Consider the following 144,179-nt stretch of genomic DNA (forward strand, 5'->3'; position numbering starts at 1 on the left):
TGTGTATTCCTCCTAGACAGTTGCACACAATGGGAGCTTAGGTGTGACTGAATGGGCTATCACTTGCAGGGTGGGAGGGAGGAGATGGGTATAGCCCCACTTACACTTGAATAGGCTGTGTCCTGTCTCCACCCAAAGGGCTGTATGCCCCTTGTAGTTAGTCTGGAGTTAGGGCAGGGAAGGCGGGGCATCTGTACACTTTAAAGACATGCCTCTAGAAGCTTCTCCCCACTTCAAAGGCACAACTATGCATACAAGAAGGATCTAAGACACTAACTCTTTAGTAGGTCTGGGCGGTAAACTCCACTCTCTTCATGGAGTTTGTGGAATGCGAGCACTACGCGATGGAGCATGGAGTTCCAGAATCTGGCCTTTCTGGAAGCGAAGCAGATTTTTTGTTTGTTCGCATACTCAAAATTTGTCAAGCGAGCGCCACAATAATCTCAGGCCACTAGCAAGCTTGAGCAATACTTTGTGCTTGCTTGGCCAGTTTCTGGCTGCAACGGGGCCAATGTAGTGCCGATCGCGAATGCACAGCTCGAGCAGCTTTGTACTCAAGAAGCAGCTGAGAGGCTTTTCAAGTGGCTTTTCTTCTCCAATGGGCCAAATGACTCTTCTCCTGCAGTGGCACATGAGCCGGCATCACTGGTGGTCTGTGTGGCTAGAATAAAACATATACATAGTTTAAATACCAGATACACCTCCCCTTAATTTTTTCAATCAAAGAAATACAACCGAAATACATTACTACAGTTCGGTTAACACTGTAGTTTTTTCTAACAAAAATATCTCTCTGGGCATTTAGTTGGTTCACAGTGTTAGACAAGTCAGGTAGTGAAGTAATAGAGGGGCAGAGCTGTAACTTATGATGATCATGATGACTGAGTCATTGAAGAACAATGAAGGGGTGGAATAATGGTCAATGAAAAACAAATGGTGTTGGTTGGCAAATGCAAAGGGACCTCGTACTTTTTTTCCAGTCATGCTGCACTGTCATGTAACTGCTGGTATACTGTATAAATGAATTACACAGCACACAACATTGGGGGATGGGGGTCCATGGCCACTATCTCATTTACTCAACTGGAAAAAGAAAGCCTTCTCAACAATCATACATGGTGAATATTATTTCTAATAGTATTTTACTTAGGCCTGCATTCCTCGCGGTGGACAGTAGCGCACCATAATGTGTTCTTAGTCCTACAGTACCACAAGATGTACAGGAGAGGGGGAAAGATTATTACCACTAAAGCAGGAGATAAGTGAACTAGAAACTAGTACAAACTGGAAAAGTCAGCTACCAAAGAAAAGCATGTAATAAGGAAAAAAAAAGAAAACATGAATGAAACAAAAATTGAATGGGGGAGTTGGAAAAAAAGGAGACAGTATAAAAAAAAGGCAACATTTAAAAGTGGCATACTGGGCAGAGGAAAAAGAGCTAATCCATTGTGCTTTGCATGAGTAGGTTTGTATCCCATCCTTGTCGCAAAGTGTAAGGAAGATGGCAGGTAAGGGTTACAGAGCTGTTGTAAGCAATGAAGAAGATAAAAAAAGTCAATGATTCAGGTAACCTCCACAAAATTATTATGACAGGCAAACGCAGTCACAGTGGACTTCTCTAAAACAGATTGCCTATATTACTAGTTTTGAGTCTAATGACTATCATAGAGTTGGCCATACTAATTCTAAAATCCCTATTCCAAATTTCCTTAACAAAAACTAAATTTGGAACTAATGCATTGCAGTGAATGAACTTTGATTCTATTCTCATTTCTCTAGCTCCTTGATGGACTAACTCAGTCTCCTTTTTGTGCAATGCATCGATGCATACTACACATCGCTGTGTAATAGCTCGTAACTGTATGAGCTACATAAACAAAGTCACAGAGAATGCTGACTCACTGATATCACTGATTCACTATCAAGAAGGACAGAAGGAGAGAAAAGGAGGACAGAAGTACCTGCCATAGCTTCTTAGTTAATCAGCCAAAGCGAGCACCAATGATGAGTACAAGTTAGGTAGAGCTGAGCACCTGCTTAGCAGAAACTGGATCACATAATAATAATATTCTTAATGTAAACTAAAGTGTTAAGCTGCTATTCTGAATTTATTTTTAGCATTGTAGAAAAACAACAAAAAATGAATACTCACCAAGCCCTGGAAACTCAACACTGAGCAGGTGGAGCAGGTCCTGTTCCCGGTCAAGAATATCCAACCAGTGGGGCGTCAGCTGCTGGACGGTGTGCTAAACCTGGTGGGAGTGCCGCAGCACCTGCCCACCCTTCCCCAGTGCAGCCGATGCTCCTGAAGGGGGTATCCACTGCCAGGCCTGCCACCCGCTGTCAGCATGGAGGGGAGGTGGCTTTGCACAAAAACAACTAGTGCTGCCACCTCCTCCTCGCTGGAGATCGCCTATGAATCCTCTGTCTGCATTCCTCCACGGAATCTTATCCAGTCTTTCCCAAGTTTCCTCAATTACCTGTTTAGCTGTCATGACCTCTGCATCCACAGCCAGGTGCAAGTCCTTGAGTCTCTGCAGGTCTGTCAACCTCCCCTCCAATATCGTCAGTTCCCACTCAACATTACATGTACGAAGAAGTGGAAAGTATCTTATTTTAATGGTACAACAATGCAAAGCTGATGGAAGTAAATTGAAAACAGAGATCACAAACTTCAAAGTAGGACAATATCTATTTCTGGAAGAACTTATCGTACTGTGGCTACAATCTTTCATGAAGGACTTATTTATTTTGATGTTTTATGAAGCGCAAACATGTCGTTAGGGCATCAGAGCACTGTACATATGAATGATAAATGTAAACATAAAAAGAACATCAAATAAAAACATAGAGCAACCTTTAAAAAACTCAGTAGGATATTGTATGCAGTAACAGAGTTAAAAATAGACAGCTTTCATTCATTTATGCGTCACTGGGATAGGATCTTTGGGGTGGTTTATCATGAGTCTGCTATACCTCGGTTCCATTCTAAGAACCAGGTGGATGGTGTTTGTGTGTGTTCCACTTGGATTGATGTGTGTCTGCCCTGTATAGTATTGGAGTCATTGTAACAGCCAATGTTCCCAGGGGACAAACTTACCATGACTTATGAGAGGAATCTGTTCATTATGATCTTTTTTACCTCTTTTTTTTAGATGTGGATCAAATCTTAGTGTATCATCTGGACACTATATTGTCTATTTAAAAAGTGAAACTGGATGGATGGAATATAATGACAGCAAACTTACATTGAACCAAAAACTTTTACCAAATTCTAATCTTTTGTTTGTGCAACCAAAGGTCTAAGGAGGATTACAGCTAAAAAAGTGATATAGTGTATTTGTTCTAGGTGCACCGTCAGTATGTATGACATAAGTAGGCCTGGTGATTAGGGGTGGTGTGTTTATAAGGGTCTCCACATCCCACTGTGCTCTATCTCTATTAGTAGTATTGTAACACTTTAGTAATAACGGAGTCAATTTTAACATATGTTTGTTTAGATTAGTTAAGTAACTATTGGTAAAACATCGATTAACTAATTGTAGTGAGTGCAATGTATAGAGTTACTTCTTTTTTGTGACATACAATGCAGTTCTGTTCTTTTTTCCGACAGTCTATATACTTGTTTTTTCCCTACCGTTCAAGGATGAATCTTTACACAGTACATTGTTTAAGGTGTGAAAGTATAGAAGCTGAGATAAATAAAAAAGGGAAAATAAAATGTTTTGATGTAATGTAAGATACTATTAAAACCTAAGACATTTCTACTGTTTTTTTTATAATATGAACTGATGCATCGCAAAATTTAAAAGTTAATTCTGTAATTTTGTAAAATGTAATACTAACCTATAATTATGTTTTTCTTTTTTATATAGATGAAAGGCACCTTCTATTGGAGTAATGTCCTTTACTGATTATTTTTTACTGTGTTGTTAAACAAACTTCCATTCTCAAGGTACACACTGAAGCAGATAGTCAGACAGCTTCTGGGACATCCAGACACACACCAATACAGTCACTGACACACTCAGTCACACACCAGTACATGCCCTCAGACATACACTCACTCACCCATACAGTCACTGACACACCCACTCCCTAACCCATACAGTCACTGACACATCCACTCAATCACCTCGACAGCTACTTACACACCCACTCACTCACCCATACTACCACTCACATACCCGCTAACTCACCCATACAGTCACTGACACACCGTCATCCCCATATACAACCACTGAGATACCCACTCACCCATGAAGCCACTCACATACCCATGCATTCACTGACACTTCAGCTCACTCACCCATACAGCTACTAACACATGTACTCACTCACCCATTGAGTCACTGACACACTCACTCATCCATACAGTCATTGACATCCACTCACTCACCCATACAGCTACTAACATACACTCACTCACTCATACAGCCACTCACACACCCAATCATGCACCCATTCAGCTACTCACACTTGCAACCACTCACCCATACTGTTACTCACACAAAAACACTGACACACCCACTCACCCATACAGCTACTAACACACACAATCACTCACCCATACAGCTACTAACACATGCACTCACTCACCCATACAGCCACTCACACACACCCACACACTCAACCATGCAGCCACTTACAAACACGTTAATTCACCCATCCAGTCACTGACACACCCAGTCACTCCCCTATATAACCACTGGCACACCCACTCACCCATACGGTCACTCACATACCCATTCACATACCCATACAGTCACTGACACATCCACTCACTCACCCATACAGCTACTAACACACATACTCACTCACCCATTCAGTCACTGGCACACTCACTCATCCATACAGTCACTGACACATCCACTCACTCACACATACAGCTACTTACACACTCACTCACCCAAACAGCCACTCACCCACCCAATCATTCACCCATTCAGCCACTCACACATGTACTCACTCACCCATACAGTTGCTCACACAAAAAATAAACACAACTACTCACCTTTACAGCTACTCAAACACCCATTTACTTACCCATACAGGTACTGACACACCCACTCACTCATCCACACAGCTAATAACACACACACTCACTCACTCACCCATGCAGCTACTAACACACTCACTCACACATACACATACTTACACACACCCACACACTCATCTATGCAGCTACTCGCACACCCACTCACTCACCTATACAGTCACTGACACACCCACTCAATCACCCATACAGCTACTAACACATGCACTCACTCACTCATATGGCAACTCACACACCCACTTATTCTCCCAAATAGTCATTGACACAATGTGAGTAAATACCTGCTGGAGTTCCTCACTGCCGCAGGACCTGGGAAGAGAAAGAAAGAAAAATGAAACCAATGAACACTGTAATAAAAGGATCCTGTCTCTTTAAACAGGCATGCAGTGACAACCAATGGGAGGAAGCTGGTCCACAGAAGGCGGACATCCGCAACCCTGAAGAGGAGGAAGAGGATGCAGACACGAAACTCCCGAAGGAGAAACAGAAGCCAGAGAAAGAAATGACTGCCTGGAAAATCCCTGCCGAGTGGACAGAGTGCCGAATTTGGAAGATGCCGAGCCTGAGAGCTGCAACAGATGCGGTCGAGAGGATGAGGACGCCGATTCGGGACACGAGGAATGATGGATGGACCCGGAGGACGATGACCAGCCGCCGCAACTCCAGAGAGTTGAGGCAGAGCGGGTTAGTGCCTTTGGCCACAGCCTTTTTAAGAGTGGGGAGGTAAGGGGGGGGAAGGAGGGAAGGGTAGCAAAACAGACATGGGCACAAAGAGGTGATTGGTGAAGGGAAAAAGCACAGCATGCATGGCTTTCAAGAAAGGCTCAATGGAAACACAGGCATAAAAGTTCTATTAAGCCTATACTTCTACCAGCCTACCGATCCCAGAATACTTTGCGGGCCAGATAAGATAAAAAGGGATACTCTACTGAAATCGCCCTAAGTGGACTATCCCTGCAGTAGTCCCAACACTAGGGATTCCTTGTTGCTCCCTGTGACTTTTGGACGCTATGCTGTTGGTGGGGTCTGGCCGCTGATCTTCACACTCACGGGACTGCGAGGACCACGGAGCATTGCGCTACACTAACAGTGCTCACCTGTTCCTCTTCCCGTTGATTCCTCCTCAAACGCCCCGCCCCCTCATCACCTTTTTAATTCCGCCCAAGTATTTCCGCAGCGCGGATCGCAGCGCGGGCGAAGCCCGGGCCAAGGGCGGGCCTGTTTGTGCCCGTTCGTGTCCGAGAGAGTCCGGTCCGGCTACACCCCTTGATTGTTTCAACACAGCGAACACTTCTACAGCTGATTGAAATCCAGGGCAAATATGGTAAGCAAACGGGGCCTAAAGCCAAGCTCTATTGATCATGTTGCTGGTTCGCTGGACAAATTCATTGTTAGAGCATCCTACATACTTGAGCATGAAATTGCTATTACAGAGCGCAGGCTGTCAATGGAACCCCTATCTTCAAAACGCTCCTCATTGGGTCCCATTGCCTCCTGTCGCTCCCCTGTTGCCTCCACTGAAAATACGGCGTCCATGCTCACTGATAAAGGCCAACCTCGCCCACCAATTTCCTACAACGCCCCTCTTGACCCAGTAATGGATACGGCCACCATTGTTTCCGCCCCTGTCTTGGGCCCCTTTAACAAGCCTGTAACTCTAGTTCGGGAAGTTGGCACCATCCCTAAAAGGAAACGAACTGGAATATCACCAAAATGTAGGAGGAACAAAATACAGAAACGAAATCTTGACATTTCTGATTCTTTCGTGACTGTATCTACAAATACTAACAGTCTAATTCGCTCTGAGTGTTCCCCCCCTGATGTAGCAACACCTCCATTTGATCTGGATTTGTTGCTAGGAAAAATGTCTTCTGTATTGGAGTTAGCCATCCGACCTATTGAGCATAGACTGATTGCCATAGAAAATAGGCTGACTGCATTTGAGTCTGCGCTAGTTAAACTTGACGAAAATATTAAATGCTCTATACTTCGTCCACACTCATGCCAAAGACAGCCTAATATTTCTGAGACCCCTTTAACTTTGCTAGACCCTCCTAATCCTCAGTCGACCCAACAACAGGGAGTGGCTTGTAACCATCGTCCGAGATCTAGTCAGGGGCCTATTACAACTATTCCCCCTGCTAACAACATCCCTGTTATTATTTCTCCTACAACTAACCATTGTTCTGAAACCCCTGCTAAGGCCTCCCACTCGTTGGAATTACCATGTATTGACCTCCCTCCCGAAAGTGCATCTTATGTGGTCATTTTAACAAAAGTCCCTAAACTCTCCACTAAGAGCACAGAATCCTTTCAGGAACTTAAAAACAAAGTAATGTTCTGGCTGAACACTTATAGACCCCTGCCAACAAATATACGATCCCCTATCCTATTTGTTAGAAGAGTTGGTGGGGTGGGACATATACGAAAAAACGAAGGAGGTGATTGCGTTATAGTCAATTTTCAAAACCCTGAGGTGGTTGACTACATTTGTAGCTCCACCTTTGATAATGTTTTTTCCAACATTAAAACGTTTCCCCTAGGCTATTTTTATCCTCCACTCTCCAAACCCCCTCTTTTATGTCCTAGACCTTTCTTTCAGTCCAAATACACTGCCGCCTGGGAGTATCCTAAAAATGGTGTGCGGGGCAGGTGTCCTATCGACGATGCCTTAGCCATTCCGACTTCTAACAGGTATAGCCTGCTGGATGATGTGGAATGACTAGAGTCACAAGCCATCTGCACGCCTCCCTATACTCACACCACAGATAATATTGATGTTAAGAGTGATCATGGTGAACTGCCGGTGATGCCTATTGAGGGTCTAGCATCCTCGCAGCAGGAGCCAACCCTGTCAATTCCAACGGTTCTATGCGGGATGCCTGCACTGAACTCCCAGTTTCGAGGGGTGTCTCTGAGACTCAACCGCTTTCCATAGCCCCCCCACCTGTCTATCTTAATCATGTAGAAACTCTTCCAAATATTGAAAGTCAGTTCAAAGTTCTTAGCTGGAACATTGCGGGTCTTGCTACTAACACTGGTAACCCAGAGTGGTGCTCTTTCATTGACCCTTTTGGAATCTGTCTTTTCCAGGAAACCTGGTCAACTGAACCCATCCATCGATCGGGTTATATTACATATATGCTTCCTGCTGTAAAGGGACATCGAGGGAGGCCCTCGGGGGGTTTGTGCGTCTGGGTAGGCACCCATCTTGGCTTTAATATCAAGAGGGTTGATACGACAAGTACCGCTATATTATGCATTCTTTTATCACATAAAAAGACCCCAAAGATTGCACTTATTAATATCTATTCGCGATGTACTCAAGGAGGTGGTCGTTCCTCCACTCTAGACTCCCTGTCATTACTTCTGGAATCACTCCCAGACGAGGTAGTGTTGATGATAGGTGGGGATTTTAATTGTCACTTTGAGCCTTTGTCGGGAGTGATCCCACTCACACTCGAAGAAGACGAGGCTAGACTTATTCCTCCTATTAATATGTATCCAGTTAAAAACTGGACCCCGAAGGCCCTCCAGCTAACTTCCCTTACTTACGTCTTCTCTATGAGAGCATGTAACGGTCGATTTAGCGGTGATACTCCGGGACAGCCAACCTATAGGGGAATGGGACATGAATTTGTGATTGACTATGTTTTGGTGAGCTTAGACTTATGGCCCAATGTCCTGGACTTTAAAATAACTAGACGTACTGAAAGTGATCATGACCCCCTGACAGTTGTTTTAAACTTTTATCTATTGAACACAGGGTTAGATACAGCTACTCCTCCAGTGGGTAATTTAAGAATTATACAAGGGGGGAAGAGGATTCGCTGGCAAACTATAAAACAGTCTGAAACAGCAATAGCCAGCTTGTACTCTGATATTCTCCCCCTACTTGACAAGGTGTTTAAGGGAGAGGCTAATAACAGTGCAGTTGATAAAATCTTAAATATGGACAAAATTCACAAAGATCTAGTAGCTATATTGGGCGGTTCCTTTTACATCTCAGGCCCGCTCAATATAAAGAAGCCAGGGAAGTCTAATTCCTGGTTTACTAAGAATTGTAGGTTAGCCAAACAGGAACTACTTCAGGCCATTAGAGGAGGCAATCCCCTACTTATTAGGGAAGCTAGGCGAGCTTACAAAAAGTTAATCTTTATAGCTAAGTCTGAGTGGGAAGAGGAAAGATGGGTCGCCTTGAGACAAGCTCTCGTGGCAAAAGATCCAAGAACATTCTGGAATCTTGTCCACTCTGGGAACTCTGAGGGCAATACCATGATCGACCCAAATGTTTCCGAAGACGCTTGGGCATCTCATTTTGAAAAACTGTATTCGATTAACACAAGTAGGTGCATCGATCCCCCAGCTATCATAATGTCCAAGGATCCTTCCTGGCTGGCTCCCCCCTGGACCCTATCAGAAGTGGACTTGGCATTGGACCAGCTCCAAGCCAACAAAGCTCCGGGGTTAGATCGCATTCCAGGGGACCTCTACAAAGATGAACCAAAGGTTTGGGCCCCCTATTTCCAAATTCTCTTCAATACCATCCTACAAGGCTCACCGGTTCCTTCTACCTGGATGGGTGCGGAAATTATTCCCATTTTTAAAAAGGGATCCCCCCTCGATCCAGGTAACTATAGGCCTATAAGCCTAATAGATGTGAGCCAAAAAATCTATTCTAGGCTTCTTCTCCAACGCCTACAGAGTTGGATAGAAGAGAATAATATACTAACCCCACTTCAAGCTGGATTCAGGGCCAAAACGTCTACTATGGACCAACTATTCAGGCTCCAGTTGCTCCATTGGAAACATGTCATATTGGATGGGGGTAGCCTATATATGACCTTTGTGGATTTGAAATCCGCTTTTGATATGGTGGATCAAAACCAGCTATGGCACCTACTGCTGGACATGGGTGCCCCGCCTTATTTATGTCATCAATTGAAGATTCTCCATGACGGGACCTATGCTAGAGTCCGTTATGGAAAACATGGCAATTTGACCGGCCCCTTCCCTGTTGCTAAGGGAGTTCGGCAGGGCTGTGTTCTTGCCCCAACCTTGTTTTCCCTCTTCCTTAATGGCCTTATTACCGATCTTTTTGATGCCATTGACATAGATGCGCCGAAATTGGCCTCCAGAAAATTCCCTGCCCTTATGTTTGCTGACGACACCCTGCTGCTGTCCAAATCCCCAATGGGCATGCAGCGGGTGTTGGACCAGTTTACAACCTTTTGTAAAAAAAGGAATCTGGTGGTCAACATAGGCAAAACCAAGTACATGGCTTTTAATGTAAAATCCTCTAATTATCCACATCCTAAAATGGAAGGAGTCGCCTTGGATCGGGTTTCTATTTTCGAGTATCTAGGCTTGACCCTAAACGACAAGATGGGTTGGTCCCCACAAATTTCTAAAGCCAATTTAAAACTCAACCAGGCGGTGGGGGGCATCCTTAAAGTCCATAAGAACTGTTGCTCAAAAATGATAAGTGCCCCTCTAGAAATCTACTGTGTTCAATCTAGATCCTCTACACTGTATGGGGCTGAGTTATGGGGTTTTACTAGCGCAAACGACTTGACCATTACCGAAAATAATTTCTTGCGGAAACTCCTATCACTTCCAATAAATACTCCACTTATGCCATTGAGGATGGATCTTAATATCCGTCCTATTTCTGAGGTTATTGCCACACGTCCGGTGATGTACTGGAAAAGGCTTTGGAGTACACCAGAGTTGGCATGTTACAGAGACGAATTGAAAGTAATCCTGGGCTTACTTGGGGCTGTTAAGATTCCCTGGCTCCAGTATGTTAGGCAGACACTGACCAACATTGGCACATTGGCCTTGCCCATCTCTGGACGAACCCAGAGAATTCTATCTTAGGCATCTCCAAAAAAACTCTTGCCCTTACCCTTAAAGATTACTTTCTAACAAAAGCTTATCGTTTAGTCAGGCCTTCTAGCCTGACCGATCTGTTTTTGGATGTTAAGTGTTATTACGCCTTTGTACCCGACCTCGATGTTATCCAGCCCACCTTAGCAAAGAAGCTGTTTCTACAGTTCAGATATGGGACACTCCCCCTTTATTCCTTTACTGACAAATGGGTGGGTGCCCTTGAGCACAATTGCCCGGGGTGTTTATCTGAACAGGAAACTATGATACATGTTGTGCTTTTTTGCCCAGCATACGCCGGTATTCGGAAGAAATGGATTATTCAGCTATGCTTGAATCTAGGTATCAGGAGCTACCTCGATTTTTTCAGGATTCTGCGAAGTGATTTAAATCCACTTGTCGTGGTAGCAGTTTCCAAATTTTTACTTGCGATGTGGTTAATTCGTAGGAAATTAATACGCACTAATACAGATTGATTGTTTGTTTTAAACAAAATGGGGGGCCCTGCTTGTTGATAAAACAGTATGTTATTTTCATTCTTATCATGGTTATTGTATCAACCGAATATATCACAATGAATTGTTTTACTTATGTACTTTTATGATTTTAAACAATCGAAATAAAGGTAAAAAAAAAAATATATATATATTTTCTTTATCTTGTCTTTTAGATTTCCTCTTCTTTTTCCTTCTGGAAATATTATGTTCTCATTTCTTATGCAAATAAAGCAGAGGCGCAGCTCTCCTTATCTATACTGAATAACGAAAGCTAACCCAATAACCTTTGGTTGTCTGCACTGAACCCTCCCTCTTTTCCTATCTACAACCCAGAGGTGTTGGTGAAGGAGACTTCTAGGCATCATTATTTGAACCCATTACTTACAGCTTGTTTCTTTTGTTTTCCTCCGGGGAGCTCCAAACATTCCCGAAGCCCTAGAAGAAAGAAAGGAGTATACAGAAATTGCCATTGGAAAAGACTATTTGATTTCAAGTACATGTCAATGTCTCAAATATGTTGAATAAATAACAACCATTGAGAAACCAGTTAAGCCTCCTCACCTTTACATCCGGCGCAGTCTCCTAAAAGTACCACACTCACCACTTATTCACCCATAAATGAAATGAAATAGAAATTATAACAAACACACACTACTACCCGAGGGTGACTAGGCACGCAAGCTTGCTAACAGGGCTGGCCGAGGCTAAGAAGCTGGCTGAAAACTTCTTATAGTTTAAAGAGTCAAGTTTTTCGTTTTTTCCTGAAAGAGAGGAGATCCGCTTCCATTTTTAAGAGTGAGGGGAGGCTGTTCCAGAGATGGGGAGTGCTGCCTGTGAAGCTTCTCCTGCCCCATTGTGCTCTTTCTGCTCTAGGGACCATGATATTAAATGCTGATTCTGAGCGGAGGGATCTTGGCGGGATATACCAATGAAAACTAAGCTTAAAAAATTGAGGTTGTTCCCCAAGAAGAGCCCTGAACGTCATACACAGGGCCTTAAACTGTGTACGCTTCTCAATGGGTAACCAGTGGGGAAACTGATTCTCTTTCGGGTAGGCCAAGTAGAAGGCGAGCAGCTGAATTTTGCACGATCTACAGCATGTTGAGACTTTTCTTTCTAATATTCGTGAGAAGAGCATTTGCATAGTCTATTTTTGAAAGTACCAGCATGGAAATTACCATGTTTTGCAGGTCTTTCAGAATAAACGGGAAGATCTTTCGTGGTGAAAAAGGAAGCAGACGTGATTGCATTTAAGTGCCCTTCGAAGGTCAGTTGATTATCATAGATAACTCCAAAGATTTTGACTCTGTGACTGGCGATGGAATTTGGCCAAATTCAGGTGGCCACCAATCCTGGGACCAAAAAGAGGGATCCTTTCCAAAGAGCAATACCTCAGTCTTGCCTGAATTTCATTTTAGACAATTTTGGGCCATCCATTTCCCAATCTCCTGCATACAGCTGTGAAAACGCTTTGCTGTCTCTGTAAGATTGGAAGATACTGAAACCACTAATTGGGTGTCATCTGCATAAGTAACTGAAGAGAACCCGAAAGATCGAATAAGTTTATCCAATGAGGCCACATAAATATTCAAAAGGCTCGGGCTGAGAGACGCGCCCTGGGAGACGCTACAATGGAGGGAGAAGGAGGGGGATTTAAAATCATCAGCTGTGACAAACTTAGGGGCATATTATCAAGCACGGCGTTAAAATTATCGCCGCTTTATCTGCAGAAAACTGCCGCTAAAGCGGCGATGATGGGCTTGATAATATGCTGCACAGAATTCCAATAGAAGCCCATGTTGACACCAGAACATGGGCTTCTATGGGAATTCTCAAGGGCATATTATCAAGCCCTTTATCGCCGCTTTAGCTGCAGTTTTCTGCCGCTAAAGCGGCGATAATTTTAACGCTGTGTCTTGGTAATATGCCCCTTTATTCTGTCTGACAGAAATGATTTTAAAAATACAAGACCTTTGTCTTTTACCCCAATGTCCTCCAGTCTATTCAGAAGGATTTCATGGTTTAAAGTGTCAAATGCTGCTGATAGGTCTAACAAGACCAGCACTGCTCTGCCGCCCTCGTCCTGGGTGAGTCTGATCTGTTCCGAGACACTTATCAGTGATAATTCTGTACTGTGGTGTTTCCTGAAACTGAATTGACAGGGGTCTAGGTGACTCTGGTCCTCAATGAAAGCTGTGAACTGAGAGTGGATGGCTTTTTCGATTATGTTGGCAGGAAGGGGCAATCTGGAAATAGGACAATAATAACCAGGATCTGTGGGATCTATATTAGCCTTTTTAAGCAAAGGGAGAATGTATGCTGTCCTCCAGACATTGGAAAAGTTTCCTGACTTAATCATTAGATGAAAAATTTCCGTTAGGTGGCCTGAAATGGTGTCGGCTGCTAAATGAGTTATTTTAGGTGGGCATGGGCCCAATGGGGATCGTGACTTTGTTTGCAGTAGGATAGTTTTGATTTGCTCTTTAGAAAATGTTCAGAGAAAGCAGTTAGAAGGACCTTAGATTCATTACTTTTGGATTGGGGACCATTTTGATCAACCAATGGGCAAGGGGAGTTAGAGGAAAAGAGATTAAAAGTGGACTAAACCTTGTCTTGAAAGAAGGTAGCCAATGAATTGCAGAAGGTTTGGTCAATACCCTGATTCACCTTTTCTGGAGGTTTAGATAACTGTTTGACAGTAGCAAAGAGTTATTTTGTGGAGTTTATTGCCGCTTCTATTTTTTGGGTAAAATATTTGGATTTTTCTTTAAAAATCAAGTCTTTATACATGGCTAAAGTAAGTTTGTATTTCTCTTTTTCTGAGTTCTCATAGTGGCACCTCAATTTTCTTTCCTGCCTGTAACATGCTTGATTATGCAGTCTTAGATATTCTGTAAACCAGGGTTCAGAGGGAGTGTCCTGGTTCCTTCTGTTGATTTTAGCCATTGCTATTTTCTCTGCAGCTTTGTCCAGCCATTCCTGGTATAGTCTAGCTGCTTTATCGGGATCTGTCATTATGGAGGGCTGTGTTTCAGATATGTTGGCTCTAGCTCAATCTCCTGTATCATATGCCATTTACAGGAGAGCCTTACTGGTCAATGTTTGTTGTATATTGTGATGAGGGGGTCTAATTTGATGTTAAATATAACTGCTCGATGATCAAACCGTAGCAAGGATAGGTTATTCAATTCAATCTATCGTTCTAATGGGGTGATGCCAAGATCTTGGAGTGAGGCCACGTTAGTGTTAATTTTAAAAACAGGGAAGGACCCCCTGGCGGCAGACTCCTACCGTCCAATCTCCCTGCTGAACGCCGATTACAAGATCTTTATGGGCGCTTTAGCAGGGAGATTGGCAAAATTGGCACCCAATTTAATCAATCTTGATCAGAAGGGCTTCATGCTGGGGAGGTTAATTCAAGAACAAACCCAATTATTGATTGGCAACATCGACCTAGCAGAGGCAAGAGCAGACCCACTGGCAGTAGTGGCAATCGACGCTGCTAAAGCCTTCGACCGTGTGTGTTGGAGGTACCTTTGGGGCGTATTAGAGGCCATGGGTATTGGTCCAGTGTTCGTGCAGACTGTAAAGCACTGTTACACTGGCGCATCGGCTAAAATCCTTTTGAATGGCTCCTTGACTTCTCAATTCAGAGAGGGACTAGGCAGGGATGTCCCCTGTATTTAACCTCTACATAGAGCCCCTAGCTCAAACCATCAGACTGGACAATACCATCATCCCATTCAAATCATCAAGGTATGAGTGCAAATTGGCACTCTGTGCTGATGATGTGATAGTTTACACCAGTGATCCAGAGTATGCCATTCCACAACTGGAGCACACGTTAAGGGAATTTGGTAAGGTCTCAGGGTATCTCGTAAATTCGGATAAGACCGAAGTAATGTGCTGGAACACTACATATAGAGGAGGCCCTGTAAGTAAAGAATTTAGATATCTTGGAATCAAAATAGTCAAAGATTTAGACAAAATCCCATCGATAAATCTGGGGAAAATAGAAAAGGACATAGATTACCTGTTCACTAAATGGAAGAACCTCCCTTTGACCATCTATGGGAGGGTTAATCTGGTGAAAATGTCTGTGCTCCCTAAATTGACATATATTTTTAATGCAATTCCGCTAATTTATCCCATTAAAAACATAAGTAGGATACAGGGGAAAATAGGCAGTTTTATATGGGGCTAGAAAAATTCTAGGATGTTGTGGAAAAAGCTTAGGAGGAAGCTCCTCAAAGGTGGTTTAGCTTTATCTGACATTAACTGCTATCTGATGGCCTTTCAATTCAAAGGTGTCAGGATGTTACTAACTTATCCTGAACTAAATGCCAGGGGTAGAGTACTAGGGGAAATGGTTTTAGTGGAGGGTGGTAGTGGACAAGGTGGGTTTTTGTATAAATTTGGTGCACCAAGGTTTTTTTAAAGGGTTTGGCTAAAGGTTTTGAAATCAGCCCTATCAAACTGGTATAAAATCAGGCGTTTATGGGGCATAGGGTACTTTTCTGACTTCGCCCCAATCTGGGATTCTCCCGGGACACCACTCTGCATGTGTGATAGTTTGGCGATACCGATTAAAAGTTTGGGGATGGTGAGATGGTCGGATCTGCTAGACTCAGGGGGCATTCTTCCCTGGGAAATTTTACTAGCCAAGAAAGGCCCTCTTTTTTCAAGGTTTAAATATCTTCAATTAAAGTTCTGGTATGAGTCAGAAGCAGGTGACATCTCTGAGAGTTGGGAACTAGAGCAGTTACTGCAAGATCCCCGACCGAGGATGAAAGAGATAGCTCTATGGTATACACGAATTCAAGAAGCAGAGGAAGCTAAGATCCCGTCCCCAACATTAGCCTGGAATCAAACACCACTTGCCCTGCACATTGAGGAATCATTTGATTCATCACTCAAGATACTGTACAAATACATAAAGCCTGCCTTCTTGAAGAAAAACCACTTTATTGTGATAAATAGGTTATATTACACCCTAGCCAAGATTGCAAAATTTGCACCTGTCCCGCCACCAAGTTGCCCAAGATGTAGCCTTGTTAATGCCAACGATATGCATATCTTTTTCCAATGCCCGGAATTAACTACTTTTTGGAAAGGAGTGGGAGACACATTAACATCTATCTTCGAAATAGACATAGTTGTAGATCTACTCCTGGTGTTTTTTGGTAATAATGATTCCATCAGTGGTGTGCTCCCACAGAAACAAATGGCTCTTCTACTATATCTAATACTCTTGGCAAGGAGAGAGATTTGTATCAAGTGGAAAGCCACCACCCCTCCAGGCAGGGAAGACTGGCTGAAAGCCGTTCTTAACATGGCACGGCTTGAATAAGACACTGGGGAGGATAGTCCACCCAACATTTGGCGGCCCCTGAAAGGATGGGCGCGGCAAAGGTACCTGATCAATTAATGAGTTAAGAACTAAAAGGGTCCTTTCCCCCAAAGTCCTATGATTACACCAGTCCTCAAATATGTGAGGAAGGCCGTGGGGCCTAGACGGAAACAGTGAGCTACAGGGGCCCCCAGAAGCGAAAAAAATGGCTTGTTAAACCTGTGAAAGTCTTTGGTGAGACGAGGACAAAAAAAAAAAAAATAATAAAATCGTGAGGTTGGGGGAATCGATTTTTAAATCTAAAAACTGGGAAAAATTAGGAAAAATGACAGAGCAGGGTCCTGGGGGAAGAAATAAAAGTATTCCATTGAAGGAATAGTGGTTAGTGAGTTGTAATTTGAAAGCCAGGGCCTCCAATTCATTGGGCTAGTAAGTTCCATAAAGGAGCCTGTGAAGGACTGGCGGTATATTATGGAGATGCTCCTCCTTTTTTTCCTACCCTGTTGAGTCTATGAATGAGGAAGCCTGAGGGAACCGCTATGGCCAGGCCCGGCCGCTGCGTCCGTCCAGGATTCTAAATGCCAAGTCTAAGAACTGTACCTCTAAAAAGTCAGCGAATTCCGTGGCAAGCTTCACCAGGGACCGCGCATTAATAAGAGCGCACTGTATCTGTTTAAGGTGAGGAACAACCTTTTCGTCTGGTGATCGAAGGGTTTATATTTTCATATTGAGAAGTCTTCTGTTACATTCTGGACAGGACCCTAAGTTATCACAGTCCACAGGGGATAGAACCGGACCATACATACACACAGCTAAAAAAAATTGCACTTGCTCACCTATACAGCTGCACTGATACCCAGTCACTCACCCATATAGATACTCATACATGCAGTCACTCACACACCCAGTCACTCACCCATACAGCTAATGACACACTCAGTCACTCCCTCACACAACCACTCAAACACCAACTCACTCACCCATACAGACACTGACATACCCATTCCTTCATCCATACAGCTTCTCACATACTCACACACCCAGTGAGAGATGCACTCAGACTCTCACACACATTACACTCACTCTCACAGCTACTCACTCATATACTCACTCACACAGTCATTCACTCGACCATATAGCCACTCACACACCCACTCACTTATCCATACTGCCACTTACACACACACACTCCCATATCCATTCACTCACCCACTTACACTGGAACTCACTCACTCAAACACTGACTTATACATCTAGACACATACAGTTTTTATTGTTTTAAGCCAAGAAAAATGGTTCTAACAGGAACCTTTGTTGTTCTTTTACTTTTCTGACCTTTTTGGTTTTCTTTTAACATTTACTTATGTTTCTGGTATTTTTGTCCCTTAAAATGGCTACTGGCAAAAATTAAGTTTTAAAACAAAATATTCTAAACTAGAGTAACAAGTGTCTGTGTAAAATAAAACTGTAACACATGGTTTCTGGCTGCTTCCAGAACTGCAGTAACAGACTGTTCTCCAACAGTCAAAACATTTTTACAAAGGGTACAAAATGCCCCAAAAATTTTTCTCCAGTTCTGACACTCTTTCTGATAGTCATGCTGGACCTCAGGTGGAAGGCTGTCCCTGGGAGCAATTGGCATCACAGATGATGTTGATAAGTCAGATGAACAACGCTGACTCTCCACCCTTAGCTAGTGCTTTGGATGCATTATTTTTAAGTGCTACTGTATGAATATTTTTTTAATGTTCCTGTGGAGCAGATCTCATCATATGGGTTGCACTTGACATGTTTGGTGAATACCTTTTTCTCACCAGTAGGGATGGTGGAAAACTCACAGGCAATCGATTGCTTCCTTGCAGGGCATTCCTCCTCAAATGACCTGGCATCTCTCTCCTCCTGCTGTTGTTCTCTATTTCCTGCAGATGTCATTTTGAAGGAAAAAAACTGGGAAATGCCAAATAAACTATTTGTATAGCAGACTGGAGCTGTAGGAAAGATATCCTCCAATTTTAGCAATATCAGATCAAACAAATAAAAACTGAGTGAGGACTTTGTTTCTTAAATCATGAAAAGTGTTTCATCCAATTAAATCCCTTTATTCCATAGTCACGTGGGATTCGCGAATGCCGACGTAATTGCAATTTTGGAAAATGTAATAAACCAGTCTTGTAACATAAATGTACTTATTAAAATATAAGGGTCTGATTTCCAGACTCATAGTGGTGGTCCACCGTCCTCCGCATTACGACATTGAAAGTCGTTGCAGTGGAGAATCACCGGCTGCCCCAGGGAACAGTCATTCCGTGCCGGTGGTGCATCTGCGCCACGATGTACAATGCTCAGCAGGACTGGCACAGTCCTGATGAGCATATTACATGATCCGCCACTACCAGCCAATTCATGGCGGACGGCAGAAGGTGGAGAAACAAAAGGGTCCCTACAGGGCCCCCTATGGTTCCCCGCCATGGGTATATAGATTTGAGGGGGACAACATGTGCCTCCCTGTCTGTATATGCCCACATTTCCAGCATGGCATTGTTGGTAAGTCAAAGGATGTTATGTATTACATTATTTGGGCTGTTCTTCCATGATTGCAGACATTTGTCATTCACAATTGTGCTGTCCAACTCTCATATCAGAGGAAAAATATAGGAGCATGGAATGATACTGTCATTAAATAAATATATATATATATATATATATATATATATATATATTCACTGAAAAAACCATAGGTTTCACACATGTTATAGTTAGCGGAAATTTTACTGATAAAAAACCAATGAAATTCCCCCGTTATAGTTAGTGCAGGCAACTATAACTCACGCGACCGCAATCCTCTGCTGATGCTAATACTGTATTTAGACACTTATTTGCCCATGTCTTCTTCCATACATTTTTAGCTATACATATATTACAAATATTTTTTTTTCATAAAGACACATATGTCATCAGCAGAAGATTGCGGTCGCGTGAGTTATAGTTGCCTGCACTAACTATAACGGGGGAATTTCATTGGTTTTTTATCAGTAAAATTTCCGCTAACTATAACATGTGTGAAACCTATGGTTTTTTCAGTGAATTTGCAAGGTTTTTTAAATGCTAATTCCTAACTATAACGTGTGTGAAACCTATGGTTTTTTCAGTGAATTTGTACGGTTTTTTAAATGCTAAGTTACTTTACGCCATTCGTGGCGTGCGCGCCCACTTAACGCAGTTCGTTCCGTGCGCGCACGGTGCGCTTCGCGCACCGTGCGCGCACAGTGAGCACGCGGTGCGCTTCGCGCACCGCGTGCCCACTTTACGCAGTTAGTGCCGTGCACGCACGGTGGGCACGCGGTGCGATGACAAAGCAAGAAAGCACGTCAACAAATCTGTTTCTGCTTTCCTCCGTGACTATGGTATGGGTGCCATTTACCACAACAACTTGCGTTATGACATGCAAGACATTTATAGAGGAGATGGTGTGCACTTCAATGATGAAGGGAACAGAGTCTTCCTCTTGAACCTTAGACTCTGCATCGGTACTTACTTGTAGGTACCACTAAAAAATCATTTCATAAACACAACGGCTCTTTTTAGAGCCCCCTAATATCTAAACACTTAAATCTGATTTTCATTTTTTTTTTTTTTTTTTTCTACCGTACGCTTACCGTAAGCTTACCGTACGCGTACCCCGTGATTTTTTTTAAAATCAATAAATGTTTTCTTTGTACTTTACAGTCCTTCTTTGACCCCCTCACAAATGTAAGGGGGTCTGTAACTCTCCTCATTGCCCCCTTTCCTTGTTTTCACTCTTTTTTTTCAGAGTGAAATACACAAAATGGCGGCCGCCGCTTCCTGGTTTCGGCCGATTCGAATGTTTACTAAGATCTAAGAGCCAATCAGAATCGCGCTCGCGCACGCCACCGTACGCTTACCGTAAGCGTACGGTAAGCGTACCGTAAGCGGGCTCAGATATATATATTGATTTAAAGGCTATTTTCTCAGAATCTACTGAACAGATTTACACCAAACCTACAAAAGGCACTTCCTTGACCTAGGGACTACCTCTCTGACAAATTTTGAGTAATTCTGTTCAGCCGTTCGGGCTGTAGCTCATTCTAAAGGTCCTATGGAAAAATGCATGGGAAAAACGCGTTTTGGGACCCCCCTTTTATCTCAGCCCCCGCTTGACGGATCCCCCCGAGACTTTCAGGGTAGGAGCGGAGCGTAGCGCCCCACCTATTTTGAGAAATTCGCGAGGATTCGTCGACCGGCGCCAAAGTTATTCAAAATAGAATGTTGAGGTTTTCCTATGGAAACGTGGTCCTAACTATAACTACCTACTGGCGACCGCCAGTAGGTAATATATATATATATATATATATATATATATATATATTCACTGAAAAAACCATAGGTTTCAGGCACTTTATAGTTAAGAATTAGCATTTAAAAAACCTTAGAAATTCAGTGAAAAAACCATAGGTTTCAGGGGCGTTATAGTTAGCTGGACTTTTCACTCGTACAAAACCATTGAAATTCCCCCGTTATAGTTAGTTCAGCTAACTATAACTCGCGCGCCCGCAATGCACTGCTGATGACGTCACATATTACATCACTCATGACATGGTCAGGGACATCAGGATTGAAGGGAAATTATTTCCCCAACTTAAAATGTGCCACAGGGCTTGTTTGCACACGTCACCTCAGGCCCCGTCCCCTCCCTTCCCCACTGTGTAAACACGCCGTGTGGCCGTTTTTTAAGTTTAAGTTTAAGTTAAGTCCCCTTGAATCCTGAGGGTCCCTAGGGTCAAACTAGCCCACTAGGTACCTCCAGTAAGCGCCACAGAGCTTCGTTGCATAGAGGTGTAAAAAGGGGTGTGGCTTCAGAACACCTGTCTGCAACGCAGCTCCCTGGAGCATACTGGAGATACCTGTTGGGCTAGTTTGCCCTCAGGGACCCTCAGTATTGAAGGGGAATTAATTCCCCAACTTACAACTAGCCAGGGGGCGCGTTTGCAGAGTGCTGCAAGGAGGGGGCGTGGCCTCCGGCGTGATGCCGGTCTTTTATTTATTTTATTTTTTTAAAAAGGAGGGCTGTGTGGCCCCCCTTCTTTTTCTAATTTACTGGCACCGGGGACCTCATCCCCCAGGGCCTGCACCCTAATTTTTTTTGTTGAAAAAAATTAATTTGGCCCTCCCAAGGCCTTAATTGGCCCCGGGGACCCCAACCCCCGGGTCATGGCCTTTTTTGTTTTTTTTATTCTTTAGGAGGGGGCTGCGTGGCCCCCCTCCTCAGGCCACTTATGGCCCGAGGACTCCATCCCCCGGGGCCGGCCTTTGTTTTTTATTATTTTTAAAAAATATATATTTATAGAAACACCTAGGACATGCTGGACAAACCGTACGTACCTATCACCATGACGATTTGCGTGATATTCATTAAAATTCGACTATGCATAGAATGAATCCACATGGAATGTATTTACACCGCTAGTGAAGCTCTGATGTGTCTGACGCCCTACCATGCCTAATCCCGGCACCCCCGCCGGTGGGTACTCTCCAAGTCGTTTATTTATACAAACATGGGTAGTTATTGACGGGCACATTTAATATACACGCACACCAAGCCATTCAAAGGGGATTCGACAAAAATTCGACCAAACTATGCAAGAAACCCCCCTCACGGTTAATAAAATACACATCCACCGCCGGATGTGTAATACTTTTTATTTTACTCTCTGGAAAGGAGACGAAACTCACTTGAGAGTCACAGCGTGCTCCTGGCTGAGCCCAATGCTGTGTTACACCCACCAGAGCCCGCCGATTGCCTCACACCTCTGTGTTGTATTCCACCAGCTAGTGCGTATGCTATGACACTCTCTAGCCCATGTGCACTGTAACACCACCCCGTGAATATGTCATGCCACACTTGCCTTCGCACAGGTTATATTGCCCCATCTAACGTGCCTTCCTCGATGCCTATGTTATAACACACAGCGCTATGCCATACATATTACAATCTGGGATCCATATCTTTGTCACAGTGCATATGCAACGTTACACTCCCCAGCACATATTTTATATTACAACTTTAGAGACTAGTTAGGTTACACAACACTGCCCTGTGCATATTACACTCCAAGGCGCATATCGCATACCACGCGCTAGTGCCTGTGCTATCTCACGCTCTCCAATGAATCTATCATTGCGCACAATGTATTGCATATTATATTTCACGTCCCAGTTCATCTTATATCACACTTTTTGGTGCATAGTTTATACCAGATACTATATCTAGTTTTCATTTTCAACCGTGCTCTCAGGACTATGTTCTATATAACACTGTGTCCACCTACCCTTTTCACAGGCATTACATTTTGCGATGGGGGGTGGAGGGTCAGGGGGTGTTTCTGCCAAGTGAGCCCGGAGTCACAGTCACAAACGTCCTCTTCTTCCTGAATAAAAGTGAGATTATGCTGCATACTTGTTCATATTTTAAGTAGTTCGCACAGACACACATTTTATAAACAATAAAGTTCCTAATACCCACCTTCTCTGAACAGTTAGCTTGCTGCCCCATCCACCTCCTCCCTATCCTCTGTTGTCTGAATCCATGGACTAGCCTCCTCCCTCCTGCCATGCATGGTCTGATGTGCTGCCACTGCCCTCCATTTAGCATGATGTACCAGTCCACTCCTCCTGCCCTCCATTGCCCAATTCTATGGCCCATCATTGACCTCCTGCTTAGCCTTTGTGCTTAGCTTGCTGCCCCTATTCTCCTTCCCCTGCCCTCCGATGTCTTTGTGCATGCCCCTGCTCCATTCTTTTTGGCCACCATGTTCCATGGACCTGCCACTCCTATCTACTCTGAGTGTTCTGTTGAGCTGCCACTCCCCTCCCACCTGACTAGCATTGTCAGATGACTGTAACCTGTCCCTGCCACCGCCACACTGCCCGTCCACATGCCATGCCCCTATTCCCTTCCTCCTGTCCTCCATGGTCCATTTTACTGCCACACCCTTCTGCCTTCCCTGCTGCAACTGCTCCTCCTGCCTGCCCCGCGCGGTCTGTTGTGAGGCCCCTTCCCCTGAACTCTCTTGTCTGTGCCCAGGTCCTGACCTTTCCTTCTATCCTCCATGGTCCTTTGTGCATGCCCCTGCATCTCCTTCTTGCCCATCATAGCCATTGTGCTGCCACTAACCCTCCTGCTTGCCATGCATGGTCTTCTGTGCTGCCATGGCCCCTCCCACCTTCCCTGTGTGGTCAGCTAGCTGCCCCTGACCCCCTCCCACCTTCCCTCCATGGTCTGTGTGTATGCCATCATAGTCTCATTGTTGCTCTCCATGGTGTGTCTTGTTTCTAGTGCCCATCCTGCCTGACCTCCATGGTCATCTTGCTGCTCCTCCCCTGCCCCCTTGCCCCCAGCCCTCTGTTTCCATGTGCTGACCCCTATTCCCTCCCTCCTGACTTGTCTGTTCCATTGTAATGCCCCTGATCATCCCTCCTGCCCTTTATGGTCTGTTATACTGCAGCTTTCTCTCCTGTCTGTCCATTATGGTCAGCTAGCTGCCATTGCCTCTTTCCCCTCTGTTCTCTGTTGTCCATGTGCATGGTCCTGTCCCCTCCCTATTGCTTTCTATGGATTGTTGTGCTGCACTCCCGTCCCGCATTCGCTGTGTGGTGTATTGTGCTGCTGCAAACCCTGATGCCTGCCCTGTAGGGTCAGTTTGGTGCACCTCTCCATGTCCCTCCTGTCCTCTGTTATCCGAGTCCATGTCCCTACCCCAATTCCTCCTGCCTACCATGATCCAATGTACCATACTTGCGAACATTTTGAACTTGGTAAGAGGGAGATTTTGAAAAAAACTGGGGTATTGATTTTCCCCTTTGAGTTACAATGAAAAAGAGGAGATTGTAGACAGGAGACATATCAAATAAAGCCCATTTGAGCTTAAAAATATTGGACGTTTCCTGGCTGAAACGGGTCTGTTGGCATGTATGGTTGTACTACCACTGCCTCTTCCTTCTGCCCACAATGGTCTATTATATTGCCACAGCCTCTCTTGCCAGCCCTGTATTGTTGGTTTGTTGCCCCTGCCCCCCTTTCCACTGCCCTCCATAGTCTGTTGTGCTGCCACTGCCCTTCCTGCCTGCCCATTGTGGTCAAATTGTTGCCTCTGCACTCTCCTACCTGCCTTCAATTTTCAGAGTCCGTGGCCCTGGCCTCTGCCTCTCAACAGTATTCCAATGAACAACTAGATTGCTAACATTCTATATTTATTACAAAAGTGTGGAACGCCTGACGTCATCTTGATGTAATCAAAACTGTAATACCTAGAGTATTTCCTTAAGAAATTACATATATGAGAGGGTCTTGTTTGCATCAAAATTATGGTTAGTGCTCTAAAAAACTAAAATGAGGACATATTTTCTGACTTTTCAAATAGCGACAAAGAACTTTTAAATTATTTGTAATCTTTATGTTTTTTTATCCAGTTGACCACTTGATTAAATGTTGCACCTAGGGGAGAGGACGTGGTGTTACTTTCAGAGCTGCAGACTTTGCAACTGGGGAACCAGGTTGGAGTTTCTGCTTCAGCTCAACATTCTGTGATTCTGGTCAAATCACTTAATCTCCCCATGTCTACAACCAAAATTAATTTGATCTTGTGTGAAGTAACCAATGCTCATGTAAAGCACTCCTATACCTGACAAGTCTGCACTATATAAAACTGCAAATACACAAAAAATAAGTGTTTTGCACACTTCTGTCATGGGGCTATACTTGGGCTACATCTGGGTGATATTTGGGCTACATTTGGGCTCTTTTGTCTCTGGTGGCCATCTTGGGAGATTTATTTGTTATGAAGTTTCCTAATTTCCTCATTTACTGCAGTCTCCTCAGTAGGAAATTCTTTCAGTTTTTTACTTTGGTTCCATCAAGAAGGCATTCAGATGTGTCACACATTTCCCATATATTCTAAATGTTAGCACTCTAGTTGCTCATTAGATCACTGTAGTAAAGCTACTGCTCACCAGGGAAGTCTGCTGCTGGTATTCAAAGTGCATGTTTCAGTCTGCATGTCAGAATTTTTTAATGAAATAGAAGAGGATTTGAGAAGTCACTCAAAATGTGTCCTAATTTTTCTTTCTGCAGCACTAATCATACTTTCTATGGCAAAATGAACCCCCTCATTTTGTTCCTTTTTAAATTAAATGTTTTAAGAGTTACCACTTTATTCCAACCAAGATGGCTTCAGGTGTGTCATACGTTTGTCATAAGTAGGACTGTTAGCGCTCTAGTTGTTCTTTAGAACACTCTGGGAAGCTGCAGTAGAACACAAAGGAATCAACTGACAGTCTCTGCCCTTGTTGGATGTACATGTTTTACTGAGAATGTCAGACTTCATTCTCACATGACTGAGAAAGATAATGTGAATTTACAGAAAATATGCCCTCAGTTTAGCTTATAGATCACCTTCCAAACCTCTGTGGGAAAAGCATAAGAAAATAGTTTTCTCTCAAACATGATTCATGATATCACAGCAGAAGGCTTTTTCACATGGTAAAATCACCTTAGAACACACCACAATTCCTAAAATGAGTATGGTACCATCAACAAATGAATTATAATGTAACTAAAGTCTTAAAACCTTCTATTAACTGCAATGCTTTTAAATGAGGTGCTATCATGCATATTGGTCCCAAGATGGCTGCCAACACTTCTTGGATGAAGTGCTGACAGCCAATCAGATCTCACGATGAGATGTGTGGTTAGGCTCCGCCCAGATATATATGTGATTTTACTTTTGATTTTCTCAGGAACTACTGAACGGATTTACACCATTTAAGCAAAAGGCACGAGTCTGAACTGAGGACTACCTCTTTGCCAAATTTGGTGTAATTCCGTTCAGCACTTCGGGCTGTAGCTGCGTCAACAGGTCCTATGGGAAAATGCATGGGGAAAACACGTTTTGGGACCCCCCCTTTGTTCTCGGCCCCCGCTTGATGAATCACCGTGAAATCTTCACGATAGGAGCGGAACGAAGCTGGCTAAAAGTTTGGAAACTTTCACGAAGATTCATCAAATCGACACCAACGTTATTCCAAATAGAATGTTGCGGATTTCCTATGGAAAATAGGTCCTAACTATAACTACCTACTGGTGACTGCCAGTAGATAATATATATATATGATATATATATATATATATCACAAGCACTCCACCCGTCGCTTGACGACCGCTTGCAAACAATGGAGCAGGGACCACAGGATTAGTGCTGGTAAATTTTCTTTATTCTGTTTAAGAAGCAGCCATAACGCGTTTCAGTCCTGTAGGACCTTGATCACATGACGCACATCACAGCCCACATTACTTATTTGTACCACTATTTTTTCAACAATCTCTTAAAGTGACATGTGCATTATGGACTTGTAGTCATAGATATAGAGAAAATACTCCATGTTTACAAAAATGTTGATGTTGCACCATATGTTATAAACCACCAATGTGGTTATAAATTGTGCTCTACGTGGATTCTAATATTGTGTTACTTGTTCTAATTCCGGTATAAATACCATACATGAATTTCACATATTCACAATTGCCGTTATCCTCCATTAAAATTATAATAGTCATGACAGCACTAAAAACTGTTAAAATAACCCTTGCGGTATTCCTGTCTTAATACAGCTTGTGCAAATCTTGCCAAATACAGTACTGTGAACCTGGTGTCATTACTGTTTTCATCATGACTCCCTAAAGTGCTGATGCATATAGATGTTTGTACAGTACATTTTAAAGACTTTCTGACTACTTAAAGTTCTAGTGCAAAATAGAATGAAAGCTAAAAAATGAATAAAAAACGACTGTGGTATTGATTGGTAAGGCGGCCCCTTCTGGATTGGTTATGGCTAAAATAGCATACATGGTTTAAATACATTTGATCTTTTTCAACTAAAATGGCCATAATCCAAAGTGATGTGAACTCCCTGATTATATTTATAAGCTTGTGTATAAGTCTTTTGTGGTGTTGAGTCCCCCTGGGTACTTAGAATCTAACTCCAGGATATAGCGAGTCTCCAGTTTGCGCAGGGCTTGCTCTCTATCCCCTCCTCTCTTGTTTGGACAGTATCTATCAAATATAATTTAAGCTCTTTTGGGGCAGATTCATGTGTTTCCCCAAAGTGGCGAGCCACTGGGTAGGATTGATCTTGATTTTTAATGGCCCTGATATGTTGTAGGACTCTTTTATGGCCCTGGAGTTTAGTGCTGCCCACATACTTTAAACCGCATGGACACTCAAGCACGTAAACAACATGATCTGTATTGCAGGTGAGAACGTTGCTGATAATATATTCTTGGTTGCCAAAGGGTTTCACATTAGATCTTTTATTTACACCGTGTTGGCAGGCTTTGCATAATTTACATTTGAAAAAGCCTTTTCTTTGTGCCAGCCAAGTGCTTCCCATTTGACTATCCAGATTGTTTTGTACCAGATAGTCCTTCATGGATGGTGATTTGTTGTAGGTAATGGCCAATTTGGTGGGTAACAGATGGTCTATAGTAGGATCATTAAGTACAATAGGCCAATTTCTTCGAATAATAAAGTTAATTGCCTTTCCCTGTCTACTGTAACCTATGATCATTCTGAAGATGTCTCCCCCCCAACTCTTGTGCTTTGTTGGGCACATTGGCTATCTGAGTCTGTACCTGGTGTTGGGTGTTCCTGAGTAGGTCCTCCCGGATCAGCGGCTTTCTCTAGGTAATAGGAGGGGTAGTTGGTCCCCAATGATGTCCTTGGGGGCCAACTATCCCTCCTGTTACCTCCAGTAAGTCCAACACAGTGGGATTGCTAAGAAGTCTTCGGAGGCCATGCTCCCCTTTCTCCACCACTCTGCAAATGCGCCTCCTGGCACATTACTGGTTGGGGATGAAGTCCACTTTACTGCTGAGGGACTTTGGGGGCCAAGAACCCTCCTGGTACCTCCTGTAAGTGCTATGCAGCGGAATTCCTAAGCACTGGTCGGAGGCCCAGCCCCCTTTCTCCACCACTCTGTGAACATGACTTCTAGTTAAAGAAGCATTTGCAATGTAATAGGTCTCGCATTTGCGAAAGTTAGGGCTAATGGCGTTGTAAATGCAAACGTTTGTTACTAATTTGTTTTTAAGTGGCGTGGATGTACGTTGTGTGTAGTGGAGTTATGTGGTATGTTGTGCAGTGAAATTATGTGGATAAAAAGTATGTGGTATCTAGTGTATAGGGATTATGTAGAGTGGGATTATGTGTTATGGAGAGTAATTATGTGGTATGGTAGTCTGTGTTGTGGAGTGGTAACCTCAGGTATAGTCTTTCCTTGTTTCCATAGAAGCTAAACTATAAACTCAAAGAGAGAAAAAATGAAGGAACCAATGAGGAGCACCTCTGGACCTAGTCGGAGGTATGAGCAGGGCCACTGCAATTATGCAACTGTTTGGCTGCACCAATTTTCGCATAATTGAACATTTTCCGCATTTGCCACATAATCCATCATCTGCTGCATAATCTGCAGATTTGACCAAAAACGCAGTAACAAGTGTTACAGCATGGTGAAAGGCCCTTTGCAAACTTGGAATCGTCTCCTGTTACTTATTGCTAAATGTGGGTGTTACATTAGTACTAATGGTGCACAAACCACTCTTGCTTCTTTCTTTGTCTCCCTTGCCTCTGTCTGCATTTCCCTTGCTTCTGTGTGTACCGTTCTTTTTTTCTGCACTTCTCTTGCCTCCTTCTGCACATCTCGTCTGCATTCTGCACCTCCCTTCTTTCTACAGCTTTCTTGCCTCTTTCTGCACCTTCCTTGCTTCTTTCTGCACTTCCCTTGCTTCTTTCTCCACCTCTCTTGCTTCTTTCTGCACCCCTCTTCCCTCTTTTTGCACCCTTCTCACCCTTTCTGCACCTCTCTTGCCTCTTTTGCACCTCTGTTTCCTCTTTATGCAGTACTCTTGCCTCAATCTGTACCTCTGTTTCTTCGTTCTGCACTCCTGTTGCCTCTTACTGCACCCCTCTTGCCTCTTTCTGCACCCCTCTTCCCTCTTTCTGCACCTCTCTTGCCTCTGTCTCCACCCCTGTTCTCTCTTTTTGTACCTATTTTGCCTGTTTCTGCAACTCTCTTGCTTCTTTCTGCACTTCTCTTGCCTCTTTCTGCACCACACTTGCCTCTTTCTGCACTTCTATTGCCTTTTTCTGCACCTCTCTTGTTTGTTTCTGCAACTCTCTTGTCTCTTTCATCACTTCTCTTGCTTCTTTCCACCCCTCTGTTGCTTCTTTCAGCACTTCCTGTGCCTCTTTCTGCACTTCTCTTGTCTCTTTCTGCACGTCTTGCCTCTTTCTGCACCACTGTTGCCTTTTTTCTGCACCTCACTTGCTTCTTTCTGTACCTCTCTTGCTTCTTTTTATACCCCCTTACCTCTTTCTGTACCTCTCTTGCCTCTCTCTGCACCCCTGTTTTCTTTCTGCACCTGTTTTGCCTGTTTCTACACATCTCCTGCCTGTTTCTGCACCTCTGTTGCCTCTTTCTGCATTTCTCTTGTCTCTTTCTGCACCTCTGTTGCTTCTGTCTGCACTTCTCTTGCCTCTTTCTGTACTCCTCTTCCCTCTTTCTGCACCTCTGTTGCTTCTTTCAGCAGTTCTCTGGCTCCTTTCTGCACCTCTCTTGCTTCTTTCTGCACCCCTCTTGCTGCACCCTTCTTCCCTCTTTGTGCACCCCTTTTTCATCTTTCTGCAGTTCTCTTGCCTCTTTCTGCAGTCCTCTTGCCTTTTTTTGCACCTCTGTTGCGTCTTTCTGCACTTCTCTGCCTCTTTCTGTACCTCTCTTGCCTCTTTCTGCACGTCCGTTGGTTCTTTCTGCACTTTTCTTGCTTTTTTTCTGCATCTCTCTTTCTTTTTTCTACACCCCGTTTACCTCTTTCTATACCCCTCTTTCCTCTTTCTACACCACTCTTGCCTGCTTCTGCAACTCTCTTGCCTGTTTCTGCAGTTCTCATGCCTCCTTCTGCACCTCACTCGCCTCTTTTTGCACTTCTCTTCCTTTTTTATGCACCTCTCTTGCTTCTTTCTGCACTTTCCTTGTCTCTTTCATCACTTGTCTTGTTTCTTCTATACCTTTGTTGCTTCTTTCATCACTTCTCTGACCTCTTACTGCACTTCTCTTGCCTGTTTCTGTACCTGTCTTGCCTCTTTCTGTACCACTGTTGTCTCTTTCTGTACCTCACATGCTTCTTTCTGCAGCCTTCTTGCCTCTTTCTGCACCCCTCTTCCAGTACCTCTCTTGCCTCTTTCTGCACCCCGTTCCCTCTTTCTGCACCTCCCCTGCCCATTTCTACACCTCTGTTGCCTCTTTCTGAACTTCTCTTTTCTTTTTGTGTACCTCTTTTGCTTCTTTCTGCAATTCTCTTGCCTCTTTCTGCACCCTCTTCTCTCTTTCTGCACCTCTGTTGCTTCTCTCTGCACTTTTCTTGCTTCGTTCTGCACCTCTCTTGCTTCTTTCTGCCAATGTCTTGCCGCTTTCTGTACCCGTCTTCCATCTTTTTACACCTCTCTTGCCTCATTTTGCACCTCTCGTTCCTCTTTTGGCACCTATCCTGCCTGTTTCTGCACCTCTGTTGCCTTTTTTTGCACTTCTCTAACCTCTTTATGCACGTCTGTTACTTCTTTCTGTACTTCTCTTGCATCTTTCTGCACCCCTCTTCACTGAAAAAACCATAGGTTTCAGAGACGTTATAGTTAGAAATTAGCATTTAAAAAACCTTAGAAATTCACAGAAAAAAACATAGGTTTCAGGGGTGTTATAGTTAGCTGGACATTTCACTCGTACAAAACCAGATAAATTCCTCAGTTATAGTTAGTTCTGCTAACTATAACTCGCGCGCCCACAATGCACTGCTCATGATGTCACATATTACATCATTCATGACATGGTCAGTGACATCACTGATGACATCTCAAATGACATCACTGATGACATCATTGATGACATTATCCAGTGAATGTGGTTTAGTTTGAAATTTAAATATGTATTGTATATATATACCAATCTGTATTGAAGATTGAGTGGATATATAACTGTCTGGATGGAGGATTTAGTAGCTGTCTGACTGTCTGTTTAAGTGAGTAATTAAAAGTGTCTCACTTAATACATGGATTAGTAACTAAACTATGTGAATGTGTGCATCACTGTCTCATTGTATAACATGCTGCATCAGTTGGTCACTAACTACATGAGTGTGTATATTAGTTATTGATTAGTTGGGTGAGTATTTGTATGGGACACTGAGTTTGTGTGTGGTTGGATGGGGTGTGTGTAACTCTATGCATAGATGTGTGAATGGTTGATTGACTAGGTGTATAGGTTTAAGAGTGCATGTGGAAACAGTTGTTTGGGTGACTGAGTGTATTTATTTGTATGTTGGTGAGCGAATATATGTTTTAGTTGTACATCTTCAACAAAGTAAAAAAATAAAAGGCATTGTATGTGAGAGTTGGTGTATATAAATAAGTATATTTATACAGGGACACACTGTTCCTAGTGTAACCAGGCGCTTTATAAGACCCGTTAACATAACATATATAAGAGTCAGTGATTGTGAGAGTAACTATATGAACGAGTGTATAATTATAATGGTGATATTTTAACATATTAACTATGAGTTACTATGTGTTTGAATAAATGAGGTGTTGTGTGTATAATTGTGTAAATGAGTAAATGTAAGTGTGATTAATTTTTTCATGAGTGAGTAGGATGACTGCATAACCGACTAAGATGACTGCTGATGTGTCAATGTCTATATATGTGTATAAGTGTATTTGATAGTGTTCTATTAATTAGTGACTGCATGTATACGTGATTCTGTTGGTGAATGGGTAGTTGTGTGTGTAGACTTAGGAATGAGTGAGTGGGTATGTAGTAACTGGTATTGGTGTGTCAATGGTTTCAAATATGGTACTCTGTATTTTACAGTGAGTGATGAAAGGTTATACTAGTGTATGATGAGGTGTATCAGATTGGCACGTGGATGATGTCATCAGTGATGTCATCAGTGTTGTCATTTGAGATGTCACCAGTGTTGTCATCAGTGATGTCACTGACCATGTCATGAATGATGTAATATGTGACATCATCAGCAGTGCATTGCAGGCGCGCAAGTTACGGAGAAATTTCTATGGTTTTGTACAAGTGAAATGTCCAGCTAACATAACCCCCCTGAAACCTATGTTTTTTTCCATGAATTTCAAAGGTTTTTTAAATGCCAATTTCTAACTATAACGTCTCTGAAACCTATGTTTTTTTCAGTGAATTTCAAAGGTTTTTTAAATGCAAATTTTTAAGTGTAATAGTAGTTATACCTATTGTTTTGTACTGATTTTCTGCAGTTTTTAACTGTTTATTTATAAATATTTTATTCATTAAATAACATTATATATTTTTTTGAGAATTGCCCCAAAAAATTTTTTTCAAAATTAAAACTGAAATATTGTTTAATTTGATTGTCTTATTTTTTTATTTTAATATAGGTATATTATTTTCTTTTTAAATTATTTTTTTCCATTTTTTTCTTGGAGTTGCGCACCCAAAGCGTGCACATCATGGTGGGTTCATGGATTCTAGCCGCCATTTTAAAAACATTGTGAAGGATCCACGTACGGTGTGCGACGGCTGCGTGTTTTTCAGTTACATCATGTACATTTAATATTACGTGATGTGAGCGATTGGTATGCGACCAGTCCACGACTCCTGCTCCCACGCATTCGCGACACATGCACATTATGGTACGCGGCGCTAGCGTGTTGGCGGGTCCCGCATGACGTCATATACGTGCTGGGGCGCGCTCGGTGCGCGACTCCCGCAAAAAATGTTTATGTTCTAAAATGATATGTATGTGTGTTTAATATACATATTAGGGCAAGAGACTATCTAAGATATTCATAAAAATAATATATTTGTACTTATAATAAACTTATATTATTTTTAAATACATTTTCGCGAAGTCGCGTCGGGTGCTTGCTTCGTGAGCGCAGAGTGCGCAGATCCCATGTGACCTCAAAAAAAAGATTTTATTGGTTCATAACATTTCCCACTGTAACTATTGAAGGACCCCACCCATTTTAATCATTCTTGTTGGAGCATCTTTAGAGAGACATCTCTTTTCCTACAAGAACCCTTTTTGCTTGGTTTTTTTGGTGTTTTTCAAAAAATATCAAACAAAATGGCATCTGGACAGCAGCAGCAGCAGGTGGAAGTATCTTCTGAAGAAGAATTCTTGCAGGAGGCACAACGTCCACAGAGGCCGGAATCTGTTGTGTGGAAATTCTTCACTTTTCCACCTGGAGAGAAAAAAGTAAATGCGAGAAAGGTGACGTGCAAAATTTGTGACCGAGTCCTGTCAAGAGGCAGTGAAAAAAAATACTCTTGTGGCACTGCTTCTATGTACAAGCATATCTGGACCACACATCCTCTCAATCTTGCTCAGCAGGAAATGAGGCGAGCTGCTTTGAACCCCTCACCTGCTGTGGCAAGTACATCTGGAGCGTCCTCAGGAACACCTGCAATGGACATTAGGCCAGAATTCGCCTTTCTCGAGCAACACTTCGTGAAGTGTAAACTTATATGCTTCGGTGAGCAGTCGGTGGATGCAGTTTGTGCTGCGCAACGCAACCATCGTTGTTAATTTTTTTGTGTTTTTGTTTTTGGAATCATAAGTAATTCCAAATGTTTCCTGTTTTATTCGTTCTTCTTTTTTGTTCATTTTTTGAAAAAACACCAAATAAAATACAAAATTGTTAAAAAAAAATACAAAAGAAAAAAAAAGGTCATATCAGAACTACCTCATCTGGTTAAGGAAAGAACTATAATTGCAAGGTAATGTGTGAAAGTTTGGTTGAATATATGTATACAGCATGATTGACTGAAAGAATGCATTAGTAGTGTATGGTGAATTTATAGGTGAAGATTTATGAGGAAGTACTGCAGCGTGACACTGCAAGCTCTTTAGCTGCACTGTGGCACTTCCGAAGCACAGGGATGTGACATATGTACATGAAAATGTTGCAACTCTGTGCTTCCCTCTGCACTGCTGCACAAACTGCAGCCATGCGGTGACACAGGCACCCTTGCACCATGGTGCAAGGATGTCTGTGTCGTGTGGAGATTGTTTTTGTGCAGAAAGGGACAACTTCCTGCACAAAAACAATCAGTAAAGGCATTTTCCTCTTTCAATGTATGCTGTGGAATGCAGCATGTATTGAAAGAGGAAAAAATGAGGAAAAATTAAAACAATTCTCCTTGTTGCGCCTTGCTACACCATCTCTAGGATGGCGCAGCATTCACACACATCTCCAGATTTACGGTTTCTCATAAATCTGGAGATGTGTCTTGTTCTATGGGTGTACCGTGGGAACACCCACAGCAACACCTATGGGATACCCCTTCAACGCAAAGTTCTGTGTATGAAGGGGTCGTATTTACAAGGAGAGGAAAAACCACGCAGGGTGGCGTTTCCTCTCCTTTTAAATATGAAGGAGTGCCTGGCACCATCACTACGTTACAAAAAGTGACGTACTGGTGGCGCAGGGTGCTTGTAAATCTGCCCCATAAGTGCTTAGGTATTGGCAGACTGATACAATAAGAACATAGTGCTGGATGGGTGATTGAAGAATTGAATGAGACTGACAGGAGGTATCCTACGCTGCATGGGTACTACTTCAGTATTTAATGGAGTGGACCAATAGTATGTATCTGCTTAGAGATTTTTAGGGATTATGCACAGAATATTTTATGTGCACTTGTGTTTGGTGCCTAGGTCATTTTATAAGAATACCACTGGTAACTGGAATGATGGAAGTGCTGCAGAGTGAACACTTAATTTATAAGTGCTTACGTATTGGTGGAGTGATAGGATAAGTAGATAGTGGTAGATAAGTGATTAAAGAACTGCATGGAACAGACTGGATGATTCCTACACTGCATGAGTGCTAACTGGGTATTTAGAAGAGTGTATCAATAGTATGTAGCTAGTTAGAGGTCTGCTTGGATAGTGCACAAAATATTATAGATGTACTTGTGTTAGTAGCTAGGCCATTCCATAAGTTCATGACTGGTAACTAGAATAATTACAGTATTACAAACAGAGTGTATAGTGAATGTATAAGTGCTTAGGTATTTGTGGAGTGATAGTATACGTAGATAGTGCTGGATGGGTGAATGGAGAAGTGCATAGGACAGACAGATGGATTCCTAGACTGCATAGGTACTAACTGGGTATTTAGAAGAGCGTATCAATAGTATGTAGCTGGTTAGAGGTCTGCATGCATAGTGTACAAAATATTGTACCTGCACTTGTGTTAGTGACTAGGCCATTTCTTAAGTATATGACTAATAACTGGAGTGATTTCAGTGCTGCAAAGAGAGTGCATGCTAAATTTATTAGTGCTTAGGTATTGGCAGAGTGACAGGATATGTGGATAGTGCTGGATAGTTGAATGGAGAAGTGCATGGGACAGACAGAAGGATTCCTAGACTGCATAGGTACTAACTGAGTATTTAAAAGACTGTATCAAAGCTATGTAGCTGATTAGAGGTCTGCATGCATAGTGCACAGAATATTGTAGCTGTACTGGTTTTACTGGCTAGGCCATTCCTTAGGTACATGACTAGTAACTAGAATAATTTCAGTGCTGCAAAGAGAGTACATGTTGAATTTATGAGTGCTTAGGTATTGCGGAGTGATAGGATACGTAGATAGTGCTGGATGGGTGATTGGAGAAGTGCATGGGACAGACAGGAGGATTCCTAGGTTGCATGGGTAGTACTTTACTAAGTAGCTGGTTAGAGGTTTATATATATAGTGCACAGCTGAATGTAGTTGTGCATTGATAGTGTTTGGATTACTTAATCAATAAATTGCAAAACATTTTTTTCAGTTATTATAAGTGCTTAGGTATTGGTGGAGTAATGGAATAAGTAGCTAGTGCTGGATGGGTGATTGGGGAAATGCATTGGACAGACAGGAGGATTCCTACACTGCAGAGGTACTAACTGGATATTTAGAAGAGCGTATCAATAGTATGTAGCTGGTTAAAGGTCTGCATGCATAGTATACAAAATATTGTACCTCCACTTGTATTAGTGGCTAGGCTATTCTTTAAGTATATGACTAATAACTGGAGTAATTTCAGTGCTGCAAACAGAGTGCATGCTAAATTTATAAGTGCTTAGGTATTGGCAGAGTGATAGGAAATGTACATAGTGCTGGATGGGTGAATGGACAAGTGCATGGGACAGACAGAAGGATTCCCAGACTGCATAGGTACTAACTGAGTATTTAAAAGACTGTATCAATGCTATATAGCTGATTAGAGGTCTGCATGCATAGTGCACAGAATATTGTAGCTGTACTAGTATTGGTGTGTCTATGGTTTTGAGAATGGTAGTCTGTATTTTAGGGTGTGAGGAGGTGCATCAGATGATCACGTAGATGATGTCATCAGTGTTGTCATTTGAGATGTCATCAGTGATGTCATCAGTGATGTCACTGACCATGTCATGAGTGATGTAATATGTGACGTCATCAGCAGTGCATTGCGGGGGCGCGAGTTATAGTTAGTACAACTAACTATAACGGACGAATTTCTCTTGTTTTGCAGGAGTGAAATGTCCAACTATGACGTCCATGAAACCTGTGGTTTTTTCAGTGAATTTCTGAGGTTTTTTAAATGCTAATTTCTAACTATAATGTCCCAGAAACTTGTATTTTTTTCTGTGAATTTTATATATATGTATTTAATCTCCTCTCACTCTTACAAGGAAGGAATCAGCACTCAGGTTCTAGTTTGGAAGTCTTTAATCTGCAAAAGACGTGATCCACGCATTTCGGCTCGTCCGAACCTTGATAACGATACAAGACGTCATTGTAGCATCCTTATTTAAATGTACAAATGCCTCCAGTTGCCAACATTAACAAAGGGCTACATATTACTTTAATCCAAAAAGCTGGCGGCCATATTGGCCTGGTCACGATGTGAAAATTCAGGAATTGATACAATAAAGAAAAGAAAACAAGTGTTAATATGCACACAATGTCATTTCAGCATATCTTGCCCCATGACCGCCATACCTGTATGTTCGTCAACGTGGCTTATTCATAATAAACATACCAAGAATTGCAAACATCAACATAAACAATGGACTACACATTACTTTAAAGTGAAAGGCTATCGGCCATATTAATCTGGACACGTTGCAAATTATAATGGTTCTTACACGAAAGAAAAGGAAAAAAAGGGGTGTTAATATACACACACCATCCCTAAATAAAGTTATAGCTCCATTCCATTCACAGCTCATTTGAGGTGTCATGAGTGATGTCATGAGTGCTGTAACTGACCATGTCATGAATGATGTAATGTCTGAGGTCATTAGCAGTATATTGCGGGGGCGTAAGTTATAGTTAGCTCAGGTAACTATAACTGCTGAATTTCACTGGTTGTGTATGAGTGAAATCTGAGTCTAGCTATACCATCCCTGTAATCTTTGTTTTTTTCAGCAAATTTCTAGGTTTTTTTTAACGTTAATTAAGATGCATATCACAATGGATGGTGGGGGGTTGGAAGCAGGGCCTGGCATTGTGCTGCCCCACCCAAGCTTGCTGCTCCTGCCTTCCCTCCTCCTAGCCATCCATTGTCCACGTCCATGTCCCTGCTCCCTTATTACAGCCCTGTGTGGCCGTTCTGCCACTGGTCTTCCCGCCTTCTGTGAACAGTTAGCTTGCTGCCCCATCCACTTCCTCCCTATCCTCTGTTGTCTGAATCCATGGACTAGCCTCCTCCCACCTGCCATGCATGGTCTGATGTGCTGCCACTGCCCTCCATTTAGCATGATGTACCAGTCCACTCCTCCTGCCCTCCATTGCCCAATTCTATGCCCCATCATTGACCTCCTGCTTAGCCTCTGTGCTTAGCTTGCTGCCCCTATTCTCCTTCCCCCTGCCCTCCGATGTCTTTGTGCATGCCCCTGCTCCATCCTTTTTGCCCACCATGTTTCATGGACCTGCCACTCCTATCTACGCTGAGTGTTCTGCTGAGCTGCCACAATCCTCCCACCTGCCTAGCATTGTCAGATGACTGTAACCTGTCCCTGCCACCCCCACCCTGCCTGTCCACATTTCGTGCCCCTGTCCCCTTCTTCCTGTCCTCCATGGTCTATTTTACTGCCACACCCTTCTGCCCTCCCTGGTCTGTTGTGCTCCAACTGCTCCTCCTGCCTACCCCGCGTGGTCTGTTGTGAGGCCCCTTCCCCTGAACTCTCTTGTCTGTGCCCAGGTCCTGACCCTCCCTTCTATCCTCCATGGTCCTTTGTGCATGCCCCTGCACCCTCCTTCTTACCCATCATAGCCATTGTGCTGCCACTAACCTCACGCTTGCCATGCATGGTCTTCTGTGCTGCCACGCCCCCCCCCACTTTCCCTGTGTGGTCAGCTAACTGCTCCTGACCCCCTCCCACCTTCCCTCCATAGTCTGTGTGTATGCCATCATAGTCTCACTGTTGCTCTCCATGGTGTGTCTTGCTTCTATTGCCCATCCTGCCTGACCTCCATGGTCATCTTGCTGCTCCTGCCCTACCCCTTGCCCCCAGCCCTCTGTTTCCATGTGCAGACCCCTATTCCCTCCCTCCTGGCTTGTCTGTTCCATTGTAATGCCCCTGATCTGTCCCACCTGCCCTTTAGTGTTTGCTATGCTGCAGCTTTCTCTCCTGTCTGTCTATCATGGTCAGCTAGCTACCATTGCCTCTTTCCCCTCTGTTCTCTGTTGTCCATGTGCATGGTCTTGTCCCCTCCCTATTGCTTTCTATGGATTGTTGTGCTGCACTCCTGTCCCATATGCCCTGTGTGGTGTATTGTGCTGCTGCAAACCCTGATGCCTGCCCTGTAGGGTCAGTTTAGTGCACCTCTCCATGTCCCTCCTGTCCTCTGTTATCCGAGTCCATGTCTCTACCCCAATTCCTCCTGCCTTCCATGATCCAATGTACCATACTTGCTAACATTTTGAACTTGGTAAGAGGGAGATTTTGGAGAAAAAAAACTGGGGTATTGATTTTCCCCTTTGACTTACATTGAAAAAGAGGAGATGGTAGACAGGAGACAGATCAAATAAAGCCCATTTGGGCTTGAAAACATTGGACGTTTCCTGGCTGAATCAGGTCTGTTGGCATGTATGGTTGTACTACCACTGCCTCTTCCTTCTGCCACAATGGTCTATTATATTGCCACAGCCTCTTTTGCCAGTCCTATATTGTTGGTTTGTTGCCCCTGCCCCCCTTTCCACTGCCCTCCATAGTCTGTTGTGTTGCCACTGCCCTTCCTGACTGCCCAGTGTGGTCAAATTGTTGCCTCTGCACTCTCCTACCTGCCTTCAATTTTCAGAGTCCGTGCCCCTGGCCTCTGCCTCTCTACAGTTTCCTAATAAACAACTAGATTGCTAACATTCTATATTTATTACAAAAGTGTGGAACGCCTGATGTCATCTTGATGTAATCAAAACTGTAATACCCAGAGCATTTCCTTTAGAAATTACATATATGGGGCGTGGCTTGACACCCGCGGAGTATGGCGGAGTCCGAGTGAGGCTCCCGGGCTCACCTCGGCGAAACCGCGCTTTTCGCCGTCTCTGCTGAGGCTTTATCGGAAGAATGAAGGTTTAAAGGTATGCTGGTTGCGGCGCGAGTACTTTCACTTATGTGCGCACGCTGAGGAGCAGCTTTTCATCTCTTTGTCTGCCGCTTGTAGAATAACGCTCCGTAGCGGCCGCCATTTTGTCTAGTTGCCGCGTATGGAGCTCTCAGGAAATGCGGCTCGTTCCTCAAAGCCTACAGCTTCAGGTGGTTACAGTATGGCGATGTGGGCTATGATTTAGGTACTTTTCTACATGTACTTCCTCCTCCTCAGCTGAATGTACTTCTTTTTACACGACCCCCTCAAGGATGAGCTGAATCAATTTTTGGCAGCCATTTTATGATGCTTCTGAGGAGAATCTGTTCATATGCCTACCGTCATGTAACTTGGCTCTCATGGGTAAATTACTTCATTTATTTTTTTTTTTCATCACTTTTCATCTTCAGGATGATTAATTTTTGGACACCGTCGTCTTTGGCTTAAGCTGTCCACAGGAAGATGTGGTTTCCCTTATGAGAGGAAATTGCTAGCAGCCATTTTGTGGAGGTCACAATCGGACTGGTCATTCTTTGGATCATTTTATTTTTACGTTTTTTTCAACATTCTCATTAATTGATGGGCAGGTCCAGGGGTTCCTCTGGAGTGAAGCAATCTTTTGTTAAAAACTCTAGAATTTTCACACAATTTTCTAAACTAGAGGATACTTTGTCGTCTGTGCCGCAATCACCTGAGCCTAAAATGGATCCTTCCTCTGTAATTCCAGGGAAATCTATCACGAAGCGACTGAAAAAGGACCCTCCTTCTCCGCCCAAATCTGCTTCACCAGTCTCCATGGAGCTCCTGTTGGAGGAAATCAGAGCTCTTCGCCCCTTTATGGAGGAGACTAATGTTAAACTGCAAGTCCTCACGGATAATTGGTCTCAGTTGGACGCTAGAGTCTCGGCAGTCGAGCAAAGTGTTTCCTCACTCAGGGTCTCGAGCGCAAGTGTTTCTCATCTTCACTCCCAAGTTTCTGAGCTCCATCGCCAAGTTGAGGACCTTGAAAACCGGAATAGATGGAACAACCTATGAATTTATGGTTTGGTTGAAGGTCTTGAAGGATCGGACGCTGTTTCTTTTTTCATATCTGTTCTCCCTCAGTTGCTTCGCCTCCCGGAGGGTACCGTGCTTAATGTCCAACGTGCACACTGATTGGGTCGAGTTGCTTCTACTACTGCGCAATCCCAGAGGCCAAGAGGAGTAATCCTGTACTTCTTGGAATACACAGACTTGATCAAAGTGCTATCAGCGGCCAAAGCCACCCTGAAAATCACATGGTCCGGTTCTACATTATTTTTTGCTCAGTATTATGCTAAAGCCACCGCCAACAGACGTAAAGCATTCCTTAATATGAGACCTGATCTTCGCTCTTTGGGAGCTCGTTATGGACTTTTCCATCCCTGCCTCTTCAAGGTTACCTACAACAACAAGAGTACTACTTATGAGGATCCGGTGAAATTACAGAGCTTCATTAACTCTTGTAGACCAGTCAGCATGGATTCCTCCGCTTCTACATCGTCCTTCAAGACTTAATGTTTTGCTATTACTGATTGTCATGCCATTATTTTTTAAGGTTTTGCATAAGTCTTATATTCTATTATTATGGTTTACTTTCTTTAACATGGTTGTTTGAAGGTTATGGCCAGTTATGGCTTTGACTCAGTTCAAGCTGCGTGCTTTGTTATGTTATTTATTTGTTTAACTGATTGTTCTTTACTTCCACAGATCCTCTCTTCTTTTGGCGTGGTTCCTCCCTGGTCTCCTGTGTGTCCTTGCTCGGATGCTCCGTATGTCCTTGTGGTCTCACCTCCCCCTCCTCCATCATTTCCCTTCTTAGGTATGTTCTTTGTTGTGTTCTTTGTTGTTTTTTGTGTCACACTTGTTATATTTGCTCAATGTATTCCACAATCTTTTTGCGTTCGCCTTCTTAATGTTCCTAATATCCTTTCTGATTGCTCTTTGCTTTATTTCCTTTCGACATTTATCCTTACCTATATGTTTCACGTCATTTTGCTACATCCTTTTTCTCATTCAGTCGTACTTCTTACCTTTTCTGCTGTCAATATATTATCCTTTCTCTTTGATTTCCTACTTTTTCCTTGGCTATTACTTTGTGGCTTTTGTCCCTTTCTCTTTTTTGAAAATGGATTAATTGTCGCTTTTTTCTCTCCTTATGCTTTGTACTTTTCTTTGTCAGAGTTGGGTTTTTATCTTATGTTGTTAGTTCATCAGCTCTCTATTAGACTATGTCTTTAAATTTGATAACTTGGAACGTACGGGGGTTGAATTCTCCCATTAAAAGACAGCGGGTTTTGACTCACTTAGCCAAATTGAATGCGGATATTGTCTTCTTGCAAGAAACTCATCTCACGGATGTTGAATCCTTAAAGTTAAGGAAGGGTTGGGTGGGAGAGGTTTTCTTTTCTCCAGGAGATGGCAAACGTAATGGAGTGATGATACTTTGTCGCAAAACACTCTCATTCTCACTCTTATCTCAGGAGTCAGACACTCATGGTAGATGGTTGAATGTTCGATTGTCTCTAGAGGGTGTTCCAGTCTCTCTTCTAAATGTCTATGCCCCCACCTGTGAAGAACCTTCCTTTTGGCCCAGATTTGCCAAGCAAATCTCTCACTGCATTAGTGATAACTTTATTTTGGCAGGGGATTGCAATCAGGTTTTTGACCCCTTTATTGATAGGAATTCAAAGGTCTCTTTTGTGCCAAATAAACTCCATAAATCCTTTGTCCATGCCATAACCCAACATAAACTCCTTGATGCGTGGCGATTGTGCAATCCGACCGCCAAGGAGTTCACTTTTTATTCCCCATCTCATCACTCCCAATCACAAATCGATTATATTTTTGTTTCCCACACCATCTCGCAAACTCTTACCCGTGCAGAAATTGGCCCTATTTTGTTATCAGATCATGCTCCGGTTTCAATTGGCATTGACATTTTACCCAAATCCATAGGTCCGAGGAGGTGGCGCTTTAATAATTCCCTTCTCTTAGATCCAAAATTTACTGCCTCCTTTACCTCTTTCTTTCAGGAATTTTACATGATTAATCAAACTGATTCCATGCCCCTCTCTACTCTGTGGGATGCCTTTAAGGCTACAGCTTGAGATTTCATACTAACCTTTGTTGCAAGGAAACATAAGAATGCGCGTAAACAGACTACAAACCTTCTTCAGGACTTCAAGAGACTGGAGCACTCTTACTATACTTCACACGCAAAAGAATGTTTAGATGCTCTTATCAAGGCCAAAATGCAATTTAACAAGAAGTCCACGGAAGACGCATCTCTTTATTTGTTAAAATCCAGCGCTAAATTTTATGGGGGGAAAAATAAGGCTGTGAAAATTTTGGCTAATTACTTGAAAGTTAAGCACAATAAATTGAACATTGAATCTATTTAGGATGCAAATTTAAATCCAAAGTTTAAAGATGGAGATATTCTGCACGAATTTTCTCTTTTTTATAAAACACTATACGCTTCTGAAACGCAGCCCACTGATCATGCCCTGTCACATTTTTTCTCTACCATTCACAAACCCCAGGATACTCTACCAGATTTATCTTCATTAGAATCAGACTTAACGCAGCAAGAGTTGACGACCGCCCTTCAATCTCTTAAGCGTGATAAAGCACCTGGTCCTGATGGTTTTTCTGTTGAATTTTACTCTCACTTTTCCAAACTCTTAATACCTAAATTACATTTGTTAATATGTTCTTTCAGCACATCAGGGCACTCCTCAGGTTCCTTTTCAGATGCACATATTTGCTTAATTTCTAAAGCAGGTAAAGACCCTAAACAGTGTAAGAATTACAGACCTATATCTTTGGTAAACATTGACTATAAGATCTTTTCTAAGGCTTTAGCCTTGAGATTGGATTCTTTTTTACTGGATTTATTAGGGATAGAGCAATCTGGATTTGTCAAAGGCCGCTATATAATGGATAATACGCGTCTTTTGTTTAATGTGTTGTCGAAATCTTCGCATGTTAAGGATTCCCTAGCTGCAATAGCGTTAGATGCCGAGAAGACGTTTGACAGAGTTGAATGGAGATACCTGTTTTACACTCTTAAATGGTTTGGCTTTGGTTCCAATTTTATCTCCCTGATTTCTCTTCTCTACTCCAGAGCGGCTGTTTGTGTTAATGGATTAATATCCCCGTTTTTCGACCTAGGGAGAGGGGTGCGCCAGGGTTGCCCCTTTTCACCCTTCCTTTTCAATTTGGCTTTGGAACCATTTATTTCAAAGTTGCATCAAAATCCAGAAGTGCATGGTTTTCAAACACCCCACTCGCATATTAAGCTAGCAGCTTATGCAGATGATATTCTGCTCTTCATATCTCAACCAACTGATTCAATTCCTGCCTTTTTGGCAGAGGTACAAGCTTATTTCAACATTTCGGGTTACAAGTTAAATAATGATAAGTGTGAGATCCTGCCGCTAACAAAATATACTTTCAAATCAGATTTTACAGCTTCCCACTTTACTTGGAGCCCTAATCATATTCGCTATTTAGGTTTACATATCACATCTTCACTCTCTGACACAGTATCATTGTGCATGGATAAGTGTATACAAAAGATCTCAGACCTCACTGCTAAATGGCACCCTCTCTATTTATCTTGGTGGGGTCGACTTGATACTATTAAAATGATGTTATCACCCATAATTATATACACCATTTCTAATATCCCAATTCTTATCCCAACAAAATTTTTCCAGAAGATTAATTCTATTCTTTCTTCTTTTCTTTGGAACAAGAAGAAGCCTAGAATGTCTATACTTAGGTTAACTTGCCCCAAAACTGAAGGCGGAGTCAATTTTCCCGATTTCCCGACATATCAAAAGGCGTTCCTTCTACGCCAAGCCTCTTTATGGCTGCGTGATCATGAGGAGAATTGCCCCCTATGGACTGCAACAGAGCGCCTTTTCCTATTCCCCTTCTCCTTTAATGAATACTTGTCCTTTTCTCGCAAACCCCAAGCCCTATCTACAACCATTATTAAAATGACCTCTAAGCTTCTATCGCCTTTATTCCCCTTTCCTCACAATACCATTGACTCCTTTCTTACTTCCACAATATGGCATAACAGAGGCTTGCTTATTCAGGGTAAGCCATTCTATTGGAAGTCCTGGCATCGAAGAGGTCTCACTCGGATTTCTCAACTTTTTTCAAATTCAGACTTTATACCCTTTCCCTCACTCCGTCATCTATTTAACTTACCTGCCTCATTCACACATAAGTATCTCAATCTCAAGAAAGCTGTGTTGGATGTTCTTTCTCTTTTGACAGAGGCACCCAGTACTTCAGTCACTCCAGATTCCTCTTCACAACTGCGAAGCTTGTTACTCACAACACCCAAAGCTTCTACATTATATAATTTTCTACATGGCGCTGGTAAAGCTCGACAGAAATCTAAAACTGAAGAGGCCTGGGAACGAGACTTTGCAGTCTCTTGGTCAGTGTCCTTATGGGATAAATTGTGGACCAAGCTCCGTAAATCTTCCAGAGCCGCAAATACAACGCAAACATTGTTTTTTATATATAACAGGCTCTTGTTGTCACCTAATGTTCTGAGCAAGAGTTTTACTACAGTGCCTGATATTTGCTGGACTTGTTCTTCTGCAAAAGCTGATTTATTTCACATGCTATTTTCCTGTCCTATTGTATTTTATTTTTGGAAACAAATTTGGGCTCAAATCAATTTGATTTTTGGCACTGCATTTCCTTTTTCCTATATTCATGTTTTTCTAGGAAGTTTGTCATCTTGCTGGGAGGACAACCCGTCTAATGTTAAAATTGTTGATTTATTGCTAGCAATCGCATTTCAGCAAATCACAGCAAACTGGAAGGATTTTGTCTAAGATTTCTTATAGGGCATGGTGGCGTGCTGTTTGCCATAACCACAGGTTGTATACCTCCTTTGCATACCCTTTATATTTGGCGTCGAAAAGGTTGGATTTATGGTCGCCTATTACACTGTATTTGGATGCTAGTGTTACCCGTTCTTTTCAACTCCGTCCAGCCCAACAAGAAGTTTCAAAACCCCCCTAAATACCCCTACTTGTTCCCATGTTATTTGATACTTAAGCGTTTATATCATTATTTAGGTAATTTTCTTTATTTTTAATCCTTAACCCAATTCATTCACTGTACTGTAACTTTTCTTTGATGTGATATGTATTTAACTTGTTGTACTATGGTGTGACGCCTTTTATTCCTTGTTAATAAAATCTTTTTGAACTTAGAAATTACATATATGAGAGGGTCTTATTTGCATCAAAATTATGGTTATTGCTCTAAAAAACTAAAATGAGGACACATTTTCTGAGTTTTCAAATAACGACAAAGCACTTTTAAATTATTTGTTATCTTTATGTTTTTTTATCCAGTTGACCACTTGATTAAATGTTGCACTTAGGGGAGAGGATGTGGTGTTACTTCCAGAGCTGCAGACTTTGTAACTGAGGAACCAGGTTGGAGTTTCTGCTTCAGCTCAATATTCTGTGATTCTGGTCAAATCACTTAATCTCCCCATGTCTACAACCAAAATGAATTTGTTCTTGTGTGATGTAACCAATGCTCATGTAAAGCACTCCTTTACCTGACAAGTCTGCACTATATAAAACACAAAAAATAAAAAGTGTTTTGCACACTTCTGTCATTGGGCTACATGTGGGCTACATCTGGGTGATATTTGTGCTGCATTTGGGCTCTTTTGTCTCTAGTGGCCAACCTGGGAGATTTATTTGTTATGAAGTTTCCTAATTTCCTCATTTACTGCAGTCTCCTCAGTAGGAAATGCTTTCAGTTTTTTACTTTTATTCCATCAAGAAGGTATTCAGATATGTCACACATTTGCCAGAAATTCTGAATGTTAGCACTCTAGTTGCTAATTAGATCACTGTAGTAAAGCTACTTCTAACCACGGAAGTCTGCTGATGGTATTAAAAGTGCATGTTTCAGTCTGCATGTCAGAATTTTTTAATGAAATAGAAGAGGATTTGAGAAGTCACTCAAAATGTGCCCTAATTTTTCTTTCTTCAGCACTAATCATAATGTCTATGGCAAAATGAACCCCCTCATTGTGTTCCTTTTTAAATTAAATGTTTTAAGTGTTACCAGTTTATTCCAATCAAGATGGCTTCAGGTGTGCCATACTTTTGTCATAAGTAAGACAGTAAGCGCTCTAGTTGTTCTTAAGAACACTCTGGGACATTCTGTCATTGAGCTATACGTGGGCTACATCTGGATGATATTTGTGCTACATTTGGGCTCTTTTGTCTCTGGTGGCCACCTTGGGAGACTTATTTGTTATGAATTTTCCTAATTTCCTCATTTACTGCAGTCTCCTCAGTAGGAAATACTTTCAGTTTTTTACTTTGGTTCCATCAAGAAGGCATTCAGATGTGTCACACATTTGCCATAAATTCTGAATGTTAGCACTCTAGTTGCTCATTAGATCACTGTAGTAAAGCTACTGCTCACCAGGGAAGTCTGCTGCTGGTATTCAAAGTGCATGTTTCAGTCTGCATGTCAGAATTTTTTAATGAAATAGAAGAGGATTTGAGAAGTCAAAATGTGCCCCAATTTTTCTTTCTGCAGCACTAATCATACTTTCTATGGGAAGATGAACCCCCTTATGTTGTTCCTTTTTAAATTAAATGTTTTAAGAGTTACCACTTTATTCCAATCAAGATGGCTTCAGATGTGCAATGCGTTTGTCAGAAGTAGGACTGTTAGCGCTCTAGTTGTTCTTTAGAACACTCTGGGAAGCTGCAGTAGAACACAAAGGAATCAACTGACAGTCTCTGCCCTTGTTGGATGTACATGTTTTACTGAGAATGTCAGACTTCATTCTCACATGACTGAGAAAGATAATGTGAATTTACAGAAAATATGCTCTCAGTTTAGCTTATAGATCACCTTCCAAATCTCTGTGGGAAAAGCATGAGAAAATAGTTTTCTCTTAAACATGATTCATGATAAACCAGCAGAAGGCTTTTTCACATGGTAAAATCACCTTAGAAAACACCACATTTCCTAAAATGAGTATGGTACCATCAACAAATGATTTATAATGTAACTAAAGTCTTAAAACCTTCTATTAACTGCAATGCTTTTTAATGAGGTGCTATCATGTATATTAAGATGGCTGCCAACACTTCTTGGATGAAGTGCTGACAGCCAATCAGATCTCAATATGAGATGTGTGGTTAGGCTCCGCCCAGATATATATATTTCTTTTTCCACTAATAATTTTAAAACTACTGAACGGATTTACACAATTTAACTAAAAGGCACGACTCTGAACCAAGGGCTACCTTTTTGCCAAATTTGGTGTAATTCCGTTCAGTAGTTCGGGCTGTAGCTGCGACTAAAGATTCCTATGGAAAATTGCCTGGGGAAAACACATTTTGGGACCCCCCTTTTTTCTCAGCCCCTGCTTGCCGAATCACCCTGAAACTTTCAAGATAGGAGCGGAGAGGAACGCCCCACGAGTTTTGAACATTTCGCAAAGATTCGTCAATCGGCGCCAAAGTTATTGGAAATAGAATGTTGTGATTTTCCTATGGTAACTAGGTCCTAACTATAACTACCGCCAGTAGGTAATATATATATATTGGGAGGAGAACCAGATGTTGGTCACCATGGACATAACCAGTCTATACACCAGTATCAATCATGAACAGGGTTTGGAAGCGATTAGGAATTTTCTAAAAACAAGATTAATACAACATATTGAGCACAATCAAATGATCATTGAGCTTATGGCCTTTTGCCTATATAATAACATCTTTTTATTTGGCAACCAATTATATATCCAGAAACAAGGTACCGCGATGGGCACGTGCTTCGCCCCCAGCTACGCGAATCTTTTCGTGGGCTGGTGGGAGAAGCACGTGGCCTGGTATGGGGCAAATGAGCCCTGGGTGTGCAAAATTGCCGTCTGGATCAGGTACATCGACGATATTTTTATCGTCTGGAAAGGGTCGCAACAAGAATTTATGACATATCTTGATCTCCTAAATCACAACATCTATAACTTACATTTCACTAGCAACATTAGTGATTCAGAAGTGGCCTTCTTAGATCTACTGGTATATGTAAGTGATGGACAATAATGACTAAGCTATACCGCAAAGCCACCGCAGGTAATGCCACCTTACATTTTACCAGTCAGCATCCTAGATGCCTGGTGAATAGCATCCCCTATGGGGAGTTACTGAGGATAAAACGAAAGAGCACACTAGACACTAACTATCAAGGATCAAAGAAAGAAGCCATCAAACGCTTCAGTGTAAGAGGCTATCCAGAAAAAACATTGAAAGCAGCGGAAAAAGAGCAGATCAGAAAGAAAGAAATCTGCTTGTAGCAAAAAAACAGAAGGAGAAACAAGATGACACAACCAGGTTAATTTTGACATTTTCGAAGAATTCTCCTCAAATACGTCAAATCATTAACAAACATTGGAGAATCTTGAGGGCAGATATGGTCATAGGGAAAGATTGCCCCAACATCCTAGCATTACATACAGGAAGAACACGTCTTTACAGGACCTATTAGTACACAGTGATTTTGAAAAAAGTGCGAAAGGCAGAAATGAAATTAAAGGGTTTTTCCCCTGCCTTAAATGCAAAGCTTGCAAGAATAGTAAGAAGATCAAAGGGTATAAGGTCCCAGGAAGACCAACTGAAAAATTAATCCTTAAGTTTTTAAATTGCAACTCAGACTTTGTAGTGTACTGTCTGAGTTGTCTTTGCAATTTGCTGTATATTGGAAGTACGGTGCATCCCGCAAAAAAGAGGGTGTTGGAACACATGCGGGCTATCACAAATAAGGACAAAAACTATCCAGTCGCACGCCACTTCGCCTTACATCACCACAGTGATAGTCACCAGCTGAGCTATTTTTGCCTAGACCAAATACCTGTAAGACAAAGAGGGGGTGACAGGGTCAAAAGTTTGCGCCAGTTAGAATCTAGGTATATTCTAGAACTGAGGACCATGGCACCTCTAGGCTTAAACAGCAAAGAGGAACTGTGGGTGCATATAGGTTAATTTAGAAAGAGCACATATATAAGGACATTTGTTCTCCACATCTTTCCCCCCCCTTTTTTGCTACTGATAGTTATGAAAATATTTTCCTCTAAAAATGAAATATTCATGAGAAACAAAATCTTTACTCAGAAAAGTTAGGAACCATGTACTCAATTTGAAAATGAACTGCAACAGAAGATGGAACGTTAATTAGATTTGTAAAATTTATTATAATATTGTAGAGCTAATATTTCTTCCTTTTTCCTTCTTCCTCTTTGAAATATAATACATGATGGGTGTTCTATGAAATAACATTACATCATATGATCTGATCATAAAGAAAAAACGGCATAGCCCATTCAGGGCATAATAATCATGAATCCAAGGGTAGAAACAAGAATGTTATATATGTATGAATTAGAAAATGCAATTACAGTGGACAATAACACTACGAAAATGATTGTTAATGACTATTTTTCTCCCCTACAAATGATAATAATTTTGTGAATATTAATTGTGGACTGTATGCCAGCCATTGGGGATAAGAAACTCCAAGATGGCTAATGCATGTGTAAACCAGGAACACAGTAGCCCTTCTTCTATGTTTGTTTAAGCATTGGAGTCTTTTCTCTCTGCCGTTAACATCCGTGTATTTAAGACAATACTTTTAAATGGGACTTTGACATTGAAAAAGGTCGTGAAGACCGAAACCGGTTTGTCAGTATGGTGGAATAAAGCTCTTCAAAATAACTGGCTCGGAGTGCATTACCTGCTTTAGAAGGCTAAGGCGTTTTGGTTCGAATATATATATATATATATATATATATATATATATATATATATATATATATATATATATATATATATATATATATATATATATATCCCAAAAATTGCCCAGCAATTGAGGCCGCACAATACTGCGCAGAAGGAAACATCCTTATATATGGGAAACAGGCAGCTTCCGATTCTGTAATACATCCTGTGGCCTGACGCGTTTCGATGGACTTTCACCATGTCTTCAGAGGCCTCGTGAGCAGGAAAAAGTTACGTGCATGACTCGCCGCCCCTCGCATTCTTATGTACACAGTACCTTAATTGGCCTCCGGTGTGCCGATATTGTTGCATTCTGGGCAGCGTCGTCTATTTAAGCACCATTTATCCCCTCCAGTGGGTTACATGCCCACGATTGCTTGCAGGATAAATGTTTTAAAGCCCTCCATTAGGCTTCCCGAATCGGACTATGCCTGTTTAAAATTACAAATCGCAGTACCGTTTGCAGGGGGAATACGCCCCCTGTACGCATCCACAAACTTCTTAGGATGGTGCGATCCCTCTGCGGCCTGGAACCGCCGCATAAATATATCCCAAAAATTGCCCAGCAATTGAGGCCGCACAATACTGCGAAGAAGGAAACATCCTTATATATGGGAAACAGGCTGCTTCCGATTCCGTAATACATCCTGTGGCCTGACGCATTTCGATGGACTTTCACCATCTCTTCAGAGGCCTCGTGAGAAGGAAAAAGTTACGTGCATGACTCGCCGCCCCTCGCATTCTTAAGTACACAAACCTTAATTGGCCTCCGGTGTGCCGATATTGTTGCATTCTGGGCAGCGTAGTCTATTTAAGCACCATTTATCCCCTCCAGTGGGTTACATGCCCACGATTGCTTGCAGGATAAATGTTTTAAAGCCCTCCATTAGGCTTCCCGAATCGGACTATGCCTGTTTAAAATCACAAATCGCAGTACCGTTTACAGGGGGCAGACGCCCCCTGTCCGCATCCATAAACTTCTTAGGATGGTACGATCCCTCTGAGGCCTCGAACCGCTTCGGGAAGCCTAATGGAGGGCTTTAAAATATTTATCCTGCAAGCAATCGTGGGCATGTAACCCACTGGAGGGGATAAATGGTGCTTAAATAGACTACGCTGCCCAGAATGCAACAATATCGGCACACCGGAGGCCAATTAAGGTACTGTGTACTCAAGAATGCGAGGGGCGGCGAGTCATGCACGTAACTTTTTCCTGCTCACGAGGCCTCTGAAGAGATGGTGAAAGTCCATCGAAACGCGTCAGGCCACAGGATGTATTACGGAATCGGTAGCTGCCTGTTTCCCATATATAAGGATGTTTCCTTCTTCGCAGTATTGTGCGGCCTCAATTGCTGGGCAATTTTTGGGATATATTTATGCGGCGGTTCCAGGCCGCAGAGGGATCGCACCATCCTAAGAAGTTTGTGGATGCAGATAGGGGGCGTCTTCCCCCTATAAACGGTACTGCGATTTGTAATTTTAAACAGGCATAGTCCGATTCGGGAAGCCTAATGGAGGGCTTTAAAACATTTATCCTGCAAGCAATAATGGGCATGTAACCCACTGGAGGGGATAAAAGGTGCTTAAATAGAGTACGCTGCCCAGAATGCAACAATATCGGCACACCGGAGGCCAATTAAGGTACTGTGTCCTTAAGAATGCGAGGGGCGGCGAGTCATGCACGTAACTTTTTCCTACTCACGAGGCCTCTGAAGAGATGTTGAAAGTCCATCGAAACGCGTCAGGCTATAGGATGTATTACGGAATCGGAAGCTGCCTGTTTCCCATATCTAAGGATGTTTCCTTCTCCGCAGTATTGTGCGGCCTCAATTGCAGTGCAATTTTTGGGATATATTTATGCGGCAGTTTGTGGCCGCAGACGGATCGCACCATCCTAAGAAGTTTGTGGATGCGGACAGGGGGCGTCTTCCCCCTGTAAACGGTACTGAAATTTGTAATTTTAAACAGGCATAGTCCGATTCGGGAAGCCTAATGGAGGGCTTTAAAACATTTATCCTGCAAGCAATCGTGAGCATGTAACCCACTGGAGGGGATGAATGGTGCTTAAATAGACTACGCTGCCCAGAATGCAACAATATCGGCACACCAGAGGCCAATTAAGGTACTGTGTACTTAAGAATGCGAGGGGCGGCGAGTCATACACGTAACTTTTTCCTGCTCACGAGGCCTCTGAAGAGATGGTGAAAGTCCATCGAAACGCGTCAGGCCACAGGATGTATTACGGAAACGGAAGCTGCCTGTTTCCCATATATAAGGATGTTTCCTTCCTCGCAATATTGTGCGGCCTCAATTGCTGGGCAATTTTTAGGATATATATATATGGAACTGCGGCATGCCACGCCGCGGAGATGCCCTGCCACATACTTTGTGGACCTGAGGTGCCTGACAATGGGGCGCCTGGAGGAGCTGATAATTGCCGAGTTATGTGGGGTGCTTCATTCAGCGGACTCTGTTGCGTTTCCTCACCTTGGGACCCACTTGGGATTTATTTTTGAGCACGAAGCCTCGTACAGTACCTATTTAGGTAACAGTAGGACTACATACCCCAGAATGCCATCGGGCATGGAGAAGTCCCATTTGGGCGGGGCAGGATATGAAAGTCCACACAGCTGCCGGGACTTTGTGTTTCAGCCAGTGAACAAGGGCGGAATGCCCGAAACATGTTTGGCGATGCCAATGGTGGGGCTGAATGTAACGTGTATGTTGCCCACATTAAATGGAGGCACTGTTATCACCTGTGTGGCATCTCCTTGCATGGCAATTCATTTCACGATATATAAATATATATATATATATATATATATATATATATATATATATATATATATATTACCTACTGGCGGTCGCCAGTAGGTAGTTATAGTTAGGACCCTGTTTCCATAGGAAAACCGCAACATTCTATTTGGAATAACTTTGGCGCCGGTCGAGGAATCCTCGTGAAATTTTCAAAACTAATGGGGCGCTACGCTCCGCTCCTACCCTGAAAGTCTCGGGGGGATTTGTCAAGCAGGGGCTGAGATAAAAGGGGGGTCCCAAAACGCGTTTTTCCCATGAATTTTTCCATAGGACCTTTAGTCCGAGCTACAGCCGGAACGGCTGAACAGAATTACTTGAAATTTGGCAGAGAGGTAGTCCTCAGGTCAAGGAAGTGCCTTTTGTAGGTTTGGTGTAAATCTGTTCAGTAGATTCTGAGAAAATAGCCTTTAAATCAATATATATATCTGTAAGCGCGCTCCGTGCGCTTACGGTGCGCTTACCGTACGCGTACGGTGACGTGCGCGAGCGCGATTCTGATTGACTGTTCGATCTAAGTAAACATTCGAATCGGTCGAAACCAGGAAGCGGCGGCCGCCATTTTCTCTCTCGCACTCTGAGGGGGGCAGCATAAACAAAGTCAAACAACATCTAAAGGGGTAGTATATTTAGTTCTTAACCACCCAGCCTCGATATAGGTGTCCCCCAACAACCCCCAAGGCCAAAAACACAATTGTAATTTTTTTAGAAAAATCGCCGATTACGCTTACCGTACGCGTACGGTCAAAATTATTAAAAAAAAAAAAAATATCCACACTTTCCCCACCCCGTGTGCAAATGGTGCCCGAAGGACACCATTAGTGCATGGCATATACTAACCACGGAAACTTAAAATGAATACCTTTCACAACGAAGCACATAATATGTCCCCCATGTGCGCACGGTGCGCGAAGCGCATCGTGCGTACATGGCCCATCCCGCGTAACGTGGGCACGCGGTGCGCGCAGCGCACCGCGTGACCACTGTGCGTGCACGGCACTAACTGCGTAAAGTGGGCGCGCGGTGCGCGAAGCGCACCGCGCACTCACTGTGCGCGCACGGTGCGCAAAGCGCACCGTGCGCGCACGGAACGAACTGCGTTAACTGGGCGCGCACGCCACGAATGGCGTAAAGTAACTTAGCATTTAAAAAACCGTACAAATTCACTGAAAAAACCATAGGTTTCACACACGTTATAGTTAGGAATTAGCATTTAAAAAACCTTGCAAATTCACTGAAAAAACCATAGGTTTCACACAAGTTATAGTTAGCTGTACATTTCACTCGTAAAAAACCAATGAAATTCCCCCGTTATAGTTAGTGCAGGCAACTATAACTCACGCGACCGCAATCCTCTGCTGATGCTAATACTGTATTTAGACACTTATTTGCCCATGTCTTCTTCCATTAAATTTTAGCTATACATATATTACAAATATTTTTTTTTCATAAAGACACATATGTCATCAGCAGAGGATTGCGGTCGCGTGAGTTATAGTTGCCTGCACTAACTATAACGGGGGAATTTCATTGGTTTTTTACGAGTGAAATGTACAGCTAACTATAACTTGTGTGAAACCTATGGTTTTTTCAGTGAATATATATATATATATATATTACCTACTGGCAGTCGCCAGTAGGTAGTTATAGTTAGGACCACGTTTCCATAGGAAATCCGCAACATTCTATTTTGAATAACTTTGGCGCCGGTCGACGAATCCTCGCGAATTTTTCAAAATAGGTGGGGCGCTACGCTCCGCTCCTACCCTGAAAGTCTCGGGGGGATTCGGCAAGCGGAGGCCGAGAAAAAAGGGGGGTCCCAAAACGCGTTTTCCCCATGCATTTTTCCATAGGACCTTTAGACACAGCTACAGCCCGAACGGCTGAACAGAATTATGTGAAATTTGGCAGAGAGGTAGCCATAAGGTCCATGAAGTGCCTTTTGCAGGTTTGGTGTAAATCTGTTCAGTATTTCCTGAGAAAATAGTATTTAAGTCAATATATATATCTGTAAGCGCGCAGCGTGCGCGCTGGGTGCGCGCACCTTGCCGTGCGCGAGCGCAATTCTGATTGGTTGTTAGATCTTAGTAAACATTCGAATCGGTGGAAATCAGGAAGCGGCGGCCGCCATTTTGTCTATCGCATAAAGAGGGGGTGATAAACAAAGGGGGAGAACTTGAAAAGGGGGCAGAGTGGGGAGAAATTGACCCAGTAGGCATTGTAAGGGGGTCACAGTAGGACCTTGTAGGGCAAAAAAAAAAGATTTATATTTTGTTAAAAAATATCGCCGAGTGCGCGCACCAAGCGCGCACCCGAAAAAAAAACGTTATTAAAATTTTTTTAAAAAAATCGCATTTAAGTGTTTAGATATAAGGTGGCTCTAAAAAGAGCCCTTGTGTTTATTGTTTGTTTTTTGGTACCTACAAGTAAGTACCGATGCAGAGTCTAAAGTTCAAGAGGAAGACTCTGTTGCCTTCATCAGTGAAGTGTACACCATCTCCTCTATAAATGTCTTGCATGTTGTAACGCAAGTTGTTGTGGTATATAGAACCCATACCATAGTCTCTGAGGAAAGCAGAAATAGATTTGTTGACGTGCTTCCTTGCTTTGTCAATCTGCGGACAAAATTGGTTGGACCAGTTCCACTTTTGCCTTTGGCATATGTTAGAATATACGAAGGCAGTTTGTGGAAAAAGCGACATCAATTGCACAAAGGTGTCCTTAATAAGCATTTCCAGACCTACCCCAGTTAAAGTGCCTAGGTCATTTCCACCACAGTGCACAATAATAAGGTTAGGCTGTGGGAGATGTAGAAAGGTTTTCACCAAAGGCATTAATTGGTGCCACTTTAACCCTCTCTGACCAATCCATTTAATGTCTACATTTGGCAAAGCAAGGTCTCTCACCATACCTCTTTTTTCTGCAAATTTTTCACTCCAGAAGACATAGCTGTGTCCTACAATCCACACTGTGAACATCTTCAAAGGAGATCTGGATGCACTCAGGAGGTGTCTTTCAATAGAAAGGCAAAAAGAAATGAAAGACAGTTGAAAAATGGGGGCACACATACTTTTTTTATAAAAAGAACTCATTGGCTGTTTCAAACCATTCTACACTAAAAACTAGGCTGTATGTTTAAATTTTAAAAAGCATGTATTGCATTGGTTCAGAAAAAAGTGTGAAAAAAGAACATTAGTTTGGATTTGCTGTTAGGTTTGAAAAGTCAAGCACTCTTGCTCTTTGGAAATGAAACATTGTCTGTTGAACTTCTGACCTCTCTGCTCACACCTGTGTTCTATGACCTGTTGCTATGGTAGCAGGCAGAAGTTAAGTTGGGGGAAGGGTACATTTGGAAAGGGGTTGAAGTTTGGAAACTGTGCCATTAACTGGTTCTGCTGAGAGGAGAGAGGTCTGATAAACTGCTGTGTGACTGCCACATTTCTTTCACAACTAACTAATTTTAAAGGTGAGTTATGAGTTTGAGAAGGGGGTGTTTGTGGTTAATTTTGATATATAAAAAAAAATTATGATTATTTGTTTAAAGTTGTGATTTACATTTTCTGTTTTGCGAAAAATTTAACTGTTTTGAATATGTAAAATAATATGGAGTATGTTTTCAACATAAGATAATGTGTACTGGTAACAATGAGGAATACTGTTTTGTGCCTACCATCAAACCATGAGTCTGTGTGCAGAGAAGAATTGTGGGCAGAGATATATTTTGTGTTGCTGTTGAAAAGTAAGACTTGCAGTTGAAAGAAAAGAACAGCTTCTTTTTAATTGTGATGGTTAGCATTTAGCAGAAATCACTTTGAAAAAAAAGAGAGGAAAATGGCAGCACATTTGAAAAAAGCATTAGTTCTGTTAGAATTGATAACCCAGGAAAGGGGCAGCCTGTGTTTTGTGCCTACCAACACAGCATGAGTCTGTCTGTATATAGGAATTGTTGTCTGAGATTTAATTTGTGAAGTTGTTGTTCAGTAAGAAATGTAGTGCTTAAAATGATGACATGAGTCTGTGTGCACACAGGAATTGTGGGCAGAGATTTAATTTGTGAAGATGTTGTTCAGTAAGAAATGCAGTCCCATGGAAAGGGCAGCCTGTTGTGTTTACACAAATTATCCCTTAGCACACATGCACTGTTACATACATTCCTGCAGTCTTCATGCAGTTCTGGAAGTCTCTTTGCTCATCTGTCAAGCACCAGACAATCCACAGTGTTCAGAAACACACTCTTGGCACACACGCAGCAGCTTCTCCAACACTCTCATGTGTAGTACTCAGCTCTGTGTGCTGTTTCAGATAGCACTGTGTAATGCAAACACATTCAACGTCACCATGGCCTCATTTAAATTGATCTTGTTTATTTACTCACTCTGTAACATATGGACATGGTCTTAAGGAGCTGTTAGGAAATGTGCTGTTTTCTGCTTCTGTAAATAATAAGGGAAATGTATCAGGCTGTAACAGTAATTTGGTACTATTCAGGGACACTGTTTTGTTCAAAAAAACATAGCATGAGTCTGTGTGCGCACAGGAATTGTGGGCAGGGATTTAATTTGTGAAGTTGTTGTTCTGAAAGAAATGCAGCCCATGAAAGGGGCAGCCTGTGTTATGTGCTTAAAATGATGGCATGACTCTGTGTGCTTCCATTTCTTCACCTCTTTTTGTATATAAATTCTTTTTTTTTTTTTTTTTTTAAATTTTTTAAAAACCTTGGGTGCGCGCAGGGTGCGCTCACCTCAAAAAAATTTCAAAAAAAATATCTCAAAAAAAAATTTGGGGGGTTTAGTTTATAAGTGGCTCTTAAAAGAGCCCTTGAGTTAATGGAGGGAAACAGGAAGAGAAAAACGCAAAAAAAGAAAAAACATCTATGGCCTAGTGCACGGATGCGCATCAAATTTTCTCTGAAGGAGATCAAGACTGGTCTCCCCCACAGAAATAAGAGAACCGCAATCAGTGCACCGTGTAGACAACCTCGCCAAACAAGGTGGACCAACAAGAGGTGTAGAAACAGGTGAAGGCACCATCGCAGCTGAAGTGCTCCCCTGAGCTGCCGAAGATGTGCTCGGCTGAGCTGCTGCAGATGTCGTCGGCTGAGCAGGTGGAGGGTTTTCTCCAGAAGCTCGACGAAAAGTTACTGGATGCATTTTGTTAACATGTCTCAACATAGTGTGAATGCTAAAAGAATATTTCTTGTTAGGATTCCCACGAGATAAGACTTTTTTACAAAGTACACATGTAACTTTCGGTGCATTTACCTTTTTCAGACCTTCAGGAAAAGTAAAAAACTGCCATATAAAGCTGTCTTTCTGCTTCCTGTTCCTCTGCCTCTCAAGAGTGTCCTGGTCACTGTCTGAAGATGGTTGCTGTTCAGCCATTGTCTCTCAACAACAGAATAGCTCCTTCTCCAAAGGAATCAGAACTAATAATGAGGGGAGTAGGTGTGGTTTGGGAAGAATCTGGAACTGAAAGTACTTCAAACCAATCAAAAGTGATGATTCATGATCACATGACTTGCCATGAGGGGATTGGGTGTGGTATTGAAACAATTAGAAACTGAAAGTAATGATAACCAATAAGAAATATTGTTTTATTATGTATAAACCCGAGGTGCGCGCACTGCGCAAGCTCCGAGCGCGCACCCCGTGATGACGTATGCACGAACGCGTAAGCGCGCAGGTGCATACGTCATATGCGCGTACCTAGTGCGCATACGTTGAACACGCGTATACGCGACCGTTATTGCGCGTAATTTTAGCGTATGCGGAAGTAAACCGCGTCGAGCGCGTAGGACGCACGCACGCATGCGTACGTACGTACGCATACGTACTGGGTGCGCGCTCCCAGCGCGCACTATAACGTATATTTGCGTACGTAAATAACGTACGCCGGAATTCATAAAAAACTTACGAAATAGTACTAGGAGCGCGCTCAGAGCGCGCACCCCAAGAATTTATATTAAAAAAAAAAAAAAGTGGTCAAAAAATAATTTAAAAAATTAATAATAAAAAAATTTTTTATCCTAATTGATTTTTTTTTTTAAATAAATAAAAAAAAGATACAGATAATATATAAAGGAATATATAGTAATTTTATTTTTATTAAAAAAAAAATATCTTTAATTAAAAATACAAAAATTAGCATATAAAAAACCGTACAAATTCACTGAAAAAACCAAAGGTTTCAAAAACGTTATAGTTAGGAATTAGCATTTAAAAAACCTTGCAAATTCACTGAAAAAACCAAAGGTTTCAAAAACGTTATAGTTAGGAATTAACATTTAAAAAACCTTGCAAATTCAATGAAAAAACCATAGGTTTCACACGTTATAGTTAGTTGGACATTTCACTCGTAAAAAACCAATGAAATTCCCCCGTTATAGTTAGTTCAGCTAACTATAACTCGCGCACCCGCAATCCACTGCTGATGACGTCACATATTACATCACTCATGACATGGTCAGTGACATCACTCATGACATCACTGATGACATCTCAAATGACATCACTGATGACATCACTGATGACATCATCCTTGTGATTGAGTAGCAGACCTCCTCTCACCCTAATATAACCTTTGATACACACATTCAAAAATAGAAACTACAATGTTCAAAATAATGGACATACCAATACCAGTTACAACAACCAATTCAATAATTCAAAGATCCACATACAAATCCACTCATTCACCAACAGTCCTATACAGTCACTCATACATGTACTCACTCATCATATGTACTCATACACCTATACATCCTGTTTAATAATGTCACTCATCCATAGAGTTACTCACACACATAGTCACTCATGCTAATAAAGATTAAAACATACAATTATATGCATATACAGTTATACACACACCACCACACTTACTTATACGGAAACTTACACATACTTTGTCTTTTAAACAGTCACTTATAGAAAAACATACTTATTTATACAGGAACTCTTTCAATCTCTTACTCTCACATATACTCAATTAAAAACACCAATAGTCACATATACTACTATAAAATATATGAAGTTACTCATAGAGACACTATTGACACAGTCATTCACTCAATAACACACCCATACACACACTCATCCACCCATACAGTCCTGCACACATGCTGTCTTCAACACATACAAACAGTGAGTCACTCATTCATGCACCTATGCACTACGTAATACCCCCCACCGAACCATGCAGACACTCAGACTGATACTCCAAAAACCAACTAATAACCTATATAGACACCCATGTAGCTACTCACCAACTCATGCAGCCACCTATACACAAAGTGAGAGACTGATACAGATATTTACATACTTAAACATTACTCACAAAGCCATGTATTCACTATGATACACTGAATCAGTCACATAATCAATTTTTCATAAAAAAATCATCCATTTAGACATTTATATACCCATTTATTCTTCCATCGACCTTGAGATATACATATATAAAACATATTTAATTTTCAGAAAAACACACATTCACTGGATGATGTCATCAGTGATGTCATCAGTGATGTCATTTGAGATGTCATCAGTGATGTCATGAGTGATGTCACTGACCATGTCATGAGTGATGTAATATGTGACGTCATCAGCAGTGGATTGCGGGTGCGCGAGTTATAGTTAGCTGAACTAACTATAACGGGGGAATTTCATTGGTTTTTTACGAGTGAAATGTCCAACTAACTATAACATGTGTGAAACCTATGGTTTTTTCATTGAATATATATATATATATATATATATGTGAAGAAAAAGGTTGCCCCTAGTTGAGCAGCACTCCCAAAAGGTAAGGTAGAGATCAGGGGAAGCCAAGTTGTGCTCCTTGCGTCCAACAGTCCTGACGCGTTTCGAGCATGTGCTCTTCATCAGAGGACACCTGCAAAGAACCACCAGCAAACGTTATTCCAGAGTCTTCCCTTTATTTAAATTTCAAACAGGCTCAGGTGAGTATTTCGCTAAGCATTTTGGGTCTGGAAGTCCATTCACATATTAACCCCAGTGGGCTGCTGGCAGGTTGCAGTCGTGGCTAAAACAATCCGGTGCACACACAAGCACTGCCCCCAGTGCTAACGATCACCTTCTGTTCCGTTTAACGCTGTAAGAAATCACAGCACGGATCCGCATTCTCAGCGGCGGTGCAAGCTCGCGACCAGGCGGGCCGCAAATATGTGAAGAAAAAGGTTGCCCCTAGTTGAGCAGCACTCCCAAAAGGTAAGGTAGAGATCAGGGGAAGCCAAGTTGTGCTCCTTGCGTCCAACAGTCCTGACGCGTTTCGAGCATATATATAAATTCACTTTAAAAACCATAGGTTTCACACATGTTATAGTTAGTAGGACATTTCACTCGTGAAAAACCAATGAAATTCCCCCGTTATAGTTAGTTCAGATAACTATAACTCGGGCACCCGCAATCCACTGCTCATCACATATTACATCACTCATGACATGGTCAGTGGCATCACTCATGACATCACTCATGACATCATCCTTGTGATAGAGTGGCGGTCGCGCGAGTTATAGTTATCTGAACTAACTATAACGGGGGAATTTCATTGGTTTTTCACGAGTGAAATGTCCTACTAACTATAACATGTGTGAAACCTATGGTTTTTTAAGTGAATTTGCAAGGTTTTTTAAATGCTAATTCCTAACTATAACGTGTGTGAAACCTATGTTTTTTTCAGTGAATTTGTACGTTTTTTTAAATGCTAAGATATGTATTTTATTTTATTTTGTTAAAAAATTTTTGCCGTGCACGCACGGTACGCGTAGTCGCGGAATCGTTACGCGAAGTTCGCAGAATTTTTCCGTTTACGCCGTGCGCGTACGCTACGCGCATTCGGCGATTTTTCGAAAAAAAATTACAATTAATTTTTGCCCTTGGGGGTCCTTCTGGGACCCCCTGACAAAGGCTAGGGGGTCAGGAACTGTCCACCCTGCCCCCTTTTCACGTTCTCCACCTTTGTTTTTCACCCCCTCAAACTGCAGAGGGGGCTCGCGCACGCCACCGTACGCGTACGGTAAGCGCACCGTAAGCGCACCGTAAGCTGGCTCAGATATATATATTGATTTAAAGGCTATTTTCTCAGAATCTACTGAACAGATTTACACCAAACCTACAGAAGGCACTTCCTTGACCTGAGGACTACCTCTCTGCCAAATTTCAAGTAATTCTGTTCAGCCGTTCGGGCTGTAGCTGTGTCTAAAGGTCCTATGGAAAAATGCATGGGAAAAACGCGTTTTGGGACCCCCCTTTTATCTCAGCCCCCGCTTGACGAATCCCCCCGAGACTCTCAGGGTAGGAGCGGAGCGTAGCACCCCACCTATTTTGAAAAATTCGCGAGGATTCGTCAACCGGCGCCAAAGTTATTCAAAATAGAATGTTGCGGATTTCCTATGGAAACGTGGTCCTAACTATAACTACCTACTGGCGACCGCCAGTAGGTAATATATATATATATATATATATATATATATATATATATATATATATATATGTTTAAAAAATATTTGTATATCTAGACGGTTGGGTGAGAGTCCCTCAATCCCAATTAAAAAAAATAGAGCCTTCTGATTGGACCGGAGAACTTTTTTTTTTCCCTTTGGTCAATTTGCTCCCACAGGAGTCAGACCCAGCTCTACCAGCGCTCGAATAGGCTGCCAGCAACATGAGAAAAATGTTGCTGGCAGCCATTACAGGGCTCGGGGACATAGTCCCCTGTCCAGAAGTTGTAAAGTATGAATAATATAAAGGGTTAGGATAGGCATACACTGTCACCTGAGGCCCTGTGGGGACGACCCAGAGGGAAACACTTGAGGCCAAAACAAAAAAAGAAATGGGCAATTTTTGCGGTGATTCCTAGAGACTCCGCAGGGTCATGGAAACAAAACGAAAATGGCATGCTGACATTTAAAAAAAATATTTAGTGATGGGGGCATGAGTTGGGCCCCTCTCCTCAAGCCCAATTTAGGCCCCTGGGACCACATTTAACTTTAAAGGGAGGGTGGACATGCTGCCCTCTCCCTGAGCCAATAAATGCCCCAGGGTCCCATTGCTGGGGCCAGCTAAAGCACTATGTCATGGGGAGCCCACCCCTGGGACAGCGTAGTTTCCCTGCCTGCACTAGCTTGGGCCAGGAAGCATATGTATGTTTCTGCCTGACGGGAGCATTATTAAATCTCCTTCCAAATGGGAGCAAACATGTCTTCCCTGGCTGCAGCAGAATAGGCAGGGAAGGCAGGTCTACTCCCTGCCATCGGGAGATTTAAACAGGGTTTTGCCAGCCAGGGGCAGTCTTCTGTTCAATCAATCAATCAATCATGACATTTGTATAGCGACCCGGGGGGGTCTCAAGGCGCTGGGGGAGGGGGGGCCGTCACTGCTCGAAAAGCCAGGTCTTGAGTTGCTTCCTGAAGGAGAGATGGTCCTGTGTTAGCCGGAGGTGGATGGAGAGGGAGTTCCATATCTTGGCTGCCAGGTAGGAGAAGGATCTTCCAGCGGCGGTGGCTCGGCAGATGCGTGGAACGGCGGCGAGGGCGTGGCTGGTCGAACGTAGCTGGCGGGTGGGCGTGTAGAAGGTCAGGCGGTCATTTAGGTACTTGGGGCTCAGGTCGTGGAGAGCCTTGTGTGCGTGGGTGAGGAGTCTGAACGTGATCCTCTTGCTGACGGGGAGCCAGTGCAGGTCTCTCAGGTGGCCGGAGATGTGGCCGTGTCGGGGGATGTCCAGGATGAGCCGAGCGGAGGCGTTCTGGATGCGTTGGAGTCTTTACTGATGTTTGGCCGTGGTTCCGGCGTAGAGGGCGTTCACGTAGTCCAGTCGGCTGGTGACGAGTGCCTGGGTGACCGTCTTCCTGGTTTCATTGGGGATCCAACGTAAGATCTTTCGGAGCATGCGCAGGGTGTTGAAGCATGATGACGATACGGCGTTGACTTGTCTGGTCATCGAGAGGGAGGAGTCCAGGATGAAGCCTAGGTTACGTGCGTGGTCCGTTGGCTTATGAGTGGAGCCCAGGGCAGCGGGCCACCAGGAGTTGTCCCAGGCGGAGGGAGATGGTCCCAGGATTAGGACTTCCGTCTTGTCCGAGTTCAGTTTCAGGCGGCTGTTCTTCATCCATTCGGCGACGTCTTTCATCCCCTCGTGTGGCTGGTTCTGGCGGAGGCTGGGTCGTTGGTGAGGGAGAGGATCAGCTGGGTGTCGTCTGCGTAGGAGATGATGTTGAGGTTGTGGGTTCTTCCGGCATGAAACGAGATGATCCACTCCAGCGCCTTCTCTTGGATACCGGTGTTGCTGAGGCACTGCACTAGGATGCGGTGGCAGATGGTGTCGAACGCTGCGGAGAGGTCCAGGAGGATGAGGGCCGCTGTTTCCCCGTTGTTGAGCAGGGATCTGATGTCGTCCGTGGCTGCGATGAGGGCGGTCTCGGTGCTGTGGTTGGCTCGGAAGCTGGACTGCGAGTGGTCGAGGGATCCGTTCGTCTCGAGGAAGGCGGCAAGCTGTCTGTTGACGGTCTTCTCGATGACTTTGGCAGGAAAAGGGAGGAGCGAGATGGGTCGGAAGTTCTTGAGGTCGGTGGGGTCCGCTGTTGGTTTCTTCAGGAGGGCGCTGAGCTCGGCGTGCTTCCAGCTTTCTGGGAAGGTGGCGGTGTTGAAGGAGGCGTTGATGATGTCTATGATTAGGGGTGCGATGATGGAGTCGGCCTTGTTGAAGACGTGGTGGGGGCAGGGGTCGGTTGGGGATCCGGAGTGGATGGTGTTCATCGTGCGGATGGTGTCTTCGGTGCTGACCGGGGTCCAGGTTCTGAGGGTGGTGGTGGGGGGCGATGGTTTGGTGGTAGGGTGCGTGGTCGGAGCGCCGAAGCTGTTGTGTATTTCGGCGATCTTGCGGTGGAAGAATGAGGCGAGAGAGTCGCAGAGGTCTTGCGAGGGAGTGATGTCATTGTTTCCGGCGTTGGGGTTGGAGAGCTCTTTGACGATGCTGAAGAGTTCCTTGCTGTTGTGGGCGTTGTTGTCCAGTCGTTCTTTGAAAGCTGTCTTCTTGGTGGTGCGGATCAGCTGGTGGTGTTTGCGGGTGGCGTGCTTGAGGGCAGTCCAGTTGACTGTGGTCTGGTCATTGCGTCATGCTTTCTCGAGGGTGCGGCAGTTCTTCTTGGAGTTCATGAGTTCGTCGGTGAACCAAGAGGCTTTCTTGCTGCCGTGTCTGCTGGGAGGGGTCTTCAGTGGTGCGAGGATGTCTGCGCAGTTGGTGATCCATTGCGTGAGGTTGTTGGCTGCTTCGGTGGGGTCCGTTGTGCTCATAGGTGGGTTCTGGCTGAGGGAGGTGGTGAGCTGGTCGGCGGTGATCTTGTTCCAGTTCCTGCGGGGAACCTGTTGTGGGTGGTGGCGGGTCATGGTTCTTCTGAAGCTGAAGTGGACGCAGCTGTGGTCAGTCCAATGAAGTCCGGTGGAGTGGCTGAAGGAGATGTGCTTGCTGGAGGAGAAGACTGGGTCGAGCGTGTGGCCAGCGTAGTGGGTGGGTGTGTTCACCAGTTGTTTGAGGCCGAGGTTGATGAGGTTGTCCAGCAGGGTGGTGGTGTTGCTGTCTTTGTTGTTCTCCAGGTGGAAGTTGAGGTCCCCTAGGAGGATGTAGTCAGCAGAGGAGAGGGTGTGCGGGCTGATGAAGTCTGTGATGTCTTCGCTGAAATGTGTGCGTGGTCCTGGGGGTCTGTAGATGAGGGTGCCTCTGAGTGTGGTCTTGGGGTCGGTGTGTATCTGGAAGTGGAGGTGTTCGGCGGCAGCGAAAGTGTCGTCGGAGCTGTTTGTGATGCGGATGGTGTTCTTGTGCATGATGGCGATGCCTCCTCCAGTCTGGTTGACGCGGTCCCTCCGGGTGATCTTGTATCCGTCCGGGATGGCGATGGCGATGTCGGGCGCTGAGGAGGCGTTCATCCAGGTTTCCGTGAGGAAGGCGACGTCTGGTGATGTAGTGTCAAGCAGGTTCCAGAGTTCGATGGCGTGTCTGTGGACGGAGCGGGTGTTGAGCTGTTCTGTTTGACTGTTCACATTCCTGTGTGCAAGGAAACAGAATAGATATTGCTCCCACCAAGAGGGAGCAAGCATAGATAGCTGCTCTCTCTGGGCAGGAGCAATGTTGGCGCTACCAGGGCCCTGGGAATACCCCCTGGCCCTTTACGTGGCTTTTGGGTGCTCCTGGTGGGCACCAGGGCACCTACCTCTGGCCCTTGAGGATGTGATCCCCAGGGCCCAAGATGGCTTGGTGAGGGGGCCACAAGGTCCCCTCCCCTTTAAAATAACAGACAGCCTTAGGGAGTTTATGTCCCTGGGCCCTCTTAAGGCTCAGGGAGGGGAGCCCCATGCCCCCTCCCCTTTTAATTTATTTTTGGGCCAGGGATGGGGTCCCTGGGGTCTAATGAGGCTCAAGGAGGGGGGGCTGCACGCCCCCTCTCCTAAATATAGGTGTTGCTTGAGGGGTTCCCCGGGTGTGCACCAAGGCACCCATGTATAATACAGAAAGACCCTGGGGGTTGGGGTCAGTGGGAGCACAATTTTCTCGAGTAGGGGGCCTGTGTGGCACCCTTCCATTAAAGTTAAGTGTGGCCCTGGGGGATGAAGTACCGGGGCCTATAAAGGCTCGGGAATGGGGGTGTCCAGCTACCATCCCGGTTTTAATTGAAATTTGGTCCTAGTAGTTGGGGTTCCCCTGGGCCTAAGAAGGCCCAGGTGGAGAGCTGCACATCCCCTCCCCTTAATATATATGTTTTGGCACTGAGGGATGGGGTTTCCAGGGCTACTATTGGCTTGGGGAGGGTAGGCCATGTGCCACCGTCCCTCTAACATATATGGTTTGGCCTGAGGGATGGGATCCTCAGGGTCATTATTGGCTCAGGGAGGGGAGCCCTGAACAGGACGCGCTCTGAGCCATTCTCATGCCACACTCCAATGAAGGCTGTGCAAAGCATAGGTTCGCTGCCTGCAGGGGGTTGTCACAGGGCCAGCTACAAGCCAAGCCCTGCAGCCAGTCCCCCATTGTGCATGACCAAATGCCATGTGCAGCGGGGGTGGCTTTACATATGGTGACAAAATATTACTTTGCATTACAAAAAACCCTAGAATTTCACTGAGAAAAAACAAAGGTTAAAATGATGTTATAGATAGGAATCATTATTAGATTTTACTTTAAATAAAAATAAAGCTTAGAAATTCACTAAAAAGAACAACGGTTAAAGTGACTTTATAGTTAGGTGAATCGGTTAGTGACAACATAACGTTTTGAGCTGAAGAAGCCACAGAAATGTACCAGCTATAGTCAGCAGAGCTAACTATAACTTGTGCTTTCGCCGATGCACTGCTTATGACCTCACATATTACATGTGGAGCTGAGCTGATGTTGACGATCAACCAAGCATAAATGGGTAACCTCTACTGTATACGGTGTTCAATCTGTGTACTACTATTTAGAGACAATCAACTTCCTCCAAACACATAAGCCCTGTTATATAATAAATGCCCTACGAAGGACAGCCTTAAGCCTGTACCAAACCCTTCACAGTTAGTGAATCTCTTGTGAGATATGAGGCTTACATGAGTAGAAAAGTGGGTACTGAAAACAGTGTTTACACTATGGAGAGAGTTTAGTCTGTGCCACACTGTTTGCAGAGTGAAACTCTCATGAGAAACACACCACAGATTATATAGTAGTGACTAAGAACCATGGGGCATATTAACAAGCGGCAGCGATAATTATCACTGGCCGCTCTTAGCGAGAAAAATGTTATCGCTGGCTATCACAGGAAATTATCGCCATGCTAGCGTTGTATTAACAACGCATAGCGCAATGGGGATCATTTCCCAGCGATAGCGATGTTTTCCATGGAACATCGCTTGTTTTCCAGCGATGTTCCATGGAAAATGGCGATAACCTTTCTGATACGACCCTGTGGTCGTATCGGCATAATCCACCCCCAATGGTAAGTATAGCTAAGTCTGCGTTTTAGCAGACGTTAGTTTTTGGGGAAAACAGCTGTTTTCTCCAAAAACTAACGTCTGCTAAAATGCGTGGGCAGCCTTGTAAATATCGCGATGTGTACATCAGCAATATTTACAAGGTTGTACTGCCCAGTGACGCCCACTTTGCATCTCATTAGAGATGCAAAGGGAGGAGTCGGGTAAAAGGGTGCTATCATGCGCTAATGCATGCTATCACCCTCTTTTAAATAGGGCGATATTTTTATCTCCGCTTTTTTGGCTTTAAAAGCCAAAAAGCAGAGATATGGCCCTTAAAAATATGCCCCCATGTTCTTTCTATGTAAAACCTCTCCTGAGAAACACTATTCACAAAAAATACTCTAGGTCTGAAGGTACTAAAAGTCATATGACCTGCAGCTTTCATACTGTGGGGAAAACTTTACCGATAGCCCATCCTCTGAAGCTAATCAAGCACAAGTACAAAGGTTACTACCTGGTGCACACAGGCTTCTATCTTATGTAAAAATGGTCGTGCTGGGACAAATCTGCCCAAATACTTGTGGCTGCTAACAATACTCAATATCTACTACATAGAATCTTTGCCCTGTTGGAAACTTTTTACGCAGAATGAAAAACTTTTGTGGAACATACTGGACACAGTTGTCAACTGTCACCTATACACAAAGTTACTCCTGAATACAAAGATTTATAACTTATTCAATACCTCTACACACCTATGATGTATTTAGGAGCACATGTGTTTTATACATGCCTACACCCATTAGTTGGACACAGGCTGTACAAAAGTAGGTAAAGAAGTAATATGGTAGTTATCACCCACTATGTAAACTATAAAATAAACTAACACACTCATTGGATGATGTCATGAGTGATGTCATCTATAATGTTATTTGAGACGTCATCAGTGATGTCATAAATTATGTCATAGAACATGTCATGAGTGATGTCATATGTGAGGTCATGTAATAGTGAGTGCTGATAACTATAACTGGTACATTTATGTGGTTTATGAGTTCAAAACCTTATGTTGGTACTGATGTATTCACCGAACTATAATGTCACTTTAACCTTTAGTTGTTTCAGTGGATAGATAGATAGATAGATAGATAGATAGATAGATAGATAGATAGATAGATAGATAGATAGATAGATAGATAGATAGATAGATAGATAGATAGATAGATAGATAGATAGATAGATAGATAGATAGATAGATAGATAGATAGATAGATAGATAGATAGATAGATAGATAGATAGATAGATAGATAGATAGATAGATAGATAGAGAGACAGACAGACAGACAGACAGACAGACAGACAGACAGACAGACAGACAGACAGACAGATAGATAGATAGATAGATAGATAGATAGATAGATAGATAGATAGATAGATAGATAGATAGATAGATAGATAGATAGATAGATAGATAGATAGATAGATAGATAGATAGATAGATAGATAGATAGATAGATAGATAGATAGATAGATAGATAGATAGATAGATAATTAGATAGATAGATAATTAGATAGATAGATAGATAGATAGCAAAAAAGTAAAAAAAACGTCATATGTTTAAATAATGTTTAAAAAAACGAAAAATATTCACAATCCAAGAGTTAAACTTTAGACGCCTACATTGAAAAATTATATTATATATAACAATAATACAGTAATCAATAGTATTTATTAGTATATAATATACTAAAACTATGGGGCACATTTATTATGGTATTGCATGGTCCTTCCATCACACATGATGTCACAAGGGCAATGCTATACCTAAGTTAGATTTACCAATCAACGCAAGGCCGCCTTGAGTGGCGCTGTATTACTTGGTAAATCTGGAGTAATGCAAGGCAGAGCAAGTTGTTGCTTTGTGTTACTCTGCCCTGGGAAGGCCTTCCATGGGTGGAGAATGGTTTTTCCAACTCATCCACCCATGTATTTTGGCACATTCCCAGATGTACCAATATTGGGAAACCTGGGAATGTGCCAAAGTGCTGCACTTTCCCAGGGGAGGCAAAATGAGGAAAAATATCCTTATTTCTCCTCATTGTTTACATTCTACAGCACACTTGGAAAGAGGAAAACGACCCAGAATATAATTTTTTTTGCAGGGTGGTGTCCCTTCCTGCACAAAAACAATCCTGCCTGAAATGCAGGCTGCCTTGCAACATGAGGCAAGGTTGCCTGCATTTGCACGAGGCAGCAGATGGTGTGCCAGCGCAGGCAGTGAGCAGGAACGTACCATATATTGATAGATATTGCACATTTTCTTGCTTCTTGCTACGTTGTGCTGTGTGAGAGAATGATAAACTGGCCCTATACTCTTACCTGTGGGATCAACTCTAATAATATTCTTGAAATCACAATATTATTTCCAAAATATTCTTGACCAGTCATTATTATAGGAGATACCTTCTGATGCAGTATTAACGTAGATCCTAATTCTAGCTATCAAGAATAGTGCAGAGAATTTTAAATGTGATAGCCAGACACTTACAACACCTATACCTATTCCAAAACATCACTACATAAACATAAGCATGCCCCTAGTTATTCATGACAAGATGCTCCTTCCTTAAGTCTCTCTGCTTTACCTCCAGGGCTATTTACAGCATCAAAACATTCTTCATCCAAGCAGCCCTTTGAGGATACATGCAAATAGGAACTTCCACTTAAGATTGGTACCCTTAATGTCTGTTCCACCTTTTGAGAAAATGCACATTGGTGGTATATCTTTGTTGTTTCAGACAACCAACCTCAGGAATTCACTGCTGGCTCAGATAGGACGTAATCATAATCACCTGGAATTCAAGGATCTGGTAAAGAATGATTTTTTCACAAAACGATGATCCCACTTATTGTACACACCGCCAAACTAGCACCAGACTACCTTGGCAGAGGAAGACTCTGTCATGACTATCTCTAACCCACCCCACACTTTACTTGATAATAAAGTGTAGCTACAAGTTCAACGGTAAATTTAAAATGTGCCACTCTGGTCCTTATTCATGGCACCAAATCTATAACCAAATAATCCACACTAACAAACCCACACTCTACCAAGATAGTAAAATGAACAATGTTCAAATCCCAACAAGGTCTTGTCACTTTTCCATCCTTCTGAGGTTTGAAAACTGAGTGATAGTAACACCTCCTTTTTATAGTGTCCTGAAACAAAGTGTGGCATGAATTCCTATATTCAAACACGTTTCAGATACAAACATATTATTTAGCAGTGAGAGACACTGTATGTCAGACACCAGATTAAAAACCAAAAGATACAAATTATTCATCCTGGAAGTGTGTCAGTATATTTCATCTTTTAGAAATGACCCAATGGATGCCACACCTGGCACATGATCTATATCCACAAGTATAGGGTTAGTATGCTGCTGCTGCTGCTGCTAATAGCAGAGTCCTCAATTGTCATTGCAAGGTGAGGATCTCAGAACCATTCAATATACTAATCCCTGGACAAAAAGGTTTTATATATGCAAAACTAGTAACTGTGAAAGCTACTGTGTGGAGAAAATAGCAAAGTAATGCAGAATGCACTATGATACCTAACTAACTTATCTCACACAATCTTTGAGGATCTGACTCAATTGTACCCGGGCCTAGGGATTAGACTGAAATATGGGCTGACCTTGCTCCTGTCCTCTCCAATTTCCCCACACAGTGGCTACTGTCCTATGCCATATACCACGGGTTTTCACTCTTGAAGCTTATCAATGTTTATTATAGGTCTTTATACATTATGCTGTATTAGTCAGTTATGGAGATTGCCACTGCTAACATAAGTGTGATCTTTTGAGACAGGAATACCATTATCAGGATTCCCTTGAGACGTTTTCTGTGATGTTTCTCACCTGAGGGATTAGTGACATGTTTGAATCTAAGATAATTTCAAGGTTGTACACATTTTGGAAATGGGAAGTCCAAGGCCCTTAGAGAGACAACCATCAAATGCCAGGGAAGCTGGGTCATGGTTACCAAGATGCATGGCATGCAAACATAAACAGTTCTGATATATCCAACTTTGGTTGCATATTTGGTAGTCCAAGATGAGGAGAAAGTTTCCTAGTTTGTTAGATATTCTGATGTGTGTCAGAGTGTGATTTATAAACATGTGGTCACCCATGAGCAGCTGTCTCAATGTAGGCCAGATTGCCAGAGACCATGCCAACCATGGTGGGACTCTGCAGGTGAGATTTGCTGAGGAGGGTAATGGTGGAAGCAAGCCATATTTACCTGATTAGTCCTGCCAGAAACAAAGGAGGTGAACCATTGAAGGGATGCTCCATGGGCACTGGAGGATAATGAGAGATTGTCTGGCAGCATTTTCCTATGATTATGAAACATGTTGAAGTGGAGCAGAGTGATGGCAGCTGATGTCTAATGTTCATCAGATTAGGTTTGATTCACCAGCAGGTGAGGTACTTGGACTGGAAATGAAATCTCTGAGATTGCTCCTTCTGTTTGATGGTGGTTTAGAGATGATTGTTTAGTACTATCTCTTCAACATTCGTTAGAGAAGGGTGGCAGGAAATTAAACTGTAGTTATCAAAATACTGAGTTTCAGCAGTTAGCATCCCCAGTAACAGAGCTATCATCACATGTTTAAGCTAGATGAGGACATACTAAGGTTCTATGCATCACTAAGCTGTTTGAGAATCGGTATGGATGTGGATTGACATAATTCGATGACCTTTGCATTGCATGTTTCAGAGCTACTGTGTAAGTCTTTACGTCACCGATAATCCTGCATATTGTAGATTCTTTAGAAGCAAATAATTTATCAAATGTGCTGTGGCCCGGACCCACACCAATGAAGATTAAAGACATTCGAAGTTAGAAGTGATGCAGGCTGGGTATTTTTTATTTCACAGGTATGGCACGGGGGGTTTATTTAATACAATGTCATGCAACGCAGTGAAGCAACTAAAGTTGCAGCACTGTGTTGCGTGACAGGAAGACAGAAGAAAGCACCATATCTCCTAAGATATGGCACTGTCCTGCTTTCTCCCCAGTGGTTGTGCACAATTATATTCTCTAGCTCCATGCACACACCTTTGTACCGTAATGAAAGGGTCCCCCACTGCATCCACTTCTCCTTTATGAAACCCACCTCACACAAGCACTCACACCGCCTCCGATGCAGAATATGGAACAAAGTCTCAGAAGAACACGTCACCTCTGCCCTCTCCTGCACTCCACTCCCAATTACAACAGATGCCAACACAGTGGCAAGCAACTTCCACCAATGGTTTGCCAACAGCGTCAACACTCTCACCCCCTCCAGAACACCATGAGACGACACAGCAAGAAAGCCAAGAAAGCCAACTGGTTCACCACGACTCTCCAAGAATCCAAGTGCTTCTGCTTTTGATTGGAAAAGACGTGGAGAAACAGCAAAACCCCGGCAGCGCAATACACCTACAATACAGCCATCACAGCACACCACCAACTCACCAAATCAACAAAGAAAAATTGCATCCAAGACAGAATCCTCTCCAACGCCCACAACTCCAAGGAACTCTTCGCCATCATACAGGAATTTGCCAAACCTAAAAGAGAAACAACCGACGCCCCTACCTCCCAAGACCTCTGCAACAGACTCAGCTCCTTCTTTCACCTCAAGATCAAGATGCTCTACAACAACTTCGACGACCAAGACCACTGCACCGCCCAACCCCCACCCCCAACGATGCCACCCAACAGACCCTCCTCACCTGGACCCCTCTTACAACAGAAGACACCCTAAAAACCATAAAGAGCATCCACTTCGGAGCACCCTCTGACCCCTGCCCTTTGCACATCTTCCACAGGGCTACCACTGCCATTGCACCAGAGTTATGTTGAACTATCAAATTCTCCCTTGAGTTTGCCACATTCCCCAACAACTGGAAGTGCGTCAAAGTTAACCCACTCCTAAAGAAACCCTCCGCAGACCCAACAGACCTCAAGAATTTCAGGCCCGAATCACTGCTTCCAATTGCATCCAAAGTCATTGAAAAGACCCTCAACACCCAGCTAACACACTTCATAGAAACCAACAATATCCTAGACATCTATCAATCCGGTTTCTGCAGCAACCACAGCACCAAGACAGCCCTCCTCGCTGCCACCGGCGACATCCGCCCCCTCCTCGACTAAGGCCATATGGCAGTCCTCATCCTCCTGGACCTATCAGCAGCTTTTGACATCCTCTCCCCCCATACACTAGCCCCCAGGCTCCAAGAAGCCGGCATCCAAGGAAAGGCCTTTGACTGGCTACGATCATTCCTCTCAGGCAGAACACAGGGAATAAGACTTCAGCCCTTCCTCTCAGAACTAACAGAAATCAGATACAGAGTACCCCAAGGAATGTCCCTCAGCCCATACTCTTCAACGTCTACGTGGCCCCCCTTGCAACCATCGTCAGAAACCACGGGATCAACATCGTCTCCTACGTCCATGACATCCAGCTCATCCTCTCCCTCACCAAGGAACCCGACATCACCAGGCACAATTTCAAAGACGGGATGAAAGCCGTCGTGACCTGGATGAGGAACAGCTGCCTGAAACTCAACTTGTAGAAAACAGAAATCCTCATCCTCTGCTCCACCCCCTCTGCATGGGATGACACCTGGTGGCCCACTGCCCTTGGAAAACCACGCACTCCTACAGACCATGTATGCAACCTCGGCATCATTCTGGACTCATCACTCACCATGGATCGCCAGATCTACGCCCTCCGCATACTACGCAAGACGTTCAAGTGGATCCACCCCGACTCAAGGAAAACCATCACTCACGCACTCATCACCAGCTGACTGGACTATGGCAGCGCACTCTATGCCGGAATCAACAAAAAACTCCTCCACAAGCTCCAGACCGTCCAGAATGCTGCAGCCAGACTGATCCTCCATATTTGACAACACAACCACATCACCCAACACCTCTGCAACCTCCACTGGCTCCTCGTCGAAAGAAGAATAACTTTCAAGCTGCTCACATGCGCCTACAAGGCCCTCCACAACACAGGACCCCAATACCTCAATGACCGAATCTCCTTCCATGCCCCCAAGAGAAACCTCCACTCAACCGACCTCTCCCTAGCCACTGTCCCATGCTACTACAGGACCAGAGCAGGTGGAAGATCCTTCTCCTACCTCGCAGCCAAGACCTGGAACAAACTCCCCCTTCACCTCCAAAGGAGCCCAACACTTCACCAATTCAGGAAGGACCTCAAGACCTGGATCTTCGAATGACTCAAGCGGAGCTGCTCACACCCACCCCCAGCACCTTGAGACCCTCACAGGTGAGTAGTGCGCTCTACAAAACCCTGATTGGTTGGTTGATTGATTGATTGATTGATTGATTGATTGATTGATTGATTGATTGATTGATTGATTGAAAGGGTGTGTGCTTGATCTCAAGCATAGGTTTTCAACTGAAAATGTGCCCTTCCAGTACAAAATACTATGACTAGACAAACTTTGAAACTTTTCCCCATTCGGCTGTGTGCAGTACAGTGCAGCATACATGTAAAATCAGAAACGTTTGCAGAAATAAAAGGCTTTCTCTTAGTTAATGCCACTATCAAAAAGAGATATTTTTGGGCACCAAACCCTGTTAGTAGATAGGGTTTTGCATCAAAACCCAAGGGTGTGTTCATGGGAAAGCCCATGTACCACCCAGGGAATGCCCACTGACACATAATAATGCAAAACAGTGTTACTTTCAGCAGCTTTCAGTCTGAATAGTAACTTAGAAATAAACAATTTGAGCTGATTCAAACCCAGCGCAACAAGTTAGACCCTGGAATATGCAAGACATACCATCAGGTATATTGTAAAGTTAGACTTCTCCATCATCCTCTGTGCTCTTCAGATAGGGGAGGTCTTCAGAAAACTATTTGGTTTTATGACATTTGACCAATTTAGCCTTGCCAATGTAGCCTAACAAGGTCTACCACTAGGTCATGGGCCATGGTCAATTTATGTTCCATCAAGTTCAGAATTGCCTTCTGAAAATCTGCTGTAAAATATTTGCGAAATAGTTAAATAAGTAATAAATCAAAAACATCAATAAATATTCTTGTCAATGAGCAAGATTCATACCCCAGGCCTTAAAGATACTATTTAGAGCTTGTAGGTATTCAACTAGGTTCATGCTGTACCAGTATCACTACATACACACCTACAATTGGTAAACTGCCCAGATCCCTTTCAATTTGTCTCATTTATTTAGTGGTGCTGCGCAATATGAAACCACAAATAGTAGTCCTTGTAGTTGAGAGACAAAGAACATAGGGGCAGATTTAAAATAACTGGCGCATCCCTGCATATCAGCAGGGATGCGCCAGTTGTTGTGCGTCACGGATCCGCCACCATGGATGCGCCGCATTTACAATGCGGTGCACCATGGGGCAAAAACGGACAGATGCGTGACGCATCCGTGCCGTAAAGGCAGCGCATTGCTGGAGTTGCGTCGCAAGCGCGACACAGCTCCAGCAAGGCTCTCAGGTGCCCTATCTTTACAATGCTGCGTCAATCCTTACGCCTGGTTCAAGCAGGTGCAGGGTTTTGACGCAGCATGGGCTCAAAAGTGACTGAGTGAAATCTTGTAGATTTCACTCAGCCACTTTTAGGAGGCGTTCCTGCGATGGAACGTCCCCCCCTGCACAGGAACGCCTACTTTTGGCGCAGGGCTTTACAACGTGACGCATCTCCCAGATGCGTCCCGTTGTAAATACCCCGCAGCATGGCGCTGGTTTTGCACCGCCGCTGCGTCACAAAAGTGACGCAACGGCAGCGTAAAAGAGGCGCAAGGGGCTTGTAAATCTGCCCATATATTTCCAGTGAATGAGCGATATTGATCACAGTTGTTGTTGATGTATAGTCCGCTTGTGCAATAGGTCAATGCAGACCAACAAAGCAGAGTGGGCACTAAAGTGGCTGCTTCAAGGTGCATAGCAATTAAACGGAGGATGTAAAAATAATTAGTTGGACAAGAAGAGATTTTACAGAATGTTGAAAGATCAATGCTAAACCACATAGTCCCATTAAAGAGAATGGATTGGAAGATAACTTATAATGACTAGCATAGGGTTGTGCCAGCATTCCAATGTTTGTCTTTGTGTTTCTCCCTTGGAATCTTAGACCCATTCGATGCTCAGTGGGTGGAAGGTGCTACTAACATTACAGGCCTTCTGCCTTGGTCTACACCGGTCATTACAGGCCCTCTCCCTTGCCATAGTCTCTCAACTATAGCTTGAGCCTATAACTCGAGGGCCTTTAGCTAACAGCACTGTCCTCAGCAGTGGGCTATAATGCTGTACTATTCTCTGGCAGTCCATGTAGATCTGGCAGATCTAGCTGATGGCAGGAGTTTAGTGTTCTGTAACTCAGGATCCGCCTCAAGCTCTCTTGGGATCCTATGACGTCACTGCATTCTATTGGAACTGCGCTTGAGGTAAGTTGGGGATAGAATGTTGAGCTGTGAAGAACACTGCCAGAGTTGCAGTGTTCTCTGCGACATTCAACACCATTTTCCACGCAATAATCCTCCAGCAAATACAGGAATTTGCCATTGCACACAAGGCTCTCTTGGTTTAAATCTACAGATAAGAGACAAATAATTTCGTTAGGGCAATTGTTATCAGAAGAGAGAATTGTGTATTTAGGAGTTCCTCAAGGCTCTTCATTGAGCCCAGCACTATTTAATATTTGTGTCTCCTTGATCACGCATAGCCACTACTTCCTATGCTCATGATACTCAGTTACTTTTATCCTTGGATAATAGCTCCTTTGGTTCTGAACATAATTTTCTAAATTGTCTCACTAATGTTATTCTCCAAATGCAGCACAACTACTTGAAATGTAATTTGGAGAAAACCGAAATAGTACTATTTGGTAAGACTAATCTTTTTTCCCCCCAACCAATGGTGGCCCACTTCCGTTCCTCCTCCTCTGGCTCCTATGCAAGTTGCTAAGAATTTGGAGGTGAAGTTTGACACTGCTCTCTCCTTCTACCCCCAAGTGGTAGCAGTGGCAGGAATATTTTTTAAAGTGAATAGTCACTTAAAAAATATTTCACTTTCTACCATTTACGAGCAGGAAAACAGTGGCCCTAATAACCTCTAGATTAGGTTATTGCAACAGCTTGTACGCAGGCACCTCCAAGCAGCTACTTCACAAGCTTCCAATGGTACAAAATGCTGCTGATAGGTTAGTGTTAAAATTTGCTAAGCGAGCTCTGCATCCTCTGCATTGAGAAAACGTCACTGGCTGCCCATCCATAAAAGGGTCCTTTTCAGAACTCTCCTATTGGTGTTTAGGGCATTTAACAATAGTGGACCATCATATCTCATAGCCCATTTTGTGCTTTACATAACACAGAGGCTGTTGAGGTCCTCTTCAGCCAATCTCTTAAAGCCCCCACTTTTCAGACTAAAGACCTGGGGGAGGGGCGAAGGCAGTCCTCTTCAGTGCTCGGCACTAGAGCCTGGATCAAACTTCCAAATTCCCTCCGTACTATTAACAGTCAAGCATTATTCAAGACAAGTCTGAAGACTTGGATTTTTAATGCACCTGACTCTCTTTGCCATGCACTAATTTAATTTCAACCTTCTGCAATCTCTGATGGTCTAACGGTGTTAACCCATGTTTGAGAGCCATTATGCTTCTGTTTGTTGGAGTGACAGATGCGCTTTACAAGAATGTCATTCATTCATTCATTCAATAAAGAAGCTTACTAGCACTCTATGGCTTCTGGTGGACTCTTGCTCCCAGATAAATCCTGTGTCGTGTGCTGGACACTTCAAGTAACCTGTAAGTGTAATGAGACTGCTACAGTAGTCCACTACTTGCCTCTTTGAGGGATAGAGGTGTAGGCAGGGTTTCCATATGGTGGAATGTTAGTTGAACACTGTTGAACAGTGTAAAGGATTTAGGGAAATGGAGAGTAAGTGGGGTACAAATCTGAGAGATTGGAAATATAGGAAGAGCGGTGAGGGGGTTTGAGTCTGGTGAAATGTGCCTTAGGACAGGATTTCTAAAGACAGTAACGTGAAAGGTGGCTTGCAATAACTGTTTCATGCCCTCTGCTCTAACATTCCAAATCTCTCCCAGGTGCAATGAGAACATTCTGATCTCAGTCGGTGCATGCTCTAATAGCATGAAAGCCTTTCTGCTACCATTGACAATGTGCCTTATAAGTGGGGGTTTGTGTGAGTTGAAAATCAATAAAATATTTAAAAAAAATAAAAAATGAAAGCCTTTCTTCTAGTGCTACATCATCAGTTCCTGTACCCATCCTTCACCTCCACCTGCCCCCTCCTGGTCAACCCGCATCCCCCTAACCTCCCCCCCCCCCCAGGTCAAGGTCCCCAGTCTAGCGCATCTAACAATATCTCAGTAAGCACAGTATAATGGTCAGTATAACCCTTCATGGCAGCATAAACTATTGTAGTAGATGCATCTTAATGCAGCAGCTACAGAGATTTGCAAAAGAGATCATGAACATCAAATTAGCAGGGGTCCCATTTGTTCAACTAGCACTTTGAGTAACCACAGCAAGTCATTTCTACTCCCGTATAATTTCCTTTGAGGCTCAAAAATTATTAAGATATAAAAAAAGCAATTTTTGGTTCTTTCGAGCTCAGTCCATGCTGTGTTATTGGCCTTTTTCACAGTGCTTCAAACACTGCAACTACGTTTAGTGGAGCCATTTATTCTGATTGCCAGATTTTGCAGTTATTGCCTTTCCTGCGTTTTAATGTATGCGTTAAAAAATAATTGATATCATCCATTTTAGACAAAGAGGGGATGGCAAGTCTTTTTTAGATGTGGCACAGAACATAAATTGGCCAGTGACCTGCAGGATCAATTAAAGGAGAATGAAAGGCTGCTTAGCTCATGCTTATGATCCTCGAGATATGTCCTCTTTCATCTCCAAAACGTCCTTCCAAACATCTATTAAACCTTGACATGCAAGGAATTGCCAGTAAATTGTGGGAGAAAACATGGTAAACAATGAGGACATTTCCTAGCAGTCAATGACCAGCTGGAAGTACTTGATGTATAGCTAAAAGAATCAGTCATTAGCAAACAGGAAATGCCCAGCCATTATTGCAAATGTATTCCGAATTCCCAAACAGTTTTCTTTTATTTTTATCTTGCATGCTGCTGTTTCTCACTCATGCTAGCCTCTGTTTCCGTTCAGAAGATGGAGGACTGGGAGGGCGAAAACACAGGGGAATGTGTAAAATAAATTCAATAACAATAACCAAAACACAGCCAGCAGCGTTCTACATAATTCAGCCAGGACAACAATGAACATATTCACACCTACTGATGTATAAAAAAAAGTGACCAATGGAATGCTTGAATTAATCTCCGCCACTGGTATTTACCAGCGGCCATCCGTGCCGGTAAGCGGTGTGTGGAGTCAACAGATGACGGACTAGCGAAAATTAAATAAATAAATAAAAATCCTATTCCGTCATCTCTCAACACCCCCCTCCACCTGCCCCACCACGCTTACCTACACGGACCGCTGCTGGTATTTACTCGGTCCTCATCCCAGGCCATTGTTAGTCGAAACTGGCCTGCGGTTGCTTGTGTTCCCATCTGGAAGTGACCTGGTCTGGCAGCTCAGGCTGGACTGCTCCTATTGGACCAGGACCAACACTGATTTACATAAGGCGGATCTAGAATGACACATTGAGTGAACAACGAAGGTTTGGAATGCGGCCCATAGCGATTGCCAGTGGCTGAGATTAATTCAAGCAACCTTCCATCATCTTGTTGTTTCTGAATATTCACTCCTAAATATCATGGGTAAACTTCATCTCTTGTGTTTCATATGATTAATCACACCTTCTCTCTCCCAGTTTCCATTTAACTTCTGCTTCTATCTCTTGTTCTTTTCAAGTACTTCTCTGTCATTTATACACCTCTGTCTCTGCCAGTTTCTATCTCTCCTTCAAGGCCACACTAGCCTTTCTATCTTGTCTACAGTCTATAGCTTATAGTTTATCTGTCACCGCCACCTTTCTCTCATTCTTTAGCTTTAAATCCCTCAGGTACTTGAGTATCTTGATTTCGACTAACCATCCTCTGACCTCAATCCTAGCTGACTTCTATTCTTATTTCCTACTTTTTAACAACTATATTTTCTGATCTCCATTACATCTCAGTCTCATCCACAGACATCCTCTCCTATCAACCTATCATATTTTCCGTGTAACCTCTAACTTTATCTCTCTTCACAGCCAGCTGTACAGTACAAGATTCATTGTCTCGCCTCAATGTTCCAAGTCCTGACCCACACGGCTCTTTCATTTTCTCATCTCAGCCTCTCCAAATTTCCCTCTTGCCTTTACCTGTCTCATTGTCCATGTCACTCCCCTGATGTTCCCTCATCTCTCTCATTCGCTTGGTCTCTCTGCCGTGCATCATTGTCCTTTTTATTTCCTCTCTTTAATTGGTCACCTTTATCACCATATCATGGTTCTACTGATCTGTATTTTGTTTTTGTGCTTCTAGTAACATAATCAAACTTTTTAAATTCCTGGCATAATTTGGTGAGAGGCTCCTAAAGGCTTGCTTTGGCAGGCTACCTGACGAATATATACCCTGATCCGAGAGGAGCCAAAAGGAGAGGGGTGTCCCTTCTCCACCATTCTACTGGTTCCTAGATTGCAGCTGTGTGTTTATCCATTTATTTATTTATTTATTTGTTTAATTATTTATTTGTGTGATTTTTTTATAGCACAGACATTGTCTGAATGTGTTAGATATCCTTCCTAAAAAGTAGTATGTTACATAACTAAAAGTTTTTACAAAAGCATTACGTATGGCACAGTACGTTGCATACAAAACCACACAAGCTTTACACAATATGCAAAGGATATAGAAAGAAGGATTAGCAACATAAACATGGTTTAGTACATTGTGTTACTTAGCAATAATCGTTTGGTATTTTCATGAAAAGATACTATGAACTGAGTTTTACTCAAAATGAGAGAAAGTTATATGTAGATGAGGCAAAGTTAGAGTATTCAGGTAGCGAAGTTGTGATAAAACTGGAGAAACAGAGTAATATGTTAAGGGACATAGATCAAGAGGAAGACAGTAGAATAAAAGAATAGTTTAAAAGCTGAGAGCTAGCCCTAATAGGATGTACTAAATGTCAAGCAGAAAGAGTCCATAAAGAAGCCAACCTCTGAAGAATCAGGAGAAGATGCCATAATAAAAAAATCTTTGGAAGAGAAAGCTTTTAGTTCAGTCTTGAATATAGGCAGTGTTAGAGGTTAGTAGACCCCGAGGCAAAGTATTTGAGACTGTGGTAGCGTCAGGTAATGTCTCTTTGTGCATGTTCACCCCCACATTTTGGACTGATGCGGCTGGTTTTTCGACTTCGAGAGAGCACTGTGGGCTGCTAACTAGACCTCAGTGCGAGTGTTCTGACACTATATAAAAAATAGGTTGAATTGGATACACCCAATTGGCAAGTACTGACTTACTTATAAGTACCTAGTATCTGATACCCAGGGTACGCAGGGCATATGAGGCAGAGGGTTCGCCCAGGCCTGCAGCACTGGGTGTTCCACTGTGAGTAAGACAAGGAACAAAATGGACCCCAGCCTGCCACTGCAGACTGAAAGGGCTAGTTCCACTTTGCCATTACAACTAATGGCAAAGCCTCCATTTTCCTTAATGACATATGTGAGGCTCCTGTAAAGAAGCTATAGCCCTATGGCAGGGAGCTATATGTTATTAAGTAGGACATACATTTTTTTTAATTTTTTTTTTTAATTTTTTTTTAAAACCTTTATTACAATTTCAGAGAAATACAAGTATGGGCCTACAACCAACAGGCCGGCCGCTAAAATGCAGTGTAACCCTAGGCACAGCTGAACATTCACATCGATAAAGCGACAAAAAAGGGGTCACTGGAGAGTTAATCATCGCAGTCGGCCGCAACCGCAGTCCATAAACAAACAAGAAAGGTTTCATATTTTTAGGAAACGAAAAACAGCAAACACACAAGGCAGAGGAAATTAATAGCAGTAGCATGTGCCCCTCGTATCGAGGGAGTAATCCAACCCGGGTAGACAGAGGGGGGGGGGGGCAAGGCCGAAGAAACCAAATTCGCATGTCACAGGAGCATACCGGAATGCGCGGGCAAGGGACACAGAGCGGCATCTATCTCACGCATCTGAGGCGGGGCGCATATACCTCCACGATAGGAGTTCCAGGGACCACTTCCCAGGCTTGCCTCTCGCAACATACACCGTTTTCTCTCTGAACATACACCAGTCCATGTGTTCTTTCCACTCGGAGACCGTGGGTGGCCTCTGGGAGCCCCACAATTGTGCAATGTCACGCTTCGCTACCATATAGCCCAGAGTCACCCATTGCGTCTGCGTCACATTGTAATCAGTCGGCTCCCAGACATTCAGCAAACATCTTCGTGCCTCCGGCAACAAGGCAACATGCGTGACTTCTTCTAACACCGCATGCACTCTGCGCCAAAACCGAGTCACCTCCGGACACTCCCACAGGATATGGAGGAAACTCCCCAGGAGTCCACAGCCTCGCTTACACAAACCATCCACCGAATACCCCATACGCATCAGAGCAGGTCCCGTGACGTACACTCTATGGAGTATTTTAAGCTGGACGAACCGCAACCGGGCCGGGATAGCCACCTCTTTCGGGGAGGCCACCGCCGACACCCAATCCTCGTCGTCCAGTTCTAAACCGTCGGCAATCCATGTCTCCCACAATGAAGCCAGCAAACCCATCCGATCATTAATAAGCTTCTTATAAATCAGCGAAATGGTGCTATCCGGCACATAGCCGTCCAATATCCTGTCCTCCAATGGGGAATGCTCCGGAATAGCCGCCACGTCCGAAAACACGGAACACAAGGCATGATGGACCTGAGCATACCGATAGTATTCCCTATCATTCAACTGGTATTCAGTTTTCAGCATGTCGAACGTCTTAAATTTCCCTTTCGTCCAGAGATCCCCTACCGTGCTGATACCAATCGTATCCCACTTATCAAAGCCTTTCGTAGTATACAGATAACCCAAACGCTGGGACGCATACAATGGCGTAGCCCGAGTCAAACGATCCCTCCACCCCATCGCCGCATTTGCTGCATGCCACACCTGTACCGCGACCCGCGTCGGGCCCGTCAACCGCGCATCAAGGGACCCCGAGTATAGCGCTCGATTATAGTCTCCGCCCGGCAATAGCAATTTGTCCATCTCAAAAGCCGGGTTCAAAGCAGGGCCATACATCCCGTGATTGACGGCAGCCAACTGGGAGGCCCAGTAGTATCGCTTAATGTCAGGGAGGGCGACCCCCCCATCATACCACGGTAGAGTTAGTTTGGCAAGAGCAATCCGCGGCCGCCCGTCCCAAAACAATCAACGCTGGAGACACTCCACCTCCCGAAAATAACGGGCCGGCACTACGTCCATGGTGTTCTGCAGAGCGTACAAAAAGCGTGGCAGCGACATCATTTTGAACAGTGCTGCCCGGCCAAGTGGCGAGAGCGGCAACTGCCGCCAACCCGCCACATCCGCCCTTAGGCGCTGAAGGGGGGGGAGGAGATTCCGTTCGTAGCGGGCCACCGGGTCCAGTGTTATAAAGATTCCCAAATACGTAAATCCCGACGGCGCAATCTGGATAGGGCACCCCCGCGGAAGGGGGGGGGCCTCCCCGGAAAGAACGTATACACAGGACTTAGCCCAGTTTATGACCAATCCGGAATTGCGACCAAAGGAGCTCAAAACATCCACCAACACAATGAGCGATTTGCGCGGTGATGCAAGATACAAAAGGATATCGTCCGCGTATAGGGAGACCCGATCCTCGTATTCCGGCGTCCATCTAAGGCCACGCATCGAGGGTTCCCACCGCAACCACTCCGCAAGGGGCTCCAGACAAAGCGCAAAAAGAAGAGGCGACAGTGGACATCCCTGTCGGGTGCCCCTACCCAAAGCAAAGGGAGCCAAGACACGTCCGTTGACCACCACCTGTGCCAGTGGATTGTCATAAAGCAATTTCACCCAACCGATAAAACCCGGGCCAAAACCAAACTTCGCCAATGCTGCCCAGATGTACGGCCATTCCAAGGTATCAAACGCCATGGTAGCGTCCAAGGACGCCAAAATGGCCGGCTCACGAATGAATGGAGCACGAGCAAGGACGCCATGCAATCGCCGCAGGTTCAAAGCGGTATTGCGATGGGGTATAAAGCCGGATTGATCCTGATGAATCAGGTCGCCCACAACCCGGATCAGACGATTGGCCATTACCTTGGCGAGGGTTTTGGGCTCCGCGTTTAACAAGGAGATGGGCCTGTAAGAAGCACACCGATCCCGCGGCTTCCCCTCCTTATGGATAACCACAATAGTAGCAAGACGTTGGTCAGGGGGGAGGGAGCCCGCCGCCTTAGCCTCAAGGAACATGTCTCGGAGATAAGGCGCAATCACATCTGGGCGCAACTTGTATAATTCGATGGGAAGTCCGTTAGGACCCATGGCCTTACCCGAGGCAATAGAGCGAATGGCCAAAGCAATCTCATCTGGCGACAGGGCCGCATCCATCAATACTTTATCCTCATCAGATAGGGAAGGCAGAGTAATGTCTCGAAGCAGTAGTCGAGAGTCTTCCTCCGAGAGCTCTGAGACCGGAGAGTAGACCCCGTGAAAATACTCCGCGAAGCAATCAACTATATCACCGGGGTCCGTCACACACACACCGTCCACCCTTTCAACCTCCGGTACCACTCGACTCGCTCTCTCCTTCTTATCCAACCAAGCAATCAACTTCCCGGCCTTATCACCCATATCATACAAACGCCCCTGCTGCTCCCTGCTCATACTCCTAGCAGATTCAGTAACCAGTGCCTTATAGTCGGCCTGCTTAAGCGCCAACACATGCAATCTATGATCCGTAACACCTTGCTCCAAATCACTCTCCAACTCAGTGATCTCATCTTCCAGTCGAACAACCTCCTGCGCAGCGCATTTTTTTGTGTAGGAAATGAGAGATAGGGCCTGGCCCCGGAGCACCGTCTTAAAGGCCTCCCAAAGGGAGATGGCGGAAGACACCGACCCCACGTTGTCATTAAAGTAGTGTTCCAGAGACTTAACCAGGTCTGCACGAATCATGGGGTTTCGTAGGTACCAGGGGTTGATCGGCGCCACCCTCCCCTCCGCCTCCAGGGCGATATCTAGGTGTAACAAGAGGGGGGAGTGATCTGATATACCGCGTGCCAAATGTCGCACCTCCCCGATCATCCCAGCTTGGGCCGCAGGCATTAGCATATAGTCAAGCCTCGAAAGACTACCATGGGCCCCGGAATTGAAGGTATACTGCGCCTGTCCAGGGTGTTTCAACCGCCAGCAATCTATCAGTCCCAGGGTATCCAGAAAGCCCCCCAGCCAGTTCTGGGCCCGAGGGAGGTCCCTAGGGGGGTATCGATCCTCAACTCCGGAAACCACAGCGTTAAATTCCCCCCCCCAGGACCAACACCCCCCCCGGAAGCCCAAGCAGCAGGCGTCCCAAATCGGCATAGGTGGCAGTCTGCAGGCCCGGCGGCACATAGACCGTGACCAGCGTAATCAACCTACCCTCCCACCTCCCCACCAGCGCAGTGTAGCGCCCTCTGTCGTCGTGGAGCACCTCATCCACCACCAACGGGAGAGAGGTCCTGACTAAAATGCCCACTCCCCTCGAGCCAGCGGTGAAACCAGAATGGGCCAGAAGGCGATACCCTCGTCTGTTCATGGCATGGAAAGAGTTCCCTATGAGGTGCGTTTCCTGCAGGAACACAATATCAGGCGAAATACGTTTCAAGAACTGCAGGACTACCCCCCGCTTTATCTTGTCCCCCAGCCCATTCACATTCCAGGAAAGAAGTTTCAGCCCCCTACCCCCCATCCCTCCGAACACAAAACATCCCTCTCCCGGGGAGCACAATCATAGTAGCACAACATGAGATATTACCCTGCCTTGTGAAACAAACAAACAACCCCCAACCCCACCCCATCAACCCCAACAAAACTCCCCCCTCCCTGCACCCCTGCGTGAGCCCGAACAGCCCCTCCAACCTGCAGTGTGCCTGTCACCCCAATATAAAATTCACTACAGAAAGGACAAAAAAAGAACCCCCAGAAGGAGGAAAGGGCCCCAGCAAGCCCCACCAACCTCCAAACACCACGGGGCAAAGTGTCACAAACTGGAGTCCAGTGCAGCCACAGGTGCAAAACGTTACCAGTGCAGTCCAGCGCCAAAATCACTGTCCCATTCCTACTCCGTCAGACCCTCTCCGCTCTCCGTCATCCGACCCTCCGGCTCCCGACTCTTGGGCAGGGCATCCAGCCACTCTCCCACCGCCTCCGGCCGGTCGAAGAAGTGTGAGCGACCATCTAGCTCGACCCGCAGCCTAGCCGGGAATAGCATCGCATACTTGAAGTCCATGTCTCTCAAGCGCCGTTTGATGGCCGAGAAACCCATCCGTTGCTTTTGAACCGCTTGCGTAAAGTCTGGGTAAAAGCTAACATTAGAGTTCTCAAATCGTAATGGCCCAGCCACCCTCGACGCCTGCAGGATAGCGTCTCTATCCCGAAAATTAAAAAGTCGGGCAATGATCGGCCGCGGGGGGGCCCCCACCTTAGGCGCACCCCCTGGAACCCTGTGGACCCGTTCAACAGCGAAGAACTTGCTCAGCCCTTTGGGTGCTAGATGAGTCACCACTAGATCCTCCACAAAGAGATCCACAGCAGACTCCTCCGATCGTTCTGGCACGCCGATAATGCGGACGTTGTTCCGCCTGGCCCTGCCTTCAGAGTCCTCGAGGCGACGCTCAGTCAGGTCACTAGTGAGCTGTAGCCTCCGCACCGTCGTCTGCAAAGCGGCCACATCTACCGTTAGGCTCGACGACGCTTGGGCCAACGAGTCGACCCGGTCATTGGTTTTCGACAGGTCCGCTCTGACCAAGGTGACATCAATCAGCACCGAGTCCAATTTGTTGGCCAGAGTATCCAGTTGTTGGTTCACAGTCACCTTCATCTCCTCAATGGCCCCCATGACATCCAGCAGAGTCAATTCGGGTGATGCGCCCGATGCCTCCTTGGGCGGCTCAGGCGATTTACGTGATCCACTAGGGGATCCCTTTGGCTGCCCATAGCGGTCCATATTGTTGGCCTGGGAATAGGCTCCCCTCCGGGTAGATTTGGGTTTCAGTTTGTCGCCATCCACTCTTGTCGTCATCGTCAGCGATCAGTAAGGTCAGCACCCTCCAGCACCCGGAGGAAGGCTAGGAGATCCGGGCCGCTAGCTGAAGTAGGCCCGTTTACAGGTCAAGACTAGGCTTTGCACTCCGTACTCGGCGCAGCTCTCCCAATGTCTCCTCATCAGTGTCAGTAGACCAACTCGAAACCGAAAGTGAAAGTGCGGGGTCCGGGGCAGGCCCAGCCTGGCATGCCGCTGTTGTTCACTTCGCAGCCGGGCACCTCACCAACCCGAGTCCGGGACCAAGGCCGGAGAAGGCCGCAAACTTCAGATCGCCAAAAAACCGGTTCCCGGAGTCCAATTTCGATTCGGAAAACGAGTGGCACCTTAGCGCAAGATCATAGACAAAAGCCCGTCGAAAAAATCAGGATTATGACAGGATAGACGTGGGAGGTTGCGGAGGCCCTCGGGAGCCACAAGCCTACGCGGCCATCTTGGTTGCGAGCTAGGCTCCTCCCCCGGACATACATTTTTTGATATGTCTTAATTAAGCCCGAGCCGAGTACTCTGCTCCACCAGCGGAGTTTGCGGAGTATTACCAGCTCCGCGCTCCGCTGGGAATGCGAAGTTGCGGCAAACCTCCGACTCTGTGGTGGAGCGGAGTATGTCTCTCAGCCGAGACAGTCCCCCACAAAACTTTTTTTTTAAAACCACTTACCTTCTCTTCTGTCGTCTGTGGGCCGCCCTCCTCCTCGCCGCGGTGTCTCCCTCTTGCCACCATCCTCCTCCTCACGTCCCCCTATGTATTACGCCATGCGTGAACAGTGCAAAAAATATATATATACATATATTACCTACTGGCGGTCGCCAGTAGGTAGTTATAGTTAGGACCACGTTTCCATAGGAAATCCGCAACATTCTATTTTGAATAACTTTGGCGCCGGTCGACGAATCCTCGCGAATTTTTCAAAATAGGTGGGGCGCTACGCTCCGCTCCTACCCTGAAAGTCTCGGGGGGATTCGTCAAGCGGGGGCTGAGATAAAAGGGGGGTCCCAAAACGCGTTTTTCCCATGCATTTTTCCATAGGACCTTTAGACAGGGCTACAGCCCGAACGGCTGAACAGAATTTAATGAAATTTGGCAGAGAGGTAGTCCCCAGGTCAAGGAAGTGCCTTTTGTAGGTTTGGTGTAAATCTGTTCAGTAGATTCTGAGAAAATAGCCTTTAAATCAATATATATATATCTGAGCCAGCTTACGGTGCGCTTACGGTGCGCTTACCGTACGCGTACGGTGACGTGCGCGAGCGCGATTCTGATTGGCCGTTAGATCTTAGTAAACATTCGAATCGGTCGAAACCAGGAAGCGGCGGCCGCCATTTTCTCTCTCGCACTCTGAGGGGGGAGGATAAACAAAGTGTAAAAACATGTAAAGGTGCTGTTTAGACAGCTCCCAAGCACCTAGCCATGTTGGGGGTGTCCCCAACGATCCCCCAAGTGAAAAAAGGCAATTTTTATTTTTTTGTAAATTTCGCCGATTACGCTTACCGTACGCGTACGGTAGCAAATAATAAAAAAATTATAAAATATCCAAATTCTCCCCACCCCGTGTGTAAATGGTGCCCGTAGGGCTTCATTTGTGCATGGCTTATGTATAACACAAACAAAACATATATTTTACCAGTCACAACAATGCTCATCATATGTTTCCTCCATGTGCGCACGGTGCGCGAAGCGCATCGTGCGTTCATGGCCCATCTAGCGTAACGTGGACACGCGGTGCGCGAAGCGCACCGCGTGCTCACTGTGCGCGCACGGTGCGCGAAGCGAACTGCGTTAAGTGGGCGCGCACGCCACAAATGGCGTAAAGTAACTTAGCATTTAAAAAAACGTACAAATTCACTGAAAAAACCATAGGTTTCACACACGTTATAGTTAGGAATTAGCATTTAAAAAACCTTGCAAATTCACTGAAAAAACCATAGGTTTCACACATGTTATAGTTAGCTGGACATTTTACTGATAAAAAACCAATGAAATTCCCCCGTTATAGTTACTGTAGGCAACTATAACTCACGCGACCGTAATCCTCTGCTGATGACATATGTGTCTTTATGAAAAAAAAATATTTGTAATATATGTATAGCTAAAATTTAATGGAAGAAGACATGGGCAAATAAGTGTCTAAATACAGTATTAGCATCAGCAGAGGATTGCGGTCGCGTGAGTTATAGTTGCCTACAGTAACTATTACGGGGGAATTTCATTGGTTTTTTATCAGTAAAATGTCCAGCTAACTATAACATGTGTGAAACCTATGGTTTTTTCAGTGAATATATATATATATATTTATCTTTATAGATTTATATATATACCACCATTCTCCAAAAGAAGAAATTTGCCGTGCGCCAACTCAAAGAAGCAGCAAGTACTTTATTAGATATCTTCAAACAGCGGTAACTTGTTTTACAATCTTCCTGAGGCGTTCCGGCTCAAATGCTGAGCCTTGTTCACGTGCAAATAGTCACTCTGATTTTTTTAAGATAGCAACAGGTTTATATACATGAATCACAGACCGCTGGGTTGTTCCACAGTGTTAAAGTAATACAGTGTGTGTTACAAATGTTAAAAAACTTTTCATTATGAACTGCTTTGTGTCGCATTACGCCACAAATTTTGCCTTTTCTTGCTGCATTATTTACTCAACCCTGCTGCATAATTTTGCCCTCCTCTGACAATTGCAGTGCCCCTGACTATAACCAAGGTATAAAAGAGTTTTACAAATATCATTAATTCTTACCATATACCAAGGTTTGCAATTTTGTTCAAACAGATGTCTCTGCTTTATGTGGACAATGCTCCTTTTGCAGGTACAAGAAAACAAGTGATGATAGGGTCATTTAGAAACCACGGGGTAATTTACCAACTAATTTACCAACGGTTTGCGAGATTGTTTGCATTACGCTGTGCAATTTTGCAGTCTTAACACAAACTTTCAGAATGGTAAGTAAAGCAATGTAATCTTTTGCGTTGATATCACACGACATAAGTGCCCACGCAAAACCTTAGTAATTAACCCTCACCCAGCTCTATTGTCAGATGCAAACCCAACCTAACACATCTCATTTACAGTGCACAATACGTGTATTTTTACCTCTTTAAAGTTTGGTAGTGAGAAAAAAACCTGGAAAAAGTGAAAAAAAAACTCATGAAAAAACACAAGGAAAGAAAAAAAGAATGATAATGTTTTCTATTACATAAAAATAATGATTTTTTAAAGGAACACATACTTTAGGTAAGGGAAGAAATCAGAATTCAACCCAGGTCTCCTTGAGGAACTTGGGGAACATTAGAGGTCAATTTGGGAGAGGATGTTCCAATCTGGTATGCTGATGATAGGGAGGCAGGTGTGTTTAAGATTTTGCACCCATTTTGTACACATTTTATGGTATGTTTGGAAGTTTATAAAGTGCATGGTTACTCCAGATGGAGTGTCCCCGCACTGGGGATAAGCTGCACAAACTCCAAGTATCAGTCAGTCAAGTGTTGCAACAAGGCCAGTCAGTTCTGCGCTATTTCCTAAATAGACAAGGCTTTGAAGTTTTCCAAAAACGAGCCTCAGATGACTACGCTTTCAGGTCCCGGGGCATCGAGTTCCATAGTTTCGCTGCTAGGAGTCCAAAAGAGCTATCCCTGAAACACTTTCTAGGAACCAGTGTCAGTGTCACCCCAGAAGACCTAAGGTTTCTGGTAGGAGTGTAAGCTTGAATCAATGGGAACAGATAACCAGGGCCCCTCAATTGAGTATCCGATGTACAAAGCAGAGTGCTTTGAAAGAGATTCAGGGGCATATTTACAAGCCCCTATCACCACCACAACGTCACTTTTAGTGATGTTGTGGTGCAATAGGGGCTTCGCCTTATTTACAAGGCAGAGTTAAGACACTTAACATGGCTTAATGCTGCTTTATAAATAAGGCAGCTTTTCATGCTGTACTTAGCGTGAAACGGGAGGGCAATGAGTGTTGCAGTGGGCATTCCACCGTAACACCCATTGATTTTGACGCTGCCCCCTATTTACCAGGGTGGCGTAAGTAGGAGGTAGCCCCAAACTTAAGACCAGGTTAAACCTAGTCTTGTTTCCATGTGTGCTGCCTTGTGCAGGACACATGGGAACAGCATATAGTCATTGATTGTTTATGTGCAGGAAGATGACCCTTTCTGCACATAAACAATTTTAGAAAATGACGTTTTGCAACTTCTATGTGTGCTGCATTAAGCAGCACACATAGCAGCACACATAGAAGTTTCAAAACACCATGAATGATTGTTTGTGTGTAGGAAGAGAGACCTTCCTGCACATTAACAATAATTTCCCCAACGCAGACACCCTTGCACTATGGAACAAGGGTGCCTGCATTGGCGCTAGGCAGCTGAACTCAGCGCCAGCTCTAGGGGAAATGCAGGGGTGCTTGCCTGCATGCATCAATATGGCATATCCCTGTATTTTCAGAATGGACAAGCATGGCATTAGCAAAGTTTGCTTAACACCACGCTTCTCTATTCTGTTGCAAATATGCCCCTTTGTGCATTAAAGATGGGATGTTCAGGAATAGCCAAGCTGCAACGTTCTATACTCTTTGAGGCATCCCCAGCCTGCCTTTGGAGACCCCCAGGTTTACAATAGTCCAGGTGTGAACCAGCAAAGCCTGGATAGCCGCTTTCTTAGCAGATTCCGGTAGTAGTCCCACGACTATTTGTACCATTTTTAATACACCAAAGCAGGTACCTACAATAGTCTAGATCTGCTTGCCGAAAGATAGCACTGTCACAAAAGTGACACCCAAGTTCTTCACTTTTACTTCGGGGATTGGAGTGGGGCCTAGCTCAGAGGGCCACCAAGAAGAAGACCAGATTGAGGTCTGCTTCCCGACTACCAGGACCTCTGTCTTGTCTGCATTCCGTCTAAGACAACTGGCTCCCATATTTGCCGCCAAGAGTACCAAACCAGATTTAAAATTATCTGTGGTCCCCCCGTCATCCTGCGCCATTGTGATGATCAACTGCGAATCGTCAGCATAGGAAACGATCCTCACACCATGGCGTTCAATCACATTGGCCAGAGGATGGAGATACAGGTTGAACAAGGTCAGGCTTAGAGCTGATCTTTGTGGCACGCCATGTTGTATGGGGATAGTCTCCGAGGTGTAAGGTTCATTACATTTCTGCACGTTCAGCAAAGAGTTGACAGATTTCCCATGCTTTTATCCAAAGAAGGCACAATGTCACTGCCTCGGATAATGCTCCAAAGATTTTCACTAAACTTCCCTCACACATTTTAATCTGTCAATTCAACATCAACTTCAGAAAAGCAAGCTTACATTTTGTACCTTAGGCCTGTACTACCTGTGATTGATGCAAACGGCATATTCCGTCTTTGAAACGCCTTTTACATAAAGATGCATCTTCGTCTTGGACCATTTGTTTAGTATGTAATTACTTTACACTATGAGACACCACAATCTGTATGATAATGAGCCTTTTTCACAAAGAAAGTAGTAAATCTACACTTGACGATTTACATCTATGAATGAGCGTAAATGTACTACTTTTTATGGTTCACAGAAATTCCCAGGAATGACCAAGTAAAGCCATAACAGGCACAGGATTCTGTGTAGATTCCTGGAAAAGTCATGTGACGTTCCCATCAATATCCAAGTCACAGTGAGCGGAGTTCTCCAAAGTGGAGAACATCCCACAGCGGGAATAAGACCCCCTGTGAAAAAGCACACTTTTTTTCTCCTTCGCAAAAATATTTTGCTCTGAGGTGTAACTTATCCCACTACACCCCCCATCAGATCTGGAAGCGATTTATTAAATTTTCCTCCCTGGAAATAGAATTATGCCAGCACTGCACTGAAGTAATAATCCACCTTTTCCAGGTTGGAAAGGTAAATATGAGGAGTTTGTGAATGTCAACAATGATGTTGGTGGGGGGGGTCTTTTAGGGGTGGGCGGAATTTGCGAAATTCACTTTCGCAAATTATCGCGAAAATGTTAAAAATCTCCGCAAACACGCGGAAATATCGCGAAGATGCGGAAGTTTTTTTCCCGCCCGTTCGCGGTATTTTCTGCGTGGTCGCGGCTCGCCAACTTACCCATGCGGTTGCTCGCGGGCGCGGCCATCTTGTTTTCACTTGTCTCGCGGTGCATGATCGCGAGAAGAAAGACGTGATCGCGTGACGCATGACGTTACTGCGGGCGCGAACTGTCGCAAGACTGCGCAAATGGCTACCAACAACCCAACATCTCATGGAGAAAGCGACCGGATCGGGAAAACTTGTCGGCGAACGCGGGGATTCAGGTAAGGCGATCGCGTGCACGCAAGAATGTATTATTTTACAGCGCGAGCAGGAAACAAATTATCGCTAAGCTGCGGAATGCGGAAATTTTGACATTTTCACGCTTTCCGCGGAACGCGAAAATGCCAAATTATCGCAATTTCCGCAAATGGAACGGAATTTTGGCCCAGGCCTAGTCTTTCCCAAACTTCCATAGCTATCCCCTTTTGGATCACCCTTTTTCTCCTCAATTCAGTGAGATTTACAGATGTGGACATGTCTGCCTAGTAAAGAGATCTCCACACCTGCAAATGGGGTTACACCTTACAGAAACCACTTTGTGAGTTCCTAGCATGCATAAATAAGGTCAAATTGGTCATATACTTCCGTTTACAACCATATTTGCCTTTGAGAATAGGTCCCAATGCCCATTTCTGTCTCTGTGCCTATTTACATATTTCCCTTTGTAAAGCACCTTTCACAGACCGGTTGTACACCTCCTACTAAGACTTGTTAAGGCTCCCTACAAATATTATGTTATGTCTCCCTTATATGAGTCTTTATACAAATGAAAAACTGTTGTGCTGTTCTCTGTCATATGAACCTTGTAAAACTTGAACTTTTGTAAAGCCCTATGACACCCTGCCTGCATGGTTTTTGATATCAAAAAGAAAAGAAAACAGTAATGAGTACAAGGCCGCTCCTTAATATCATGCTGAACAGTTCACAGTGATATTGACATGCATTCTGCATGGCTAAAGCAAGCTGCTGTGCAACCCACAAAGAGGTGAGGATAGCAAGCTCAGATCTTGCTGTGTTTGCTACTTGGGAGATTCAAATGTGCTCCTCTTACAACAGCCACTGGTCCTTTGGGGTAATTTTTTTTTTTCTAATCTTAAAGCGTAGAATTGGATTAAAGATTTTGTTATTTTTCACCTCTGCCATCTATCCTGCAGTCTGATTCTTCTCAGACAGGAGGAGCATTTTAAAGTGACACAAAGCATACATTAATTTTCTAGTTTTGAATCATGGTAGAAATGAGAGCCACGCCAAGAAATTAATGCATGGGCGGAACAGATGAGGACATGTGGTCCCTAGAGCTGCAGACATTAGAAGATGGAGGACCAGGTTTGAATCCCAGTCGTGGATTAAAGTCCTGTAATTCTGGGCGAATCTCTTAACGCCCCTGTGCCTAAAGGAAAAAAACAAAAAGTGTAAAGTTGACTGGTTCTGTTGTAAAATGTTCTTTTTTTTAATGACAGCATCTTTAATGATTTTATATTCAACAGTACATATTGCTCATTCAGCAAGGTAAGGACACTTCAGTTGACGGACATCATATGCATCATAAATGGTAGCGCGATTAAATAAAAAACTTCTAAAATAGTAATAAGATTGCAAAACCAGTGTTCCTAAAAGGACATCTAGTAGCATCTGCTGGGATAAGCAAAATTGGCTGTTTCACCACTGTCCAGGTTTCCGGGGAAGATCAACTAGTATTTTCATTGATTAAAATCAACAATGTTAATGTTGGCAAACAGTAATTTCTTTAAAAGCAGAAATAGTTGTCCATGTGTCTGTGTCAAAAAAAGCAAAACACAAGGAGATGATGGGAGCACTGAAATTTTGCAGACACTCCACCCCAGTCATAGAGCTGGGTTGAATCCATCATCATTCTTTAGCTCACTTCGGCACCCCATTTCAGACCCAGCTATGTGCAAATCAGTCTTGACCCTCTGCCTCATGGGAACAGTCCAGTCCGAACTGCCAAGCCAGGTCTTACCTGGACCTGAAACAAGCATCCTGGGACAGGTTTCGGGGTAACACCCCTCATCAGCCAGGCTAGCTTGAAACCAGTGACAACGTGAGCAAGGCACCCACGTCTGGGCATACCCTGCCAACTTAGGGTAAACAAAGCAAACAAAAGGATCAGCGAGAAGCCACTGCTAAGTCATAGTTATGGTGTCTGGTTACTCCTCCACCTTTCCGTAAGTATTGGGGGAAATTGATTGGCCACTCGGGCACCTGCCCAGAGAGGTGTTCAGCAATGCTCTGCCTTGTACCCCAGGCACCTGGCCCACCCCATCAAGTGTTGCCAATGGGTCAAGTTAATGCTAACAAAAAAAGCAATTTTCTTGAAAATATACATGTGGCCCAACACTATAAATGACGCTCCAGTAATAAGTAAGTGGTTGTTTTGGGATAAATGCAGGGGAGCAGTGGGGAGGGGTCAAAAGGTGGGCTAGATTTAATGCTGCCAATAGGCGCTATCAAGAGAAGAGTGGAGCAGAGGAGCTAGTAATATCTATGCGTGTATGTGGGAGTACCTTAAAAGCAAAAAACGATTGGGGAATTAGATGGGAGAAGCAGCACAAGTTGGAGAGAGGAAGAAAACAAATGCACTCCCATGGAGAGCTGAATGAAAAAGGAAAAAAGTAGTTACCTAACTGTAAGCAATTGAAAGATACAAGTTTTCCCAGTCAAAAGAATGGTTAAGAAGCTTGGTCCAGGGGAGGGGCAAACAAAAGCAGAGGAAAGAAAGTCATTAGATATGAAGCAAGCAAATGAGTGACATGAAAGCCAACCAATGGTAAGCAATGAACTGGCCCAAAGCTCACTGTAAGGTTTTGACATGGTCCGCAAGAGGTTTTGACAATAGACAGAAAACGCTGTCTATAGGCAAGACATATATATGGCTTGTGAATACAGTTTAAGGGAGTTTATTAAACCATTAGCAACAAAAACTAAGGGGCATATTAACAAGCTCCTTGTGCTACCACAGCGTCACTTTTTGTGATGCTCCGGCGGCGCAAATCACAAAGTCATAATTATGAGACCACGCAAAGCCACTATGAGTGGCTTTGAACGGCCTCATATATCTATGGATTAAGGCAAGGCAGCGCAAATCGCTGTGTTGCCTTACTCTGCACCCTGGTGACGTTCCATGGGTGTTGTGGTGGATTTTACCATGCAACACCCATGGATTTTGACACTTCCGCAGATTTATGAGGGCATGTAAACCTGGGGAAGCACAAAAACCGTGCGGCTCCTGAGGTGAGACGTAATGAGGAGAAACATAGAAAGAGCAACACGTCTCCTAGGATTGTTTTATGAGCAGAAAAGTCCCTTTTCCTCCACAAAAACAATCCTGCGACAACACAGGCACCCTTGCACCAGGCTGGCAAAACTGCACGTGGGCGGGAGGGCAGGAATGCACCATATTGCATAAATACAGTGCATTCCTGTCCTTTCACTTTGGCTTTGGGCAGCACAGCAAGCTGACTTGCTGCGCTGCCCTATGTCAAATCCTCATAAATGAGGGCCAAAGTTTCAATTTCCTTATGTAAAAAATGTAAAGGGAATGCACCTGGATTATGAAGATTATTCTTGAGCGAACTGACTTGACTGACCCATTTCCGAGCTGTTTTCCTGATGTGTTGTTTCGTATTGGTACTGAAGAATCAAACACACCTTTCTGAACTACACTAACATCAAAGGGTAGTTATCAGCGTCGGATTGGTAAAGCGGGCACTCGGGCAATGCCCGAGGGGCCGGTGTCCAGTTCCAGCTGTGGGCTGCTTTTTTGAGCAGTCTGGGGGGCGATTTGGGGGTTTTTGCATTATTCGGATGCTGCCAGCAGCACAGTGGGTGCCTGAGTGTCCTTTCTGGAGGCAGATGGGCTCCATGACCCCTCTTTTATCAAAGGGCAGAGGTGTCACTCCCTTTCTCTCCCTGGGGCCGGCCCATTAACAAATGCATATTGAGCGGGGCAAGGGGCCTGAGCGAATGTGGCCTCACTTGTATTCAGGTGTGTTTCACCAGTGTAAACTAATCCGTGCATTTTTGTACACCCCCCCCCCCCCCCCTTTAAAAAAAAAAAAACTTCGCCGAAGCAGTGTTTTGCAAAGGCAATAGGCGGGCCACTTTTTTTAGCTTGCCCGGGCCGATTTTTAATCCCAATACAACCCTGGAAATGATACATTAGTAGCAAACCCTAACGTATCCTTTCTCGTTCCCTCGGCCCACCAGTAATGTATCTATCGTCGATTTATTTGTGAAGTCAGGAAGGTGTCCATCATTTGCCAAAGTATTCCTCGGTCTGTGTCTAAAGTCCTCCAGGCGCCCCTCTCGATAATTTCACTAATCGGTTCTCCGAAATGAACCAACGTTAACCTAACAGTCGTGTTTGTTTTCATTAAAAAAAATGCCCCTGCAAAGTAATGGTGAAGAGCAGTATTTACCATGTGATGTGACAGTGTTCCAAGGTTTCTCATTAAATTGTTAAGTAAACAGTAATTTAAATCTGGTGCAGACAGAAGACAATTTAGGTGTGTCTCGTTTTCCTGGAACATAGCTGAAAGGAAGCCTGTAAACTAGAGTGACGTGCACTTTTTTTTCTCAGAGGGAGAAACAGTTTCCTTTGTCCTACGCTCTACTCCTCTCTCACTCCCTGCTCGATTTTGGAGATTGCTAACAAGTTATCCTTTTAGTGTTTATGTGGAAATGTTGTTCCTGTAAAATTACCCTTTTTATTTGAGCTCTGGTGAGCTTTTGGGAAATGTGAGAGACAGACTTTCAGTTTGAGATATAACTAATGGGTACATTTTCTGCTGAATTGAGACTAGAGGTTATTTCCAGCTGCTCTTCTCTGTATTTTCTGGGTGAAAAAAATAGTAAATAAGATTTTTCTTAAATCCTTTCATGGGGGAATACTAGTACGATATCTAACAATTTTCTCATTTAAGAAGACAATGGACATGTATCGCCATTCCTCGCCTCCCCTGCTCAGCTCCAATTAGCTGCAAGCCAGTTAGCTCACACTCAGGCCTCACCCATTTCCTTCTGCCACGTCATCTTTTTAATCGCTTATTATACATTAGCACTCTGATGGTTTCAAAATAGCAGCTCCACAGCAGGTTACATATCTCGCTCTTTCAAACCCCTGGATTCCAATTTCCTCTGCAAGAAAAGAGAAGCTTTGGAAAAGTGATTTGCAAATTTGCCATTAGTTTTTTTTTAAATGTGAGAAACATGTTGCCCGTTTGGAACAATCACTTACTTTTCTGAAAGTTGTTAGCAAAAATTTTATTTGCTAGCTGTTTCTCCATTTTTTGGCAATCTTTAACCCTGCATTTTTTCATTGTTTCCAAACTTCAGTAAGCTTGTAATATTTCTAACATAAACTCACCTAGGGTGGAGAAGCAGCTTCTTGTAACTTTGCATAGACTTGAATAAAGCTATACTTTTTTTTTCTCAGAACTAACTACTATTTCAATAATTGCAACTAGTGTACTACTTAAAGTACATATTACATAGTCCAAAGAGAGGGGCACCGTGTACTATAAAGTATATATATATTTAGATGAGGAAAAAGACATTGACGAAATGGCTACAGGAAATTAACATGAATAAGTCCCCAGGGCATTATGGCACACACACACACGAGTTCTTAAGGAGCTAAGTGCAGTTTTGGCCAGATCTCCATGTTTAATTTATATACAATCAATCACATCCTGTTTAGTACCTGATGACTGGTGTAAGACAGATGTGATGCCAGTGTACATGAAGGACAAAGCCAGCACAAGTTAACTAGAGGACGTGAAGACTAATGTCTGTGTTATCAAACATCCTGGACGCCATTGTTCTGAACCATAGTGTGATTCATCTGACTTTAGCTGTGTTTTACATGAATCAGATTTATTTTAGTGATAAAGATTAAACGGATCTAAAAAGATAAGAAAGATATGGAACGAGAAAAAAGAGAATATTTTAATAAATGAAGTTTGAAATGGGATGTTTTTTGGACTGAGACATGCATTTTCTAGTCATTTTGTTACATTACAATGGAATTAGATCCCATATACAAGGGGCGTTGATTCACGAAAGCATTCGTGAGTAGAGAAAGTGATATGACAGATGTTCTTTCTTACATACTCTTACCAGCAAATACAAGTGCAAAGATGAGACAGCCCTTTCTATTTGGAATAAGTGGATATCAATATTCCTAAATATTCGAATTTCATATTTTTGGTGCCAATTCACAAAGGTATGCAAGAGTATGTAAAAGAGTACTGAGAAACTGCATAGTCCATAGGATAGCTCAGTAGACTCATGAGGTCACCAGTGGGATCAATGTGTAAAGCATGGTATGCTGTTTTCAATCCCCCAGAGAAGGCTACTGAACATTACATTCTTATAATTCCTTAGCTGCTGAGGCTTTTTCACCCCCAGTGCTAAGCCCTTTTTGATGTCTTTGCGCTTAAACCTTCATAATTTTTATCACAAAAGATATGGACACCAAACGTGTGTTCCTTTACCCACATCCTGGAGATTGTGTGGATTTTCATGGAGGAAACCGAGAATACAGCCAAAACAAAAGTGAAAAAAGTGCTGTGCAAGAACATTTATTTATTTCTCCTAAAATTAGCCATTTTTTATGACACTTTTTGGATTTTTCTAAGTGGTAGCCTATTTTTGTGGTTTCAACCTACTTGTAGGTCATGGTGGCAGTAGGAGTAAAGCCTACACTGAAGCTGGAAAGAACATTTTTGAACAATATGCAAAATTCTTAACTCAGCATGGGTGATTTTTGTAGAGAGCTCATAATTTCCCCAAAGTAACTACGGATTAAACCACTGGCTATGAGAAAACCATATTGAATTTGCATGGTCCCTGGTTTGAGCTGTTGCTGCGACAGGCTTTAGACCCAGCCACACAAGTGAGGTACTGTTTTTATCAGGAGTAGTGTGGGAACGCTGGGTGGTAGGAATTTTCTGGATCCCCACAGATTCCGGGTGATTCCTTTGCAGAAATGTGAGGAAAATGCCCAAGCTTATTCAAAGTTTGAGGTTTGCTGGCAATTGTGGGAAAGAAAATGTGTAGGATCAATGGAAGTCCCACCACTCAAGCCTCTGTTTGGTGTCTGTTGGAAATGGGTAGCGTGGTGCAGAGCGGGTGGGCCAAACTCTGGAGGAAATGTACAAAGCATCCACGCAGTACACACAGGCGACACGCAAGGCACACTCCAAAAAGAGACACCACACCAGTTTGTGTAAGAATAACTTCTGTATTACCAAAACACAAGGTATTTCTGGGCAATCTCTATACTGCCCCAACCAGCGCCGGGTCAAAAGTTACAGGGGGGAATTATATACATGGCAGGGCCAATCGGGCAGCTGCCAGAACCGTTGCGACATACAGCTGTAATAGTGAATGTTCATGAGAAGTAAGTATACCGTCCATCGGCCTCAATCCTGCGATAAAACATCAGGGTGTGACATTATACATTAGACCGGGACACCTGCAATAAAAACATCCTTGCATGACATTAGGCAAGACCAGCATGAGGCCTCAAAGCAGGCCTAAACTACGAGCGTAAACAGGGGAGCATACTCTGCCTTAGGCATATATCACATGCAGCGTTGGGCCATCCCCTAGGTGTAAAAGCACATTATGCAGTTCATCCTTATGCATGAACCAGGAGGCAGGCACAATCATAATAGCATCCAGCCCCTATGCCCAAAATCGCAGCAGTGAGGCAACCATCGGTATATCGAAACACATCAGGCCTGAATCCTTGGCTCAGAAGGCATAACCCATAACCACTGGTGCCCATGTAGTCCCACCTGACAGAAGGGCCCCAAACTTGCAGAGTAACCTCTGGTGCTACTGCACCTGGGAGCCCCCTACTCTGGAACTTTGATCGTCTAGGTTGCCCCCCGTCGTGGCAATGCTGAAGGGGCACTGGCTCACCATGGCGCCCTCTCCTCTGGGGCGCAGACATACAGAATGCCCCCAACTGCGGCAATCCTGCACAATTAGGAGCCCCACACAGAGGACTGGGGAAGTTGGTGTCCCTCTCGGGGACTCGGAAGCAAAGTCTACCCACCGTCGCAGAACTCACTGTCCGGTAGGGCAACTACATAAAGTACAGTTAGCAGAGTCACCAGGGGTGGGCACCGATAGTGTGCCCCGACACCCCCCCATCACAGTCGACCTGGCCCCCTTGGCACCCACGTTGCCGCCAGAGCCCCTCACTCACCGGGACTCTCCGGATTCTGCTCTGGGCTCCGTCTCCTTATGTGCAGGGCTTTCCTTCGCTCACGGGGAGCCCTGCGGAAGCCAGCTCCTCCTGCGGCTTCACCCGGGCCCCACCCTGTGACCCGGGACTCCGATCTGGAGCCTGCAAGGCTCTGGGCGGCACGGGCTTCACGCGGGGCTCTCCTCACTCTTCACCCGGGTCCCGGGACTCTGGGGACTACACGCGGGGTTCTCCCTTCCACCTGGGAGCCCCGCGCATCACTTGTGGCACTTCCTCGCCAGGGGGAAGGCGGGGTAGGCTCCCGCTCTCCCCGGACTTCTCCGACCGGCGTCCTCCGGTCTCGGCACTGTCTTCCGGGCTGCTTCCTGGCATCACGGGGGCGCGGCCGATGACGCGGCCAGCACCCTGGTTGCTGGGCAACGCGAACTCGCGCGGCCCAGGCCCCGTACTTCCTCCATGCAGCGCCCGGGTGGCGGCGGTGATCCCGGCCGGCGATGAGGGGTAGGCTCCCTTTAAACTTGTAATTCCCAGCGGGGTGGGCACCCGCGACCGTCTTCAAATGCGGGGTGGGCTCCCGCTGTTGTAACGAAGCGCCGATGCAGGGGGGGCACCAACGCAGAAGGGCACAAACGCGGGGTGGGCACCCGCTCTTCCCGCAAGCAGGCAGGGAGGAATCCCTCACGCGAGGACGTCCTCGTGGCACTTCGGCAGCACAGCGCTGCAGGGCCGCACACACTCCTCACCTCCTGGGCAGTCAGCTCCTCTCCTCCTGGGCAATCAGCAGACAGCCCCGCCCTCACTAGGAGCGTAGTAGCAGGTAGCTGGGATTACAGCACTCCCCAGCCGAGCACAGTCCATTAGGAATGTAGCGCTCACCGGATATAGCGCTCTCCTTTCACAGGCAGCTTGTATATAGCGCTCTCTCTCCGCAGGGACTGCAGTCAGGGTCCCCCGAGGCGCTTGCTGGTTCCTGCACCCTTGGTTGAGGGTTTCTTGAGGGGGGGAGTTAAGTTGGTGGCTAAAGGCGGACTAATTAGTCTCTGTAGGTCGTCCCTGGGTGCTCCTCCCGCCGGGCCAGATCAGTGGGTTAGTTCAGGATCCCTCACTCAACTTGAAAGGCAGCGCCTAAGCCCTGTCACTTCCAGCGGCCTAGGTCCCTGACTAGGCCCTACCGCCTAAAACTTCTGCGTAGGTTCCCCCAGGATAGCCTCGCCCCAACTATAGTTTTCCCTCGCCCTGTGGACAGTAGAGGGGTGTAGGTAAGCTCAGGGCCCAGCACACAGGCCCATGTGGCGGTAACCCCTGGCAGCAGGTCCCCTCTCTCTCAGGTCCACCCTCTGACTCTCCACATGGCAGACCAGCTCCGCCGTTTATACGCCCCTCACCCCACCTTCCAGACAGTGCCAGAAGCTTCTAGAAGCGTCTGGGGAAACTGGGTCTAACTGGCCTAGGGGGAGGGGTAGAGCACCCTGGGTGCCAGGCTTCCCTCCAAAAGCTGGGGTTGCTGGGAAATAACCACTAGACTGTTAACCCAGCTCAGTCACACGGCACAACCACACAGCTATGGCATCCATTTTAAAAGCTTTAGGTGTAAATGGGAAAACTCAGTCTGCATACATCTTTGAACAGTATTCAATATTTGCATTTACATAACATGCGATTTCCCACAAAAGCGAAAAATTTCAGGGAAAAAGGGCCAAGTCCAACAGTGTCTAGTTTAAAAAAATGTTTGGGTCTAGTAGGGTTTCCTGGTTTCCTGCTGACCCCAGGTCTGAATATTACAAACATTTAGCATGTCAAGTGAAAACAAATTGGGATGTACCCCAACTCTGCAAGCCCATATATCAAAACTATGCAAAAAACAATGCAAAATTCCTCTAGCTTGCCATGAGGATATGGATGCTGTACGCCCTGTAGGCCTCAGGTGGCCTTCTTGGCCTGATGCCAGGGTGCGCTGTCCCACCCCTTTTGCTTTACACTATGTAAATATGCCTGGTGTCTAACGGCCTTTTTAGCCGCCTCCCTCGGTTGGTCAGAAACTGTGTATTGCTCTGGGTGGGATGGGAAAGCACTAGCCTTGCACAAGAGGTGGCACCACTACCCTGGAAAAAAGAAATATCTTGTGTCAAGTGGGCTTTCTAACTCTCCCAGGGGGAAGATTGGAGGTAAACAGAAAGATTGTATGCAATTTCAGGGTTGGTAATATGGCCTGATGTAATTGTGGGGCCACCCTATTAACTTTGTTTTCTACCATGTGGAAAACACTGGTGTCTAGTGGGTTATGTAACCTCCCAAGGTGGCTTATAAAGACTGTATTGTTTTAGGTGAGTGGTTTAACTCTAAGGGCAGTTATACATTGTGAGATTGTGTGTTGACCATTGATTCCATGTTGCTTTAACTACATTTTGTGAGCACAGATTCATCTTGTGTCTGTCTAACTCTGCCTTTCAGCTGAGAACACAGGCAGGCCCAGATTACTTGCGCACACATAGATTGTTTATGTTTCTCACTCCATCGTGTGAGAAGGATAAGCTGTTAGAGCCGACAGTGTGGGATGCGTACGGTGTCCAAGGATGTGAATGTGAAGAATTCTGCCGCAGCTCTCATCGGAGCCTGACCCGCTCCTTTGAGTGACCTCAATGCAGTGAGTGTAGCCAGCACCTACAGTGCAGATAAAGGGAGGTAGAGCTTCCAGAATTCTCTCTCCTTGTTAGTAAAGAGTATAAAGATGGAGACCTCTTGGCGCTTTGACAGGAACTCTCCTGGGAGTGGACGCAATGTCCAGGATTTTTGTGTCTGGTTGAGACATCCTGTTGAGACTGCCAATGGGTTCCCCAGTTATGTTGGTAAGGATGATGCTAAACAGACAGCCAGTGAATTATTCCAAGTTCTAATAACTTATTCTTGTGTACATGCAGTTATCTTTCTATGCATTTATTCTTGTGTATATGCATTCAGTAAATGCATTTACTTTACATGTGCATTTTTGCCATTAGATATATGGGAACTTGCAGGAATAAATATTCCCCATTTACTTGGCAAATGAGTGTTGAGCTTTGTTTAGGTTGTATTTTGGTATTCTAAGTGTGTAGAGCCCTATTTTGGGGAGTGTTCACGTGTGTCCTGGTATTTTGAAGTCTTGCTCAGGTTTTCTGAAGAGAAAGCAAGACAGGTGGGCATTGGTACTTGCCCAAAAGGCTTATACCATCCCCTATAAAAGAAATCCCTGGTATTCGGTGGTCTTTCTAACCCCCTGACAGCATATCAGGGGCAAATCCCCCTACCTGCCCAGGGGGTATAGAAAGATTGTATGTCCCTTCTAAGGTGGGGGCATGGCCTGGTGCTAATGTGGGCCACTCCACCCCTGTTGTTTTCCACCATGAAGTAAACCTTGGTGTCTAGTGGGCTTTCTACTCCTAGGGGGCAGATTGGGGCTAATGCCCCAATCTGCCCCATTGAGTGCTAAAAGCTTGTATCGATCTTGGCAAGGAGGGGCAATGGCCATTGCGGAAGGGGATGCTTCCTCCCAGGAAAATGAAATCATTGGTGTCCAGTAAGCTTTTACCTCAAGTGGGGCAGATTGGGGGCAATCAGTCCTATCGGCCCACCTCAGGGGGAGGAAGACTCTTTCTGGCTTGGGGGCATGGCCTGATGTGAGGGTGAGCACTCTCACCCCTTTTATTTTCAAACATGCAGACATTCCTTGTGTCCAGAGGACTTTCTACCCCATAGGGGCAGACTGGGGGCACCCCCCTAAATCTGCTACCAGAGGCAAAAAAAGACTGTAGTGGTGATTGTAAGGGGAGGCCAATCCCTTGCATAAGGGTTGTTTTCCTCCTGAAAAAGCAAAATCTTTGGTGTCTAGAGGGCTTTCCTATCCTCAAAAGGGCAGACTGGGGGCAAACTACCCTATCTGCACTCTGGGGAGCAGAAAAACTGAATGTCCTTTCAGGTTGGGACACCTTACCTTTATTTTCCATGTTACACAATTCTTAATTTGAACACACAGGGGAAGATCGGGAGCAAACAGCCCATATATCTTCCCCAGGGGGCAGAAAGACTTATTGAGCATTGTGGAGGGAACACTGGCTCTTGCCCAAGGAACAACTTTCCCTCACAAAGAACTACTCCCAGGTGTCTAATGAGGTGGATCCATGATTGGGCGATCCCAAAGCAGGGATCCACTAGGGAGAGACAGCACTGGAAAGAGGACATTGTCCCCTTTCCAGTACTGCTTCTACTACAGAGATTGGTGCTCGGGGCAGAGATGTGCCCCTGGCACCAATCCAAGTGAACGGAGACCGCACTATTAGTGCGGCCCACTTTCACTTTGTTTTGCTGCTCATGCCAGTGTTACAGCAAAACAAACAAAAAAACCTAACTAGAGACTTGAGGAAAGCTCTGTCTTTGTGTTTCGACTTTGCTTTATGAAAAGAAAACGCCTCTGCTGAATTTACCAGTAGCATTTTTTTTTTGTGCGGCCATCAACCAGTTGCTGAAAGCATGTGCAACGTGTCTACGGCTGCACTAAGAGGATTAATGTTGGCAAAATTACAACCACTGAAATAGGTATTAGTAACATCTACTGTTACATCGCAGTAATAAACCAGGCCTTATTTAGAATGTTGTTTTCTGAAATTATTTACAATTCTGTCTTTTAAAAGGGACAGTAGCTACTGTGGCATATAACAATAATATTGCACTGACATGCACCACGTGAAGACAGGTGGTAAAGAAGAGCAAACTGGCAGGGTATTCACTGGCAGAAACCTTGTTAACACTAGATAGTACCCAACTTTTCAAGATACCGCTCAAATGATATAAAGAAATAATGCCCCAACTCCTGTTATTACTATCAGTGGATGCAACCTCTGAATTTAGTGTCAACTTCCAAATAGGGATTTTAATTTCAAAAGGTAAAGAGTGTTTCATAGATGCTTTTAGGATAAGATGTAGGTTACGCATTTGAAAAAGCATTGCCAAAGACAATAGGTCTGGCTTGTATTTTGAGACCTGACTAAGATATTTGTAAAAACAAGTGTGCTGCTTTAAAGAATGGAAATAGATTGCAGTCTGTGTGCAATATCTGCATAATATAAAGGCTTGCATGTGTGAATGAGTGTACATTTGCGATCTGAAATAGTCTTTGATGCAATGCAATGCAAGCACTCCATGTGAGGCGGAAAAACACATAAAACAGCCAATAGCCTGATGTGAGAGGGAAATACCCCTGGGTTCAGAACCAAAACCCACTCTATGTATAGTTCAAAGAATTGGTAACAATAGGTCTTAAAGACACCTGCATATCAAGTTTTAAATGGCATACAACAAAAGTGGTTAAATACAAATACTGACTGGCACAACAGTCAAAAAGAAGATTTGCATTATAACATTTTCCCAGACACTTTTCATTACAGAGAACGGCATCTAAAAGATTATTACCTTCTTGAAGTATTTGGCTAGGGCCCATTCTAGCCACTGAACTTCAAATAAGATATGTAGGCATCAATGGAAGCAGAGTGGGAATTAATGTGATTGATTAATGTGACTACTGAAATAGGAAGTATGCATTAAACTGGGAATCACTGAACTAGCCAAGAGTGTCTCTACTATTTGTTGTGTTCCACTCTTAGCCACTTTTTCCAGTTGTAAGATTAATTCTACTTATCTGTTCTTGGCATTAATGGACACTTATCCTAGAAATACTTTTGAGCGCTAATACTAAGATTGTTCTTCTTTTGATATTTTAGTGAATAAAGAAATGTTTTCTCTCTTACAACCAGCTCATATTCCCCTCAAAACAAAAGCTTGGCTGCAGCAATTCTATTTTCCATTTCTTGGCTAAACTACAATCAATTTATTAGCAACAAACATAATTAATGGCTTTGTAGTTATGGCTGAGTCTGAGTTTCCAAAGAAAAGGTTATTTTTGCTTTGCTTATAACTTTGGCACATTAAACTTTCCAAAAAGGGTAAATCTGGTTTTAGATTGACGACCATCCATGGGGTGGGTGTGTCACAAAATGAAGAGGAAGTGTTTGGTCGCCGAAATAGCAAAAAGCAGAGAATGGAATCACACCAAACCTGTCTAAAACATTTTCACATGCTAAAACCTTTGATGCTGTTTAATGAACCATTGTGTAAATTGGCTTGAAGCTGTACATTTAAGCCAAGTTCAGAAATGTCAAGTCTTATGCATATCCACTGATTTGCTATTAACTTTGGCGCAGTTTCAAGGATCTGGTGAGCACTTAGGAGACACTTAGCATGTCAAGCTTTCCTTTAATTTTTTGACTTTCCTTGAAATACACTAAAGGTGGGCACAAGTATAGAAGTGAGGACAAAATGTGTTCATTTGTACAGATTTCACACACAATAAAAAAGGAACAAAGTAAAAGGGGTGGGGGTTTCATGCAGATCGGACATAGAAGGGTCAAGTTAATGGCAAAGTCAAAAAGCTTTGATTTGCCATAACTTTGGCACCATTTGACGACATTACATGATAGTATACATACCAGAATTTATGGTTAACTTGCAAACTGTGTGCCTCATTTACAATCTTTTGAGGTAGGGCAGTGCCTTCCTGCTGCACACCCTACATCAAAAGAAAAGGGCAGGCATGCGCTGTATCTATCAGATATGGTGCATTCCTGGCCTTTCCCCCTGCACTGGCACACAAATGGCTGCCATGCGCCAAAGCAGGCACCCTTGCGCCATGGTGCAAGAGTGTCTGCGTGTTAGGGGTGCTTGTTTCTGTGCAGGAAGGGGCACCTTCTTACACAAAAACAATGAATGGAGATGATTTCCTCTTTCTATGTGTGCTGCATCCCACATTAAGAATGTATAAGCTGTGTCTAACACCTGTGTTGCGGTGCTCCACTTGTTTAGAGACCCCGTACCATTACATTATTCTTAGACATTCCAAGATGGCCCCCACCGTTTTTAGACATTTTAAGATGGCTTCCTTCCATATTATGTCAAGTCTAGCCGACCTCTCTTTTCGAGCATTGTGTTTGCGCTCAATAACCAGACCCTTGAGTATTTCGCCTTTGGGTTGGTTTCATATCTTCAGTTCCCATTTCATTTATGAAATATGCCTGTCGGAGGTCTCAACGAAAGGCATCTGAGTCACTCGCTCAAGATAGCCCCCTGTATTGCCATATGGAGGGGCCATTTTGGAGGTTTACGGTCTAGCTGTCAAAGCAATCATGACTGGACGGTTGTGGCAGTATTTAATGGACTCCGGGAGACAGACGTGGTAAGATGCGGTCTCCGGGGGTTCCATTAGGCGATTTGCCAGAGATGCGCTTTGAAGAAGTAAGTCTTGCTAACCCTTTTCTCCTTAAGTTCCTTTCCTAGGAACTAATGAGTTTTCAATATCCCATTTTAGATCAATTTTAGACACCGGGAGAATTCCACTCCGTTTTTTTCCTCGCTAATTACCACTCTGTGTCCCCATTATTTCCTTAGGGTGTGACTACAAGCCCCTCTACCCCTGCAGATCATGAGGCAAAATTCTGCCTAAACTAAAGTATGTGTCATTAATATGCTGACAATTAAGTGTTTTATGTTGTATGTCACGTGGTATCTCAACACGAGTGCTTTTTCTTTATGTATTTAACCACTTATTTATTACCAGGTGTCGCAAGTGTGAGTTTCTTACCACGCTGGATGTTCGCACTAATTATTACTTTTAATTACACCCACCCACTATAGAGGAGTACTTTGATTAAGTTAAGACGCCGCATGTGTCAAGGACCTACCAGCCTGGCTGAGAAGAGGACGCGTTTTTAATTCTTTCTTTGCTTTATTTCCTCAGATACTAAGTGTCAGTGATTAACCGTATGTATTACGTGTTAGGAGAATACACAGTAGGTGTGTGTTAGATATGGGGGTCTCTAGTTGGCATCGGTAGGTACCTGTGACACATAGGGACCTGTGTGTCTAGTCAGGGTAAGTGGGTAGATTCCTAAAATAACCCCTGCTCACCCCCTTGGTAGCTTGGCATGAGCAGACAGGCTAATCTCAGAGGCAGTGTGTAAAGCATTTGTGAACACATACAGTAAATAAGTGACAACACTACAGATGGACACCACACAGGTTTTATATCAAAAAGAAGTATTCTTTTATATAGATTTAACACAACACCATAAAAGACAAAAATCCACAATACTGTTACTTAAAAATTGTAGTTTTAGCTTAGTTCTCTTTAGTTCTTAAATGCGACACTTTTAGTTCAATGTACATTTAGATGCGACACGCAGGGCAACGAAAGTGTTGCAAGGACGGTGATGCTTTAAAGATTTTGGTGCAAAGAAATAAAGACGTGAAGATCTTCCTGATGTGGCTCGCTTCTCCGATGTTGCGAGAGATCTCGGCTCGATGCGTCAGCTGCAGTGGCAACCCCCTTGTCCAGTGATGCAACAACAGCGGCTTTGGCGTCGACACTCTTCTCCAGCGATGCGAGACGCTTCCGCTCTATGCGACAGTTACAACGGCGACACCCTTGTTCTGAAGTGTGACGGCAGCAGCTCCGACGGCGGCACCCTTCTCTGTGGATGCGAGACACTTTTCTTGATGCGGTGCAATGCGCCAGCTACAGCGGTGACATCCTTGTTTTGAAATGCGACGGCAGCGGCTGCGACGGCGACGCGCTTCTTCGTTGTTGCGAGACTCTTCTCGTGATGCGGTGCAATGCGACAGCTCCAGCGGCGACACCCTTGTTCAGAGATGCGACGGCAGCGGCTGCGACGGCGACATGCTTCTTCTCCGTGAGTCGCGCTTCCAGCTCCTTGCGACACGCAGTCCCTCAGATGGCCCAAAACAGCAGCAGGCACTTCCAAAGAACTCTGGGGAGCTGGGGGTTGAAGTCTGTTGTCCCTGGGACTTCAGCAGGAGGTAAGCTCTTTTCCAAGCCCTTGAAGATCCTTACAAAGATGAATGTAAACGCACACAAAAGTCCTTTCTCCTTTCTTTGGCAGTCAGGCAACCACTGCAGGCCAATCCCCAAAGCAGCACTTCAGCTTAGGGATAGTCTCTCCTCAGTTTCTCCTGGTTCCACTCCTCAGCAAAGGTTTCTTCTTGTTTCCCAAAGTGATCTAAAGTTCTGGGGTTGGGGTCCCAATATTTATACTAAGTTTTCCTTTGTTCTCTGAAGGCAGAGAGGTCTTTGCCTAGTCCAAACCAGTTCTGATCAGTCCTGGAGCACTTTGTTTACATGACTCCTTCTTTCCTTTCAGAGTGCAGGACAGAGAAATCAGACGCAGCACAGGAGGTGGAGCCAGCATTGTGGAGGGAAGGCACAGCCCTATTCAGGTCCCAGGTGCAACTCCTCCCTCCCATCTAGATGCAGATCTCTCTATTCACCACTGGGCTGCCTCACCCTGTCTCCTGGAATTCCCCAGCCCTGTCACTCAAACTCCAGACAAGGAATACGCAGCCTAGCAGAGGCAGGTTTGAATGGTTAGACAAGAAAATACCTACTTTCTAAAAGTGGTATTTTCAAACACAGAATGTTAAAACCAACTTCACTAAAAGATGTATTTTATCATTCTGAGTTCAGGGATACAAAATTGGAATTTCTACCATGTTCCCTGAGTCAGTTAGGATTATAAGATGTAATAATCCTGCCCATTCTGGCCTATGGAGAACAGGTAGCATTGCAATAGTGAAAAACGAAAATGGGTGTAATTCACTATTAGAACATGCCACACACACCAGGGCATGGCCTACCTTATACTTACAATGCACCCTGCCCTTGGGCCTGCCATAGGTGTGTCTGATATGAAGAAAAGGGACGGTTTAGGGACCGGCAAGTGGGTGCGCTTGCCCAGTCAGCATGACAGTACCAGGCTGCACGCAGGGTGGCACAACCAGTGCTGCAAGCCCACCAGCAGCATTTGGATTTACAAGCCCTGGGCACTCCTGGTGCACTGTACTAGGGTCCGACAGGTAAACCAAACCAACCAATCATGGAACCACAAATTCATACATCAATTTACAATAGGGGGAGCATATGCATTTTAGCACTGATCAGCAGTGGTAAAGTGCCCTGAGTCATAAAACCAACAAAAACAGGTCAGACAAAATACAGGAGGAAGGCAAAAAGTTCCGGGATGACACTGCAAAAAGGGCCAAGTCCAACAGTGTGCACCTCATTAATTCCTAATTATAGGTTTGCGTAGGAGTGGCACGCACAGGGCTGGTCCTCGTGTGGTCCTGAAGAAGAGCTTTGAGGGGACAGCTTGAAACATGCCGACCCAATACTAGGGACTATATACTCATTATAGTTAGACTTTCCCTATTATTAACCCATGATTTTAGTCATACCAACTAGGGGCAGGAATAAAATATTAGCCCACTAATTAGGTATTTTTAACTTTTTGTTTTTCTACTCCACTTTCACTACACTACACATTTTCCACAAGTTAGTGCTCCTACGTAGTGCTGCAAGTTGCAGCACACCTCAATCCGCGTCGGTTTGAGAGGACCCCAATGATGAAGCATGCCACTTAGGGGAAACCTGGTGGGTGAGGGGACTCTAGAAAATAATTTTTCTTTCTGGAAAGAGGATTTTCATACATGTTCAGTGAAAACCCTTTTCTTCCCCAAGGTTAGGCTTCTATTCTGGTATTCCAGATTTTATGAAACTTAATTCAGTTAGGCGGGTCAACCTAACTTCAACCTCTATCTCCCTCCATCTTTTGATTGCATAAACCACTATTGCTCACAATCAAACACTCCCTACGATGGTTGGTCAAAACGGTAGGTTTGTGTAGGCCAAGCTCATGATCAGGTCATGCGCTCACCCTTCACTGTACACAGCTGTAGAATTTGCGGAATGGGGTTGTTATTTTGTTTAGTAACCAATCCTTGATTTGAACTATGGTGTTTTAATGAAATTCGTTTGGTTATTTTTAAACATGCATTAATGTCTGCTAAGCAGAAGGAACCACACATTACTATTAACAATATTTTTAAGTGATTATTTTGTTTTCTGTTTTTGGCAAAATACTTGATAGCTCTTTGTTACATCCATACCTCGTGTAAATAGCCTTTGGTTCATGTGCAGCAGAGGTTAGCTGCAGAGCTAAGACTGTGGCCAGGGCCTAACTCCCAATCTTATGCAGTAGGTTTTGGCTACAGGACTTGCCAGGCCCTATGCCCAACCTCATGTATATCGAACTCCAACTGCATACAGCCTTCATTCAGGCTATGCGTTCAACTACCACAGTGCATGGCGGAAGGCTACGTGTGATGGAGGCTGCAAGAATGAACTACTTATAAACACCCAAAGTTATAAATTGATGGGCATAATGTCTGTATATGCTGTCAGTAGGACAATGTGCACATATGTGTAAGATACATAATGTGGGTTAACAATATATCTCTTACTGGAAAGCACGGCAATGTGATATATGTGCTGAATCTGCAGCTAGTGTCGCATTTTGGATTTGGTCCCCAATGCAATTATCACCCGCTGTGGCAGAATTGTACTCAATCGAGGCGAAACATATTGGGATGCCTTTTTGCTGTTGAAAATAAAGTATCATTACAGCCCTGCCCTGGAGTGCCCAGCCAAAGTTTGTGTTGAGATATATATAGATCTATATACTGAAAAAAAGGATTAGAGTAGAGTTCTATGTAAGTATGGTAGTAACATTTTAACTTAAATTAAAAACAAAACCTTAAACATTTACTGAAAAAACCCAAAGGTTATGTTTAGCTATATGCATGTCTTTAATAATAAAAACACAAAACTAATGTTTAAAAAACAAAGAAGCACGTAAATTCACCAGTTATGAATATCTGACTTAAGTGTAACTTACTCTGCCATAAAGTTCAGATGTCTTCAGTCATATAATAGTTACAGTCATAAGCGGTGCATCAAAGCTGTGTAATTATGATTTTAAAAAAACGAAATTCACCAGTTATAAGTATCTGACTTAAGTGTACTTAAGTGTACCTTACTCTGCCATAGAGTTCAGATTTCTTCAGTGATGTAATATTTGCAGCTATAAGCAGTGCATCATAGCTCTGTCATCTCTATTTAAGTCAGATACTTATAACAGGTGAATTTCTTTTTTTCTGTTTTTAAATATTATTTTGTTTTTATTATTAGAAGACATGCACATAACTCTACTTTAACATTTGATATTTTCAGTGAATTTTTTATTTCTAAAGTGTTTTTTAAACATAAGCAAAATTGCACTACCTATCCCACTTCTAACTTTTTTCAGCGAATTTCTATGCTTTTTGTTTACATAAAGATGGATGTTATAACCATACGTCTGCCACTTCCCTCTTGTGGTCAGGCCCAGTTCCCTGCCACCCACAGGTGGCCAACATCCTGTGCATACCGTGTTCAACAGTGCACGGCATAGTGCTCGACGCAGGGCCTGGCCTGAGGCATGGGCCTTTGACCATGCCCCCAGGGCCGCCATCTGATGCCACACATGGTCTTTGGCCATGCATGGCATAGGGTTGCCACTGGTCCCACAACCCATGAGTGCCTAACACCCTGTGAGCGGTCAAACAGTCAAACCCCCACTTCACATTTTCCTTTTTTAAATTTCTATTTCAGCCCCACTAGGCACCTGAAGAGGCACAGGGGTTCACTTTGACTCTTGCAAGAGTCTCGTGGGAGAACTTGGGTGACTTCCGCTGCAGCTGTCAAATATTCCTGCAAGAGTACAGCAGGACAGAGTGCTGACATTTTTTAATTGTTGGGCTGGGGGGTGTCCCTTTGTGACCACCCAAACAAATGCTAAGAAATCAGGGTCTCTCTACTTTACCCTTATATATGTTTTTTAGAAAACTACTTCAGGATATGGGTACTGGGTCCCTGTGTCCTGCAACATTTCCTTTATGCCGTGGCCAGCCAATCCGATTTCCTCTAAACCATGGAAGCACGGAGTCATGTGGTACTGTGGAGGCTGACGACGAATAAAAGCTCTCACGGCCAATCAAACTGCTCTATTTATTTTAAACAGAAGGGGGATGGAAGCACACTGCTTCACCTCCCAGCACAGTTCACCCCCTAGCATTATGGTAAATGCAGTCAATTTAAATCCTTACTTGTATTTTTGCTTAAGTGTTTCACCAAAGTTGGTGCAGGTTAGTGCTGTGAATCTCTACACACATGTGTCTCTGGATATTATCCTTCATCAGTAGAGATAACAAAATTAATTCATCTGGGGTTGCTGAGCAGGCTGCCACAGTCCTTTCAGGTCTCAGTATCTCTTTCTGGCGCACAGGTGCATCTCCAAAAGCTCGTCAGCTCAGTGGCTCAAGTGAGCCCTTTCAAACAGAAGGGGGATGGGAGCACACTGCTTCACCTCCCAGCGCAGTTCACCCCCTAGCATTATGGTAAATGCAGTCACTTTAAATGCTTACTTGTATTTTTGATGAAGTGTTTCACCAAAGTTGGTGCAGGTTAGTGCTGTGAATATCTAGACACATGTGTTTCTGGATGTGAGCCTCGGGGCAAACTGAGTGCTGGGATGTGAGTCAGTGTACGCCCACCCTCCTCCTGTTTGAAAAGGCTCCCTTGAGCTAATGAGATGACGAGCTCTGGTTGATGACCCTGCGCCCCACGAGTGGTACAGAGACCTGGAAAGACTTTGGGCAGCATTTCCAGCACCCCCAAAAAATAATGTGTTGCTCTCTACTGAAGAAGGAGAACTATCTTGTGTCCAGAGATACACAACACTGGCTGCACCAACAAGGATGAAAAACTTAAGCCTGACACCGAATTAAGTGTTATCATGCACTGCATTTATTATGATGCATCAGGGCAAACTGAGTGCTGGGATGTGAGGCAGTATGCAACCACCCTCCTCCTGCTCTATCTATTTTAATTTGCAGTCCTGCAAGACACAGCTGTCTAGATATCTCTATTTTTATAACCTTAATTTCTCGAAAACGTCTGAACAGATATACAGCACATAATAAAAAGCACGCTTTCTGAATAAAGATCTAGCTTTCTGACAATTTGTTTGTAATTCTGTTCAGCTGGTGTTTCTGTACTGGTGTCCAAAATCTACCTATACATATTGCATCAGAAAATAAATATTTAGTGTCCTCTTTCCTCAGCACCTGCTTGACTGATGAACCCAAAATGATCCAGGAGGGACTTGAGGCGGATGAGCTTTTTTGTGGAAAGTTTCCTTCAACAAGAAGTAGAGGAACTGGTCTCCATAAATTAAAAAAAATGGGCACATTATGCCCCTTCAAGTCGCCCACTTTGACCACAGCTACCACTGGTACTCAGTCTTGGCCAGTGCTATCAGATCCTCTTCAGCTGTCAAATTGAAGAGTTTATTTAGAGTTTGATGGCCTCTTTTTAAAATAGTTTTTTATTTTAAATACTTGTTGCAAGAAGTTGCACTAGGTACGTATATTCCATTACCAGGGCTATTAGCAAAAACGGTTATATTTTTAGAATGTGTAAAAAACAGATATTGTATTTAATGTTTGATGTCAGTAGTTCACTCATAATATGTAAAGGGAGATTTTCATAACTAATTTTATGCTTCAACACTCTTTTATTCCATTTCCTGTTTTCATAACTATGTCGGCATTCGCAACTACGCCGGCATTCACAAATATCACATGACTGCGGAAGTAAGGGATTTCATTGGAAAATACACTTATCATTATTCTAGAAAGGAAGTTCCCACCCAGTTTCCTTTTCTTCACCCTTCCAGTGCTCAGATTGGAAGTACTTCTTACACACCTAGGGCCTCATTTATGAGAAGTGACGCATCGCTGCGTGAAAGCAGCGATGCGTCACTTGTCAGTGCGCCCTCCTTGCGACACCAATGATGCGTCATATTTATAATATGACGCATCATGTCGCAAGGAAGGACAGATAAGTCAATATAACTGACGTATCTGTCGGCGCAAAAAGTGGCGCATTGCTGGAGTTGTGTCAGAAGCCTGACACAACTCCAGCAATGTTCCTTTCAGATGGGGCAAGCCCCATGTGAAAGGGCATGCGCCACCCTTATGCCTGCCATGAGGCAGGCGTAAGGTTTTGACGCATTGGCATCCTAGTAGTGGCGCAGCGAAATCTCATAGGTTTCGCTGCGCCACTCCTACGACCCTTTCTTGCGGAGGTACGCCCACCCTGCATACATTATACCTGGCGCAGGTGTAATGTAGTGCAGGGGTTTACGAACTGATGCATCTACCTAGATGCGTCACTTCGTAAATATGGCGCAACATGGCACATGTTTTACGCCACTGGTGCGTCACAAAAAGTGACGCACCGGTGGCGCAAAGGTGACGCAGGGGTTCATAAATGAGCCCCTTACTATTTCTAATAGGAAATCATTTTGGACTTTTTTGGGACACATTTAAAAAATAAAATGGCATCTTGTGACACTGCAGAACCGGAGCTACACCCTGGGGACCAGAATTCTTCAGAGCAGGAACCCGCAGTGAAGCACCAGTCCATTGTCCAGGGGGTACACTAAAAAAACTCCTGCAGTAACACCAGTAAGCTGACCCACCTGAGGATCTACCACAATAACCACTTGACCAGAGCCTAGAGGGAGTGCACTTAACCAGATGCATCAGCATCAGGTGCAACACCAATTACACCAGGAGATCCTGTACCCATTGAAGTTGTGTAGCGTCTCTCAGATAAGTCCCTGAGCTGTGAAGAATTGGTACATTTTGTTTGGATTGTAAAAAAGTGCTAACGGTGGGGGAACAATCAGTTGCCACAGTTCTAGAGGCAGGAAAGCACCACAGGTGTTTTTGTTTTTTGCTTAAATGACACTTGTAACTGCAGTTTTGAGTTTTATCAGCTACTATTTTTCCAAGTAGGCATTTTCCTTTATGAAAACTCCAAAAATACAAAGGTTCTCATAAGAACCACCTCTTCTTGGTATAAAAAAGATAAACAGTATGAATGTGTATGCATATGAAAGAGTATGAGTGAGTGAGTTTCTGTTTTAGTGAGTTTGTGGGTGCATGAGTGAATAAGTGGATGTGCAAGTGTTTGAGTGCAGGGGTATGTGGGTGAGTGGGTGAGTGAGGGGGTGTGATAGTGGATGTATGGGTTTGTAAATCACTGTATGTGTTTCTATGGGTATGTGAGTGGGTGCATCAGAGGCTCTATTGGTGAGTGAGTGGGTGTGTGAGTGGGTGTATGGATTCATGAATAGGTGCATGAGTGGCTGTTTGGATGAGTGAGTGGCTGCATGATTGTCTGTATGGGTGAGTGAGTGTGTGTTAGTAACTGAATGGGTGAGCAAGTGGATGTGTCAGTGACTGTATGGGTGAGTGAGTGAGTCAGTGTGTGACAGGCTGTATGACTGAGTAAGTGCGTGTGTTAGTAGCTGTAGGAGTGAGTGAGTGTGTGTTTTAGTGCCTGTATATGTGTGTGACTGGTTGTTTGAATAGCTGTATAGGTGAGTGAGTGGTTGTATTAGTAGCTGTATTGTGAGTGAGTGGTTGTGATATTGACTGTATGGCTGAGTGAGTGGGTGCATCAGTAAATGTATGGGTGAAAGAGTGGGCATGTCAGTGGCTGTATGGGGGTAGATGTATGACTACCTGTATGGGTGAGTGTGTGAGTGGCTATATATGTGCATGAGTGGGTGTATGAGTGAATGTGGGGTTAAGTGAGTGTGTGTCTGAATGGCAGTATGGGTGAGTGAGTATATGTGTGATTAGCTGTATGGGTGAGCGAATGGGTGTGTGAGTTGCCATCTTAGTGAGTGAGTATGTATGTTAGTAGCTGAATGGGTGTTGGACTTGGCCCTTTTTGCAGGGTTATCCCAGAATTATTTGCCTCCCTCCTGTATTTTATCTGGCCTGTCGTTGGTGGTTTTATGAGTCTGGGCACGTTACCACTGCTGATCAGTGCTAAAGTGCATCTGCTCTCTTTTGTAAATTGTGTTATGGATTAGTGTTTCCATGATTGGCTATTTGATTTACTTATCAGACCCTAGTACAGTGCACTATGTGTCCCCACGGCCTGTAAATCAAATGCTGCTGGTAGGCTTGCAGCACTGATTGTGCCACCCACAGAAGCAGCTTGTAAAATGCAGGTCAGGCCTGCCATCGCAGAGCCTGTGTGCAGTCTGGGACTTCCATGTCAACGTGGCAAGTGCACACACTTGCCAGTCCCTAAACCTTCCATTTTCTACATGTTAGTCTCCCCTAAGGTACGCCCAAGGTACCCCTATGGGCAGGGTGCATTGTATGCGAAAGGTAGGACATGCCCTGATGTGTGTGGCATGTCCTGATAGTGAAATACTGCCAATTTCGTTTTTCACTATTTCAAAGCTATCTGTTAATATGGGCCAGAACGGGGAGTTAGTTTATAACATCTTATAAACATAACTGACCCCAGGAGCAAAATAGGTAAATAAAGTTTAGTATGGCTGAACTCAGAATGTTAAAATGCATCTTTTAGTGAGGGCGATTTTTACATTCTGTGTTTGAAAATACCACTTTTAGAAAGTAGGTATTTTCTTGCCTAACCATCCAGTGTGCCTCTGCTAGGTTTGTGTATTGCATGTCTGGCTTTTGGGTGACAGGGGGCTGGAGAGGGCTGTGACTCCAAAAGCCTGATGAGTCAGGGCTGGGCAGAATAGGCTGGGTCTGCATTTGGAGTGGTGGGAGGAGTAGCATCTTCACCTTAATAGGGCTGTGCCTGCCTTCCACAATGACGGCTCCACCCCCCTGTGGTGTGTCTGAAGCCAGGGTCCCCACTGACAAAGGAGGTTGTTGTGCACTTGCAAAGTGCCCCACAGAACTGGTTTTGGTTAGGTACAGGCACTCTCCGCCTTCAGAGAACAAAGGATTTTGGTGTATAAAAAGAGGGGCCCAGACCCCAGACCTTTAGATCAAGTCTGGGAATCTAGCAAAACCTTTGCCAAGGAGAAGCTGAGGAGGAATACTGCCCCTGTGCTGTTTGCTGTCTGGGGTTGACCTGCAGTGGCTGCTTGCTGCCAAGGAAAGGAGAAAAGGACTTTGCGGCTTGCTTTGTCATCTTGAGGAAGATCTCCAAGGGCTTGAAACTGAGCTTGCCTTCTGTTCTGAAGTCTCAGGGACACAAAGACTTCACCACCAACTCCCCTGAATTTCCTTGCTGGGAATTCCAACCTGCAAAGAGGTGCCTGCTGCTGTTTAGGACCTCTGGAGACTGTCGCTGGGAGCTGGGAAATCAACGCAACACTGAACAAGTGTGTCGCATCCGCACTGATTTCCCGACGCATTGCCGAAGAAACCGTCACAGTGCCTGCCGCGGCTCGAGAAATTGCCATTGCCGCACTGATCTCGATGCAAGCCTGCTGTGCGGCTGCATAAAGACACGCATCGCACCGGATTGACGCATCGCATCGAGGCGCCAAAGACTGTTGCATTGCTCGGGGTCCGCAGGAAGGATCAGATGCATCAACTCCCCACACAGTAAGGAACTGACGCATCACCTCTGCTGCGCGGCAGTAAGGAACAGATGCATCCCCTCCCCTGAGTGTAAGGAACATTCGCATCGCCTTCTCTGCAGCCATTTTGTTTGCTTTGTGTGTCGCATCTAAGGTACTTATGAGAAAAGTGTTGCATTTACAACTTGCACTGAACTGAACTATTTCTACCATTTGAAAGTCTTATTTTTAATACTGTATTGTGGATTTTTGTTGTTTGGTCTTGATTTGGATTAGATAAAGATTACTTATTTTTCTAAACTGGTGTGGTGTCCATCTGTAGTATTTTCACTGTAATACTGTATGTGTTCACAAATGCTTTACACACTGCCTCTGAGATAAGCCTTTCTGCTTGTGACAAGCTACCAAGGGGGTGAGCAGGGGTTATTTTAGGAGTGTATCCCCCTTACCCTGACTAGAAGCAAGGGCCACTATTTGGACAAAGGTACCTACCTCTGCCAATTGGAGACCCCCATTTCTAACAATGGGTAAGTGAGTGGGGTAAGAGTGCCTCTATGGGTGAGTGAATGAGTGTATCAGTACCTGTATGAGAGACTGATTAGCTATATAGGCAGACTGTGTGGGTGTATGAGTGGCTGGGGGAGTGAGTGAATGTGTTTGTAGCTGTATCAGTGAGTGATTGGGTGTGTCAGAGGTTACATCGGAGTGTGACTGGGTGTGTCAGTGATTATGTGGCTGACTGAGTGGATGTATGAGTAACTGTATGGGTAAGTGTGTATATGAGCTAGTAGCTGTATAAGTGAACGAATGGGTGTGTGAGAATCCGTGTAGGTAAGTGAATGCATGTGGTAGCACATGTTGGTAAGTGACCTAGGGGGATATTCGCAAGGACTTACCTCTGATTTATCACCACCTTAACGCATCAAAAGTGGAGATAGATTTAACACCCCATCCACAAGCTGGTGCAAACTGCAGACAACGCTAGTATTCCCGCGATAACTGCCCCAAAATGTATCTCCACGGTGGACACCACCAACTAACCCTAATGAGATGCAGAGTAGGCGTTCCCGTGCACAAAAACACAAAAAAACCACAACACTACTTTCACAACGAACTTCCAGATCCGCGATGCGAGTCAAAACCACGCGATAAGCTGCGGTAGCAGCAGGTATTTAACACCTGCCTCCTGCAGGAGTAAAGCCGGACGATTACCTACAGTAGGCAATGAAGCCCCGCACACAGCCACACCCGAAGAACAAACGATGCCATGGAGCTACTCATCATGCAGCTCGGAGCCCCAACAGGGCCACAACACCCACCACCACCACCCCCAGGACCGCCACCACCCCCAGGACCCGGCCCCCCCGGACCACCATGGAGGCAGCGCAGAGTAAGACAGTGGATCTACCAAAAACGCACCAGTCTCACAGACCTAATGCCCGAGGAAGTCATTGCCCACTACAGGCTCAAAAGGACAACCATCATCCGCATCATGACCCACATCGGCTACAGGTTGATGGTCCCAACACAGCGGAGGGCCAACATCCCTCCGCAGACAAAGCTGCTGGCTGTGCTGCACCTGTTGGCCTCTGGTACCTTCCAACCAACAACTGCCAGAGTCAGAGGAGACTCACAGCCAGCCTTATCAAAGTTCATCACACCTGCCCTGGATGCCATCCTCAGCTTCATACCCCAGTACCTTCACTTTCCCCACACTGCACAGGAACAGCAGGAGACAAAGCAAGGCTTCTAAGCCATAGCTGGATTCCCGGCCGTGTTGGGGGCAATAGACTGCACACATGTCCCACTTGTGCCCCCTGCAGATACTGCACACCACTACCTCAACAGAAAGCACACACATTCAATCAATGTGCAGGCAATAGTGGACCACCGGGGAATGTTCACCAATGTCGTCGCAAACTACCCTGGCAGTGTGCACGATTGCTACATCTTCCGACAGTCCATCATCAACCAGCGCTTCCAGGACGGCACATATGGAACAGGACTGCTCGTTGGTAAGTGCCAAATCAACACACCACATACCTCAAAGCCACCATCACATAACGCACAACTGTGGGAATGCACAGGTGACCAAACCACAGACAACATGTCAATCAATATGCCCACCTACCAGACATGACAACACTACTCCATGGTGATCCTGGGACACCCCTACACACAATACAGCTATATCATGGCACCACAGCCACACAACAGCTGAACATGTGTAGATGCGGAATGTAGCCATGTGCAAAAGATGCAAGTGAACCGTGAATGGGAATGAACACAACGACAAGTGATGCTTGGATGTGCAGGACAGACATGGGTATGCATACTACAGATATGTCCATGCAGACCACAACTGCTGGTGACTGGAGAGTAGTGAACAGTGAACATAACCATGTCACCCCAGGCCATGGGTCAGATAGCAGAAATGTCACTCGCTGCGCCGCCCCCGTGTGCGTGAGGGTAGTGGGTTGGCCCTGCGTATGCCAGGGCTGCGCAGGGGTGTGGACAAAAACCCAGTGGTGCAGATCATGGTTCTCTCCCGGAAAGGCCAACATCACGGACAGGGCGGCGCCTCGCAGTCCGCCACAAGGCCGACGCCGTAAGCAGCCGTGCCTGCGAGCCTGTGCGCCTGCTGCACCCCAGCACGCTGATACCTAGACCAGGCCTGCCCACCCCAGCGCCCCAAGGTCACACTTCTCACCTGCTGACAATGTCGTGTGTAAAAGGGGGCCCACCACGTGCCGGGACAAGCTCCAAGCCCCATTCCCGTGACCTCTGCACCCTCCGCAGACCATCGCTGGCACCCACAATGCTGGCCCACATCACTCCTTTCTCATTGACATACTCCACTAGCGTCCTCTTCGTACCAGTAGGTCCCACATGTGGAACTGTGTCCTAAGTCCTGAATGGCAGTGACCCCAAGTCCGTGGCAGTGGCCACAGCACCAGACTCCCTTTGATCAGTGAGGCATAATTCCATATCGCAGGCCTGCGACACGTGGTGCCACTAACCCTGTCCAACAGAAGCCTGCGACACGTAGTGTGACTAACCCTGTTCAACGCAAGCCTGAGACACGTGGTGCCACTAACCCTGTGCACCGTGAGTGATCGCCAGCCTCCGGTGGAACATTGTTGGTGTCTGAGCCTGTGGCCTGGGGGTTGTCATCAGCAACGGGCAGGTACAGACTTGGTGTCTGGCATGATTCTGTGGCATTCATATCCGCCATGTTGCTGGACACAGCTGGCATGCACCCTCTGCATCATGCCCTGGGTGTAGACCTCCCATTCTGCCCTGTAACACTACGCAGAAGGCACCTATGACACATACAAGACCCTGCTCTGCCCTCATGACCCTACCCCAGTCTCCCGCAGATCAGCGTCCCGTGGCGGTGGGCCTGTGTCGGCTGCTGTGCATCCGTTGCCACTAACCCTGTGCGACTCAAGTCATCCCCCCTTGCTGTTCTGATATTGCATTTCTGTGTGCCTGATGACTGTTGGAGTTGTTGGAAGCACCAGCTACTCCCTGAGGGCTGGCTTACACTCACCCCACACACAGCCAGCACAGGCATCACTGGATTAGTGGGCCTGCCATCACATCCTGCCGAACCAAGTATTGACTCTTTTCTCCCTGCACTGTCACAGGTGATCAAGGATATGCACTCTGCCCTTGCATGATGACACCCCTCCGAGACCCGAACACACCCACCCAGAGGCAGTACAATGCGGCCCACATACACACCAGGGGCATCATTAAATGCACATTTGGCGTGTTAAAGTCATGCTTCAGGTGCCCGGACGGCACAAGTGGAAAGCTCCTGTACAGCCCGGACATCATGTGCAAGATGATCGTTGCATGTTGTGTGTTGCACAACATCTGTGTATGCACCAATGCCCCATGGATCCCAGTTCCAGATGTACCGGACGATGATGGGGACGATGGGGCAGGTGGCCCACATCCCACTGCAGCTGCGGCAGGAATGGCCCGTAGGAACACCATCATTGACAATTACTTCTCATGAGCACGTGACAATGTGGCCGTCCCTGGCAATCATAGGACAGTACTAAATGTCCATAAGCACAGCATGTGTAAATAAAACATATTTGCAGGTTACAGGTTGTACTTGTACATTGTCATGTCACAGTTTCCTGCTGTTGCCATGTTGTGCACATTTGCGGCACCAGTTGTGTCCTGTGTTCCATTGTGGAGGTGTTGCTGTTTGCACCGGGATGTTGTCAATGTCGAGGTGCACTTATACTTATGTGCGTATTCTGCACAGTGGGTGATTCGCTCCTGCAGCTCTGATTTGTCTGCCACTGGTCCCTTTCATGTGGTGTGCCTGTCAGTTCTGTGCTTCCACGGTGCTGAGGTGTTGCAGACTTGGCTAACTTGTGCTCTTTGTCGAGTTGTGACCCTTGGACATGGTTTGTCCACAGATGCATCGTTGACATCAGGGGTTGTTTGTGCAGGTGGTTGTGTTCGAGTATGACCAGCTCCTTTCCAGTTGTGGTCCGCACTCAGCCACCTCAGTGTCATGCCGTCTACATTGTCATGATGATTAGACTGCAGCCATGCTACTCGCCATGTGGTGTTTCTTGCACTGTCAGTGTGGCTGACGTATATGCATGTTTGCTGTGTTTAGCATGTGTGCATGTGTTGGTTGTGTGCTTGTTGATGTGTTGAGTGGGTGCCCGTTTGGGCACATGGTGTATGTGGGACTACTTGGTGTTTGTGTGTGTGCTGAAGTGTTCCCGTGGGATCATGGACATGATCCTGAGTCATTGTGGGTGTGCAGTGTGCTCTGCTTAGTTGTGCATGTGTGCCATTGGGCCCATCTCCCCCGTCCATCCACTCCCTGGTCGGTGCGCACCCTGTTGATGTGGTGTCGGGTCATGTTGGACAGTGTCCGGATCCCCGACTCCTGTCACCGTGTCCCGACTGGTGACTGTGGCCACCATATTCTCCATGTCATTCAGCTCCTGGTGTTCTGCTGGCCCCCCTCCTCCGGGGTGCGTTGCTGCTTTCGTGTTGGCAGCGAGTTTATGCTTGGTTTTGCCATTCACATCAGTACAGGGCCTTCCATTGTCCTCCTCTGCTATGCGACGGTATTCACATGGGCCGAGGTGGTGTGCCATCTTTGCCTCTTTGTTGACAATGACACGTTGGAGGTGACATACAGTGGTGGTGGTGTTCTGGCTCATCCGTGGCAATAATCGAGTTTTCCTGGTGAATGTACCCCGTCTTCCTCTTCCTCTTCTCATTGGCCTTCCACGGGCCATGTATTCCTGGGTGTTCCTCCGTGGGGGTTGCATCCGTGGTACTCCGCATTTGATGTCGTTTTTTAGTGGCATTTTCTGTATGTTGTGCTTGTGCTTTTTCCCGCATTACGCGTGGGTATTGCTGGCCTCTCGCTGGTTGTCACTGTTTTCTTATCGCGTTTGGGCACATTGCATGTTTTTTCATGTTGAGGTTTGTGTTTTTATCTCCTTCGAGGTGGTTGTATCGCGGACATTGGCCGCATTTTTGGCAGACTATCGCATGGTACCGCCGTGTTGTGAATTCCACGTTGACACGGGGTTATATTCCCGCGATAGGCTGCGATGTGTAAAGTTGCGTTAACATTTTTTGGAGATGTTTAGCACACGTCCCTGTGAATATACCCCTTGGTGTGTTATTGACTGTCGGTGAATGAGTGGGTGAGTGAGTGGCTGAATAGGGGAGGGACTTGAAATTGGGTGGCTTTATCAGTGTGTGTCTGGATATCTCAGTGGCGTTGTAAAACTTCACCTTGGTGTACACCTTGACAATGTTAGGTTGTAGAACTACACAGAAAGGAGTAATTAGGTAATTACTTTACTCTAATAGATGGTGTCATCCATTGGTTTAAAAAAAAAGACCATAATTATAAGTTAGTATTACTTTTTGCAAAATTTCATGATAAGCTTTTAGTGTCTGCAGTGTATAGGTTCATACTATAGAGCAAACAGTAGACATTTCTCATACTGTAATAGTATTTCAAATTGTAGTAAAGCATTTCCTTTCCCCTTTTTGACTGTTCTCAGCTTTTGTACGTGTACACCAGAATTAATGTATTGTATAAAGTGTTATCCCTAAACAGTGGAGGAAAAAAACAATTATGTAGATTGTAAAAAAACCTTTTCTCATTTGTGCACCTGTTGTCTTTCTTTTCTAAGTTAAACGTTGGTGCCTTTTTCATCAGTGGCCAATAAAATGGCATCTGGTGACAGTGAAGGTCAGTTGCCACACCCTGGCAAAGCAGCAAATAATTGCATGGGAGTTTTTCACCATCCACTCCAGCCAAAACAAAGTGGTGGCAAAGTATATCAAGTGCCTTTAGGCATCAATACCCTCTCCAGGGGTACATCAAATAAATATTTGTGTGGCACCACAAGTATTTTGACACACCTAAAGATGTATTACTCCAACCACTGTTGAGAAAGAAAAGGAACATAAATATAAGTTAATATTATATTTACAACATTTCAGAAACAAAACAGTACACACTGCTTATTCTGTAACAGTATAACACGTTATAGTAAAACATTTAATTTTCCCTTTTTTTATTGTTCTCAGCTTCATACTTGTACACCATAAACAATGTACTGTATAAAGATTCATCCGTGAAAAGTGGGAAAGAAACAATTGCATAGATTATAGAAACAAACCAAAACTGCAAAGGATATCACTACAAATAAGTAACATTATGCATTACACTCACTACAATTAATTAATCAGTTGTTTTATTTACAGTTACAGCACTAATCTAAACAAACATATGCTAAAGGTAACTCTTTAAATATTATAACTGGTACAATAAACTGCTAATAGATATAAAGTAAGTTTGAATTTGGGAGATCCTTTCGAAAATATCACCCCAGGTACACCAAATAAAGTCTTAAGCACTGATGATCCACGTGAAAGAAATGCTGTACACCACTTTTTTAATCAGAAATCTTCCCTAGAACTTTGGTTGAAGGAAGAAGGGGTAAGAATTTGGAAGTTTGAAAGGCAGTTTTTGTTTGATTTTAATGTTGGTTTCATTGAATTCCATCCAACCAGTTTCACTCTTTAAATAAACAGTATGGTGTCTAGATGTTACATTAAGTCCTTCATGAAAGATGACAGCCATAGTAATATGAGTTCGGCCAGAAATGTATATTTTTCCTGTTTGAAGTTTGTAATTTCAGTTTCGAATTTAGATTAATCTGCTTTGCATTGTTGTAGCATTCATATAAGGTATTTTCCACTTCTTTATATATGCAATGCAGACGTTAAATCTTATCTGCAATTTGGCCAGGTCATGTTTTGGTTAGCCATTTTGAGCAATCCGTCAAAAGACACAGTTTTGGAATCCAGTGGTTTTGAGTACAGAAATCATTCACAATTTATTTTAGTGGTAGACGTAAAAGTACAATCGTCAGTCATGGTTCCATGTATAACTCAGTCCGAGTCATCTATATTTATTTCTTCTAAAACTCCAAGGATGAACATTACAAATTCCTGTGTATCTTGTTGAGTGTTCTCAGTAAATAGTACTGATCCACTACATGAATCTACTAGATCTCGAATGCCTTAAGCACAATGCATTACAGTCCTCTCACTATGTAAACTTTGCAGCAAACCACCGAGTGCAGAGCAGGATCTCTTCTGTGGTTTCTGTTCATTGTATTTATAAGATGTGCTAAATGAAACAGTACATTGAGAACAATATTCACATAGCAGTTGACACCAGAAGTGTTTGACAACTGGTAACCTGCAATACCTCCCTCATTCACCAGTTATCTCTTCTTAACACCTTCCTTGTTCTCCTACTTTTCAGCAACATCCGTAGATTATTTTGTGAGCTTCCATTTTAGACAGAATATTTGTTTTTCATAAATGGATACTGGCCTAAATGAAGAGCGTAACCGATTTTGCTCTCTGACTGAACTTGCATCAGCACTAACTTTCCTGTCATCAAAATCAACCCAAAATAATGTTCTTTCTCAAGACAATGCAACATATGACATACCTTCTTTAAATAAAGTACTACCAATAATAATAAAAGCTTTATTTCTGCTAAACATACAACAGGAAGTTTTACATTGTAAAGCCTCCTAACTAAATTTCACATTTTTGAGTGATGAACAGCTAACATTCTAATGTGATGAAAGGTGCTTTGGCACACTTTCTTTGATAGACATGCCAGTGAATGTCCCTGTAAATTAGAATACTTCCTTATTTTTCACTCCTACGCGGAACTCCATGAAGTCCCAAAAAAACTCTGCCGTGCTACGCGGACCTCCACAAGTGACAGAGTGCATTAGATAAATTCAGTTTGCTGTGATTTTAAGTGCTGGGTGTTTGTCCGCACTAAGCAATCATCGGGAAGGCAACATGCACATCGCAAGCGGGCACTGCTTCCTTTTAACCTCTCAAGTAGATTTTTAACTCGAGCAGCAGCTTTCTCAACGCGAATGGATGGTTTCTCAACCTTTATCGGTCGTGAGCATACAGGACCACTCGCAATGACAAATCCAACCGTCCGCGTTGAGAAATTTCACTGGGAAGTTGATTTTCCATGATTGCGCTCGCCAACTTGACGTTGACGATCGCGAACGAGACAAAATATCACCGGGAGGTGGAATTTTCTCGCTCGCCAACTTGATGTTGACGACCGCAAGCGAGGAAAAAACTGGAGTTTTTCGAAACTCTGCGAGCTTCATGTAACACGGAGTGCGGATAACTCCGCAAACTCCGCGAGCGGAGTGGAGTTCACCGCCCAGGGCAAGCTTTGCAAAATCCCTATTTTTGTTTTAGACTTGGGCATGGAAACATACGTAGGAAAGTTCTCAGTATATCAATTGATTTCTGCCCCACACTGCAAATACTGCTACAGTTTCATTTGTGTACAGGGGCCGGTCTACGCCTTCCTTGTACCTCTTCGGTGATCACTTCTTCAACATTTCTAGGGACCATCTCCTCTTTTGTAATGGGAGTATCATCCTTCACCTCATAACATCGACCAGTTGTTTCAACTGCATGCACTAATGTGTTCTCTGGGAAGTAGCTTTATGCAGTAAAGAAAGGCTCAGTACTGGAAGTATGCTTTCTTTGACCACTAAAATGTTTGCAAAAATTACTTCTATTCACAAGTCTTTTCTTTTTGCTTCTTCTCCTCATAGGCAACACTGTTTTATCCAGTGTTCTCTTTCTGCTCCGAACCAAAATAAATAGTTTCCTCTTAAGTGCAAATGCCTTATCAATTACAGCCTAAACATGTTCCTTTTGTTTGACGGCTTCTGTTCTCTTTTTATAGTGGTTCATAGTGCGTATGAGGTACTGAATTATCCAACTGCAAAACATTCTCTTATTTCCTTAAACTGCTTCTGTCTTCTTGTTAAACTATTTGCTTTCTTATATGATTTGTCCTAATGTCACTTCTTTTTGTCCTTTCTTATGTAAATGGAAACCTCACTTTTTCTTTTCTTACATTTGCTTACTTTGCCGTTTTTCACATACTATATTAAATAACTTTTTAGATTTCTTCCTAGCAGCCCTTTTCTCTTTAACCACATTTGCACATTCTCTGCCTTTTGTTTCTCTTTTGTAAGTAGGTAGTATCCTTTCCCCTGTTTCTTTCTTCTTTCTGGTTTTTAAGCATTTTAACTGACTGCTTTTATGTATAAATGGATGTCTGAAATCAAAAAACAAATGAAAATATTTGGTTTTTCATGATATAGTATTACATTATATATCAAACACATTTATGTTCTAAAAGAAACATTCACTTCACTATGTTATACACACACTAATTGTGTTACATTTCATTTTTAAATCACAGTGTGCCTGCTTCTGTTACTGTATACATGAGTGTGTGACTGAGTGTATCACTGTATGCATCAGTGTGTGCTTGGGTGTATCACTATATGCATAAGAGTGTGCCAGGGTATCTCAGCACACACATTAGTATGTGACTGGGTGTGTCAGTATATGCATGAGTATATGTGTGTTTTAGTGTTTGCATCAGTGGGTTTCTGGGTGTCTTTGTGTATGGATCAGTGTGTGACTGGGTGTGTTATATGTGCATCAGTGTATGCCTGGCTGTGTCAGTGTATGCATTAGTGTGTACCTGGGTGTCTTAGTGTACAGATCAGTGAGTGGATGTGTTTGTGTGTGCCTGGGTGTGTCAGTCTACGCGTTACTGTATGTGTATCTGTGTCACTATATACATCAGAGTGTGCCTGGGTGTGTTAGTGTATGCATTAAGTTGGTGCTAGGGTGTATTAGGTGTATTATGAGTTAGTAGGTGTCTGGGTGTGTGTGTGTATAAGTGTGTGCCTGGGTGATTTAGTGTATGCATGAGTGAGTGCCTGGGTGTACCAGTGTATGCATGAGTGTGGCCTGGGTGTCCTATTATATGGGTCAGTGTGTGACTAGTTAGTGTGTGGTGTTATATAAATTCTATAGCGCAACGGTTACCCGGGGGTGTCCTGGCCCTGGCTACTACCCTCTGAGCACAGATTATTATGGAGATACTACACATTAAAAAGCCAGGGTTTTAGTCCTTTCATGAATGCCAAAAGGTCAGTGGCATTCCTAAGATGGCAGGGAAGGTCATTCCATGCCTTTGCTGTGCAAGTGATGAAGTTTCTCCCTCTCCACGTAGCTTTTTTGATGGGGGGTACTGTCACCAGCTTAGCTCCTAGTGAGCGCAGGGTTCTTTTAGGGGTATACCATTGAAAAAGCCGTTTCAGGTAGCTGGTCCTAGTCCTTGTGGGCCTTGAAAACAGTGCATCAAAATTTAAAGCGCACCCATTTTCTGACTGGTAGCCAATGTTATCTTTTGATTTCCTTGGAAACCGAGACGGAATTTGCAGTTTATTTACATATCATTCTTGAATATTTAAGTAGATGTCATTGCAGTAATCCAACCTTGATAAGAGATGTACCAATAGTATGTTGACTGTCCTCCGGCAGGAACGACATTATTTTTTTAATCATTCTGAGAGAGTGAAAGGTGACTGAGGCAATGGCATTTATCTGATCACCAAAGTTTAGTTTGTCATCCACTATGACTCCTAGGTTTTTAGGTTTCCTAGTGGGTTTAGGAAGAGTGTCCAATCCTTCCGTCCACCAGTTGGGGGTCCAAAAGTTGGCATTGTTTCCAAACATGATGCTCCCAGTTTTGCCTGAGTTAAGCTTTAGGCAATTCTGTGTCACCCAAGTCTTAATTGCTTCCATGCAGTCGTGGAACCTCTTACTCTTTCCAGACTCCTGCCCTGGCAGCAGAGACACAACAATTTGCATGTCATCCGCATAGGAGGTAAGACAAAAAGCAAAGGATCTAATCAAGGGGGCCAAGGACGACACGTAAATATTTAAAAAAGTAGGGCTAAGGTATGACCCCTGCGGCACTTTACAAGGTAGGGAAAAAGGTTTGGAGTAAAATTCATCCAAAGACACAATTTGTGTTCTATCAATTAGAAAAGCTTTTAGTAACATCCATGCTTTGCCCTGGACCCCACATGCCGACAAAAGATCCACCAGTAAGTCATGATGGACCGTGTCGAAGGCCGCAGAGAGATCCAACATAATTAGTGCTGCCTTACCTCCCTGGTCCAGGGCTTCCCTAATTTATTCTGTAGATTTTATAAGGGCTGACTCTGTACTATGTACTCCTCTGAATTCATATTGAGTAGGATCTACAGTCTGATTTTCATGAATAAAGGCACTAAGCTGGGAGTTAATTGCTTTTTCTACCAATTTTGCGAGCAGTGGAAGGCGAGAAATTGGCCAAAAATTGTTGGGAGACTTAGGATCTAAATTGTGTTTTTTCAGCAGTGCAAATATTGAGGCTAATTTCCAGGTTTTGGGAAGGTGCCCTGATTCAAACATAGCATTAAACAAGGAGGTAAGGGATGTGGCAATAGTTTCCGGGGCTAATTTAACCACCGAGACTGGGCAGGGGTCATAGGGAGTGTGTGCATCAGAGTATACCTGTATGTGTCAGTGTATGTATTAGGGTATGTGTGGCTGTGTCACTATATGCATCTTAGTGTATCTGGGTGTGTTATTGTATGCATAAGTGTGTACCGGGGTGTTTCAGTGTATGCATCAGTGTGTGCCTGGAAGTGTCAGTGTATGCATAATTGTCTTCATGGATGTGGAACTGTATACATCAGTGTGTGCCTGGGTTTGTTAGTGTATGCATGACTGTGTGCTTCAGTGTGTGCATTAGCTTCTGCATGGGTGTGGTACTATAAGCATTAGAGTGTGTCTGGGTGTGTCAGTGTAAATGTAAATGTAAATGTATGTGTCTTGTAAAGCGCACTGCTGCCCTGAGGCGTCCTGGCGCTGTAGACCGCTGGGGAACCCATCCTGGCTATCCCTGTGAGATGGTCCCTCCTGGGTATCTCCAAGGTGAAACCAGGCATCCCCGGCGAATGTGGGGGGCCGTTGTGGAGATGAGACAAGCTAATGCCCAGAGTTGCCGAGTGTGATCCCTGGTTAGAGTAGGCACCGAAGCGAGAATTATCGAGTCCGCTGGCCCTGGTCCACGACCCTGCCGCGTCGGGGATTGAACCCTGGTCCCGGGCCGTCCTCTGCTTCTGGGTCTGCTTCCTCTAACCAGTGAGCCACACCTCTCCAGTGTATGCATCAGTGTACATCTACCTACAGCCTACATTAGAGGTCATTTATATGTAGAAAAACAAAAGTGTAAGTCTTGGCAAGGAGTTTAAAATGCCTACTCGACTAGGCAGTAAAGCAACACACACAGACTGTGCAGTACCGGGCCCGACACATGTTTAAAGGGCTACTTGTCTAGATAGGTGACTTAGAAAGTCCCTACTTCAGTATGAACCTAAAAAAAGTGCATCAGTACCTCTCTGGATGTATCAATGGATGTGTAAGTAACTATGTCGCTGTATAATTAGCTGTCAGTAACTCTATGGGTCTGCATATGTGTATGTAACTGGCTGTACATATTACTTACTGGCTACATTTCTGAGAGTTGGGTATATAACTGCGTGTGCTACTGAATGTGTTTCTACTGGATACATAAGTGCTGTATGGACATGCGACTGACTGTGTCATTGTCTCCGTCTCTGACTTGGTGGGTGAGTGCGTCTATTGTTTTGTAAATACTTATGGGACTTGCAGTATGGGTGGAATGTATAAATAGGCATATGGGACTGCAAGTGGACATGTAACTCAGTGAAAGTTAAAAGCACATGTACTACTTTTTAAGCACATAGTGCCCTGTCCTGTGACCTACCTACAGCCTACCTTAGGGATGGCGTATATGTAGTAGAAGTGAAGTTAAAGGCTTAGCAAGCAGTTTTAAATGCCAGATTAACCTCGCAGTAAAACTGCCCACACGGACTCTGCAGTAGTAGGCCCAACACGTTTAAAGGGCTACTTGTCTGAATGGGTAAGTAGGAGTGTCAGCATTTCACAACATGTGTAAATACGTGTATTGGTCCCTCTCCGGGTGTGTGATTGGATGTGAAAGTAACTACTTTTCTGTATGACTGGCTGTCTTACTATCTGTATAGCTCTCTATGTGTATACATGAGTGATTGTATATATTACCTACTGGCTCTGAGTGTTGGGGCTAATTATTGTGTGTGCAAGTAGCTGTTACTGCTGAATGCATACGTGCTCTATGGGCATTTGACTGAATGTCTAAGAGCCTCAAACTCTGTCTGACTAGGTGGGTGAGTGCCTCTATGCTTGTTTAAATAGGCATGTGAGTCACAGTATAGGATGAAGACTGAGAGCCTTATTTATGAAGCCCTTACGCAGCCGTTGAATCACTTTTTGTGACGCTGCGGTGGTGTAAAAAATGTGCCACATTGCAACATATTTACAAAGTGGCACCTCTAGGCAGATGTATCACTTTGTAGACCCCTGCGCTACATTATACCTGCAACAGGTATAATGTATGCAGGGTGGGCATTCCGGCGCACAAAAGGCTTGTAGAAGTGTTGCAGTTAAATCTTTGAGATTTCACTGCAACATTTCTATGGCCTCACTGCTTCAAACCCTTACACCTGCTTAAAGCAGATGTAAGGGTTGACACAGGCCTTTTCACATGGGACTTACCCCATGTGAAATGACACAATGCTAGAACTGCGTCTGTTTCCAGACACACTCCAACAAAACGCCATTTTTGCACCGACAAATACGTCAGTATTCCAGATGTATCTGTCAATCCTTGCAACATGGAGCGCCATATAGTAGATAAGGCGCATCCATGGTGTCGCAAGGAGCGCGCACCGAAAAGTGTTGCATCACTGTTTTACCGCAGCGATGCAACACTTTTCATAAATGAGGCCCTGAATGTATAACTGGGAATATGGACGTGCAAGTGTACATGTGACTCACTGAGACTTCAAACTACATGTCTTACATTATAAGCACCTTTTACCCTGCCCTTTCACCTACATCCACCCTCTCTTAGAGGTAACTTATATGTAGTAGAAGGAACATTTAATGCTTTGTAAGCAGATTAAAATGTCAACTCAACCTAGCAGTCAGGCTGCATACACAGGCTCTGTAGTTGCAGGCAGCCCACATGTTTAAAGGTCTACTAGTCTGGAAGAGTGACTAGAAGTATCACTACTTCAGTACACATCTAAATAAGTGTATCAGTCCCTCTTTGGAGGATGTGTCATTGGATGTAAAAGGAACTAAGTCACAATCTCTTTATATCGATTTAAGTGGCTGTATATATTACTTACTGCCTCTATTACTGATTGTTGGGTTTTATATATTAGAATGCAACTGCCTCTGTTACTGCTGCATACATAAGTGATGTATGGGTATGTTACTGAATATTTACATGCCTCTGTTTCTCTCTTACAGGCAAGGTGAGTAACTCTGCTTTTGGAAATATGTTTATCACTTGCAGTATGGGTGAAAACTGCATAGTTAACTATACCTAGGGGTCTCAAACTACACATGTGGGTCAAGAAGACTTTAAAGTGCAAGTCTAACCTTCAAAGCATACACCACCCTGCCCTATGACTTACCCACACCCTACCTGAGAGGTAACTAGTACATAGTAAAACAGAAGATTTAAGCTGAGCAAGGAGTTGTTAATGACAACTCGACCATGTAGTAAAACAGCACACACACTTCACAGTTCCAAGACAACACATGATTAAAGGACCACTCACACACCTACTCTTGGACCCAGACAGACATCACATACTCACTCACATGCCGATAAAGACACACACATTCAAAACACCCACTCACCGATTCCTTCACACACTTACAATACTTTTGCATATATGATACACACTTATATTACCTTCATCTATGTACATACCTTTAAATCATTTTTTTAAACTACATTGCAATTTACACGCTTATACATTTAGTTGGTTGATCAGGTTTATTATGTTGTTCAGTTGTTTTTTTATGCTGTCAGTTAGACTACAGGCTCAGTATTAATATAAAAACTAAGCTTGCAAATGGCACACCACTCTCATACAAAGCAACCATTAATGGAAACCGTTTCAACTTTGCTCTCGATGATACTGTCGAAGATAGCAAATCAAAACGTCCCTTTCATATTTTGCTTTTCTTAACTCACTTCTCAATGGTCAATGTTTCTTAACTCTTTCTTGCACTTCAGTGAAGAAGCACAGTCTTGTAGTGTTTTTAGATGTATTTGCAAATTCATGGTGACCCTCAGTATGGCCCCCGTGTTTCTTCACGATGAATTCATGAATACGTACAGGAGTCCCAACACATATTTAACTTTGTACTCTTCCTACTTTGCAATTCCTTGGATTTTATTACATACATGTGAATAAGAAAATAAACCCTCCTTTATAAATAATGAGTGTAAACCACTGCAATTTTAAAAAACAGACTACAGTTCATTTAATGCCCTTCCACCCCACACTCTCGTAGCACAGTTTCCATAGCTACCCCCTTTAGAACATCCTCATGAGCCAATAGGTCATAAGTTCACAACACATTTTAGAAGCAACACATTACTTTCCAACTCAACTGCAACAGATGTGGTTGACTTTTTAAATTACAAGCATGTCCAAGATTGCATTGCATTTTTAATTTTTACCAGAGCCATTCACAGATCTACTTGCTTTTTCTTAAAAATGCCTACCTAATTTTGACTGCCTGCATATTTACACAATCAAATCAAATATGTTCTTTTTTAAAACAGGTCCTGTCCTCCATTTTAACCGCCTTTCATTTTGAAGCTGTCTTATTCTGCTGCAGTCTTCTCCTGTCTGCTACTGCTCCTTGCCTTCAAAATGTCTTCACAATTGTGGATGGGTCACAGCTTTGTGTTTTGGGCTAGGGAGTGTGCTAGAAAGAGTGGCATTGACAGAGAGATTGATTTGCCTAATGTGGGCATTACTTGGATTGGACAATGAGGGTTAAAGTGGCATCAATTGCTGCGTTTGGTAAAAATCATTGTGGATTGCCAACACTCTGACTTGATGATTCTACACTGTTGTGGCAATGAACTAGGCACACTTCCTGGAGTAGGACTGGAAATCCTAATGAAGGATACTTTTTCTCAATCAATGGCACTTTTCCCTCAGGCTGCGTTGGTGTTCTCCAACATATGCCAAAGGCAGAAATGGAAGTGGCCAAGCAAATTCTGTCCACAGATAGACAAAGCCAGGAAACATGCCAGTGAAATTATTTCTGCATTCCTCAGAAACCATTACATGGGCTCTATCTACAAAACAACAACTTGTGCTTTGACATGGATGGCATCTATAGAAGTGATGGAGTTCACTTCACAGAGAAAGGCAACACGGTGTTCCTCAAAAACTTGAATGACTGCATCCTGTTTTATGTGCAGTAATCATCTACACACAATATTCACAAAGACTGGTCTAAGAGCTACCCTATTTCCCAAACACTGGTTAATTTTCATTTAAAATGCTTTTTATTAAGGTATTTTTCGAATTAACGAATACCTCACAAAGTCACAAAACAAAAGCAAAGTAAAAGAAATTTTTCCTTTTGTGACACCGTTATTATTTTATCACCAGTTCACACTGAACCCTTAAATTCTACACTATACCATTAAAAATCAACACCAGGTTATTGGAAAAATATATAATTTATTATCCCAATTACACAAAAAGCCTGCTAGTAATTGCATTAATTTAAAAACATTGTACAGCATGAAAATACATAAAAATCATTTATATGATAATAAACATTGGTTAAAAATCACAGCATTAAAAATACACGTTTTTACAGATATCTCATTGATACCAATACTACCCAAAGACAGCAGTTATTCAAGAGTTCAAGTTGTATACAAATGAAGTCTTCAACATGTAATATGCACATTTCACAATTGTATGTTTCTTTATTTTTTTCAACACCTTCTTCAGGACTGTTATCATATTTACTAATTGCTCATTGTAAAGTCATGTATGATATAACACAGATGATGTTAGGTCAATTATTCTCTGTTCAATTTGTCTGAAAATAATCCCAGGGAACCTTAAAAACAGGACAAGTCAAGAGAACTTTGATGCCTCAATCGCCTCCAACATTCAGTATCCTAAAGTTCTAAGTTTTGCTTCTTGGACTTTATTGTTGACGTAGTTTTCAATTAAAAATGAGGTGATTCTTTTCGATAACGGATAGCTACGACCAGCCTTTTTCAATTAGACGGTCCGCAAGTCCTCGTAAAAATCTTTTTCAGCCTCGTAGGGGTTCTGGATAGAGTAGTACAAAAGCAGACTTCAATAGATACCACCACATTAATAAATCATAACTACATAAGTGACTCTGTGCATCTGACTGGGTGTTTTAGTATTTGAATGGATCTTTGAGTGACTGCCTGAGTCTCTGAGTGAGTGTGTGCACGTGTGCATGAGTCTCTGAGCGAGTCTGTGAGTGACTCATGAGTCTCTGAGTTGGTGTGTGACTCTCTCAGTGGGTCTGTGAGTGAGTCATTAATCTCTGAATAGATCAGTAAAGGAGTGCATGAGTCTCTGAGTAGGTCTGTGAGTGCATGAGTCTCTCAGTGGGTGTGTGAGTGGGTTCATGAATGTCTGAGTGGGTCTCTCCATGAGTGCGAGTCTCAGACTGGGTCTATGAGTGAGTGCATGTGTCTCTGAGTGGGATTGTGAGTGATTGCATGAGTTCTCAGTGGGTTTGTGAGTGGGTGTGTGAGGGGGTCTGTGAGTGAGTACAAGAGTCTCTGACTGGGTCTGTGAGTGAGTGCATGAGTCTCTCAGTGGGTGTGTAAATGGGTGCATGAGTAAGTGGGTCTGTGAGTAGATGCGTAAGTGTCAGAGGGGTCTGTGAGGGAGCACATGAGTGTTTCAGTGGGTTTTATGTGAGTGTCAGTATCAGAGAGGGTCTGTGAGTGGGTCTGTGTGTGTCTGAGTAGGACTGTGAGAGGGTTCTTGAGTATCTGAGTGGGTCTATGAATGGATGGGTGAGTGTCTGCATGGGTCTGTGAATGAGTGCAATGAGTGTCTGAGTGGGTCTGTGAGTGGGTACATGAGTGTCTGAGTGGGTCTGTGAGTGGTTGCATGAGTCTCTGAGTGGGTCTTTGAGTGGATGTAACAGTGTGAATCAGTCTCTGAGTAAATACATTGGTGTCTGAGTGTATTTCTTTTTATTTCAGCGATATTCAAGAATTTGTCACAACATTACACAGGCCGGTGCTGAGCATTGCGATGCATTCACAAATATTGCATGTGGAAACAAAACATTTTTCAATGTGTTTTACACATACACCCCCATATGTACTTCCGTCCAGCGGGTTGGGCTGTAATCACATTCAAAATCCCTATGATATTAACATGGGAGATACTTAATTTGTGGCCCCTTCCCCTTTATCTGGGCTACCGCTTGATAGATTAACCCAAAACTTTTCTATTTTTTGTTTTTAAATTTAAGGAAGCGGGCCCAGTGGCCTCCTCCTGGGCTGATATCAGCCCCAGGGACACGGGCCAATTCTTTCCTTTTTTCAATTTAAAAAAAAGGCAGTGGGCCGCGCAGCTCCATCAGCCCAGGGACCCCATCCCCTGGGGCTTGGTGATTTACAATTGGAGAGGGGGCTGCGCAGCCTACTCCCGGGCCAATTTTGGGCAAGGGAACCCCATCCTCTAGGGCCTGGCCACAGTACTGGGTGCCCGTGCCAGTTCATCCAGTTTCTCATGTTGGTGACCACAGGGGCAGCCTGAAAGGCCCCTGTGGTCCCTGCTGGCTCCCCATGTCCTTCGGGAGCAGACATTGCTTTTGGAAAGAGGGAGCTGCTAATCATGCACATCCCTCTGTCCAAAAGCAATTCTGCTCTGCTTCTAGTAAGCAAGAGCATTTTTTCTGATATTGCTTACTAGAAGTTCAGCAGAGTTTGCTACGGCTTGGAGGGAGCCTGTTCGCTCCCGCCAAGGCATAGCAAACAGCTATGGCCTGGTGAGGGCACCCTGGGACATAACAAGGGCCGGCCATGGGGCGTGGGGGTCTCCAAGGGCAATGTTTGGCTTCAGGAGGGGGGCTGTGCAGCCCCCTTCCTTTGTTTCATTTAGCGACAGGCAGGTGGTGGTCCCCAGGCAGCCGCAACCGTTTACCTTCATTATATTATGTGAGCCCCAGAGAGATGGTGGTCCCTTGAGCTATGGGGGCGCTGTGTGGTCCCCCTCATGTTTCATTGTTAATTACCCAGGGAAGGAGGTGGTCCCCAGGGCTATGGGGCCCATGCCCTGCATTTATTTTGCATAAAGCCATGGGGAGGTGGCAATCGCCGGGGCTGCGGGGGGTCTGCGCTGCCTGCTTGCATTATTGAAATTTAAAACCCTGTGGAAGAGGTGCTTTTTTCTGCCCTCCGTTTTGTCTTTTATACTCGTTTTCTCCATTCAGACAGTCATGCACCCACTCACTGACCCACTTGAACACTCACACCCATTGAGACACTAATGCACTGACTCACACACTTACTTTCAAAGGTGACATGTTACAGTTAGAAATTAACATTAAAGAAATTGTAGAAATTCACTGAAACAACCAAAGGTTACAAGGATGTTATAGTTAGGAAATAGAATTTAAAAAAACCTTAGAATTTTTTTTTTAAAAAAAAGGTTACAAGGAACGTTATAGTTTGGAAATAGAATTAAAATAACTTTATTTTCAATTTTTTATAGCACAAACTCGATCCGAAGGTATCAGAGTGTTTTTACATGAGGATCTGGTGCATTACAAATACTGGTGGGCGGTTACCTCGGCTCCATGGGTGGAGTTTGCGGAATTTTGCATCTCAGTACACCACAAGCAAGTGCAGAGTTTGGCATAAAACTCTGATTTCGTTGCGTAGCAGAGTTTGCACGATGCTTAATCCCCTATTCCGTCCCCTGAACCAATTAATTAGCCTGCAATATTACTACTCCCACGAGTCCACTATGTTTGAGGACATATCATTCTAAGTAAAATCTTGCCCTCCTCTTGCAGAGCCCCACCCTATCTTCCAAACCCCGCCTCTTGCCCAAGTCAACTCCACCTCTTCACCATGAGGCTCCTCCCTTCGTGCTGTAAAGTCTTCATTTGCTTTAAAATCCACGCCTCTCTTCCTCACTTATGTATGTCCCTTCCAACCTACTCCCTTCAGCCTGGCCCCTTTCGGGGGACTGCCCCTTTCTACCCTGGTCCCTCCCCTTTACCCGACGGCATGCCCTTCAGGCTGCAGTGTGTGCTGCCTGGTCCTCCCTAGCTCTGTGGAGCTGCACTTTATCCCATGAGGCAGCATGGCAAAGCGGCGTGCCACTGAGCCCAACCATGATGGCAGCAGTGGCGGGCACTGCAGACATGGGATCCTGTTGGGTGTGGCCTCTGCTGCTTCTGGGGAAGAGGAGATCGACAACCTAGATTAACTGCCCTGCACACAGAGGCTGGAGCGCTGCAGTGCAGCATTCTGTAGGAGGGTTGACAGGCACCCGTATGGAGGTAGGGGTCGAGTGGACTGGTGAAATCTGCATTTATGGTTTTGATAGTGTTTTTCAATACTAAGGCATTATGTGAATACAGTATCAGGGGCAGAGGGGAAGTTTGCAAAATTCCACTGAGGTTTAATGCAACTCTATGGAATTCAGCGTAGTACAACTCCGTGAACTCCACCCACCCTTAATTACAGACAGAAATTCACTGAAAATGTTTACAGTGACGTTATATACAACCACTCACTCATCCATAGTGCCGCTCACACACACCCTCATTCACTCAAACAGCCATTCACACAACTACTCACTCGCCCACACAGCTACTCATGCAACTAGTCACTCACCCATACAGACACTCACATAGCTACACACATACACATACAGCTACTATGCCCCCACTTATTCACCTATACAGCCTCTCACACCCCCACTCACTCATCCATATAGCCTCTTAGCACAGCTACTCACTCACCCAAACAACCACTCACACACCCTCACAACCACTATAGTATACCCAGTCAAACACCATACAATCACTCTTACATCTGCTCATTCACCCATATAGCCACTCATACACCAACTCATTTAACCAACCACCTACTCAAAGAGCAGCTCACTCACCCATACAGCCACTTACACACTAAGTCACCCACTCATACAGCCATTCAGACACCCACTCACTCACCCATACAGTCACTCACACACCCACTCACCCACCCATACAGCCACTCAAATAGCCACTCACTCACCCATACAGTCACTTACACACCCAGTCACTCGCCAATACAGCCACTCACACAGCTACCCACTAACCCACAGATACTCACACACCCACTTTTACACCCATACAGCCACTCAGACACCCACTCACACACATATACACACAGCCACTCACATGATAGATGTTAGAATTAGTATTACTCATTAGTAGTACACCTAGTATACTAATTAAACTTTTGCAGTAAC

The sequence above is a fragment of the Triturus cristatus genome, chromosome 7 (assembly GCF_964204655.1).
Source record: "Triturus cristatus chromosome 7, aTriCri1.1, whole genome shotgun sequence".
NCBI classification, from domain to species: Eukaryota; Metazoa; Chordata; class Amphibia; order Caudata; family Salamandridae; genus Triturus; species Triturus cristatus.